At 38.8% G+C, this 144,179-nt stretch overlaps 1 protein-coding gene across 2 annotated transcripts; it reads left to right on the plus strand.

The window, feature by feature from the left end:
- The first annotated feature begins 15,641 nt into the window (after positions 1-15,641).
- Positions 15,642-113,279, plus strand: Cyyr1 (cysteine and tyrosine rich 1). 2 transcript variants are annotated; one of them, XM_057765725.1, is made up of 5 exons: positions 15,642-16,052; positions 20,944-21,046; positions 32,172-32,249; positions 95,991-96,148; positions 108,661-113,279. In XM_057765725.1, exons 1-5 carry the CDS (start codon positions 15,980-15,982, stop codon positions 108,825-108,827), a joined length of 579 nt encoding a protein of 192 aa, XP_057621708.1. In that variant the 5' UTR covers positions 15,642-15,979; the 3' UTR covers positions 108,828-113,279. The 2 variants fall into 2 exon arrangements, with proteins under 2 accessions (XP_057621708.1, XP_057621709.1); XM_057765726.1 differs by lacking the exon at positions 32,172-32,249 and having other exon boundaries at positions 15,647-16,052.
- Positions 113,280-144,179: the final 30,900 nt, after the last annotated feature.

Consider the following 144,179-nt stretch of genomic DNA (forward strand, 5'->3'; position numbering starts at 1 on the left):
AATATAATTGACGGAATATAGACATTTGTCCCACACCACAAACTGGTTCACCTATTTGGAAATCAACATGGCAATACCTCAGAAAACTAGGCATTGACTTACCTCACAACCCAGCTGTATCACTCTTGTGTATGTACCTAAAGGACACTCTATCCTGAGGACACTTGCTCAGTTATGTTCATTGGGGCTTTATTCATAATAGCCAGAAACTAGAAACAACCTAGATAGCCTCAACCAAAGATTGATTTTTAAAAAGCATGACATTTAAACAAAAATAGAGAATTAGTCAATTATTTGTTTTAAAAATGACATCTTGAAATTTGCAGACAAATGGATGAAATTAGAAAAAAAAAATCATCCTGAGTGAGATAACCCAGATCTAGAAAGACAAATATGGTGTGTACTCACATATAAGTGGATATTAGCAGCTAAGTAAATGATAAGCAAGCTATAATCTGTAAACCCAGAGAAGTTAGGTAAAAAGGAGGGCTCTGGATGGGGGGCACAAAAATCTCTAGTGGAAGAGGAAATAGAATAGATTTTTCAGATATGTTGAAGGGGTTTGCTGCTTAAGATAGTCCACCATGTTCAGGCAGCTCTCTGAGCTGACCAAATGGAATACTACCTTCTACCAGCAGGGCTTCCTACTGTCTGCCTGACCTTATCTGAGTTTGGATGCTTGATTTAAGTGTGACCTTTGACAAAGTTCTCTGCAAATACTCCCTCACACCCCCCCCCATTGCCTGTATGATAATTAGGTATTGTGTTCCAGCTGTATGGTAGGATCCATTGGGCTACCTAAAGCTTTATTTCAGAGTAAGGGAAATATATAGGATTGAGGAAGCTGAGCTGTCTCACTGAAACTAACTCCTGGGAAGCTCTTTCTTTCATATTCTCTGGACCCTGCTCATTATCTTTTCTCCCTCCTCCCTCACAGTCAAGTGGTCAAAGATCCCTGAGCAAGAAGGAAACCCAGACAGGTAGAATGAGGATGGGTGAGGACGGGAGTCAGAGGGACCAGGTAGGGGGAAGACAGAATGGAGGCAGAGAGTGCAGGGAGAGACAGCTGGAATTTGGGGGTTATTTGGTGGGCAGTGTGGAAACCTAGTACAATGGAAACTTCCTGGGATTTACGAGAGTGATCCTAGAGAAGACTGTTAGTAATGGAGTCTCAACTGGCCATCCCTCCAAGAGATGGCACAGAAAGTCTGTGGGAGTGCTACATGTAGATGGAGGACACCAGGAGAACACGGCCCAGCAAATCAACTAAGCAGGGCACATAGGGTCTTTCAGAAACTGAAGTAGCAACCATGAGGTCTGCAGACAGGTCCTTTCCATATATGTTGCTCATTATATACATGTATTAAAAAACAAATACAAAATTAAAACAGAACCAACATATTTTCAGATCCAACCAAAGAAACCCTGCTATCTGTAATTTGATCAATAGCAAAGGCACAGTTTAGCTCACTCCTCCTAGCACTGTATCTGGTGACACTTGCTTCAAGTAGCGTTTTTCATTTTCAACTCAATCTATTTAAAAAATGTTTTGCAAGTTGTTTCATTTACACTGCCAACTTTTAAAAGCTTGCTAAAGCTTACCAGACAATAAAGCAAGCAGAATTGCTTTCCACAGAGGGAAAGTTCAAAAGGTCACTGTTCAGAGAGAACCCACAGTTCATATTTATTCAGAGAAAAGCAAAGAAAAACTTTTAGTTATTGAAATAAAATCACAGCTGTAGATTTGGAATCAGTTTTCAAACTTCACACACAGGTGAGGATAATGCTCTGCTGATTTAATGGATTTGAGGCCACACATGTCTGCTTCCTGTCTAATGGTAGCAGCTGTAAACAATGCATCTAGTACTTGGAATAGTTCTTCTGGTGTCACAGAGTCTAGAATAGCATTTTTGGTCCCTGCATGGCATAGGGTCTTCATTTCTTGTACTGTCTCCTCTTCAATTAAGACAGCTTCAATGCTAAAGGTCTTACCAATCACAAGAATTTCCCCTTTAAGCCTACGCTAGCAACAAACATCCACATGGCATCAAATTTGACGTCCAAATAGCTTGCAAGGTCAATTGTTCCAAAAAAAAATGGTTTCTTGTATTAGTATTTCTTGGCCTCAAACTGAAATCCATCTGTCTTTCTTTGTTCACATTATCTTCAAGGGAAGGATGGATGAACCTTGCAGTGGGTTTACCACTGCAGGACGTCAACAGTTGCACCAACCTTTGGTAAAGAAACTGGATCAACACATCCTTCACTTTTCATTCTCCGATCTTTCAACACAGATTGACAATTTCTACATTGGTTTCAGATACAGTACCATCAAAATTCTGCAACCTAAGGGAAAGTGTGGTATTGCTTCCCAAAGAGACTAATGAGAATAGGGCAGTACACACAGAAAGAGAAAACAATGATTAAGAAAAAGACCACTTGGCAAGGTCTCCAACCCCTGCTCAATTTCAAGACAATAATCTAGACTGGAACGTTCTTTTCAAAATAAGGTAGAATGAGAATCTGAAAAGTCTGGTGTGCCAAAGAGGTCTTAGCAGTATGAGTGTGTCAGCTTCTTTGCTAAAGATGTACTATCAGATGAAAGCTCTCAAGACTTCATTTGGGAACATTCTGTATACTGAGCTGGCTAGTTTAAATATTGTTATACTTAGAGCTTTACCAAACACCTCCATTATTAGCGCAGAGCCATAAAGATAAATTTTTACTGCTCTTACTGTTTAATAATAGATTTTTAATTACTGCTTATTTTTTCCTTGGGATTTGGGAGGTTTGCTTCATTTTCTGTCTACTTTATGAAGAAATAATATACTCAGGAATTATTTTCTCAAGGGATTATGAACACATTCCAGTTCTTAGTTCTTATATTCATTCCAGTTCTTCCCCAAACACTATGCCATAAAGTATGATTAACCCATAATGTAATGTAAGATAGCAACTTGTTGTGCAACTGACTAATGGGTTATTTGCTCTCCTCGTGTTTATTCTCATAACTGAAGCTATTTTTAAATGTGTATTTTCACAATTCTTAGACATTTAGAAAAGATTTTTTCTCTTAATCTTTTAGGTTATCAATTTTATTTAGAAATGTTACCTAGTCAATCAATGAAAATAGACCTAGGTCACCAATTTCTTAAAAAAAAATGATGCTTTGGAAAACAAGTGTTCTTTTACATGATCTTTTATTTCTTTACTTACCGTTGTTTATCTGCAAAGAGAAATTTTTGTTTGGTAGCATAGCAGCTGCTGGAAACTCAGTGGGGAACACTGTTTATTTGAATTGCCCCAAGTTAATCTGGATATTAGATGATGATATTCCATCTCTAAGCAATAGGCACAGCCTGAAATCTCAGTCATGATTTACTGATTGCTTGGTTACGTTGATCTGCTTTTTGTTTGAGTTCCCATTAAAAGACATTTCACCGTCTCGTTGTGTGCCTCTGCATCATTTTACTTGCTGAGAAGAAAATGTGTTCTTTTTGGAGGATGGAAGAATCCATGTATAATGTTCCTACACAGGCTAATTCTATAAGCTTCTACCAGTTACTTCTTTTATGGACATGAATTGACAGCTTGTTAAGACCTAAGTGGTTTCAAAGTGTGAGGAGAAAGTCTGTGGAAAGAGTCAGAGACTCCAAAGCTTATTTTCCTCTATTTCAAAACACTCTCCAGGGTATCCATTCCAGAGTGGCAGATTGCATGGACGCACTTTCCCACTCTTGCCTCTGGGAATCTCACCAAAATAACAGCAAATGATTTAAAAACGTGAACATCATAATCTTCTGAGGATGGAGAACAGTAGGACCAAGAACAGGCCATGCAGTAACAGTTTACAAATCTAGAAAGCAGATATGTGTGTAATAATGGAGTTAGCTGCCAGGAAAAGCTGAGGACCAACCACTCCTATAGAACAATAGAAGTGTGCCAGGAAGATGGGGTTCCAAGCAGGAGGAATGGTTGAGGCTCTCCACAACGTACTATTATCTAATGCATCTTTCCCTACCCAACACCTCCCACCATGAAGTAGATCTTCAGGAAGGGGAATAGATATCAGCCTGGTGGCAGTGAGGGTCATATTCTTACAACTTTCACAGCCAGTAGCAGATGAAAACAAAAGAGGAGAAGGGAGAAGAAGAGTTTCACTTTCTTTTACACCACTCAGTCGTCTAATAATGTGGCACTGAGGTCAGTATCTAGACTTTAAAAGCTTCCTCTCTTGGGATGCTATAAGCACATAACTCATGAGCATATAATTAAAGCAATCATTTTCTACTGAACTTCCTCAACAGGATTTTTTTAATGCTTTCCATAGTCTCTTAATTGTGTTTTGTTCTCATGGTACTGGCAATATTAAAACTTCTTTCAGTTTCTCATTTACTCGCTGATGGAGAGTAGAAGACAGTTTTAAAGTGAAGTGGGTGTTAAAAATATTGAGTAACCCCAAAGACAGATACCTTGTAAAGTTAACAGAGGCATTCCTTCCTAAATGTCAATTACTTTTTATTTTTTATCTAACTCTTAAGGGCAGTTAATAAAATCCTTCCTAGTCTAAGAATCTATAACACCAGTAATCAATCTAAGAATCAAGAGGACTTCAAGGTGTATTTGGTCCAGTTGCAATGACTGAACAAAATCTCACTGTCCTAAGAATCCAACTAAAGGAAAAGTTCTTTCCAACCTATCTTTAGGTCGACCTTATTTCATGACTTCTTCGTTTTTTCTTGCTGATGAATCAAGAATGCCTCTCTGAAGGAGAGATCTTACCTTGACAAGGTTGTAGCCTTTCACTCTGTCTCAATTGGACTATCATCTCAGAACACAGGAGTCCTGTATGAAATTTCTTCCAAGTATCTAAGTTACTTTATTTTAGGCAAGACCAAAAAATGAAGTGCCCTTGCTACCTGAAAACTAATGCCCTTCTTTTTCCGTTTCTTTTTTATGTAAGTTAAAAGGGATACCTGTACCATTCTCATGAAGTTCTCTTTACTGGAAATAAAAGCATCATTCCAGAAAATACCCATTCAAGAAAGAAGACATGCAATCTCCATAAATAAATTACAGTATACAGGCATATTACAATATAAATATATTCATAAAACAGAAAATTTCTCCAAGGAGAAACAAAATCCATAGATACATAGTGTTGCCAAAAGTTTATGCATAACAGTTAAAATTACCAAAGAGACCATACAGTTTCCTAGTTTATAACATCTGCAGTCATATTTACATAGTGGGGAAAAGAGCCAAGAAAAAGATATGCCAAAAATGCAGAATGAGGAAACATACAGAAAGTAAATCTCTTGGAGACATAATAATTAGGAAGCAAAAGTCAAAACATACGTAGGTGGATTAACCTTAGAAGGGAGAAAATGCTGATTCTAGTTAGGGAGCTGAAATCTAGAAAAAGATTCTAATCTAAAATTGAAATCTATAATACAATGCAGAGAACAGACAAGATAAAATTTTAGATTTCTTAAAGATGCCCAACTGACTCTGAGGTCATTGGAAAATAAGACTGTCCACTGAGACATGTAACCTAAACCCAGAGGGACAAATGCCACAGATTAGCTCAGCTGTGGGTCCCATCTTCAAATCTTCAGATATGAGTGTCTAGCTTAGATTAACGTCAGAAACCGGGAAAGTAAAATGGAGACCATGGGGTTAGAAAAAGGAGCTCCAGAGAGGGGGATAATAAGACACAGGTGTGGTGACAAGCAAAATAGCAAAAATGGGGGAGGGACATTGTTTGGAAAGAGAGAAAGAAGAGCAATACCAAGGGAGAGAGGGGAAGAGGGATGAGGAAGACAAAGGGAGACTGAAAAAAGCTATCGGAAGCATATTCGTTCATATTTACATAAAATGTATGTGTTCACAAGAATGAACATAAATATATATAATATATAATATGTATAATATAGACACATATATGTAAAGAGTTTAAATGAAGTTATGCGATTTGTAGAGATAATGTTCCCCCACAAGAGCACATACACACATTACATGACCGAAAACCGAGTCAGGCGTGGGAACCTTCAGTTTGAGTTGCTGATCAGAGGAGACCAAGAGATTTGCAGAACAATATAGGCTATCACTGTTGCCCTTAGTTGTCTCCCAAGCTGCCACACATTTCAGACTCTGAACTCGAAGGAATCAAACTGGAACGGATATTGTATCAGAAGGTGCTGCCCAAGCTGTCAATACCAGCTATCATTTCTACAAACCACAACAATTACCAACAAAGCTAGATACGCCTAATGGTACAAACATGGCACTCACAGCATGGGGATAACCAGCTTGGTATCTTAAAGCCCACTTGATAAGAAGGAATTAATGCCTAACACTGTAAACCTAGCCAAATACCTGTGATTGGTGAGGTCATGGCTCCAAGAAGAGAACCCACTTTTGCCACTTTTCTAAAGCTCCTAAACAAGGTCTTTTGCTACCATGACTCATTATTTGTGTATTCTGTGATTTGAATCCCAGTGTATTAAAACCCAGTGTGCCACTCTTCCCTTATCTTTAAGTGCATTTGTTACAAGTTTGCTTTTATATTTGTTATAAGTATTTTCTGTTGTGTGACAAAAAATCCTTTCCAAGGTGACTTATAAAAGAGAGAGTTCATTTCACTTCCAGTCCCAGAAGAAGAGGAGGAAGAGGGTCAGCTGTGATGGAGAAGCAGCAGGCATGAAGGCTGGAACAGAATGCTCAGAGCTGACATCTGGAACTGCAAAGTTGAGGTTGAGAGTGAACACTGAAAATGACTCAAGTCTTTAAGACCTCATAGCCAGCCTATAGCAGCACACTCCTGTGTGGAATACTGGTTTAAGTTATGTTACTTTTCTTTATGCTGTGGAATTTGTTAAGTGATGCAAAGATGTGTTGCATTCTTTTATGTTGCATTTGTTTAACTCTGCAAATCTGTCTTACCTTGCCAGTCTAAAACACATGATGGGTCTAATAAAGAGCTAAGTGGGCCAATACCTAGGCAGGAGAGGGATAGGCAGGTCTGCCAGGCACAGAGAACAAATAGGAAGTGAAATCTAGGCTCAAGAGAGGAAAAAGAATGAGGAGCAAGAGAAAGAGAAAGAGAGGAGGACACTAGGGCCCAGCCACCCAGCCACAAGTCAGCCATGGAGTAACAAGGAAAGAAAGGTATTTAGAATAAAAAAATGTAAAAAGCCCAGAGACAAACATAGTTAAAGAGAAATGGGATAATTTAAGTTAGAAAAGCTGACTAGAAACAGGTCAAGCTAAGGCTTGGCATTCATAAATAAGTTTCCATGTATTTATTTGGGAGCTGGATGGCAGGCACCTCAAAGAGTAAAAAACAAAACAAAACAAAAAAACTGCACACTTCCTCTAACAAGATCACACTTCCTAAATCTCTCCAAACAGAGCTACCAACTGGACAACAAGCATTCAAGTGCCTGGGAATATGGATGACATTTCACATGAAGTGCCACAGAAAGCAATGTCGGAAACTGTTGGCCATTTAGGGAATGAGTATTGAAACTGGATGTCCTCTTTTTAATCTAAGAAACAACACTATGAGAGAAAAGGTCAGTTGGCAATGCAATGTCTATTTGTAGGCCCCATGTGTACTCCTCTGTATGTCTATGGTCATGTCAGCTTCCTTTAAAGAGCGTGGGCAAACAAGTTCCCTGAATGATATATAGATCAGAACCAAAGCATCCCTGGGTATACATTCAAGATACCCTGTCCTTGGGCTTTTCTATCATCCATGTTCCATTTTTAATTAGCTTCCAGAAAAATGCCTGGAAGACATCAGAGAAACAGTCTTGGCAGTAGCAAAAGTGAGAAGCCAGGAAACTAATATACCTTTTCCTCCCAGGAGGCTAAGATGGACTCTGATGTGTTTCCCAGACAGTGAAGCAAGTATGTTTTATGTTTCTTGGTTTAACTTTTCTTTTGTGAATCATAATGTCATTTTTTAAAACCAAAACTTACTGTATATCCCAATGAGACAAACCAGGTTTACAGGACCTGATAAAAACAAACACAAACAGATCTATAGCAAACTTAAATCAGTTAGATAGTGTGACTAATGAATTAGACTATTTATTTCACCTCATTTTAATTAATTTATGTTTTAACCTAAAACTAATTCCTTCAGTTACCAGAAAATATCAAGAATATTGGAATCAAATTTTGTGCAACCCCATATTTGCAATTGCACAGGTAGTCTAAATATTGATTTTATATCTCTGAAAAAAATTTTAAAGCCAAAATTGAGATGAGTTGTAAACATAATTCACAAAGGATTTTAAAGACATTATCGGAAAAGGCATTATAAAGTATGTCAAAAATGATTATTTATGCTACTTGTAATTTGAAATGATGTTTGGGATTGATTAAGTTAAACAAAAGACATCATTAAATTTATTTTACTTCATTTATTTTACTTTTAAAATGTAACTATAAAAATTTAATTACATATGTAGTTCGCATATTTTTATTGAGTAGAAATTTTATAGATCAGTTGTTCTAAAAATTAACATTTGTGAGAATTATCAGTTCTCAAAAATTAACATTTGTGAGAATTACCTGGAAGTTTTTTTAAACCAGTTGTATGTTTGATCAAGAAGACTGGACAATTAATAAAGAAATGAGCTTTGAGAAAATCAAAATTTGGGTGTGATTTATAGGTGTAGGTTGAAGGGAAGGCAGCTGCAATAAGATGGAACATGTGGCCAAAAAATGACACTCTCATACGAAAAACTTCAAGGAGGCGTAAGTTGTCAGATTTGGCCAGTAAAAAAGACAGAAAGTCAGATGCAATTCAAGATATCCATGATGCCAGGTCTCATAGAAAATGAGAATTATACTCTAATTCTAAAGAGACTACATGAAAGAGTTTCAGTGAGCAGAAGATTTGGATATATGTAGGCTGAGATTGCTCGTTCGTTCCTTGGCCCCCAGACCCAAAATAAGCACACAGAAACTGTATTAATTAAAACATTGTTCAGCCTGTTAGCTTATGTAAATTTCTAGGTAACTCTTATATCTTAAATTAACTCATTTCTGTTCAACTGAGTATTGCCAAGTGACTGTGGCTTACTGGGTAAAGTTCAGGTGTCTTTCTCCTCTAGGGGCTACATGGCGCCTCTCTGACTCTGCCTACTGTAACATAAAGGGGCCTGTTCATTGGGGTTTCCATCCTGCCCGGTACCCCACAGCCAACAAGCCCCAAAGAAAATCACACAGAGATCTCAATAAGTTATAAAACTAATTGGCCCATTAGCTCAGGCTTCTTATTAGCTCTTGTAGTTTATATTAACCCATTATTCTGATCTATGTTAGCCACATGGCTCAGTACCTTTCACGGTGGGGCAGATCATATGTTGCTTCTTCAGAGTCTGGGCAGGAGTGGGAGGAATGGGCTTCCTCCTTCCTAGCATTCTCCCGTTCTCATCACCCTGCCTATACTTCCTGCCTGGACAATCAGTGTTTTATTAAAATACATGGTTGACAGAATACAGACAATTCTCCCACACCAGCCTACTCTCTCCTCCTCTATGTGCTTGAAATTCCCAGCTTACCCTATTCTGCACTGCAATAGACCCAAAGAAGATTCTTTATTGACCAATGGTATCCACAGGAAAAAAGGAGGGGGGGATCTCACATTAGATATATTTTCATTTTTAAAAGACTAGATAGCTAAAATCAAAAAATCTATTTAGAACTGATTTTCAAGCATGATTTTCAAGCATGAAAATGGACATACATAAAGACTTCTGTCACGATAAAGGGAGGTCTAAGTAAGTATGCTGAAACAGCTTTGTGGAGAAGAGTAACAGCTACAGAAAATAATGAAGGTGAGCACCATTTCTAATTTGGAAAATTGACTGCCTTAGTCAATGTTCTTCTGTTGTGAAAGGACACCATGACCATAGCAACTCTGGGGCTTTCTTACATTCAGGGATTTAGCCCATTATCATCAAGATGGGAAGCATGGTGGCAATCAGGCAAACATGGTTCTGAAGAGGTAGCTGAGGGTTCTACATCTGGATCACTGGGCTGATTTGAGCATTTAAAACACCCAAACCTGCCCCCCAAGTCACAAACTTCCTCTAGTGAAGATGTTTCTGCTCTAATAAGGCCACACCTTTTCGTGCCACTCCCAGAGGACTAAGCACTCAAATATATAAGCTGTGAGGGGCAATTCTTATTCAAACCACCACACTCACGATGCAATGTTAACAAAAAAGGAAGATGAGGTCGTGATTTTTATCAAAGGCATATTTGCATACATATATTCATGTAGAAAACTCATACACACAAAGGAAATGAATAAAATCACATTATTTCTAAGAGGGAAAGGAGGATGGCATTCAAGAAGCACAAGTAACATCATCATGTTGTGAAGCTGTATTATATTATCTGCTTTTCTGGTTGCTATGAACACATACCTGACAAAAGAGAGAATAAAGACAAATTATTCTTCCCTTTCCATTTTTAAATTAATGTATCATTTTACAATACAGATTGAGAAACTTGTTCTAATTAAATGAATGAGTTCTTTCACACTCCTGGAAATGTTTTTATTTGTGATTTTTCACTGCAGACTAAAATTTACTTTGTTTAGTTTTAATACAAAAAGGCATCCCATCTTTGTTCTTTGAGCACAAATAAGACATGATCCAGTCATAGACTGTACTGGCTAGATTTGTGTGAACTTGACAGAAGTTAGGACCTTTTTGGAAGAGGGAATCGCAATTGAAAAAAATGCCTCCTCTTGATTGGTCTCTGAGCAAGCCTATGGTGAACTTTCTTGATGACCGATGTGGGAGAGCCCAGTTTACTCTGGGTAGTGTCACCCCTGCACTGGTGGGCCTGGGTTCAGCAGGAAAGCCAACTGAGCAAGCCATGAAAAGAAAGCCAGTACCCACCTCCCCCCGCCATGGTCTCTGCTTCAGTTCCTGCCCGCTTGAGTTCCTATCCTGAAGTCCTTTTATGACAGGCTACATCATGGACTCATAAGCTGAAATAAACTCTTTGTTCCCTAAGCCACTTTTGGTCATGAGGTTTTATATCAGCAATAGAAACCCCAAGACATGGACATTCCAGTTATATACTAAAAACTGATGCATCCCAGCACCAAATGGAAAATAATGTTGGCCTTTCAATTTCATGTCTCCTTATGAAACTGTTTGCTATTGGAAAGGACATAAAACAGCTTCTAAGTACTTAGGATTTCTAGGCTGCAGATTCATAGCTTGCTGCATGGCAAGTTTATTTCCTGTTGCCTTATCAAATAATGAATAAAATGAAACTTTAAAATTATTACTATTGAGAATAAATTCTTCATAATCTATGGTTTAGAAAAAGATGTTAATGATAATTTTGAAATTCAGATATAAAAAAGATCAAAAGATTAATAATTTTTTGCTCTGCTAAAGACCAAAACCCAAGTATCTTACATAAAAAATCAATTTTACCTCTGAGAAACTAAAATTATGGTTTAGTGGGTAAAGGGACTTGCTACCAAGTCTAAAAATCTGAGTTGGATCCCCAGAACCTACACAGTGGAATGATGGAGGAAGGTCATTGGTTAATTAATAAAGAAACTGCTTGGCCCTCATAGCTTAGAACATAGGTGGGTGGAGTAAACAGAACAGAATGCTGGGAGGAAGAGGAAGTGAGCTTAGATGCCAATGTAGCTGCTCCCCAGGGCAGACACAATGAAGCTCCGACCCAGGATGGACGTAGGCTAGAATCTTCCCAGTAAGTGCACCTCGGTGCTACACACATTAATAGAAATGGGCCAGGCAGTGTTTAAATGAATACAGTTTGTGTGTTGTTATTTCAGGGCATAAGCTAGCCAGGCGGCTGGGAGCCGGGTGGCAAGAATGCAACCCGCAGCTCCCACTACAGTGGAAGGAGACACTGTTGTCTTGAATGTTGTCCTCTGAACTCTACATATGCTGTGACATGCGTGTTTACATGTGCACACAAATACACACACGCATACATATACACAAACTCTAAATAAACAGAATAAAATGCAATTAAAAGTGTTAAAGTTAAAATGATAAGCTGACAGATAGATGTGTGTTAGAGCACTTGTCCAACATGAGCAAGGCCTTGAGTTCAATCCTTAGTAAAACAAAATATTTAAAATTAGTTGTTTGACATATACACCATAAGCAAAAGCAAGCAAAAAATGATATAAACTATTTGAAAGCATATTAAAAGAGATTTATTCTCTATGACATACAAAGAGCTTTTTAATATAGCAGAATCCAAAATCTTACAGAAAATAGGCAATGAATGATAAGAATAAAAACTCACAAAATATCAGAAATAACAGGCCTGTGAAAATGTTCAGTTTCATCCATAATTAGAGAAATGTAAGAAATACATTCTCTCTCATTAAATTGGCAAAACTCGAAAACCAAAACCAAAAGCTTTACACAACAGGATACTATTCACTCTTTAAAAAAAAAATCTTTTCATTACAGCAACAAAATATAACATTCCTTCCCAAAGAGGAACATGACAAGGCTTCCCAAACTATGGATGCATTTACCTTTCAACTCAATAACCAGACTTCTCTTTGAATAGTTCAGAAACACTGTGTGTGTACAAGTATAGAGAAAACAAAATAAGACATAAATGAATAAATGGGACAAAATGTTAAAAACAGGAAATCTAGGTAAAAGAGACTGTATCTAAGTATTACTCTTAAACTTTTTCTGACTGATACAATATAAGGTATAAAAATAAGCCTACAAAAAGCAATTTTCATAGTTATCCTGAGTGTGTACAAGTGTCTAGGCTGCTAGAAAAAAAACATTCAAAACAAAGTAGCATAAAAGAAACTCTTCATATAAAGCTATTGTATTGTCTTCCACCTGTCTTTTATGAGGTAAAAATCTGGGGATGCCTTCCATAAATGTAAAGAAATTTTGAGTTGTATGTCTGAAATAATTATATAAAATTGCTTGCATCCCCATGCCTAGAGGAAATACTAGCATTTTTGTAATAATGTAACATTTTTTAAATGATAGTTTAAGACACATAGTATCACACAAAATTACTGTAGCAGCTTGTGGTTACCCGCCTACAGGGACATGGCCTCTTATACCTTTCTTCCTTCTTTTTGCTAGCTGCTCTTTCGGATTGTTAAATTCAACTTCTGTCCACCATTCAAGCAGAGAATTCTGATTTGTGAGTTTACCCCCCAAATAAATAACCATCCATTTTCTCCTCTCTCTCTCTCTCTCTCTCTCTCTCTCTCTCTCTCTCTCTCTCATCTCAAGATTGCAAATAAAACTCTGCTATCTGACTGATATTTTTCTTATTTTAAGTAAACTTCTGAAAGTGAAGTTGGAACTCCCCATTTAAAATCTAAAAGTCAAAATGTTTTTATAGCTTAGAATTAGAAAGAGCTTTCTTTGATGTTGGCTTCTTCACTTCTGAAACTGCTTCTAGCTTGCATACAGCTCTCAAAAGTGGGTTGTGTGTCTTTGGAGTTTTAGTATTTCTATATTATTAAATCTGATCCATTTGATCAAGTAATGAAAATTACTTTTCATCTGTGACTATTTTGTAATAGTTAATAATTTCCTTGGATTTTTATTTTTAAATCTTAAGTTACTTTTTTTTTTTATTTTCCAGAAACATTTCTGCCTGTAGATTTTCTCATTCCTCACACATAAACAGATTTGGATACTACAGGGTAATGATACCTTGAATATTACAAGAGAGAAGCTCTTGGACTGTGGTGAACTAGCAAGCAAGGTGACTTGATCAATTTTCTGAACCATAGAAGGCTTTCTATTCTCAGGATCTGGGAGAAACTTCTCTAACTAACGAACATTACATCTTCTTACTGACATCAGTGGCGGTGTGTCAGAGTATTCTAAGCCAGTGGCTCTCACTATGGTGCTGACACATTTCCTTCAATAGGGAGAATAGTGAAAACGCAGGTTCTCAGGTCTACCTCTTACTCCCTGAAATCGGGCTGGGATCCACTGGTCTCTAATCTAACAGCCTCTTCCAGAGGAATCATCTTCCCACCCCAAGGCTGTAATTGCTACATCCCAGCTCAGCTGCCACGCTTCTGTGCCTTCTTCTTTAAAGACTGAATTCTTTTATGAGGTCTTCTCCAGGTTCCAATCATAAAACTGTTATACTCCAGTATATGAATGTGATTTATTCTGTAGCTTAAGAAAAACAAAAACGAAACTGTAGGGGCTTGCATTTCTGGGGCAGGAGACCTGCTTCCAGTGAAGGCTGTAAGGGTCTAGAGTCAGAGAGAAATACTTTAAATTCAGAAAAGATAGCACAGCAGACAAGTAAGTACCTGTTGAAGGGCCAGACAAACTGAGTTTGTTCCCTGAGACCCACATGGTAGGAAAAGAGAAAGTTGTCCTTGGGCCTCCATATGTGCACATACGCACACCCCTTAAATTAAAAAAAGGGTATTAAAATATTTTTCTAGATTGCAATGAATAGATTGTTCTATTAAAACCTCAGTGTGCTTTGCTAGAGGTGAGGGTGGAATTGATAAGCATTCTTTGGGAGCAGGGAATGCTGGGTCTTCCTCAGACTTCAGATGTAGTCAGAGATGCTGTAGTCTCAGACTGTCGTCTTCGACTCATGTCCATAGGTAAAAATTCTTCAAGGAAGATTGACTGAATTAAGGCTCAGATATGTTTCACTTTTGAAGTGAATGTTGCTTCTTAAAAATAATATTTTAGTTACTTGGTTTCACACTTAACAAGTAATGTCTTCCAATAAATTTAGTGTTTAAAGGAGAAGAAAAATGCCATTGACACATGTAGTAAGTTGTCTGTAAGTATCTCCGGTTTTCTGTTAGCTGTTTGGTTGCCCTTACACAGTCACTTTCTGTACAAACTGTGAAATCCAATTTACCTGGAAAGCTTCACGTCGACAATTATATTAAGATCTATTTCATCCTCAATTTGAGGAATACTTGAGGCAAACATTTTATTTTGCTGCTTTTCTTAATGGAAGAGAAATATTTCCTTTGATTTTCTTATGATTCCCTTTCTGCATAGTGTTAAACACTACCGACATTTTCGGTTGTTTAGGAAAGAGCTTCAGCTCTGATTGAGTTTCCCCCCCATATGAACACCCGATTTGCTAATAATTTTGTTTCCAAGTTTTATAATTTTTCTGTTTCTCATATCTAATTGCAACGGGCAGTAACTACAGAGCAATGCTGGTGATCAGACACCTCTTGTTTCATTTGTTTTTCCGGAATTGGTTGACAAACTTCAAGGATTTGATTAATATACACTGTGCCAGCTTTCACTGGAGATTGGGCTCAGTTCTTCTAGTTTCCCACTCTGGGAAGCCGTCCTTGTCGCTCTTTGTGCAATCTCGATCTAAATCCAAAAATTCCCATCTTCATTTGTTTAGGCAGGAAGCTGAAGTCTCCATCCATTGCTTCAAGGCAGATGGAAAGTGTTTTGATCCAGAGGAGACAGTAGTTCCCGGGGGTAACAAAAGCCAAACAACTCAGAAGTTCCTTCCTGAGCCAAGTACCCTGTCATTCAACAGAGGAAAACTCTGCGAAATGGGGAGGAGTCTGTCACCTCCCCACCCCCATCCCACTTAGGTGCCACCCTCACAGATGAAATGTGAGCCTGGGTGGTCAAGGACGCCAGAGAAACTGCCTTTTGCTTGCCAGAGCCAGCCAGCACCTTTGGGCGGGACAAAGCCCCTGCTGCAGCTCTGCCAGGCAAGGACCACTGGAGCCCAGCTCCCCGCAGCCAGCCGGCTTCTTCAGGCCTCTGGTTAGGGTCATGGCCAGGCCTGCTCTGGACCCTGCTCTTTGCAGCACAGCCCTGTCCACCTAACCACCCTGAATCCTCCTCATCGCTGCAGGGTTTCCTGGCCGTCCCTTTACTCCACCTTCTGCCAGGTCTACCCGTCTGTCCTACAGAGCAGCTTGGTGCCAACAGCTTGGATGGACATGCTGAGGCTGCCCCGGCGTCCTGGGGTCTTGCTTCCGAAGTTGGTTCTGCTCTTTGTCTGCGCAGGTCAGTGGTAGCGGAAACAGGGAGAGAGGGTCCTGGGGCTTGGGGCCATAGCAGTAAAGTAAGAGTGAGATCCCCTAGGAGGCAACTCCAGCCGCCCTCAAGCTGGAACCTCCTTCCCCCTTTAACATTACTGTTTTGCTTGCTTTTCTGTTTGCTAAACAACTCAGAAACTCTCTTTTAAGGGGATTTAATCTGACAAGTATAAAAACACATCTTAAGTGAAACCTGGTAGAGGGCCTGCAGAGACTTTTTAAAATACTTGAAATTCAAAGGTGAAGTTATTAAAAACAAATGCATTAGTGACTTTTGCACTTCATGTCAGGCTTCTCCTGTTCTGAATAATCCAGTTTTTCCTCTCAGATACTTTAAACACTTCCCGGTATTTTTTAGAAGATCCACAAGGACTTGAGTCTAGACTTGTGTCTGAGCAATCAGATGCTCTGAGCTATTTCGCCAGAGTTTCTTTCGTGTTTGGTGTGATTAGGCACCTGTTTGTGAAAAGCCCCTCATCTCCCTCTTTATAATTATTCTTAGTGGCAGTTGCTAATAATTAATGAAGCAGAGTGGTATTCTTGTTCTGTGATTGATGGGGAGCCTTATGTGGCCTTTTGCTGCTTACTCAAGTATAAAGCTAATTACAAGCACACTCCTTGCAACCACCTATTCAGAGTATAAGCTTAAAACATCTTGTGTTTCTAACTTTCTATGGCAACGAATCACAGGCTGAATGATGAATCCGCAGAGCTGTTTATGTCTCCATACCTAACAAGACATTGCAACTAGAGCAATGTTTTTCAGCCTTGTGAGTTGCAGCCAAAGAAAAGAATTTGCATTGCAGCAAAATAATCGAATTCCTCACCCCCTCCCCACCACACACCCACCCCAGTTCTGCTAAAAAGGAGTTCTTAATTTTAGAAAAATTTGATCTATTAAGATGCAAACTGGGTCTGGGGTTGAGTACAGGCCCTCATGGGTCATTAACCAACTGTGGTGGCCCATGTCAGGTATCCCAGCTCTAGGGAGGTGGAGGCAGGAGAATCAGAAGTTCCAGAGCGTTGTCAGCTACATGATTGGTTTGAGACCTCTCTCCCCAACCCCGGGGATATATGAGACTCTATTTCAAAAATAAACAGATTTTGAACAGCAAATTACTGTCTAAAAGTTATCATATTAAAGATTCTATAGGGGAAATGGTGACCTTCTAATATAAGGAATTACTACAAGTAGGAAGAGTGCCTCTTGATGAATATAGTTCCAATTCTAGTGATGGCAGTGTTCCTGCTGCTTAGATTGTATATAACTTCCCCGTTGGGAGGCACTAAGAATCAACTGCATTCCTGAATTTTACATCAGCATCTCCCCCCTAGCTTCTTGAAAGCAACGATTTGATTCTTCCCACCTCTTCAGCTTATCCAAGTAACACAAACACAAGAAAATAACAAGAAGCAAATGGAGCTTTAATGACCTCGTTGGCTTGACTCAGTCACTTCATGGAGCCACAGTTTCTGTGTTCTGAGTTGCTCCCCTGTGGCAGGCTGAAAGACTGGTTTCTTCTTTCCACACCTGCTCTAGCCCTTCTCCAGTTCTCGGGACTACACACGGCTCCTCCAGGGTTCGGGGAACCGACGTCACTGGACAGCAGTTAGCTGGGTGGTTTCTGTCGGGAGTTTCCGCGTTAAAATGCTCTCTCCTAAGTTCCTATCTAATAAGCTACAGAGTAGTTGCAAGCCCACACTAACCTATCCTGTTATCTCCTGTAAGGAATGCTGAATTGATGAGTTCTTTGGTGGAACCTGAACCTCAGAAGCCAGAGGCTGTCTTAAAGCCATATTCACTTGATATTAACTAGCGCAGAGGCCATGCTCTAAGTTTTTGGAGGGGATAAGGTGAGCTCCTAGGTCAGTTTAACGTGGAAAAGCATGTATCACAGAACAGGTACAGTCTTGTACTAGCACTATCAAAGGCGGCCACATTGCTATTTCAAACAAGTAAGCCTCTTCTGCTAATGCTTATTTTATTCAGCAAAATAGCCTCACCCACAGGCAAGGCTAGGGGCTCAGTCAGTGTGCACTTAGGAAAGGCTACATAGTAAAATGTGAAATCCCAACAATGGATAGCTCAGTTAGGTTGGAATTAAGAGATGCAAGTGGACACATGTGGTTAGATGCCTGAATATTCAATAAGTGATTTGCTAGTTTCACAAAACACACACACACACACACATATATACACACAAAACCTAAGTGATACTTTGACTCTGGCCTAGTTACATTGCACAAAGCAAGCATAATACATTAATGGTCTATTTGGTTAAGCAAATGAGAGTAAATTCTTCTACATTTAACACATTGTGCTTTTTCGTGGAGGAGGTTTTGGAAAGAGATACTGATGAAGTGTTTATGTTATTGTCCAACCCCCACTGCAGGTTACAAAGACAGGATTCTATCAAGGTTTTACCTTCCGGACCTCAGCCTGTGCTTTCTGCCCCTCCTTTTCCTTCCTGTCTTAGTCTCAGCAGAAGCCATTTCTAAGCAAAGACTTCTAGCCAGATAGTGCTATCCTGTCCTACCCATTCCTGATGGTGGGGTGGGCAAATATTCTGGGGGAGCTTTCCAGATCATACCTTGAATTAAAAAATGCTTAAAGACACTTTGAACTGACCTTCAGGGATATTTGGATACTAGGAATGATGTTGTTTTGTCTTCAAAGGGCAACTGGACTACTCCATTATTTCACAAAGGAGAGAGAGCCAGCCCTGTGTAGTCCCAACTATAATCTTCATCATATCATCCTCAGAATATAAGAAAAAGTAACTATGATAATACAATAAGCTTTGAAGTCTGACTGAAGCCTCGGTTAGGAAGAGCTGTGATTATTGGTCCATTCATCAAGCTACTAAATTTACCCTTTTCCATAGTTTAATTCTGGGAAGTAGAAAGTAGGTGGTAGAAAATTCCATAAAAATACTGAACAGTGTGTGACATGACATGGATGTTTGCTGTAGGAATTATCCAGTTTCTTGGCCAGAAAATCTGGGGCTTGGCTTCCTGTAAAGTTGGCTCACTGTATTTTGATAACACTGTGTCCTTCTTGCAGCAGTACCTAGTGCAATGGGGGCAGTTGAATCGTTTAATTCCCCAAGCAGCTTGATTGTAAATCACTGCCCCCAACACCATAAATTCATGATTTGAGTAGTTTTCCAAAAACAAAACAGTGGCACATCTCCTCTAAACTCTGAAGGTAGCTGGCTTGGCTAAATACTTGAATCAATTCAACAACAACAAAAGAAATTGAGCAGAGAAATTTAGTAACAACACTGTAGAATAGGAAGGCTAAAAAATTATGATGTTCTAGATGGGAGAGGTGGCATATACCTCGAATCTAATCTCAGTGTTCAGAAGGTGAAGCCAAGACATCTGGAGGTAAATGTCATCTTCAGCATTCATGTAGCCGGTCAAGCCTGGACTACATTACCAAGGTATATCTAAAAAACAAACCAAAGAAATTTTTAAAATGCATGTTTTTTTTGAAAACACTGTTGTTAATGCAGAAGCTCCTCTCTCAGAGCTATATGATTTATTATGTTTCTTGTGTGGATTTAAGTAGACTAGCAAAAATAATTTCCCTCTCCAGTCAAGTGGAAACCTTTAAAGTTCATTTTGTTGATCTGTGATATAGAAATAAAATGAATAAGAAGAAAATATGACCTTTCTCACTTGTTCCACAAAACCCACATTAATTAACGAAGTCAGACAGGATGTACTCCATTTGGATCACATCTTAGGAAAACCTAACATAAAAACTCGCTAAAGTTTCCTTTGTAAGAGACAATAATAAAAGAACATGTGACCATAAATATAATACCTTGTATTTTCACTATTTTAACCTTGACAGGAAACCAAAAAATTCATTTAATTTATTCTGTACAATTGACATTGCCTTCAGTAGCTCTGTTGAAAATGGCTTATTTTGAAATTCTTGAGCATAGACTGTAAACTGTGGAACTATAGTGTTTTTTAAATGTGTACCTGAAACCCAGCCACCTTAATTTATCCTGTTTGTTAAGGCTCAATGGTAAACCTATACTGAAAAGTAAATCATTTAGGTGGAACAGAAAGTTACTGAAGGTCAGTTAAATATTTTTGTATAAATTTTCTTGTTGAAAAGTACTTAAGGAAAAAGCAATGTGGTCATATTAGGTCCAACATTATCCTTTTAATCAGAAATTTCCTGCTTAACGTTATACTGTTTTATAGCTTATTATTCATTATGGCATTCAATAAACTGTCAATTTACAAGTTATTTATATGAACATCTTTGGTACTCAATTCATTATCTTCCAAGTCTAATGGACCAACAGCATGCATACTAAACTATGTAATTGTATGTATAGGAACTATAATTGTGGAGGTAAAAAATAACAACATAAAAGGAAGCACATTAATAAATTACTATGGCAAATGTACACATTAGTTTCCAATGGTTACTATTGGTATAACCTATGCTAATAATAATTTCTATTAATTGAAGTTAATAGAGAATCAGCACTCTAACGTCATGAAACTGTGTTGTTTAGAAACTATGATAAGAACTCTATTGGCAACTTTATTGATTGATGGGTTGATGCATTCCTTTCATCTTAATCTTCTTCACCCAAAGTCAGCTACAGTTACAGCGTTCAGAGCAAGGACTTGGGAGGAAGGCTTTATTTCTACAAGCTAAGTCTACTGGTGAGAAAAGCCAACTGAGACCTTTGGAAACGTTTTGGAATTTCGAGTGTGAAAATGAACATTGATGTGCTAAAAACTGGTGACTGATTCAGACATGAACAGAATCGTTTTTCTTTAAGCTGTGACTTCACAACTCAACTGCTCTCCTTTTTCCTTTGTAGAGGATTGCCTTGCTCAGTGCGGCAAAGACTGCCGGTCTTACTGCTGTGATGGAAGTACCCCCTACTGTTGCTCCTACTATGCCTACATTGGGAACATTCTCTCGTGAGTAGCACTCCAACTGGACAGTGTTCTTCTTTCTTTGGTCAAGTTACTCTTTCAAGTAATACTAAGTGACAGGTGCAGACAGGAGAGTGAAGGATGGTGCAGAAGATGGTGTCTCACACTGTAATTCCAACACTGGGGAGGCTAACCCAGAAGAATTACCACGGGTTTGAAGCCAGCCTGCATAACATAGTTCCAGTCCAGTCTCAGCTTCTATGTGTGACTTCATCACACACACACAGACACACACACACACATTTGTTATTGATTTAAAATCTTTACTAGAAGTTGAAGCATGTGTTAATAACTTGTGTATCCTCTTAGGTGACAGATGTGTAAATTAATAAAAAAAAGTTGCCTCTATTAGTAGGGAGTTTTAAAAGGATCTTTTCACTGTTTCTCATGCGTATTATAGTAATGAGCTGAGTAGTCTTATTATTGATAATGCTTTCATGATATGGTTTTGTCTCCTGTGTTGAAGGATGTATAAACTAGCATTTATTGTTTAATGATGGTCAACTTCTTTTACCATGCCCTAATTGTCTAATACATCCACTAGTTAAGGAAAAGGAGAGGTTGTGAATAAATGAAACAATTGTAATAGGAAAACTTGGTTATTTCCATAATGTATATTAGACAATTCAGAGGAACAAATTTAGAACCTAAATGAAGGCAGGCATGAGTAATATATAATCATACCTCACACACATGAAAAGTACAGACGCTAAGTAGCTCCCTGTATTGGATTCAAAATATATTTTAGTGCCGCTACTGAGCAGAGGACAATGAAGGTAAAACCTACCTTTGGATTGAAAGGCTAGGAAATTATTTCATGAGTGTGGGCTTGCCATTCCTCTGCCCATAAAGTTGAAAAATAAAGAGTTGGCAACAGAGACCTTCCTGCAGGGAGACTCTCCTCTGGTTCGCTCTCAGCTATGAGCAGGTCCAGGTTCTATCCTCTGCTGCTCTTCTCTTTTCCACATGCACATGAATGGATTGGGAGGAACTCTTCCATTCCCAAGTAGTTCAGCTTAGCTTCTGTCTTCCGAAGGCTCAAGAGGAAGCAGGAAGCATTAGGCTAGGTTCAGCAAGTCCAGCTTCTCCGGGAACAAGCCCACTGAGATGATGGCAACAAAATCCTGTTTCTCAAAAGGGAAACCTGACACAGACACTCTCTAGAATTCATGCTAGACCTGATATTAGAGATCTGTTTGACTATAGACCTCACTCCCCAAAAATCTGGTTTGGGGTATTATTGAAGACTGTTAGCTATGGAAGAAATTCTAGGATGAAATTTTAAAAATGAAAGATTTATTAATTTTCAGTAGAAATAAAATATTCAATAAAATATACACTAAGTCAAATTTCTGAATTTTTCCTTATGGAAGATTCATTGGGAAAGCAATTAACTGTCAATCAATAATTTTTTTTTTTGCAGAAATGGGGTAACTCAAACGTAAGTTGGTAACAATTTTTATGATTATAGATCTTGTCACAGAACATAAGACAATGTAAAGCTTCTGATTAATAAATTATGTGTTTTATAATGAATAATTTCTGAATGCCATGTAGATCTGTGAGTGGAAACAGTCTGGGATTCTTCTGTCCAGTGGCCCGAGGCCTTTATCTGTGCCCTCCCTACTTTCTGATACACATTGCACCCAGTGTCCTAACTCCCCACTCCCTCTTAGACAGAAATAAATACCGTGGACTCAACTATTAGCCAAAATAGCTTAACATTTTTAATTTGAAGATATGCTTTCTGTGGCTTAGATTCCAAAAGATGCAATTTACACCCCTCTCTGATCAACACATTTATCTGGGTTATTAGAACCATGCGCTTGTTCCACACAGAGAGGACAAAGAATTGTGTTTTAGAACGGAAAAGTAAACACAGATGGCACTATATTTCAGGCAGTTAAAACTGATTCTGTCAAAAATAGAAACTTCTTAGTAAATCTCTTGCTAAACAATACTTCGGGGGGGAAAAAAACCTTTAAAGTGTTTTTCCCAGTGGAAGAAGGAGGATACATTTTCAGGATTTCCAGTCATTGTTTCACATTTGAAAAGAGCTCTCAACTCCACCCAAGTTTTTCTTCTGTTATTTTGTAGTGGAGGAATGGGAGTGGGGAGTCAATTCTAAGAATGCTCACAAGAGTTCTTTCATGCACAGATTTCCCAATATTTCTGGTTTGGAATTCAAAAACTGCACTTCCTCTCTTTTAAGCATCTGGGCACATTTGGTTAAATAATTTGGACCGGCTTAATAGAAAGTTAAACTTTTATATTAGCAGAAAAGTAGGAAAGAAGAATGCAATTGCAATAATAGAATATATCTTGAATAATTTTATAAATTGATTCTGCGTCATGGTTTATTTTCAAAATAAAGATGTTGGCTTAGTTTTAAATAAACTTTAAAAGCAATGAGGAAGAACTTGGAAGATAACTTATGGCATTCTGTAATGTCTATAAACAGGTTAAGGGAGGTCTATGGGGCCTTCTTCCTGGGGCTCCCTCTGCTACTGCAGCAATCATAGGTGAGGGGAGAGAGACTCATTGCTTTTTTAAAAACTTGTTCTGTGTGTGTGAGAGACAGAAGGGGGGGACGAGACAGAGAGAGAGAGAGAGAGAGAGAGAGAGAGAGAGAGAGAGAGAGAGAGAATGCAGTGAGATGTTTAGAGAAAGCTTCACAAATAGCAGTTGATAAGAGATTTGAAGGAAGGGCAGCATGTTTACACAAATGGACAGTGAAGGAAGGGAAATGCCTTCCAGACACAGAGACTCCTGCACATACAGCCAAAGATAGAAGCAAGGAAATGATCTCTTGTTCAAAGTTGCTGGGGCAGGGGCTGGGGGGTGGGTAAGAGTTTATCTTGGATTCAAAGATAGAAAAATGTGGGTCCAATAAAAGATGAATTCTTATTAATAGACTCCTATTGGCTATGTCTCCTCAAATTAAGATGAAATAATTCCATATTCCACAGTAAAAGTCTACATCTGACTTTACGTAGTGTGGACAGAGTCTTAGATAGCACTAAGAACACAAAGAGCAAGATAATCTCCATCATTCCTAAATGAAGATAAATGTAAGAGTACTCCATTGATGAAAGATCAGAATGTATACTCTGAGCCTGGGCAGTATGTGGGACACTTTGGATAAACTATATGATAATTTTTCTATATTTAAGAGATTTCTGATAATATGAGCAATGACTTGAAGTTTAAAAGGCTCTCTATGCTTTAAAAAATACTGAAAATTTGGTTTAATTTGAGAAATAAGGAGTTTCCCATCAGATTTATTCGCACACATCATTCAGCAACTCTCCTACAGAGAAAGCGGGGCAGACACTATGATGGATAGGCAAAGAGGTGAAGAGGTGACAGCACTCAGGCTGCTGATCAAATCCAGCTGGCATTCCCTAGAAGTGAGTCCAGGGCAAAGCTGTGGTTTGTAGAGTGGCAGAATCTAAGAGAACACAGGGTGGGGGGGTGAGGGGGGGTTCCCAGTCACTATTTACTGTGATCCACTGTAGCAAACTAAAAACTAAAATTTTGTTACTGAAAATAACGACACCCTGCCATGCCAGAAAATTATTGTACAATCTTAAATGTGTGCAATCTTAAATGTGAGCCAGACTGTTGGGAGGCAGTGTGAGCCAACCATCAGATGTAGGACTTAAATCTCTAACTCAAAAATAGGAATTTGCTTTGTCAGTCTGCAACTGTAAGACCAGTCCCAAACACATCATCTAATAGCAATAATAATAATATAATGGAGATCCTGGTAGGATTCGGTTTCTTTTCTTCTCAATGAAATGTGAAATATGTATTACCCACAGTTTTACAAAGACAGCCAATAAATGCCACGACTGTGGTTTTAGAGCCATGCTATGCTTGAGAGCAAGAGGAAGTTAACAAATAAAGGTTTTACATTTTCAAATGGCATTTGTGGTCCTGTGATCACTAAGTAGTTGAGGATGTTAATTAAACTCAGGAGACTTGTGCATCTGTTAAGAACAGATGAAAAAGTGAAATAAAATGATCTTAGTTTCAGAAATAAGAAAAATAACTCTGAAAAGTAAGCACTGAGCAAATCGAAGTTTCTGAGGGTTCTAGTTTGTTTTCTGTTCCTGTGATTAACCCCACAATCAAAGCACAATTGCGGAGGAAAGGGTTGATTTGGCTTACACAGTCTGTCATAGAGGGAAGTGAAGACAGGAATCTGGAGGCAGGTAGTGCAACAGAGACGGTAAAGGAATGGCTTTGCTGCCCATCGCTTGTTCAGCTTGCCCTCTTATACAACCCCACAACACCAGTCCAGAAGTGGCACCATTCCCAGTGGGCTTGACCTTCCCACATCAAGCACTGATCTATAAAATGCCCTACAGAGGTGCCTATGGCGTCACTCTGTTGGGGGCAATTCTTCTTTAAAGCTCCCTTTTTCTAGGTGATGCTACTATTTGTTGAGTTGATAAAAAAAATTACTAATGAAGACAGTGAGTCTTCATTTTTGTTTTAATAATAACACCATGATGAACAACAACAACAAAAGATAATGTTAAAATAAGATGAACATAACTGAAAATATAACAATATCAAAAAAGAAAGTAGATGTCTTCCAGAAGACATGATCATATGTTTGGGATTATTTTATTAACAGGAAATGTGAATGCATTAATAAATGAAACTTTTCAGTCAAATTTATTATCTACTCAAGTTGCCTTTGTATATGAAATCTACTTATCATAAACATAATTTGCTTTAAGAAAAAATAAGTGAGGTTTCAAGGACACAGTGCCAATAAATTATTTCTACAAATGCACTCCCAGCTACCAGTGACCTGCACCATGCTCTAGTATGAAAGTCTGGCAGAACCAAAGAAAAGCAGGCTTCACTTTGACTTGAGGGTGCCCTGAAGGCTTCTTGAAGAGGAGTTATTGTGAAATAAACCTCGGAGCTGGGAGTGTTGCCCAGCTGCTAGAGAGCTTGACTAACATGGACAAGAGCCTCACTTGGATCTACAGTCCTGCCCAATCCAAATGTGGTGGTACATTCCTGTAGGGCCAGGCTTTGGAAGGTGGAGGCAGAGTGGTCAGGAGTTCAAAGCCACCTTCAGCTATGAGAAGTTGAGGGCCACCCTACCTTCAGAACACTCTGTCATAAGTAAATAAATCTCAAAAGTGAAAGGAACTGATACAAATATATTCCACATTGTTAAAATATACATAAAACTAAGGACAGAAGGGAAATTTTGATTGATAGATTATCTTTATGAGGTCAAATTACTTTGCCATAATACCCATACTTAGTGGTAGGAAATTGATGCCTCCCTTTAAAGCCAATGGTAGACAAGCCTGTTGGTCACTGTGGCCACTTGACATTGTACCCGAAATCTTAATCTGTGTGACCTACAGATGCTATAAAAAAGATAAAATGATTAGAAAGACAAAAGCTGTCACCATTTTTAAATGATGTGACTGTCCGTATGAAGACTTTCTAAACTAACAAGAAAATTTCACAATCTGTGCACCGAAGTCAGTGGACTGCTAAACGCCAGGAACACATATTAGGAATCATAATGTGTATATAAACAAATATCCCAGACTGCCCTGGGACTGTAAGAGAGATGAGTTAAAGCTCAGCAGCAGAGTACTTGCCTTGCACACGGAATGTCCTGCCTTCCATTCCATCATTCCTACTACACCATTCCCCCCACACCCGCACACAATAGACTCAAAGTAAATAGTAAGCAACTCCATATATGCTTGACATTTCCCGAGCAACACAAACACATAAAAGATCAATATTATTATTTATTTTTGTGTCACTGTGGCCAAAACACCTGATTGCATGGCTACCTTACTTGAACAGAATCTCTGGATTAGGAGAGTGTGTGTGGCAAGAGATCTTCACTGCTCATTGGCAGGAAGCAGAGGAGACAGGAGGGAGTCAAGGATAACACACCTTCAAGGACCTCTTTCTAGTGGTCACCTTCCTCCAGCTAGGTCCCTCCTCAAATTCCCAGAACTTGCCAAAGCAGCACCATCAACTTGGTACCTAGGCTCTAATGCATGTGCCTATGAGGACGTTTCTTATTCAGACCACATCCAGATGAGTGGGGAAGTGAGGCAGCATTCTTCTGTGGGTAGGATACTGTAGTGATGTCAATAATACTCAACTCAGCCGGTTCTTCCAGGGCTCTCTGTCAATTCCCCATCATTTCAGGCAAAATTCTTATTGAGTTTGGGAGCCTGGATCTCAGGTTTATGTGTGATAAAGATCTTAAAAAACTGGAAATGGTTTTGATAAAAGCAAGACGAACAGACATTCCCTGTAGACATGAGAGATAGGAACATTTATCATACCCCTATAATCCTGGTTACTCAGGGGCTCAAGCCAGAATGACCATGAGACCAAGGCTAGCCAGGGAAGCATAGTGAGATCCTGTGTCTAAAGGAAAATAGTGCCTGTGAAATATCTCAGTGGGTGAATGTGCTGCCTGAACAAGGTTGACAACCTGAGTTTGAGGCCCACAACCCATGGTGGAAAGAGAGAATTAACTCCTTAGAGTTGTCCTTTAATCTCCATACATGCTACATAACACACACATGGCTACCATCTATCTCTCTCTCTCTCTCCCTCTCTCTCTCTCTCTCTCTCTCTCTCTCTCTCTCTCTCTCTCTCACACACACACACACACACACAAATAATAATAGTAAATAATAATAGCAATTATAATAATAAAATTCACTTATTAAAAACAAATGGAGTGTTATTAGTGATGGAAAAATCAAAAGAATGAAGGGCTTAGAAGTTTTCTGGTCTCAATTTAATAAACTGGAGAAGCATCACTGACAACAACAGGGAAGAGGGAGGCTAGAGATCAACTGACCCCATGAACAAACATCAGAGAGGAGGAGCGCATCGCTGTCCACCCAATCAGCTGCTCTTCCCAGGCTATGACACAAATGTAGGCATTTACAGGCTTTTCAAATGGGCAGAGAGCAACTTCATAATTTATGCTTTCAAACACTGTAAGGAAGGGTGCTAGTGTTTCTAGTGTTTTCCCTAGGAAGAAACGAAAATTTTGAGAATATGATGTGTTGAATGTGATTTAAATGACCCAGGGTGCATGCACATACATACATGTGTAATCCTCATATGTATGTGTCCTTTAAGTTAAAATAGACTTAATTTATTGTGTAAAAATCATAGGAATTTAATATAAACAGCACTTGGAGTTTCTGATTTTGCTCTTAAGCTCGCAATGAGCAGTGCCTCACTACCTCATGTGGTGACAGCGGCCAACAAGCACAGCTCCTGGTCAGGCCACCATCACAGCAGAAGCACCTGGTGCTGGACAAGGCACTGACCCAGCACTTCCTTTATCTTTTGTGTTAGCCATTTTCATTACTGTAGCAAAAACCTGGATACATCCCACACAGTAAGAGAAAAGGCTTACCGTGATCTAGACTTTCAGAGGTTCCCATTCCAAAGTTACTTCTCTGCTTGCTTTGAGCCCAAGGCAGCACTGTACATTACTAGAGTGTGTAGGCAAGAGACCTGTTGCCTCATGGTACCCAGGAAGGAAAGAGAGAGTTCTGGGTCACAGTATTGCTGCCAAGGGCACATGCCCAACTTCCATTTATTGAATCTTACCTCTGAAATCTCACATGTCCAATTGCATCAAACAGATGAACATAGTTTTAACACATGGGCTTTAGGGATATTCCACATCCAAACTGTAGTATCGTGCTTTCATATCCCATCATATCTTCAAAGTACCCATCTGTGTGTGTGTGTTTGTGTGTGTGTTTTTTAAGGGAGTAGGACTTTGTCTAAGATAATTTTAGCTAACTCTAGGTTAGCATAAGTCTACAGGGCTGACTTAAGATCAGCTCAGCTGAACTTGACTGTTCTATAGGATATAGGCATTCAACTTTCCATTGCCGTGATGGAGCTCCTGATGATACGAAAGTCATAAGATAGGGGTGAATGAAAATGATTCATCACTATCAGTAGGAGGACGTCAACAGTGTACTTGGGAAGGGTCCCTTTCTTGATCTCACTATCCAGATTAAAAGGTATCTTCTCTGCTACTTCTCCACCCTAATATCCTGTGCTACTATAACACTGTTCTTTGTCTACCCTATTATCCATCAGTTCCTAATGTCACTTGTTTGCCCTTCCATCTTTCCGGCCTGCAAGGGTAAGAAGTCAGCCTGCCCACCCACCATCAAAGCTCTCGGCTCTAGGGGACCGATAACATACCCTTTTAATGCGAGTCAATCCTCCATTGAAGCACGACACCTTGAGAGTTTGTGGGCACTGAATTATTAATATGCCTCATCTGGATAAATATTTATTTAGAAAACTCAAATCATAATTTAAATATGTTATTGGCTTCTGAGACTATCTTTCCATGGAATATAGATTAGGTACCATCACAGCAAAGGGAATGAGAGTCACTCATCACTCCCTAATCACACTGTTTATGATAAATTAGAATTAGATGAGAGGAACCGGAGTTGAAATGCTGATTTGATTATAATGATTTAACGTCTGTATTTCCTGGTGAGTGTGCTCTGTCAGTGAGGCAGAGGGATCCACCAGCCGTAGTCTGTTATGGCAAGGGGCTCCTATGTGTCTTTATTCCCTTCCATAATTTGGGGAGATAAAATGTTTTATTGAGAAGGAAAAAATTACACACACTTAGTGATTTTCTTTGCTTCATTGTATCTGAAGAATTCCGGCAGGCAGCTGTAGCCCAGAACAGCATCTCCCAGCTGTTTCTCAACTCCTGAATGTTAGGAAGAACACAATTCATAACTAATGAAAATTTCAGCAGGCAAGGATAACCTCATAAAGTCTAATAGGATTCCATCTTGAAGTACGGCGGGTGGAAGTCTGGGCTATTTAACCCATGGAATCTCTGCAACTCAAGACAAACAGAATTTGTGCTTTCTATATGATTGTAATGGAAAGGGGCAGAAAGAAGTAGACCTTGGCTGTAACAAGAGGAATCCTTGTGCTTGTACACATCCCACAAAACTACAGAAAACATCACAAAGTACTTCAACCATATTTCTGTACACATTTGCACTGGCAAGAGGTCAGCAGAACAGTATCTCTCTATGTTACATTTTGCAAAAACAATAACTACCTGGAGTTGCAGAGCACCAATTCTAAAATGTTAAAATGCATTCTTCCTCCACAGATGTCAGGAATAGCACAAGATCAGCCTCCGAGATATTACACACAAAAAATTCTAGTGTTCATACATTTTTATTTTTCTAGGATTATTTTTGATAAAAATGTATTAATTGCACAAGTTTGTAGAGTCCAGTGATGGACAAAGGCAGAAGACATGCAGTGGTCAGACCCAGCTTACCTTTACCCATCCACCTTCCACTTCCCAAACTATATAATTACTCCTCTATACGAAAAAAAAAGGTATTTTTTTAGAGCTTCAACATACAAATGTCATGTTTTTGTTTCTGGCTTAATTTGCTTAATGCCCCCAAGTTCTAGCTATTTTTCTACATATGACAGCATTCTATTCTTTTCTGTTGCTAAACAGTGAATATCATTATTTATTCCTCATCCGTCCATCCACCCATCCATTCATTGCTAGGAAACTAGACTGATTTCACATCTTAGCCACAGCTAATGATTAGAACTAATTTAAGCACATGCTTTATATTTAAACTCTCTAAGTTTTTATCTCAAAGAAGAATATCCATTCTTACACTAACTGGAGAGTACTCACCATTTGCAAGGTAAAACTGAACAGCAAACATTTTTGGAGGGTGCTTGTACTTCATAATGGCTGTAATTAAGTGAAGTTTAGAAGAAAGATCAGGAATGTCTGACTTCAGAAAAAATGTCTTTGGAATTTTCTTAGTTTTCATAATCTCATTGATCATCCTTTGAAAATGGTTAAAAGGGGGAATAATGGGAATAATTTGCCTTTTTTGTCATAACAGTGCTAGACTTTATTTATATATGAAAACAATCAGGAAAAAATTGTGCATTTTTTTGTTAGTAAACTTTTCAGGCTTTGTAAATATCTGGACTAAGAGAGAAAAGAAAACAAGTACAAACCAAAATGACTTCCCTGAGGTCATTCAGAATTCTGGAGGCTGTGCAGGCTGCCACTCCAGGTAAGGGCTTTCCGTGGCCCTCTGGACTACCAAGATCTGCTACAGCCACCTCCTGACACTGGAGCATTTCAGCCACAGAGAGCACCCTCGACCTTCATGGGAAGCAATCCTCTCTTTCCATCAAATGTGGTTATAATCTGCTGACTGGAAGGCAGTTCAGTAAGTGCTGCATCCTTCAGGTCAGTGAAAGTCACGCATCCTACGTCTACATGCCTGCCATGTTACCATACGCTGACCAGGGAGTTAGAACACAGAGTCAGAAGCAGAAAGAAGTCTAAATAAAGATACATTAATCTTATTTATGAAAAAGAAATAGCCAAAGCCAAGAGGTAAAGATTTGCTCCACAAATAGATTTATTATAGAATTCTGATTTCCTTTTCAAACTTTAATTTACAGTGGTCTGGCGTTTATTTTGAACAATTCTGGCTCTTCTCTATTGGGACACGAATGATTAATGTCCGCAATAGCATTCTGGCGGCTGTGCATTTCTGCAGTATGATCATGTTGATCTATAGATGCAAGTGTGCCTTTGCATGTAGCAGTTAGAATTGCCCGGATCAGGCTTTTCAAAGATTGCACTAATTAGCAGTTCTCTCAATAGAAGTCAGTGCTAATAAAACTTACAGGTGTGTTAAGGACAATGATTTGCCTTGAAGATGTTATATATATTCTATGATCATAGCAGTCCCCAGACGGAAACCATTTCCAGTGGTAGTAAATAAGAGTCAGATTGTATGCCAAATCAAAGCTATTGATTATTCCAAGGACTGAGATTTATCAAGACTAAAACAATTTTTTTTCATTCATCTTGTTGGCTTTGTAATGACTTTGTACAGTCAACATATTACACATGTCATAAAGTATGTGCCATGTTTATGGTAACTTTTTCCTTTCTTTTCATTTTTTTTTCTTTTTCTTTCTTTCCTTTTTTTGTCTCCTTACTTTCCACTGTAAACCTTAGTTCTGATTCTGGGCAAGATGGAGGAAAACATACTCTGCCCCATGTCGACACCAAAACCATCTCTCCACCCTGGACAAGGTATGTGCAGCAGCTACTTCAGGGCTATGGATCCTTGGCAAATTCAAGCCAAATCCAAAGTTCTTTGTAACTGGCTATGCCTTTGCCAGGTTTCTTCCTCTGTTTAATCTATTATGGACCAAACATAGCCTTGACAAGTAAGTGGACCTCAGGACCATACAGAACTGCAGGAGGAGCTCTCTATCTCTAGCCGGGCAAGCAAAGTCTCTTGGCACTCAGGTCCTGACACATTCTGTAATATTTTTCTTCTCTCTAATTCCTTGTACCCAAGACCCTGGGTTATCCTTCAAACACTGAAGCAGCAGCAGGTACACTAACAACAATAAGATCCAGCAGGATTCAAAACTAAGACAAGTGTAATGTAGACCTGACTTTCTGATCAGAATGATACCGGAAGAGAAGAGTAGGATGCATCTCCAGTCTTTAAGGATTACGTCTCAATCTCTTCCCAATTAATGCTCCTTCTCCCTTTCTTCTTCCCTCCCTCTCTCACTTTCCTCCTACATATGAGCCCATTGTGGATATATTGAAAGAGTTGGGTAAATAAAGCACATTTTTTGGCAAGAGATCCAAAAGGGGTTATCTCAAGGAAGCAGAAAATACTATGAAGATCATGACAATGGAGAAACTAAAAAAGGAGTCCCTATAATTATATATGAACTCCTGAACAAATGCCTAGTCCCCTCAGCCAGGGAATTGACAACAGACAAAAATAAAGATACCACCTAAGTCAAATGGAGTGAACCAATAAGTTTATTAGAGCTACTTACAGGAATAGGAATGAGGGGTTACTTAGGGAGCAAAAGTGACTTAAAAGCAGTTGCATCACTGAAATGCTAATGTACAGCATGGGTGCTGGTTCATGGAAGAGAAGGAGGGGCTTAGTAAATCTGGTCAGTCTCAGGAATTCCTGAAACTTCTGAGTTATTGACACCCTGAGTTTTAAGGACTGTCATCTTAGAATGTCCTGAGTCTTAAAGAGATTCCCTGCAGTATAGAACATTGCAACTTAGAGGAAATTGCTATACAATAACTGCTATTCACAGAAGCGGGATCTATTCTCTCAATGGGACCTAAATGATTACATTTTCTAACAGAATTCTGTCTCATGACATGGACTTAATAAAGTCCAAGATACAAATTTACCATTACCCAATATACAGAATCCTAAGAAAAGGACATCTCACAAGGAAGAATACAAAAAAAAAACCATGACAGGGATGTTGGGGTTATCTGCCAGAAAATGCAGAGAAGATACTGAAAATGTGATATAAAGGGGAAAATACTATTTGCAATTAGTGAGGAGACTCAATCTTTTAAAGTGCTAAAAATACAATGAACAGAATAAAAAAAATTAGAACAAAAGGTACAGCCACCATTTTTAAATAAATTCTCTAGATGTGCTCTGTGACAAAATAGAGATGTCATAGTAAAGAATATGCACACCTAAACACAAACCAATAGAAGTCATCTAGCCAGATAATTCCCACACAAAAAGAAGAAACATTGAAAAACAAATGAGCCAAGCCTCAGGTGCCTGCAGAGTCACATCTCACATGAATGTGTCATCATACTCACTGAGGAAAATGGGGCCAGTGTGACACACTGAAGCAACGTCCAGCTTGGTGAAAGACTCCATACTCAAAAATCTCTGCCAATTCCAAATAGGAAAAACCCAAATAAACTTATACCCAAGCAAAGCAGAATTCTACAAGATTTTCAAAGAACTAATACCAGTATTCCTCAAGTTGTTCCACACAATAGAAACAGAAAGAACATTGCCAAACTTTTTTACAAGGCCACAATTACTCTGATATACAAACCACACAAAAACATTAATAAGAAACAGAATTACAGACAAATCTTTCTCATGAACATTGATGCAAAAATTGTCAGTAAAATACTGGCAAATAGAATCCAAGAACATATCAAAAAAACCATCCACCATGACCAAGTAGGCTTCATCTCAGATTTGCAGAGATGGTTTAGCATACATAAATCTGTCAATGTAATCCACCATATAAACAAACTGAAAAAAAAACCCACATGATCATCTCATTAGATACTTGAAAATGCCTTTGACAAAACACAACATTCCTTCATGATAAAGGACTTGGAGAGAGCAGGGATATGAGGAACATACCTAAACATAATAAAGGTAGTATACAGCAAGTCAACAGACAACATCAAATTAAATGGAGAGAAACTCAAAGAGATTCCATTGAAATCAGAAACAAGACAAGGTTGTCCACTCTCTCCGTATTTATTCAATATAGCACTTGAGGTTCTAGCTAGAGTAATAAGACAACAAAGGGACATCAAGGGGATGCAAATCAGAAAAGAAGTCAAACCTTCACTATTTGCTGATGATATAACAGTTTACAGAAGTGACCCCAAAAATTCTACCAAGGAGCTTTTAAACTTATAAACCCCTTCAGTCATGTAGCAGGATACAAGATAAAAAAAAAATCAGTATCCCTCCTTTATATAGATGATAAATGGGTAGAGAAAGAAATCAGAAAAACAAACTAAAACCTAAGGAAAATACTTTGAAAGAACACTACTATAGGGGATCTATGGTTTGAATACTTTTTTGATGCCTTTATTTAAATTGTACTACTATTATTAAAAACTCAGGAGTCGGATATTCAGCTAAAAAACTGATAGATCAAGAAAGTATTGGAGGAACAATCAGCTTACTCTCTCTCTCTCCAAGCTTCTCCAATCAAAAGGGCTGATGAATCTTTCTAAGCCCATCCCTACTCTTTCCTTTTCCTCTCTATTGTATCCTGGATCCTTCAAAATCTCTATGGTTAACCCCTAGTCAGCTGGTGATTGATTCTGCTCCAATTCAAAGCTAGTTTTATTTATTTATTTATTTATTTATTTATTTATTTATTTTTATTGAAAAATTTTCTGCCTCCTCCCTGCCTCCCACTCCTCTCTCCCTCTCCCCATTCCTCTTCCCCTCCCATCACTTCATTCCCCCTCTCTCTCCTGTCTGAAAAGCAGTCTGGATTCCCTGCCCTGTGGGAAGTCTAAGCCCCCCCCCCCCACGTCTATCCAGGTCCAGGAAGGTGAGCATCCAAACAAGCTAGGCTCCTACAAAGCCAGTTCATGCAGTAAGATCAAAACCCAGTGCCATTTTCCTTGGCTTCTCATCAGCCCTCATTGTCCGCCATGTTCAGTGAGTCCGGTTTTATCCCATGCTTATTTAGTCCCAGTCCAGCTGGCCTTGGTGAGCTCCCAATAGATCAGCCCCACTGTCACAGTGGGTGGGTGCACCCCTCGCTGTCCTGACTTCCTTGCTCATGTTCTCCCTCCTTCTATTCCTCATTTGGACTTTGGGAGCTCAGTCCGGTGCTCCAGTGTAGGTCTCTGTATCTATCTCCATCCATCGCCAGATGAAGGTTCTATGGTAATATGCAAGATATTCATCAGTATGGCTATAGGATAGGGCCATTTCAGGTTCCCTCTCCTCAGTTGCCCAAGGAACTAACTGGGGACATCTCCCTGGACACCTGGGAGCCCCTCTAGAGTCAAGTCTCTTGCCAACCCTAAGATGGCTCCCTTAATTAGGATATATACTTCCCTGCTCCCATATCCACCCTTCCTTTATCCCAACCATCCCATTCCCCCAAGCTCCCTCCATCTTCCCCTTCTCACTTTTCTCTCCCCATTTCCCCTTACCCCCATCCCACCCCACCCCCAAGTTCCCAGTTTTTGCCTGGCAATCTTGTCTACTTCCCATATCCAGGAGGATGACTATATGTTTTTCTTTGGGTTCACTTTCTTATTTAGCTTCTCTAGGATCACAAATTATAGGCTCAATGTCCTTTATTTATGGATAGAAACCAATTATGAGTGAGTACATCCCATGTTCATCTTTTTGGGTCAGGGTTACCTCACTCAGGATAGTGTTTTCTATTTCCATCCATTTGCCTGCAAAATTCAAGATGTCATTGTTTTTTACTGCTGAGTAGTACTCTAATATGTATATATTCCACACTTTCTTCATCCATTCTTCCATTGAAGGGCATTTAGGTTGTTTCCAGGTTCTGGCTATTACAAATAATGCTGTCAAGGCTAGTTTTATTAACAGTCTCTGAGTATCACAGAGAGATCAAATATCTCACAACATTTCTCCTTTTGTCTAAATAAAAAGGAAGGCATTTTGCCCCTATTACAGTAAAACTATGTTTTGTACTTGTCAATTTAGAAGAAATTTCCCTATGACTTATCTTGTCTTGATGAGTCCATGGTTACATTACAGGCACAATATCTAATGCAGCAAAGGAGGAGAGTTGATGACAGGGTTTCCCGTTAAAGTGATAACCAAACTCATTCAAAATGCAGATAAGACTGTCTTCTAGCACCCTTAAGAGCTCCCACTAAAAAGCAACAGTTTTATTAATCTGTAAAGTAATATACTGAAATTCACAATCTTTAGGTTAAAATGGAATGGCACTGATAATGAATAATTTTCACTTCCAACTTAACTTAAAAGCATGTAGCCGTACACTTCTGAGCCAGTCTTCTTTCCAGAGAGGTATTACCGGGAGAGGTCTGCCCTGAATTTCATCAGGTCTGTCCTTAGGGCAGCGGTTCTGGACTGAGCAAAGAGGAAAGGAGTAAAGGAGCTGATAAGGCCATCCATCTCTCCCTGTTTTCTGACTTCTGATGCAGCATGATTAGCTACCTCATTTCTTACTTGCCTCTATGCCTTCCCCACTATGATGGGCTGTGCCCTCAAGCCATGGGCCAAAATAAACTCTTCAATTGCTTTAGTCAGCAATTTTGTCATAGCAGTGAAAGGAAGTAACTCAGACATGTTTATATGCCAAGAACAAAGGACTGAAAAGGAAGAAGAAATAGATGGAAGAAACTACGCGAACTGTAAAATTATAGGTTTAACTCCAGAAATACTAATGGTTATGTTAACAGTCTAAACATCCCAAATAAAAGACAACAAATAAATTTTTAAAAAGGCAAAATACCAGCCCAAATCTATGCTGTCTATATGAAGCTAATCTGAATTATAATGATTTAAATTTTTTAAAAAAATATCAAGAGGATTGAGAGTGATACACCATGGAACCAGTAATTGAAAGAAAGTGCTGTGACTACATTAACTTAGGCAAAATGATGTTCAGAGCACAGGGTATTACCAAAGATAAATTAGGATGTTGCATAATGATGCAGTAGTCAATTAATCAGGATATGTGACCATCCTAAGTGTACATGCAGCTAATAATAAAGACCAAAAGTTCATGAAACCGAAACTGGAAAAGCTGGGATGTGCAAAAGACAAGTCTGTACTTAGGATGGGCCCCTTCTCAGAAGACAGAATTCCTAGAATAAAAAAACAGTAAGATTTAGAAGACTTGACCTACATTGTGGAACTAATTGATATGGGCAGAACATTCGAGTCAACAGAAGCAAGTTTTCTGCAAGTGCTGTCATTAAATGTGTGTTCAGATAGACCAAATCCGTGGCCACACACTTCAAATTGAAAAAGGATGACATGCACAATTTGTCAATAACATAAATATTCTGGAAATCAGGAAACAAAAAAAGTAAGAGGAAATTTGATGAAGGAAATACTTGGGGCCGTGGGTATGCCAATCAGCCTACCTACAAAATTAACACATGGTTCAAGAAGAAAACATAAGGCCAAAAAAATAAAAGCTTTAAACTGAACATAAAAAATAAGGAATGATGCTTACACAGTGTTTGAAAAATACATAGCAAAAAAGCTTATATTAGGAAATGAATTCTTTGACTAAATAATCTTCTTCCATCTTTGGAAGTCAGGGAAAGACAAAGAAAATAAACACAAAACAAAAACCAATGAGCATGAAGATAAAAGAACAGTAGGAAAAGCAATCCTTTGAAAATATCAATAGAATTGACAAGCTTCTAGGAACAGTGGAAAAGTGAAGGAGAGACATAAATTACCAGTGTTAGGAAAGAGTAAAATATGTCAAAGTTTTTACTCCTGCAGTTAGGATAAATAATCATAAAATGGAGAAACGTCATGCTGCAAAATGTACTTAAATCAAGGGATACATATTTCAATTATTTCTTGTTCTTAACAATTTTCTGTTCATCCAGACAGTAAGTAATCCTTTAATCCCTTTCTCCATATATTTCAACCGGTTTGTTCTCTCAGTTCTTTCCATTTGCATGCCAGCTGAGATACCACTACTTGACTGGAAACTCCTAAGAGGAGCTACATACTATATTCATTTTTATATCTCTTTTTTCATTATATGACCCAGTTCAAGTGTGATAAAAGACCATCCACTTAATAGACACTTACAGACTTTTTAAATTACAGACATTTACAAATCTTCCCTTATAAAATCCCAAAAGAAAGAGCTATGGAGACCAACAAAGTTAGGTCCCTTCCTGACATTATAATATCAGTAAGTGGTCAAATTCATTTACTCTCCTAACTCTCAATTTCATCTTACTTAAGAGGAGATCATAATATGAACTTGAAAGATCCTGTAAAGTCTGCACAGTGGCAGCGCCTGACTTTGGAGCTGTGTGGATCCATAGATGGTGGGTGTTGTCACCCATAGCATATTTTTATTGAAAAGTACAGACTTATGCCTAATAAGGGTGGCTCCCCAACTGTGTTCACCCAAGACCTGTGAAGATGAGTCACTGAGTTTTTAGTGGGAAACCATAGAATTTGTGTTCATTTTATTTCCTCACTATAAAATGTGTAATTCTCTGTGTTATAATGAACATGTATAATATTATAATACATGCACATCAGTTACACATGGAAACATCTTGAAGTTGTACATAAAAAGTGTTTCCTGTATAAGATTAATGAATATAAAGTAAAAGAAAGGGATTCACCAATGGACTCTGGGTAAGATATACCAAGATGTATCACAGCAGTGAAATTAGATGGCTTTAAAGGAAAAACTAAAAATCCAAAAATATCTAAAGCAACAGTTCTCAACCGATGAGATTTTGCCCCTATCATGGACAAACGTCTTTAAAAAATATTTAAGAATAGTGGTGTCACTGACATTCAGTAGGTTGAAGTCAGACATGCTGCTAAACATTCTCTAACACATGGGCCAGTGTTCACAACAAAGAATGATTTGGTTCAAAATGTCAGTAGTGGCAAGACTGAGAAACCCTGACCTGTACTAGGACATGTCTAAGGTTCGTAGTAGCTCTGTTGTGTAGATGGAAAAAAAAAAAAAAATTCTGAGCTTTTTTTTAATAGATAGTTCAACAAACTTACAAAGAATAGACAACAATAATTTACTCTAAACTAAAATGTCACTTTCATGGGGCATTGAAATGCTGATAATGATGCCGATTAATTAGTTAATTAATTATTTTGGTTATACAAGACAGGGTCTCTCTGTATAACAGTCCTGGTTATCCAAGAGCTCTCTTTGTAGATCAGGCTGGCTTCAGACTCACAGAGATACACTTGTCTCTGCCTCCGAGTGCTGAAATTAAAAGCATGCACCACCATGCCTTGCTGAAATGCTTGATGATTATAAGACTCATAGTATAAGAACCATATGTCCTATGTTGGCGTAAATCTACTCATGAGGAATATCTAACAGTTGCTTATATTTGACCAAAATGTCACTCTTGGGAGTTACTGAAATGCATGTTATCATATGTTCTATTAACAAATTGCCTTGTAATAGCGTAAACAGAGAAGAAGATGGAACTGTTACATTTGACAGGTAAATAAAAAGAAGTGCCTGGACCCATTTTGTTAGCCCACAAGACATAGTACTTTAAAAATTTCAAAAGAGAATAAATGCTGAACTACCCACTGCCCACCAAGGACACCAGGCTTCCCAGGGTGTATTACTATGGGAGAGTCTTTAATGAAAAAAAAAATCATGATTCCTTTTTTTTTTGTAAATTAAAAGCAGAAATGTGCAGTTTGGACACTGGATTTTATAAGCAGCAAATGAAAAACCTCATGTTTTGAAATCATCTTCCAAGGGGGAAAAAACCAACCTAGCTATACTGAGGTTTATGTTGGCCTACATGTGACTAATTATCTCTCTAGAACATAATTTTGTATTGCTATTATTTTTCCCTGTGTAGCCTTAGCTGTCTTGGAACTTTCTTCATAGACCAGACTGGCCTGAAACTCAGAGATTCCCCCTGCCTCTGCCTCTATCCCTGCCTCTGCCTCTGTTTCTGCCTCTGTCCCTGCTCCTGCCCCTGCCTCTGCCCCTGCCTCTGTCTCTGCCTCTGCAATGCTGAGATTAAAGGCATATGCCACCACCTCCAGCTCTCTCTATTACATTTTCATTTCAATTGAATGTTATACTGGTAGATCATAGATAATACCAGGACAACTTATATCTCTGCCATTCTACTCCAGCTCAAAATCTGAACACTTCCTATCATTTTCTGTATGAGCCAGGACCTCAGTAAGTAACTGAGATCTTTGGAAGTTGACTCTGTACATCCACAATTCATTGGAAACCCCATGTAGTAATAGTTGAAATACTGAATTTACATGCTTTTTGGAAAGGGAGCCCATAAGTAACATGAAATCAAATACTGATAATTAAATTTCATGGTGAAAACAAGTAAAAATGGCTTTAGTAAATTTATTAAGAGAGAATGTTTTGTGGAAGGTCTTATTGCTATTTGGGAGGGAAGACTGCGACATTCAAACGAAGACATACTAATCATTGGCAAGCTTTCCAAACTATGTTCATAAATTTTTAAAAAATTCATTAAATTAAAAAAAATTCTCTTGGCTCTTTTTCTTGTAGCCTAAATATTTAAAAGAAGAGAGCGCTCACATAGAATCAAGAGACTCCTAAATTCATGCATTTCTGTATGGAGGAAAAATAGGGTTCTCAAGGGAAACTTACCCTGGAACGATTTTTCCAAAGCCAGTATAATCTGTTCTGCTTTTCAGATTATGCCATTAGGTACTCCAACACCCAGGTGTCTCAATTAATCAGTGGTCTGATTTAAAGACCTAGAAAACCATGTAAGTTATTTTTTTCCTGCAAAACATCACTTACTTCAAGTAATGCTTTCAAGTCAGTTTCCACATATAAGGATAAAAAAGCATTTATTAAATGTATCTATTTCTTAAATTATATGCAAGATTCTTCAGTGTTTTTGCATTCCTAAACACCAGTCTTCATTGTGTTTATTCAGCAAAAACTAAATCAAAACTTTTTCAGATTTAAGTTAAGTTCCCAATGGGTGATATTCATGGAACTCTACTGGGAGTGTCTTCTAAAAGTGCATTTTCCCAAGACTTAATCTAGACATTCAGACACAGAAGGTAAAATGTGGGCTGAGCAGATCTGTTGCCACCACCTCTTCTCACAGGAAAATCCTAGAACAAATTGTCCTGGGAACATGCCAGTTTAAATAAACCGTATCCCAAATCATTTCATTTCAGAGTCATAGTAATCTACTTCGTTATCAAATATGACACATAATTAAACAGTGATTTCATAAGCCATAGATTTCCAACTAAGTAGACTGACCCTGAAGAGCTATCATAAATCACTATAGCAACTATATTGAAGAGTACTGAAAGTGAAATACAAAGATTCATTTCTCTTTGGTCAAAGTAGTTGAATAAAGTAAGGAGAGCAATGAATTCTCATAACCTCTGGGGAAAAAAAGAGCTGAATTTATAAAACATTGTCTCTACTAAACTGAGGGTCATAAAATGGTGATGTCATTAGAATCTGCCCGTTGGTTCCTACAGGATTAAACGAGTCCAGAATAAGAGCTGGTACTCAGCCACTGTTACTACCACATGGTCTTTTGCACAGCAAGCTTCAAGCATACCTACTAATACATGATGGGTGTTACGGTTTAAATCTAAGATGTTCCCTGCAAACTTTTGCTTTGAATTATCATTCCTTGGCTTGTGGCACTAATTTGAAGGTTTTAAAAACTTCAGGAAAAGAACTTGGCTGGCAGGAGTAGATTAACAGAGGCGAGCCTTAAAGGATATGATCATTTCTATTTCTGATTTGTTTTCTCTATTTCCTGCCTATCGTGATGTAAGGATTAGGAGCTGCATGCTTTTGTGGCCACAGACAGAGCCGCTCCCACTATCATGCATTCTCCGCCTTGACATACTAAACTCTGTCTACAAAAATAAACCTTTCCTTTTTTTGAGATGTAACGTAATTTAGTCATGGTAACAAGAAAGCAACACATCTACTGAGTAAGTTGAGAATTGATACTAGAGTAACTAATACTCAAGGGCTACTTCGGTTCTTAGTGTCTTGATGCCACAAAGTTCATGTTTCTACTGGATTTTACCCACGATTTTAATATCCTTTGAGACAGTTTCAAATCCTATGAGCTTCCTTCTAGCACCTGCCAAGTTACTTTCGGAGGTAGATATTACTGTTGCTGTAGTAATCTGAATGGACTGAGGCTGTTGTCATATAGATCTTTCTCTTCAGGGTTTCTCTCCACCTTAAGTCTTATCTTTGCCTGTTGTATGTTGCTATGACAAAATATTGAAGAACTTAGTTCTGTGAGTATAGCAACAGCCTCCTACTTAACTCACTTGTAATGAGAGTAAAACTAGTTTCTTTTAAAGAACTAATCACCATCTTTTAAAGACATTGTGGCCTCAATACTGTTGCAGTACCATTAGTTACGTCTTTGCTGCTGTGCCAAAAAAAAAAAAACAAAAAAAAAGCATGATTAAAGCAATCTGTGGCATGAAGAGCTTATTTTGACATACAATTCCAGAAGGAGAGTTCCTAATACTGGAGCATTTGTGACAGTAGGTGGGCTGAGAGATTGCATCCATTCATATGCAAGAAGAGTGAACTAGAAGTGGAAAAACTAGAAATTCCCAGAACCTACCTCCAGTGACAAACTTTCCTTAATAAAAATTCATGTCCCAAAGGTTCCATAGCCTTGCCAATTAACACCACCACCAAGACAGCAAGTATTTCTATATAGCCCCTAGGGGGCGTTTCTCATTGAAATTATTACAAGGGGAGACCAAGGTTCTACCACATTGTGGGTGACGCTCTTCTTGGAAAGACATGTACAAATATCTGTTTACCCTATCTAGAGAACAGATGATATTACCAAAATCCAACTTTGTAACAATGAATTTATTAGAGTCAGTTACAGGAGTTTTAGTGAGAGGTTACTTGGAGAATCACAGGACTCTCAAAGGCAACTGCAACACTAAAACCCACCCCAGCATGGATGACAAACCACAAAAGCTGTAAACTTCTAGATCTCTGGAAGACATGCTGAAGGTTCAGCAGGTAAGAGATTCTCAAGGCTGTGCTTTTTGAGTCTCTTCAGCAATTCTAACTGATTATATGATCCCGAAGAGGAAAATAACCCTTGTACTTCCAGTCACTTTTAGGGACTCTCTGAGACTTACAAGTTGTTTATTTCCTGAATTGCAAGAAGTCTTCTTTAGAATTTCCTGAATCTTAGTGAGCGTCCTTCTGGGAAGGAATGTTTCAGTTCAGAGAAAATTGCTGCACAGCAAGCTGAAACTTTGTAGGACAAATCCATATCCCACTCATAACAGCTTTGTCCTCTGTGACTAAGACAGGACATGGATTTTTACAGCAATTGAGAAAGAGGTATTTTAATCATTTTTTTCAAAATCATTGTTCCATTAATCTTCAATTCCTCTTCCTTCAAATGGGCTTAAGATAATGGCATGATGTAGGGTATCCTACTTGGGAAAAAGGATTTGTGTTTACATTTACTGTGTATTTGTGTGGGTGATAGTCACTCTCATGTGTAGCTAAGTTGCTGCTGGCCATTCCAGCTAAGGGCAGCTCCAAAAATTGATAATATTCTAAAATACTGACTCCTTGCTGCTGACAAACTAAAAGCTTAAAAATAATTAAGATCAGCTAAAAGCAAATTGCACACATGATAATAGCACAATATTGTTAGTTTTTTCTTCTCCCCTTAGATAAAGATACTGTAGTCACATGAAAACGAGTTTGGAATGTTTGTAGCTAAAAATTACAATAAAACATGTAGAAATTTGTGGTACTAGTATCTGACTGATAGTTCCCTAATGTATTGTTTTCTTTAAAGAAAGCTCCCAAATTTCATAAGAGTCAGTCTTGAAACAGACCTACTATTCAGATAAGCAAGTTTCATACCTTTTAAATATCCTGCCTCAAATCTGTTCTCTCAAATTCTTCCTTTTAAAACTAATGATGTTCTAAAATGTTGGTACTTTGTGATGTGGTGTGTGTCTGTCTGTGTATGTGTTTTATTTTTATAGTCAATAGAACTGAATCTCATAAAAACACTACTTATCTTTTTTAAAAACCTAAAATCATGCTGTGTGAGTTACTTTTCTCATTGTTATAATAAAATACCTCACAGGGACAGTGTAAAGGAAGGAGGATTTCTTTTGACTCACGGCTTCATTTTTACTTATGGTTCTTCACACCATGCAGAGCACCATGGAGGTGACAGCATGTGGCACAGGGAGGAACTTCTTTACCTCACTGTGGACAGAAAAGAGAGAAAGGCACAATGTAGTCCAAGACACTGGACCCCCAGTGACTGCTCTCCTCCTGCTAGCTCCTACCTATTGAAATTTCTAGAATCTACCACAATTTGGTGACCAGGCCCCTAACACATGAGCATTTAAGAGGGGGAAACATTTCATATATTAACTATTATACAAACTATTGATTTCCTGAACCATTTACTTAATTCACATTCAATTTTAAAAACTATGAGAACACATGTTAAGAAATCTCTGCTATCTAGCCTGGATAGTAAGATCCATTTCTTTAGAAAATCCAGAATTTGCATGCTAAGTTATATTTGTTTTGTCTCTCATTACTTTCAACAACTAATATAAACTATTTTTAATTTTATTATATAGTAATATGCTATTTAATTATAAATGCAATTATAGATATTTTTATTAACTACATATAAATAATAACCATTGTGTTAAACAGGAACTAGAAACTACACTATGCACTGATGTGTGCGTGCTGACATTTGTAAGCTCTGCCAACGTACACATAAACCTTTGAGTTGTTTATTAGCGTCTTTCTGTGAAGAAAGGACAGGATAATGGGATAAGTGCTGAGGAAGGGACTTAAGAGCAGAGAATGGAATGGAATGAGAAGGTGGGCCATGTGAATGCTTTGAAGAATGCCATTGAGCATGCAGGAAATACTTCCTAAGATTCCAGGGCAGAAAATCCCATGGAGAAATTTGAATCTGAAATGATTGTGTTTTCTCGAAACACCTAGACCATTTTATAGTGGGAACAAAACTCATGATTTTATTATTAGTAGATGTGTTTGCCTAATTAAAATTTAAAGGCAGACTATGATAGGCAGTAGATTAATTTTATCATTAAATGTGCTCTGATAACATTGATCTGGGGAGGTCCTTACCTGTGCCCCAAGTCAGGTCTAGACACTGGTCCTCAAAAGCTATTAAAAAGAGGTGAATTGACAGTGGAATGCAGAAAAATAGATTTATTCAATAGTACATATAGGGAAGAGAGAAAAAGAAATGCAGCAAACCCTCAAATCCATCTTTAGGGAGTCTAAATAGAGAAAGGACCAAGATGGGCGTCTAAGCAGTCACAGTCAAGGTGTGGTCCCGACCACCTCGGGCCTGTCTTGTTTATGTTTCAGTCTCATACTGTAATGGTCTGACATGCTGTTAGAATAGTTTGAAATCTCTTTAAGGAGGACAAGTCCCCTTCTGGCTGGTACCTTCCTCCCAACATGAGACTCCTGGGGAAATTCCCAGTTCTATGGCGTCCATTGTTGTTTCTGTAATCTGATAGTTAGGTTGAGAGACACAAATGTCTCCTTAGAATACTTTCCTTTTTACAAGAATGGTTACCAAATCACCTTAAGCATTTTACATTCATTACAAAATGCATTATGTTAATATTAGCAAATATATTTGCCTAATTAAAATTTAAATACACACCACAATATATACTAGACAGCATTTTACATTTAATGTGTTCTGAATCATTTAACATGTTCTCAGATGTTTTAAGTGTTTACTTCAACAAACAATTATATGCCATTTCATGTTCAAATAATAGTTTATCTTCATCAGTATATATCAAACAGATATGTTTTTATTATGAAATTCCACTTTAAAATATAGGTAGGTACTATTTTATTATAAAATGGTGAATATCATTAAATAGTTTAAGACAAATGACTTGTCTTCTGACATGGTCTTTTAGTCAGTGTGTCCCAAGTGTCACCAGAAAGCATTGATAAGTATCCTCAAGCAGGGTGTCTAAATTTATAAACATCTAGTTTTGTGAACTGAAAAGAGATTTGTAAACATAGCATCTAGTCATCACTTGGGCAGTAAATCCCAAGTAAGCTTGGATTTATAAATGCTTTTGTTGTCCTTGGGATTTCAGGGGTTGATTTATGAGTCGGTATACAAAAATCTATTAATTTGATCAGGCACAAATCTTACTGTACAATTTCTGCTTTAGCATGTAATTTATAAATCCTGTTCAGCATGTTTTTGGTTTTTTAGATGATCAGCAATTAGAAGTGAGTCTCATGTGTTTTTACTTAAGGGGTTGAGTGAAGAACTGATTTTCTACTTGCAGTTTCAATGGGAAATAGAAACACCACCGGAGGCAGGTATGGTGATTTAGAATTGTCATCCAGCATTGGACGAGGCAAGTCAGCACAGTGGTCAGAAGACCAAATTGGACAAGATACAGGGTTTTTATCCTAACTTCAGCTGCAGTATGAGATCTCAACACAACAACAAAAATAATTAACAGAATAGAACTTTCTTTGTGTTCTGGTAGGTTAGTAAAAAATGAGCTACAAATGCCCTGATAATGCTAATGTGTCAAATTATTTCTAAGTATTCGCAAGTTTAAATTGCAATTGAACATCTTCCTAATTATATCTTCCAGTCAGTCAGCACTTGTGGCTCAGTAACCATTGGTTGTTTTCTAATCTTCAGTCAATATCCGTCACTTAATAAAAATTTGAGTTGTAATCGAGTGCCTCGCTGTCCCAGGATAGACATCCCACTGTCTATCCTGAAGGGTATGCAACTGCCCAACTCTCAGCCAATGACCTGGTCATGTGTAGAATCTGTCCTTATTTTGCCTAGAGTATAAAATGAGCTCTGTTGAGTGATACCAAGGGAAGACCACGGTCCCTGAAACAGGGCTCCTTCTTTTAAGTCTGAAATGTTTATTCATGGATGAGTAAATGAGAGAGAATGCAATCTGGGGGTGGGGAGGGGAGAGAAAGTTCTTTTGGGTACAAGTCTGCCTGTGCACTGCATGCATGTGCCTTAAGGAGAGAAGTCAACCTTGTAAGCACTTTGCTGTTTGAGACAGGGACTCTCAGTGGCCCAGATTTTGCCAATTAGTCTCCACCAACTGGAAGCATACCCCTGAGATCACCCTATCTCCGCCTCACCAGCACTGGAAGTACAGCTCCCTCCATGATGGCTGCCTTTTTACTAGAGTCTTAGAAACCAAAATCAGGACCCCACCCTGCATGGCAGGCACTCTGCTGACTGAGCTATCTCTCAACCCAAAACTTCTAAATTTTGAAACAAACTATGAGTTCCTTCGATAGCAAAGAAACAGTATTTGATCTTTGAATAAATTAGTTGAATATGTTGTTTACACTCTGTCACTCATTATATAAGTAACTAAAACTTTGCCTTTTTAAAATATGGTTGTTATTTTCTTTTAAAAAAATTCTTATTTTACAATTTAATTGTAAAGTTTAAAGTACAACATAAAAACATAAACTATATGCATTACTAATTTGGTATATTAATTTGTTTCTTAACATGCTAATACAGAAAACTGTAGTTCCTAATTGCCGCTAGACTATAAAGGTGCAATGGTTTTGCGTATTGTGTATACAACAACCTTATTATTAACCTTGTGCTTTGATGAATGATTTGGCACATTGATAAGATTCTCCATGCATTATCTATATATTTTCCTATCTATTCTAAGTAATATACATATATACCATATAAAGTAGGACTTCACTTTCCCGTTTCTAGCATATGTCTTTTCCTTCTTTGTCTCAACTTCATTACTTGGACATGTGGAATAGAACTTGTTAGGTAAGACAGTCTGTCTTGTTATGGAACCTGGGGAAAGAGGTTCAGTTAAGTGTGACCTTAACCATTTAACTGAGCCTCCTTAGTGGGCAGAGGGAATTATCTGATGCATCTAGCTTCTGTATACGATGCCCTAGGCCTCTTAGAAAGAATGAAGAACTTCACCAAGTGCCGCTTTGCATCGATCTAAGAGCTCACCTTTAGTTCTCTGGGAAAGTGCTTTAAATGGTTGATGTTCAAAATTTACATCACTCTTGCTTTACTAGGAAAACATTTTTCCCCTCTCCCTCTCTCTTCCCTCTTTCCCTTCTTTCTCCTCTTTCTCTCCTGTACCCTCCTCTCTCCCTCCCCCTCTTCTACTCCTTCTCTCTCTCCTTCCCCTCCCCTCCTTCCCCTTTTTTCTCCTACTTTATCCAACTTTTGTGGTAGAGAATAGTATTTTATCTTCCCAGCTTCCAAATGAGTCTTTTTATTCAGAGTTCATTTCCCTGAGTTTCCATAAAGTACCAGGCATCTAGACAGCAAATAACTTGTGCTTTTAAAAGTTTCTCTTGCATTCCATATTTTTTAATTGACATCTGTCATTTCCAGTCAGTGTACATATTGTTGTGGTTGGATATACTGGCTCACTGTGCATTTTATGTTTGCTTTGTGTTTTCTGGTTGCCTTTCTCCTGCCACATTTGAAATCATCGAAATTGCTTTTGGGATTCTATTTTATCTATTGGCTTTCTAGATTATTTCTTTCTGTGATTATTTCGGTAATGATCTATAGATTATATTATAGTATCATTAATTTTTCAGCATATTGAAAGTTAATGTTCCATGACTTCTTGTAAAGCATAATGGCTTTCTTATAAATCTTTTACAGCCTCTCCGTAATTTATACAATGGTTTTCACATAATGTGTTACTCATGCTATCATTTAAATTTGAGCAGGCGTAATTATTTTATTGAATGAATATCTAAATGTTGAGACTGTGAAGGTAGCCCAGTGGGTAAGCACTTTGCCAGTATGTGTCCGAGTCCCAGAAGACCAACAAAATTAATCTGAACTTTTATCTGGTATAATTTCCCCTCTTCTTGAAGAACTTGCATTCTTCTTTTAGGAATGATCTACTGGATAATTTTGTCTGTTTCTCCTTTTTAAAATGGAACTGTGTCACAGTCCCTGTGTTTAGTAAGCATTAAAGAAGAAGGGGTAGATAGTATGTAAGAGCCAGCGGTCAGGGAAGACCAGGGCAAAATAGTGTCGGCTGGTTATGACAGTGCACTGCTCATGAACTGGAGCAGTTGCCTGCATAAGACCAGCAGAAGACCAAGCCAGTCAGAACCCCAGTCTGGGGATGGGTCACATGAGCACACCAAATTTTGAAAGAATTAATTAAAATATTGTAATTTCTAAAAAGAAAGGAAACTCTTATGTATTACTTTGAAAATCTTGTTCCTGAGCATTTTTTTGTTCCATGTGAGTCTGGGTTGGTGGTTTGGCTCACCTCCAACTTCCTCCTGCATTTGGTCTCCTACAATGCATTGTGCCTGTTTCCCATTTAATTTTCTACTAACCCACAGAGGAAGAGATAAACTCCTACTTGGGACAGGAATACAATTCAGGTGTGATTTTTAAAAATAAGTTATTTATAAACGCACCAGGCTTCGGATTACTTTGTGTCGACTGAATGTAAATGTCTACCTATAATTCCCCCAGAATCTTCACCAAGCTCGGATGGCAAAATAATTAAACAAACAAACACACTCAAGGACAAAATGAAGAGAGCAGATGGAACAATAACATTCGGAAATCTGGAAAGCAGTGCAACTCCTGGTATCTGTTTCAGACTAGAGAAGGCAGAATGCCAAAATGCTGAGTACAACGAGGCAAAAAGCTAAAGACCTGAATATTTGTCTGTAAAATCCCAGAATTATGTAGGTTAGAATCCCCTGGTTCTTTGTGGGCAGATATACGTGCACTTTCAGAAGTTGGAGCTAGAATCTTAAGTGTTGCTGAAGGATCAAAGAGAAGTTGGATTCTCCAGGTCCCCTCTGAACCTCTACTGCACCAGGAAGATATTTGGAGTCCTAGAGGGCTTTGGTCACACAGTCTCTGAACTTGGACATGGCTAATGTATTGGAGATGGAGTGCGGTGTAAGGGTCATTAGAAAAGCCTTTCCAGTGTGCAGAGGTTTATTCTCTGCATGGTTCACGAGAAGCTGGAGGTTGATGAGCTGTCTCCTGGAAAAATCGATCCACTCTGAAGAAAGATCCTACAGCAGGGGTTTTAACCAGTGAGTCTGTGAACCTAAATAAGAGCAGTAATCCAATCCTGTTCTCACAGCCTTTAAAAGTTACCGTGTCTCTCATTTCTAATGCAAGCAGCATACCTTCACAATGTAATCACTCCTGAGGACTCTGTGACGAGCAAGAATCAGCTAGCTTTTTATGCAGGACTCTTCCTGCATTTCTGAAAATCACATCATTACTTTATAAATTACAGCAATCTGAATACATCATTTTGAAAGAGCCCATGAGCTTCCCCAGAGTGCTATAGCACGGAAGATTCTTTGAACAACAGGCATGCTATTAGAGTCTCCCCTATCAAAACAATGATCTCATGGTAACAAACACACAGGGAGGCTGATAAACTGATAACCTCACTCAGGCTTCCCAACACAGTTCCTATGACCCCTCTCCCTTTTCTTCCTTCTATATTGAGGACTGAACACAAAGCCTTTTACAGGCTAAACTTTGGAACCATGCCACCACCTTTGCTCCTATTTCTTTGTTCATCTACTTATTTATTGAGACACAGCCTTACTAAATTTCCCATGTGGACCTTGAACTTACGATGCCCCTGCCTCAACCATGCAAGTAGGTGGGATAAGAGGAATGCACAAACAGGTCCAACTTGGGGCTCATTTTTTAATTATAATTTGACACCTAAGAAAGAGCTGGCATTTGAGGAAAGCCTTGATATGAAACTTAGAAGCAGAACAGATAAAAAATAAATAAATAAGGGCAAAGAGGAGACAGACAAAGTGGTAGAAAAATAAACTACCAACAAAAACATAATAATTAATATCCTAAGAAAAATACAAATGATATTGCATCCATAAAAGAAAGCCAGGATAATACACAAAAACGAACAAAGAGCCGAAAGAAGCTCTTGGAATTAAAGCCAATAGTTTCAGCTAAAACTTCAGTAAATGACTAGAATTTCAAACAAGATTATTCTTGACCTAGAAAGTAGAGAGCAAAGGGGTGGAATGGTATTGCATATATTATGCTTATTTTACATCTGTAAAACATTATGCATCCTAGTAAACACCTTCTGGTCTCTTCTGTACAAAACCCCCTGCCTGCAAGTATTGTTAAAAACACATCAGAAGTAAAGAGAGGTCCCCAAATGGTTTAGATACATGCAGGGTATCAGTATCAGTGATTCATTCTTTATCAGAACATTAATATCTGACAAAGGAAAGGCTCATCTCTGTGGATGTTGCTACTGTTCCTCGCTGATTCTGTCCATTTAGACAACGATAATAAGGACCATCAGCTGGATATCATACAAACAACAGAAATTGATTTAGTGTAGCTTTGGAAGCTGGGAGCTCCAAGACCAAGGCATTGGTAGATACAATGTCTAAAGACAGCCTCATTTCACACACATTTATCTTTTCCCTGTGCCTACATGGTGCAAGGGGCTAGCTAGCTACATGGCTTCCAGTGGCCTCTTCTACAGGAGTACTAATTCTGTTCTTGAGGACTTAACCTTCAGAAACTAATCACCTCCACAGAGGTTATTTTCCTTTTGGCACCATCAGAGACTCAATTTCCGTATGAATCCGGAGGGTGGATAAGCACCGGATCTAGAAGAATTGTCACAGAGTCCCAGTTTTCTAATTAACAGGATCATTGTGGGATTGCTCCACCCTTCTCTGATTTGAACATTGCTCTTGGTTTGCTTGTGGCCATCCTGTGACTGCATTACTTACTTTTCTCATTGCTGTGACCAAAGACTTGTTAAGAAAAAAGTTAATGGAGGAATAATTCAATTTTGCTTACAGACCGTGCAGGGTATAGGCCATTAAGGTGGGGCCGGCATGGTTAAGAAGCATGAAGTGGCTAATCACATGGCAACCACTGGCAGGAAACACAAGGAGGACTGGCAGTAGGCCTGAGCTAAGAAACTTCAAGGGCCCTCTTAGTGACCCGCTTCCAACAGCCAGGCTCTTCCCTGGGGCCCTCTCTCATCTGGGGACCACATGTGTAAACAAATAAGTCTATGAACATCACAATCAAACCCCAACAACCGGCAAATGCACTAAGCTCCTGGAGAAAGACAGGCTGCCAATCTGGTCTGGTACCGCTTGTTCTCCGCCGCAGTGAAGAAGCCTCCTCCAGGCTGAATTGCTGGGTGCCAACAGAGGACAAAGGCCTCCTTCCTGCCAGCTCAGGCTACACATAAAGCTTGAACAATACTAGATAAACCTCCTTTCCACCCACCCTGAGAGCTTAAGGGAGTTTGTGTTTCACAAGAACAACCATCTATTCCCATGTATCCACTCTCTTTGTGAGTTATAAATGTGCCTGCTCATTAGATTCCTCACTTAGAAACCCAACACCCAAATCCATATGAAAATATTAACATATGAGGCTTTGTGGAGACATTGAGATAAAATCAGTCCATGAGGATGGAGCTTCTAGAATAGCACTGGTGATTTTAAAACAAGGATGGGAGACATGAACTGCCTCGCTATGCTGTGCTATGATGTGATCTCCTTCGGTATATTATGACACAGCAAGAAAACCTTAGAAGAAACTGGAAAGATGTGCTTTGACTTGCCAGATTCTAAACCAGAGCAAAATAAATTTCAATATAAATGTCATGGTCTTAAGGTCTTTTTTCTTTCTTTTTTTAATAGCAACAGAAAATAGGTCAAGACATGAACCCAAGGGAATTGCTTCACACACACAAAAAAAAAGGAGAGTAGGTGAAAGTAAACCCAGATGTTTTTTCTGCCCGAGCCTTTACCTTTTATATTTGTGAGTTGGAGTACAGCACTGCCGATTTCAGCACCATTCCCAGAGTGAAAGGACTCTTTAGAAGCTACCCGTTCTCTCTGATAAGCTCCTGCCTAAAATGTCCTTCTATGCCTCCCTGTTCCTCAGTTGTTCTCTTCCGGACATCTCTTTCCATGAAATGCCTCTGAACTCTGTTCTTTTAAGGAAGCTTCCTTTATTTAGGCTCCTGTAATGTGGGGCTAGAGAGATGACTCAGAAGTTAAAAGCGCTGGCTGCTCTTCCAGAGGGTCTAGGTTGGATTCCCAGCAACCACACAGTGGCTCATGAGCATCTGTAACTCCAGTCAATATCCTCCTCTGGTCTCCATGCGTACTGCACACATGTGGAAAGTGCACCATCACTCACGAGATTGGCTCATGGGCTTGGCCGGAATGTTCACTTTCAGTATTCAAAGTCACTGCTTGGGTTGCTGCACAGTAAGACCTCGATGAACAAATGACCAAGCAAATGGAGCATCAAGAAAGCTCCGGATAAGTCTAAAGAATACAGGCATGATGTGGCTTAGGAACTGCAGACACAAAGATGCTAGAATGGATGAAAGCCACTAACGGACTGTCGGGTAGTGATGCTCCGGTAATGTCATGGAGCAGACACACTTCCTCCTGGTGTCTCGGCTGGCTAGAGTTATAAAAATAGAGAGCAAAAATATCAAAGTGAAGAAAAGTTACCATTTCCTTTCCATCTGAATGTTAAATTTTCAAAGCGAGCTCCAGGCCGTTTCTAATCACATCAGAGTGGCTCCCACCCTGCCTTTTAAACATGAAACCCCGGAGCATTGCAGAAAACTGTGTTCAAAGTGGACTAACATGACTTATACCTTTTAAAAAGGGCTCTTCAGCTGCTGCCATTCCTGATTTTGAAATGTTATAATTTGACATCGCCTTCGTTTGATCCTGTGCACTGTGTCTTCACCTACATGAGTTAGACGCCCATTTGTTAAAAGTATAATAAGGCATCTTTCATGGAAGCAGCACTTAATACTTATGTGGATTTCCACAATGTGTTACCCTTCCTCTTTCTTATGCTTCCCTGGCAACATAACAATCAATGCTAATGGACGCATACAAACTTGCTGATCCTGGATGGAGGGGTGTAGTAAGGAGGGCCCTCTTGTTCATCCCGGCCGCCTGGCTAGCTTAGCCCCAAAATAACCACACAGAAATTGTATTAATTAAATCACTGTTTGGCCCATTAGTTCTAGCCTCTTATTGGCTAATTCTCACATCTTGATTTAACCCATTTCTATGAATCTGTATATCACCACATGGCAGTGACTTACCAGGAGATTCACCATGTCTGACTCTGGTGGCTCCATGGCAGCTCTCTGACTCTGCTTTCTTTATCCCAGAATTCAGTTCTGTCTTCTCAGCCTACCTAAGTTCTGCCCTATCAGACTAAGGCAGTTTCTTTATTCATTAACACATAGACAGAAGGACCTCCTACACCAGAGGGGTCTGCCGAACATAGGACTGTGGAGGCCTCAGGTTTCCTCTGATCTTGAGCCTGGTAGGACAATGAAACAGTCTTGGAGGATGGGACTCTGAGAGAGGCCACTGATGTAAGAATTGGCCCCCGCAAGAAGAAAAACAAGCCAGAATTTAAACAGTAGAAAACTGTAGATCCCTGATTGCTATGATGGAGAAATATAGGAATGTTTGTGAATGGTCAGCAAAGTATTTTGCAGTTCTCCTGTTTGAGCTTCTGGTTGACCATTTTCTTAAACTGATCAGAAATGAATGGGATCACAGTGCCAGAAATGGCAGAAAGTGGCATGTCATGTGTACTTAGAGTTTTATATCCAGGGTACATTTTAACTTTAATACTGAATTTTATATTCTTTGAATTGCCCTTACTCATATCTGAACTCTAAATTCTAAACAAAAGTTTCTAAGCATTTGTTGGGAAATAATATGTTGCCTTAGTTGGTTGGCATACAAAATAGTGTTTTCTTTTACTCTTATTTAGTTTGGTTGTCCTGTTCTTGAGACAGGGTTTCATTGTAGTCCAGGTTGGCCTTAACCTTGTTATATTTCATGCTATATTTAGGCTATATTTAGATTATATATAGGCTATATTTCAGGTCCTTCTCTTCCTGTCTCCACCACTCAGTGGTGGAAATAGGGCTTAGGTGAGCACCATGACACCTATTTGTTTTCTAAAATAGTATTCTATAGCATTCATTTTTTAGTCTTCGTATGATACCAAATATTGAACAGTGAACAGGCACACACACACACACACAAACACACGCACACACAAACAACAACAGCAGTAGCAGCAATATCAACAACCTGATTGTGCAGGTCGATACCCTGTGCTTGAATCACTAAGGAAAGTAGGGCTGTGCTGTGTCGAAACTTAGGAACAAGATTAGCATCCAGAGTAAGGGATCACTCTTGTCCGAGTGAGTGGGCACCATTTAACCCATTGAGGGCTCAGCCAGAACAAGGGGGCAGAGGGAGAACAAGGTTGTATTTGGTCCTTGGACTTCAATGTTCATGATTCTCAGACCTGTGGACACTGGGACTTACTCCAACCAGCAGCCATTAACTCCTCCTCAACTTGTGGTTCTCAGACTCTGATCAAATCTACCACTGGCTGTTGTTTTTCTCCAGTTTGCAGATGGATGGTGGAGGGACATCTAGACTTCCATAATCCTGTGAGTCAGTGTTTATAATTTAGATACCGTTGCACTAAAGAACTGTTGGCTCTATTTCTCTGAAGAACTCTAATATAGTAACTAGTACTTTTATATGGACAGTTTTGGAATATTTGGTCTAGAATAACCCATTCATAAAGGACAATTTTATTATAGACAAAGAAATCATCCATTCTTGTGAGCATCTTGAGTTCCAGAAGCCATTTCTCAAGCTTAGCGACTTTCACAATATACAAGCACAAGCAAAGAGCATGGCAAAGCTAAGCTTCACAGTGCATAACAATCATGGTTTAGGCTGGGTATAGTCAGTGCCCAGAGGAAATGCTCCATTCTAATGCCCCTACTCTTGCTGATGCATATTAGTGTTCAACACAGTTCATTACTGTCTCTAGAAGAAGATGGGATGGACAGAAGTAAAATGAAATTGTCAGAAAAGGAGCCTTAGAAGACCAGTTTTATTTGTTATCACCTAAGATCAAAGGGCCAACTCCTTAAGCTCTGGATACATCTTTACCCACCTAGTCATTGTAGCAAACAGCTAAGTGCTTAATAAGATAAAACCCCATTGCAGTGAACCATGGGGACCTTCGTCAAAAGCAGCACTGCCCACAGCTGATTACTTTAACTTAAATGAAATTAGGATTAATGGCATTGTCCTTAGCCATTGCAAAATGTGCTTGTCAGTGACTTCATGATGTTTCTAAGTACCATGCTATTGAGCCAACCTCCAGTTCTGCACAGCAGGGCGTATCTTCCAAGACCATGATAATGGTTGTTCCCACAAACTATGATATATACAGGTATAGTCCCATTCTTTCAAAGCCAAGAAGATTCACTAACTTTTAAAGCCGACAAAACACCCATGTAGACCAGTATTCTTCACAAGCTGAGCACTTTCCAAATCTAATATCTGGCATTCAATAAGTGTCTTCAGTATATGCTAAAGGATCTAGGTTTTAAAACGCTACTTTATCTAATTTCCCAATAACTCAATTAGTTCCTAAAATACTGTCAATAAGCAAAATGGGCATATATAATGTGCTCAACATAGAATGGACTCTTAACTGGGCATGCTACAAATCAAAATGCTTCATTAACAGCTATGTTACCCTAGGTAAGCTATTAAACGCTTTTGAACCCCGCTTTCTCTATGTTTGGCTGCAACGACAACTTATACTTACAAGATTGTTCCAAGACCTAAGTACTGTGAGTCAGTATCTATGCTAGTGCTGTGGAGAAGCACTTAGAACTGCTGAGAAGGATTCAGTGGTTATTTTCACCATACCTTTGGCTCTTTGCTTGCGGTCTATAATGGGCTGTTTGTGGAGAATGGGCAGTAACCAACAGAATCTTAAAGGGCTTGCCCATCTGCCCACTCTGAAAAAATCTTTGTTAGAAGGCTTTAAAGAGCTTTAATGGGGTGTTCCTCCTTCTCTTACCCTTTTCTTTACTGATTCCCACCTGGAGTCTGTAGTCACACTTCTTAGTAAGTCAGATTGTGATCTGAAAATGATTCAAGTTTAAAAGATAACACCATCTCAACAGACCAACTCAAGCTTAAATTTTATGTGCACTTATTTCTCCATTTAAGGCCATTCCAGCAGTACATTAATACATTTCTAGAAAACATTATTTAAGATATATGTCTGAAAGAAACCCTTGAGACTAAAGCAAAGCATTACTTATTCACAAAATGATAATGCTTTGGTGTAAAATAACTGTATTTATTTCTACTCTGTCAAATCATTTTTTTCTGTAGTCCCTCTTGATCCTCTTTCACTGACTGACAGCTGTCATGCTTTCTACAAAAGAACATCTCTGGATTTTCAGTCATTAGAAATTATCTTTTTCCTTTATTTACAAGAATGGCTCTAATTACAGAATTAGAATTGGTTTCTTGAAGCTTCTGTGTTGTTTTTATGAGTTCACTTTTTTGTCTAAACTTTAAACAAGAAAACAAATGATGTTGTCTTCATCTTCATTATTTCTGACTTTGTAGAATTTCTAGAGACCCAATGAGTGAAAAGACCAAGTGATGGCTGAACTGCTGTATTATTTGAACCAAATATCCTCCAGATCTCTAGGAAAGATTCTGATACTTCAAAATTCAATTTAGCAGCAGCATTCTTTGGAAACAGCCTGCTCCAGATAAGCTGTGATCTTACTGGTTGTGTGACTCATCATAAACGGGGTACAAAACTGTAACTGTAATGAAATGAAGTGTGCCCACGCCAACACAGACCGTCTTTACTTGATGATGGAAATAAATCCGTTCAATTCTTAGTAATTGCCTATTTAATGAAAAGATGTCTAAAACCAGAAAGAGCAGTAAAAGCTACTGTTAGGTTTTTCTTTCTGGTCAACTTTGTAAGTTTATGTGAAAATTAAAACAAAGACACTTTATTTGTTAAATGCATGACTGAGATTATTTTACATAATTAAAACATCATGTGCATCAGCCATAATATCAAGGGGCAGGGGAGAACTTCAGAAATTACGCTAGTTATAAATTCCAAACCCTCATTTATTGACAAGATTTTTATTTTCATAGAATTTTGGTCTGAAAGGAGGGAAAAACAGAAAGTGTGAAACCTGTCAATGCTTCTGAACTTCTATCTGTATTTACTATCTGGCTTTAGCTAGTTCCAAATGTCTAAATTGCTGTTGTTTCCTATGTAGCACAATTACAAGAGGGTAGCCATCGTCTGAGTTCTGAGCACGCACATTCTGAATTAGAGCAGACCTTTGGGGGTAAAGTTTTAATCCAAAGTCTCTCTACATGTCTGGAGTCAGCTCACTCTGTTTTCTATTTTGTTCTTAGTGATTGATATAAATTCCTGGCTTCTCTTATGCAGAAAAAAAAAAGAGTATCTTTTCTCAGGCAGATAAAATGAACAAAGTCATAGCGTTTGCAGGTCATAGGACAGTTCCTGAGTGAAGTTCCTGAATTTTAAAATATTTTTACCTTCCTTATTCCCTTTGATACCTAGGACCCTCGAGCAAAGACAGGGATTATTCTACAACCTTAAAGATGAAAAAAATGCAAAATAAGAATTAAAAGTGTGGAGGAGGCTTATGAAGTTTCAAATAGACTTAATTAAAAGTGGTTACAGACTGGAACTAGGGATTTTCAAGATTCTGTACTTGAATCCCAAGGTGGAACTGTGTGCTATAGAGAAGGACAGAGCAGGCAGATTCAAAGAGAAGCCATGTAGCCATCGCAGGAGACAGACACCAGACGCTGAACAGAATTTTACCGGTAGGCCACAACCACCTGGTGATACACAGATTCATAGAAACGGTTTAATTTAAGATGGAAGAGCTAGCTAGGAATGCACTACAGTCATTGGTCAAGTAGTGTTGCAATTTATATAGTTTCGATGTGATTATTTCAGATCTGGGCAGCCAGGAAATGAACTAGTAGTCTCTGCCAACAGTGTGTTCTTGGAGTGAGTCTTTAGTTGGTGTTGGAATTTTTTTCTTTCATTTTAAGCATAGTTGTATTATATTTACTCAGTTAATTTAAATGGCTTTTATGAGCTTAACAAGAAAGTAGCTTCTATCATATAAGACTTTTAAAGTATATGTTTTATAAAGCCAGGTGATAGTAAACTGGAGATTGTTTATAAAAAAACAGTTGGGGGAAAATGAATTCTTTAATCAGTGGGAACTATCTACATAGACAGTCAGTTAAACGATTTAAATGTAAGCAATAATTATAGTGGCTCAGGGAGGTCACAGAGCCAATCACACCTTTAATTAACAAACCAATCTTTCAGGAAGCAGAGAAGTTTCCATTCAATATACTGCTGTAAATTCCCTAAATAGCCCATATGCAAATAATAATAATGCCATCTTAATTAAGAAACTGCACTGCTCAATAACAGCATAAATATCTCTGTACACAGACATATACACACTCACACACCACTGCATAGAATCTCATATTGTCATAATTATAATAAAAATAAACCTATTAGCACGCATTAGATGTCAGAATCATTTACGATAGATTCTACTTACATATTGATTTTTTTTAATATAAAAGAAATAAGTGGTGAAAATTTTTGACAGTAAGGGAGTGGAAGAGCTATCTCACACAAATGTTAATCAAAGGAAAGACTTGCAAACCATCTCAGTGAAAACAACAGCAGTAAAATCCCTGCGAGGCATACCTGAAAGCAGGGGCACTATTTATAATATGATCACTAACTATGGGGGGAAAGCACAATCCAGCAGCACAGTGAGCACTGCAAAGGTACAGCCCTAATTCATTGCAACTGGAAACATTGTCTTAGACTTAAATAAAGCAAAATTGACCGAATATTAAAGAGGAGTGGATGATGCCCCCCAATGACCATGAGAGATGTTAAGAGACCTCATAGACACCAAAAGATTACTTAGATAAATGATAACTATTTGAAGAAATAGAGTGCAGGTAAGAATTTTACTAAAAAATTCAGAGAAAAAGCAGGATATTTATATTTCTTTCAAGAACTTATGGGGTCATTTATAGAGTGCAACAACACAGAAATTGAACAGTAGTGACAAAATGGTATCAAAAGACCAACCAATGTAAAATTAAATTGAATCCTAAACACATCAGGACAGACCACCTAGGGCTAGACAAACATCTTTTGTTCCCATTACTAGTAGAAATGTAAAGAAAAACTATTGATCAATGATGAAATCAAGGTCAAAGACATTTACTGAAGCATTATTTGTCATGGGCAGGTAAATATTTCAATAAACTCACACAAGATCACGCACTTAAGAAAGTATAAATGAATTGTAGATTGTCAGGCAATGGAATTCAATACAGTAATAAAAGAAAAAAAAACACGAGTTAACTAATTTGTAGATATATTCATAGATAAAATTTTGATAAAGGAATGCTATTACTTAGGTATATAGGCCTTTAGAAGAATAGAAAATGTGGCCCAGCTAGAATCAACATTTATAAGAAGTATGACTTGAAAGAAAAATAGAAGGAAGAAAGAAAATAAATACTTAAGGCAGCCGGGTGATGGTGGCGCACGCCTTTAATCCCAGCACTCAGGAGGCAGAGGCAGGCGGATCTCTGTGAGTTCGAGACCAGCCTGGTCTACAGAGCTAGTTCCAGGACAGGCTCCAAAGCCACAGAGAAACCCTGTCTCGAAAATAAATAAATAAATAAATAAATAAATAAATAAATAAATAAATACTTAAGGCAAAGCAATAAGATGTTCAGATTGGTTCATTCCAGATGGTAGGTATAAGATTGCTTAAAAAATCCTTGTTTGGTAAAGCAGAATGTTAAAATGCCCAGAGTTTCAAAGAAAAAAAATAGAGAAATTTTTGTCACAGAAGCATGCTTGTAAAGAACTGTGTCTCAGGTTGCCAGCCAGCACAAAGAGCAGTCAGAGGAAAAGACGGGGATTCCCCAGGGAAAGCTGGCTAAATAGATCAGAAGAAAGTAGCAAATTCTGGGTTCACCAAGAGACCCTGCCTTGATTTATTTTTTTTTTTTTTAAGTGTAGAATGGGGAAGATACCTGATATCAACCTCTGGCTTAAAAATGCAAGTGTACATATATGTTCACACATGTAAACATACATACACACTCACACCACATATGCAAAAATTAGTGAGATTCTTCTAAGTTGATGATGGAGCACTTTCAGTGTCTGGGCATCCTAGCTCCATTGAGTCGGCCAAAGCCAGCTTAAGCTGCTATTTCTCCAGCAAGATAGTTTATTGGAGTCTGTCTGGTAGAGTTTGTTGCTGAGGGAAGAGGATTAGGGTTTCATATGTGCTCAAATCAAACATATTTCTCCCTTTCCACAACATCGACTTTGATGGGAGTGGCCCAGACATTCAGGGTGAGCTGTTTGGAACTGCTGGGTGAATGAAACAGTAACAAATTTGGATAGTTATGCTTCCATGGATAAGATTCCTAAGCACAAGAAACATAAGCCTCCCGCAACCTGCAAAAAAAAAAAAAAAAAAAAAAAAAAAAAATTATGTAAGATGGCGCATGTGTTTGTCTTAAATATCAAATCTCAACCTTAGAAAATACTTTTAATCTAAATTATTTAAGATAATTTACTTATACAATCCTAGTTTACCAAGCTATCACACAAAAATCTCATTAATCCAACTATAAATTTATCAAAATTCTCCATTCTTATTTTTGTTCTTATGTGAGAATAATCCTAATTCCAGTTGAGAGAACTGGACATTAATCTTCTGTATTATTAAATGCTGTTAGAGGAATCAAGTGGTTTCATTTTTCTTATTTGTTTTTATTTATTAAAGAACAAAATAGATTCCTTCTCCTCCTTCCCTCTTTTCTGATAACCAGAATGGAGCTCTCTGTTCTCCCTGATGGTCGTAACAGTGGCGAAAAGACTTTCACACACTCATTCAGTGTGGCTAACTAGCGTATGGTTTCCTATGGCCAAAGCAAAACAAGGTATACTGTCCAAATTTTGTCGTCTTTCATCACTCAGGCTACTTTAACAAGCTACCAATCAGTATACATTTCTCACCAGTATTTGATCTGAAAGCACACATGTAAGGTGCTGGCTGATGGAGCCCATACTGAGGCAGCCTTTCTGGCTTATAGAGACCTGTCTTATCATTGTGGTCTTGTCACCCAGCAGACACACAAGACATTGGTCTTGCTTCTCTTTGTATGCAAACACTAATTTCATAACTTCATTTGTCTTCCCACAGGCACATTTCAAAATACCATCACACTGAAAGTTTGGGCTTCGATACATGAATTTTAGGGGTATACAAAACATAGTCCATAATAGTTGGATATTGCGGGCTAACGAGATGTTCATCAGGTAAAGCACTAGCTGATCTTGCAGACAACCAGAGTTTCATTCTCAGCATCTGTGTCAGACAGTTCACGAGTGCCTGTGACTCCAGGTTCAGGGAATCAGACACTCTTCTGATCCATTCACTCAGACTAACACACACATGTATGCACATGAAGAAAAATAAGCATTAGCAATAGTTGGGTATTCATATCTTAACAGTAATCTATATTACAGCCATAGTCTTTTGACTTTCTTCTTTCCTTTTTACATTACTCCTTCCTTATTTTCTTTCATTTCCCTTACATAAGCAAGAAACAGGGCTTTGACTGATTCTTGAGAAGAAAATAGCCCCTTACAGCAACATTAAGCTGCAGTAAATGGCAGACCTCTTGGGTATTCATTCGGCTACTTACCTCTTCAGCAAGTATATGTTAGTTTTCTGCCCCATGCCAGGCTCCACTGCAGTGTTAACAATGCTATTTCTGCCAGCTCCAATGTGTTGATTGCATGTGACTTGAGCACTGGAAATGTTGCTAGTGCAACAAAGAGAATGAATTTCTAATTTCACTAAAAATTTCATAGCTCCCTATGGTTAGTTTATACTGGGTTAGACACTCTTCCACCCCAGGAAGAGAGGAAGGATTGGCACAGGCAGCACACTTTGCTATAAGGAAAATGAGTGAGAGGGGAACAGAGAGAAGGGAAGAGATGCTGAACATGCAAACACAAGCAAGTAGAAAAGAGAATGAGAGTGATGGCAGCGAAGAATGTGTTTGGACAGCCCTATGGATGACCACAGGGTCAAAAATCCTGTGTTCTGCCAAGCTGATCCTACATACTCTTAAATCTGTTGCTGTTTGTGCCCAAAGCGCCTTTAATTTCTCTCTATTTCTGAATAAATTTCTTAACCTTTCCAATTCAATTGACTCTTTGGAAACTTTGATTACCCTCGGTATTAAATTATTCTTTAATTTTCTTTCCTAAAGAATTTTTCATGGTATATAATCATTAGTTGTGTCTAAATTTTCTCTGATGGACAAAGACTCCCACAAATCATCACCAGCTCTTTTTTTTTTAAAATCATTGCAGCAAAATCCTTCCACCAATATAGAGTGGTTGTTCTACATTGAACATTAATTGAATTAAGTTATGGTCTATCTTAATATGAAAAAGGTGTATTGCCTTCATACAAGTTCGGGAGCAAATCCATCTGTCTATGACATCAATCCTCTCACAAAGATGGACCCTCTACTCTGTGGCTGTGTCCTGTCGATCACTGTAGGTGTTGAGACTCATTGATAGAGGAGTCAAGACCTCAGGTCTCTGTGAGAGCAACAATTACACACCTGCAGGTCTCAAACAAATACTGGTCTTCCCAAGAAATGCCTGTCTGGTTCATGTGAAAGCCATCTGGAGTTTATTACAGCTTCGAGAAAAAATATCATCTAGGTTATCTCAAATTTCGGAGCCCTCCTCTCCCTTTTAATAGCGTTTAAACATATTTCTGATTTCTCATGAGTCTGTTCCTTTAACAAAATAACATTCTTATATTATTTGAATAATAAAAGATGAATAAGTTTTCCCCTGCAATTTTCTTTTACTCGCACATCACCGAAAAATAATTAAGTTTATCTGACAGAGTACTTGAAAGATTAGAAGTAATACCATATTGAAACCATATTTAATAACATGAAAAGTGAAAAATAGATCCTAGAATGGACAGATTTGGACATTCCTAGCATAAGGTTGTTATTCTTCCACAGCAATTTACTTTATTGAGAGGCTGTTATTTTTTAACCTTGATTAGAGTCAAAGTTATAATTGGATACATTAGCTTAGTAAATTCTTAATCCTGGCTAAACCTTCTACCTATTATTTTCTAGGACTCCATTAATTTTTAGCTTATACATGATTTTAATATTATGGAAAGGAAAACATTTGGAAGCAAATTCTGCCTCAAATGTATAATACTCTCTAGTGAACAATATAAGCAACTTGGACTTTGAACATTATCATGCACAATACAGTCAGCTACTGTTGCCTAGTTAGGTGGATAATTAAAAATTGATTTTATCTTGGGAGACATCTGTAAATCTATCAAAAGTAAAAAATTTATTACCTAGTAGAATATTCCATCCGGTCTGATATTCTGCCATCGGTACCTTTTAAGATACAGTTTTTAGAAGGATGTTGTAATGGTGGTAAATATTCCTTTGGACACTAAAAATGAAGATGATTTTTTATAATTTAGTACCCATTTTTCACCTGTTATTAAAGATAAATATTTATCAAATGAGAAGTAAAGTCTCTTTTAATATACTTTAAAACCTCCACAATATGGTTTGCCCTTCAGTTCAAACTGTCTTTCAAAGGGTATCTTAAGTTCCCATTGTAAATTATGTGGTAGAGGAAATTATGCAGGGATGTGAAAAGAACTTCTTTGCAGCATCCACGAACCTAGGATGCAATCAGTGTAGAGTTTCTTTAAAGACTGAAAATGAGATTATTATGCCAACAACACTATACACACTATTAGCAGTGAGAAGCACTTGCTAGACTTATTTCTCTCAAGATTCCTGCACTCTGAAGCTAAGACAAGTGGATCATTCAAAGCTACATAATGATATTCTGCACCATATAAAAGAAAGGGAGAAAAAGAGGAAAGGGAGGAATACATACTCCGACTCACTCATGCCAACTTCTGCCATCTCTTAAAACTGCTTCATTCCACAAAGCTAGTCAGAAGAAAGACTACCATGAATTGGTAAGAATGGAGTCAGAAAAGAGGAGTGATATGAAAACAACCTCAGGATTCCATTTTAATGTATTTCAAAATACACTTTTGGGAAAAAACCTAAAAATATGAAGTGGCCTATGTTAGTTACTTTTCTATTTCTGTAAGATGCCATGACCAAAGTACTTACAGAAAGAAGGGTTTATTTGGTGTTTGTGGTTCCAGAGGGATGAGAGTCCATCACCGTCATGGCAACAGGCAGGCATGATAACAGGCAGGCGTGGCAACAGGCAGGCATGGCAACAGGCAGTCATGACCACAGGCAGGAGGGCAACAGGCAGGTACGACAACAAACAGGTATGGCACCTGGAGCAGTAAGCTGAGAGCTCATACCTTAAACCACAAGCAGGAAGCAAAGAGCAAACAGGGAATGACGCATAATTGCTAAATCTCACAGTCCACCCCTCATGACATACTTCATCCAGCAAAGTCACAACTCCTACACCTACCCAGAGTTACCAGTTGGGGACAAAGTATTCAAATAACCAAGACTATGGGGGTCATTTTATTTTAACTGCTACAAGGCCTAAGAAAGTGATATTTTATTTATGCATTATTGTTAGTACCTAAGACTTTTGGAAACACTGATTTTGTATAAATGGTACTACAAGAAACGTGTGAGATTCAAAAAAGTGAGTCCAAATTATTGACATTTGTAGCATATATATAATTACTATATCAGATCAAGTACATTACTGCATAAATAGCATAGGCAAACCCAGTTGGAGAAGGAAGAAAGATCATTTCTGAATTCAGGGACAGGAATGAGTTCTACTGGAAACATGGCTTCCAATGCAGAGGGTGCACAATGACAGTGATTAACTGAGAAGACCGGAAGGTATATAAACAAAGTAGCAAAGGCACTGAAACTCAGTGTAACTACTTTGTCTAAGAGGTTGATGGCCAGATATCTAAAGCAGTTCCCCCAACCACTAACTATGTTCTTTTACTTAGTTTAATTTATTGATTGTTTGCTTGGTGAAGTAGGGTCTCCTTATAGAGATCCCAGGTGGACCTTGATTTCATGATCTTCCTTCCTCAGCTTCCTGAATGTTGAGATAACACCATGCCCAGATCCAGTATTTTTTTTAATTACTTTCTGTGTTTTTTGGTAACATAGGACAGAGTACACATGAGTTGTAACCTACATGGGACAGCTATAGAAAAGGCACAAGCTATCTAACAAAGAAAAACTTAAGGAAATATGGTGGGAAAAGTAGTAATATTATCAGTCATTCTATGTGGGACCCTTGCAAGTTATCCATTCCTACATTTTTTGGTCTTCCTTATTTATTTATTAGCATTTATTGATGAAGTATAATATTGTAGCAAGATACATATATCAGAACTGATTTAGGTTCGTGCCTGCCTGCCTTTAGTTCTCTGTTCCGCCAACTACTTAATCTCTGTTAACCTGCATTTCTTTGCCCATAGAACATGGGAATTTAGCTTTCTCATGCAGTTATTGCATGTATATCATCAGAAATTGTGATGGTCGGCCCGTGGGCTCTGGTAAGTAAGTAGCAAGTGCTAAGTCAATTTCTTCCACTTGGGTCCTCTCCTCACGCTGCTTGCTTCTCTGCTCAGTGTCTCTCATCTTCTCCTGCAGCTACGGTTCCTCTCATCTCCAGTCTCTGGGTTATATGTATAAGTAGAATCGGGAGTAATTTAAAAAACCCTTAGTGTTTAGGGCTCCATTCAAACGAGTTTCTATAGTGGATTCTCTCTAATCCGTGATATGATCTCATATTTTAGAGTCTAGCTGGTCTTCGGTGTACCATCTGTTGGATTCACATCTGGGCTCATGCCTTTCCAAACTCTTTTGTTTCTTGTAGAACTCAGCGTGCCCATCACACCTTTATTACAATACTAATGTGTGTTTTACAATGGCACTGGCATTTCCTTGGGACCTTAAACTAAAGAAGGATGGAATTGAGAGTTAACTAAGTATTGGCTTGAATACTAGACTCAGTCTCAGCCTATGGAGATGGTACAGGACCTGCATATATCTGAAACACCATTAAAAGTACAAAGATGACCATGTACAGTGCTAACACTTAAGGACTATATGATCCAGTAGCAGATAGGAGCTGGGTGCATGACCGTGCAAGACGGGATACAGAAAGTACCTTCAGGAAGTTCAAAGTACCATGTGGATTCCTTGCATCAGAAATTCAAATTGGCTTGACATGTCCCTGAAATGCCATAAGGAAAGTGATGTTTGTACCTTATTTTCAGTGTTAAGTATCAGAAGGCAAAGAGCAGGGTAGCATTGCAGTCACAGGGCTGGTAAAGTGGCACTACGGGAAGAATAAGGTGTGAGTGGAAATGTTAAATAAAAACATTCTCAACTCGTCCAGATTCCAGAAAACCAGAAATGGTCGAGTGAGAAAAACACTTAGGATGACAGATGTTTGATGGTAGCATGGTGGGACATAGCCAGCCACACAAATTACACTCTGCCAACTGGCAGGGGCTTACTCATTACAGTGAGGCTTTGACAACTTTTGTGTGTTTTATATGACCAAATAGCAGACATTTTAGACTGTGGAGCTTGTGTACTCTAGGGCGCAATTAGTCAGCCCTGCCCTTGTAGCTCAAAAGAAGTCATACTCAGCGTCTGGGTAAATGAGAGAACGCATCCCCCAAATTTATTTATGAACAGCAAAATTTAATTTGACAAAATGTTATTGTGAATTAAATTACCACAACTATTTGACAATGTGAAGAAAAATGATGTTGATAGCTAATTGAACATTTAAAAAAAGGAACAAGTCCAAAATCTTGTCTTCTCCGGCTGTAGCCTGGTGAGTCCTGGTATATAGGCTCAATGTAAATGATACAGCTGGAGTTGTAAGATGAAAGGTCATGGTAGAAAGTCATTGAGAGTTTTCTCACTACATTACTGCTTCTCCGGATAAGAGCAGACTAGCAGGAAAACATGAGTGTTGAGAAAGGAAACAGGTTATGTTGCTGTCATTATTCAAGCAGTTTGTATGTGGAGTGTATGTGTGTGTGAGGGTGTGTGTGTGGTATATGTATGAATATATGGTGTGATATGGTGTGTGTGGTGTGTATGTGTGTATACGTATGGTATATATGTGGTATATATGTGTGTGTGTGTGTTTTGGGCATGTGTATAGTGTCCGTAGTGTGTGTGTGATATGTATGAATGATGTGTGTATGTATGTGTGCAGTGTCTGTGTGTGTGTGTATAGCTACATCTTCTAATCTTGAAATTTCTATTTTTACATAGCTACTTTCTTAATCTTTTTATTCTAAACACTCTTCACAATGTGTTGTGAGGAGCAACGGGCCGCTTCCCTGCCGCCCCAGCTCCTGGCCACCTGGCTAGCTTATGCTCCGGAATGATTACATGGAAACTGTATTCTTTTTTTTTTTTTTTTAGATTACATGATGCTTTATTAACCTTGAATTTTCTTTTATTTATTTATCTATTTATTTATTTATTAAAGATTTCTGCCTCCTCCCTGCCACCGCCTCCCATTTTCCTCCCCCTCCCCCAGCCAACTCCCCCTCCCTCAGCAGCCCGAAGAGCAGTCAGGGTTCCCTGCCCTGTGAGAAGTCCAAGGACCTCCCACCTCCTTCCAGGTCTAGTAAGGTGATCATCCAAACAGCCTAGGCTCCCACAAAGCCAGTACTGGGTCTGAAAAAGCATGGGATAAAACCAGACTCGCTGAACATAGCGGACAATGAGGGCTGCTGAGAAGTCAAGATCAGCAGCACTGGGTTTTGATCCTACTGCACGTACTGGCTTTACGGAAACTGCACTCTTTTAAACACTGCATGGTCCATTAGCTCTAGCCTCTTACCGGCTAACTCTCACATCTCGATTAATCCATTTTTAATAATCTGTGTAGCTCCACGAGGTGTGGCTTACCAGGAAAGATCTTAACCTACGTCTGTGTCGGGTGGGAGAATCATGGCGACTGACTGACTCAGCTTTCTTTCTCCCAGCATTCTGTTCTGTCTAGTCCGCCTACCTAATTTTCTGTCCTATCAAAGGCCAAGCAGTTTCTTTATTAAGTAACCAATGAAAGCAACAGACAGATGACACTCCCACATCAACAATGTGCCCTCGGCTGGGCACTGTAGCCATCTGACTGAGTGTTGTTCCTGTCACAGAAGTTAATGGAAGCATTCAAAAGAGAATAAAAGAAGAGTGCAATCTTTCTCAAGGTTATAATCTTCTGCATGGAGGAGTAGCTCACATCCTTGAATGAAGACAGTAGTATATGCTTTCAGCAAGTAAAAACAAAGAAGCAGTCACTTGCAACAACCATGTCCTACTGCATCGCAGCACCAGAAAATGCACCCTGTGGAATACGCCGCACTGGGCCCTGTCACTTTGCTTTAAATATCATCCTTTGGAATATTTCAGGGCACTGGTGCAGTGATCCTGCGGGATCCATGTGCCATCTGACTGCCTGTGCCTGGCTGAGGGTGTCTATTGATGTCTGGCTGGGCTGAGTCCATTCTTCTTTTAAGCAGCACAGCTGGGCTAGGTAGACCAATAAGAAAACAGGAAATTTCATGACATGGTTTAATTAGAAGATTCTCATCTGTAGTCTGTGCATTGCTTAACCTAAGCCACTAGTTTATGATCTCTAATACTTTAAGCTCCCGATCTGTGGTCTCAAGTGACTTTGAAGATATTCCTAATGTTTAGTGTATATAATACAGCTACTAGCAGCAAGGAACTTCTTTCAATGCAGTAACAGGTGGAGTTTCCACAGAGCAAACAGCAACTTACTACATGAAATATTTGCCGCTGGATACAGATGGACACAAACATAGTAGACAGATGAACTATTCATAGAGAGGATTTATTTGCTTTGTAAGTAGATAACGCAGTTTTGCATTTTGAATTTAATGTACATAAGAGACTGGTTTCTTCCTTTTTTCTCTTTACTTTTCCAAATATAGAAATATGGCTAACTGAATATCATTACTGCTGTTATTGATATTAGCCATTTTTCATTAACAACCACCTTGGGAAGACCAACAAGAGTTTAAATTACTTTACTTTGATATTTAGCAAGAAATGTATCCATTAATCATCCAGATCTATAAAAAATACCATTCAACAATGTTGATATATCTTTCAATACAACATAATAAGAATTTTCAAATACCTGCCATGTGGCCATCATCACACTCTGTGCTAAGTAGTCAGGAATCAAGGGTAGTTGGTGAAGTACATCATACCCCTCTATCCAGGATGCAGATCCCCACACAGAGCTCACACACAGACTTCCAGTATTGAGCGCATTGAGAGTCAGAGGCCACGCGGAGAAAAGTCCCCTCATAGTCTCTAAACGTGTAGTTTTATATTTTTTAATTAATCTTCCTGTGATCCATAAGTACAAAACAAGCTAATGTCAATTCACAAATACAAAATGGCTAATGTCAATTCATAAAACAAATAAAGCTAATGTCAATTCATGAACTTATTTCACTGTTGAAATAACCCTCACATCTGGAATGAGTAACATTCCCTATGGTCCTAATTGTAAGCTAACTTTATCAGTCTTGATGTAAAATGAAAACACAGTTTGTTTTATCTTATCTGAACATATTTCTCCTGTGTATTACGGAGCTTTCTCTGTGTACTTGAATTTGAATGTCAGCCTACATTTGGAAATTCTCCTTATGAGCTCTGTGATGGGTTGCATCTGTGTATGTATACACAGCTAGTTCAAATATGTGGAGGTCTAAGGTCTATATTGCACATTTTTCCAAGATTACTCTCCACCTTTAGTTTTTGAGCCAAGGTCACTCACAAAGCCCAAAGTTCATACCCTGGACTTCTCTGGATGGCCAATGAGCTCCAGCAATCTACCCATCTCTACTTCCCCCAAAGCTGGGGTGGCAGGCACACCCAGGCATACACAGCTTGCTTTGCATCGGTTTGAGGGATCCAAATTCAGTTTCTTGCACTTGGAGAGCAAACACTTTAATAATTGAGCCCTCTCCCTAAAAAACACGATTTTGAAATGATTCAGAAATCTCCTAGAAGGTAGATATTGTAAGGTAATGAAATACGTGTGCAACTCACAATTGACAACATGTGGGATCAACTTAGGTTTTCAAGAATGAGAGCATGGATAAAGAAAATATGACATTTGTGCAATGTTGAATATTTTCAGCCAGGAAGAATAAATTTCTGCATTTGCAACAACATGAGTGAAACAGGAGGACATGTTACCTAAAATAAACCAGGCACAAAACAGTCAAATGTTACATGTTCTCATATAAGTGTAGAGGCTCATAAGTTCATCTCTAAGAAACAGAAAGTAAAATATTAATTATTAAAGCCTGGGAAGGGTATTAGGAAGGAAATAAAAATAATGTGACCCAATACAGAGGCATAACCTTAAAGCAGAAAGACACTTTCCGTCTTGTGCAGCGCAGTAAGCCAAGAACAGGTGTCAATAATAAACTGTCAACGTCCACACAGCTTGTGCAGAGGTTCTGGATGTTCTTAATCCAGAGAGGTGATATAAACGAATAGATGGCCATGTCAGCTCTCTTGATCTGACTGTGTGTCTACATTACAGGCATGGCTTAGGGTGAGAGAGGTAAGGAGCAAGGCACAGCACAGGGGATATTTCAAGCAACTGTCAGAACTTTGGCCCTTATCATAAGTTAAATTGTAAGCCAAAGAAAAATAAAATAAAATGTAGTAACTTACATGAATTTAGCTGTTTTCCCCAGAGGGTATTTTTATTAGAAAAAAAAACTTGTCATTTAATGTATTTTGACCATGTTTCCCCTCTCCAAAACCCTCCCCAATCCTCGTCACCTCCCCATTTACCCAACTTTGTATTCTTTTTCTTTCTCTCTTTGAAACAAAAATAATGAACAAAGAAAATTTAAAAATGCAAAAAAACCTACAAAAAATGTAAGAGCAAAAGGTTTTTTATGATACTGAACAGTTACTTCCATTAGTTACTATGGCAATGTAATGCTGCCATTTCATCATGTGACACTTGACCCAGAAGTAATTCTAGCTGAAAGTTCACAATGTACACCGTAGTGATGACAACAAGGCTTCTAAGTTCCCTATAACTTCAGTTGCAGTTTCCTAATTTGAAATATTTTCCAAAAAGCTGTCAAAGAGATGCTTGCAAGAGTATTATCTCTCAGAAATTACAAAGATAATCAGAAAATATAATTCCATAACATACAAAGCAATCACTTGGCATGTCCTAGGTTATGACAGAGAAGTATTGATTTCATGGTTTACTGGCATACCTCTAAATGGATACTCAAAGAACTCTGGGATTTATGAGCATTGTATGGCTCTTCCTGGTGTGGAAAATTCCCTAGACTTCCTCAATCAGAAGCTCCAGACATTACTAGAAGTTTTTTTCTCCAACATGTCTCTCCAGTCCCTCTCCTACAACCTACAGCCTCACAGTTAGCTCTTGCTTACTGGCATGTGAATTGAGGAAATTGCTCCCAGGGAGCTGCCCTGGCCTCTTCATCTCACTGCACCCTGTTACACACAGTATCTCTGCCAAATCAAACTGACTTATGCCATCCTCCCTCCCTCCTCGTTGGACTTAAAGACTCCCTCATGATCAAATTCCTGGATGTATTTTTAGCTCATCCTTTGTCGCTTCTAGATTGCACCGGCTGCCACAGCCATATAATGTCATTTGCTTTCCTAATGCCATAAGCTACTTCACACATCTGTGACTTTACAAACACCATGCCCTTGAATGGAAGATTTTCACACCTTGTGTATCTCACAGTTTCCAACTGCTTTCAGCTTCTGTTTATATGTGAAAACATTTGGGAAGTTTCCCTTGGCCTCAGCTTCAGGACTCTTTAGATCAGAGGTGACTTTGAACTTACTGGCCTCAGCACCATAAGACAACTCTTTGAAAGTCAAACCTCTGAAGCGAAGGCAAACAATAGGAGCTCAATCACTGTTGAACTCTAAATACAAATATACTCCATTGCTGGGTGTTGACACATCTAAGAGAATGTGGTAAGTGTATTTAAACACACAATCATGATCTCAAGAGACAGAAAGGGACATTGGGTTCAGATATACTGCCTTAAGGAAAATGGGCGTTTATTTCAGTCATTTATTGGATAACTTAAAAGTAAATAGAATTTTAATATCAAAGTTGGTCTTTTACAATGTAGGGATTTATTGGTGTTTTGTTTGTTGTTTGTTTGTTTATTAGCATTTTGTTGTTCATTAACATTTTGATGCCCAGGAATAATTTATCTTTGAAGTTCTGATTGGTTTGCAGTGGTTGTTATTAAATAACAATTCTTCTATGGCTGGCTTCACTTTATCATATTATGTGATTCTTTTACTATAAAGGAGAAAATGGTTAGGAAAAAGTATCCCCTTGGTAATAAAATTTGTGTAAGGAATGATTTCTCTTGAGGGAGCTATCCAGAAGCAATGATCAAGTAATGCACATAAAAATACCTAAGATGCCCAACTGCTGCAGTGTAACATTGTTTGGTATTTATATTTGACTCTGTGTTTCTTATTACAGGGTAGCATATGTTTTGGGATGGGACAGTGCTGGATTTTGCCTCATCAACTTGAAGCCTCCCTCTAGTCAGTATAAGGTTGACTACTACAATAACATGCTTTTATAGTGGTGGTTGAGTCATCTGTTATATGGTTGGTACTGTAAGGAATTGAGACATATGTCTCATGTATCAAGATTCACTGTGAATCTAAAAGATGAAAGTAAAACGAACCCCGAAGCACACTCAAGTGGAGCTAGATGCAACTTGTAGGCAGAGCATTTTCAGAGACACTGTGGCTTTTTTTCCCTAGACTTTAGTGTTATATTATTCTCTACCCTTTCTGGCTGTGCATAAAAAAAAATTCTAAGCTCAAAGCTTGCTAATTCTGTGATAAAGAATGCAGTATTTCTCTGTGATCAGTTATAAACCCTGATTCACTCTTTTTAACAAGGACTGTGCTTATTTACCAAGCAAACGTAAGCAAGTGGCCAAATGAGGGGCCAGGGTTATTTACCAAATGGGCACACACCTACACTGAATAAAGAACCCAACAGGAGTCCATGCAACTTTTTAATTAAGGTGGTTTCTCTTTCTTAGAATGAAAAATTTTACAACATAAGCATGTAGGTCAGATCTCCAGAGTAAAAGCCAGGGCACTGGATGCCTTGATATGGAATCATGGACAGCAGCATCCTGTTAACTAAGCAGGTTGCATGATGATTTTAATCCCAGACTGGAACCAGGCCTTCATTAGAAAGGCTGGGTTTGAGAGTGTAGTTGCCCCTACAGTTTGCCTTCAAGTCTACTTAGAAGCTGTTTTCTCCCAGTCCTTTCTAAGCCTTTGGGCAAGTTGCTTTACAATCCATAATATTGCTAAACTAATATTCATAAACTTTATAAATAAAAACATGTGGTGACACCAAACCTCAGAAATTAATTGTTCAGAAAAGATCCTATTTGTCAAAAAATAGCATCGTGCAGATGAACTAGAATTAGGAGCATACTGGAAAGAGGATGACTTCAGCATGGAGCCAAGGTGATCTAGAATGTAAATAAAGGAAAATTAGTAGATGAGGGCTAAAAGTTAGCCATGGATGAAAACAGTGGCTTTGAATACCACAAAGTCCTTTCATTGAAGGACAGATTATAAACCCCGAAATATTCAACAGAGGTGATACTAGACACTGAGGTGACAAGAAACTGAATGGGTATGATAACTCATAGGCACACACTCAACTCTATAAAATTCATCAAACAACTTGTTTAATATTGAGGTACTATTAGAAACAATAGGAGAATAGTATCAACTAATATTAAAATTGTCAAGATGTTAGAAGCACATGGAGTGTTAGAGAGACAGAAGCTTGATTTCGTCCACCTCCAAGAAGGAAGAGGTGGCCTTCTCCCTCATGCCTACAAAATGAGCTACAAATTTTGTTAAATTTTTCCTATTTACCTACATCCTCAAGAGGGATTAATCCTGTTTAGATGGTGTTATGTAGACAGTGACTTCCCTTCATTTTTTTGAGCAGAATTTTGTGACTATCTGGGCCCCATGACTGCCCTGAACAAACTGTCTTAGAAGTTCAAGGTCTTAGCAACTCAATTAACTCAAACGAAATGCTGATGGTTGTAGCCAAGGCAGAGCAAGCCTCTGTGATGCTCTGGACATGCCGTATTCACACATCCTCTCATCTGATTCTCGCACTATCCTCCTAAATGAAGGACATCAAGAATGTGCCTTTTCCTTGCATTCAAAGAAACCTTGAAGGTTGGTGAGGTCACACAGCCGGTGCGTGGATGCACTGTGACACACAGAACTGAGATCATCAAAACTTCATCTTTAGCTTTCAGGGAAGTAACATCTCTCAGCATCTCTGAATCTTATATTGAAGTTTATCTTCATTTGCAGTATAGGCTTCTAACGGTTCTTTATTTATATAGGGGTACAGTTTTTGAAGTAAATTTTAGTTTTGAACATTTTCCTGTACTTTGGAAACCATGAACACTATATGAAACTCAAAGTGTACAGAGTCAAAATAAATGCATCAAAATCATAAAAGTTTAAAAATGAGAGGTCCTGTTTTCCCTCTTATTTCATTGCTGAGTTGGGTTGAAATTCAGAGTTTCTAGATGGCAGGATTATTTTCATTGAATTTTCTCATAATACCGTGAGTTATCTGGACGACATGTGGGTGGCCTGGTTTCTTGGATTCGACTCCAATATGAGATTCTAGGAAGCCATTCAGGATGCAATTCTTATAACTGCATTTTGTTTCCTCGATCGCTGTCCATGCCCACGGCTGTTCTTGTTCCAGTTCATGGAATTGGCTGTTTCAAAATTCCTTTGTACTGAAGAGGATGGTACTGAGCAAATAACAGGGCAGAACCAGAGAAAGTAGAGATCTACAGAGCACTGTGGAAAGTCAGGATAAGTAACAAGGAACAGGAGGATTGTCTTATAAGCAGGATGGAGATTTTGTTTTTACCTGTCCTCCTGCTCTCTCTCTCTCTCTCTCTCTCTCTCTCTCTCTCTGATGCAATAAAAATTTTTAAAAGTTCTTTCTTCTTACATCTTCTACTTTATTGTTACATATGATTTATTAATCACTAATATCTAGACAAATATTTTATTCTATTTTTTAAAATACTGTTACATGCTCATAAGTAAACTAATAATTTTTGTGACTCCTCATTGGAGGAGTCTTAAATCTTAAATCTCAAAATCTCAAAGAGGAAGCAGCAGTGAATGGTCTTCAGCAGCAGTCTCCTGGCAACAGAGTTTCCAGGCAAATCATGCTGAGAACAGAAATAAGATGAGAGATAGCAAATTTGGAAGAGGAAGAAAATGTGTGCATGACTTTAAAAAATTAAAATGAAAGATTTTGACTTTCAAATAATTTTTTAAAGTAGATTATGATATTTATAGCTATTTTAATAGCATTTTACCTTTTATCAAAATTACATAATATTCAATATTTTTTCAAATAAAAGTTTTATTTAATTTAATTATAAAATAGTTTTACTAATTTTTTTGCATATTGAGAGAAGTGGTTAAATATTTAAAAGTGGGTCCTCAGGACCAGATTTCAAACTCTCTAGAAAAAGGGATTCTCCACAAATTGCTTCTTATAATAGAATCTCAAAGTACCCTTCATAGTGTTAAATTGCTACACTGAAATTAGAGCTGTTGTCACAGTGAGTGGCTTTGTATCTGTAGGGAATCAAATAAGGCTGTAAACCCAAGCCTTCTAAAAATAAGAGAAGAAAATAACATTAAACTTCCCACAGTTCTGTCCACTTTCATTTTCCTTGGCCCACTTAACTCAGAGTTAATGATTAAATAGATGGTTTTTTTTTTTAACTGCAACAAATATCTTCAGACTATCTCTATCACTCAGGTTATAAACATCTTGGAAAAATAAAATGCCATATGTGAATAAGGAATAAAAAGAAAAAAAAATCCTAAAAATATTCAACAATGGTTGAATTCCCACCTGTTCCACATGGTTGTAAGGAAGAAAGGACTAAGTGACTTCTCTGTAGTGATTACAGTGCACTGGGGTATTGCAACCTGCAAACAATGTGAAACACAAAACACACTCCAAATTAATTCATGACTTGACATGGATGTCTGTTGTATGTACACAAGAAACTAAGTCTTCTACAGGAAGGAGGAGAAGAAGGAAAGAGGAAGCATGAATTTATTTCTTACCCTTGTGAATGCAAAGACCTAGAGAAACTTGAAGGGCAGAGTAGTTTATGTTTTTCAGGGGGGTTATAGACTGAAATAATTAGTGTATAGTAGGAACCTGGTAACTTTTATTTTCTTTAACACTGTCTAAGACTCACAAATAAGACATTCTTATTCTTTTATTGCAGTATTGCTGTATAAATGTAGCCAAGGTAAATATTGCTTACTCTACTTGCCTACTTTGTTCTGCATTCCACATTCCCCTAAGATATCTTTATAGGAAAGTTTCAACATATATTCATTTCATTCCCTTTTTTATTATTATAAACAAAGCCATAATCAATTTGATGGATAAATGTTAAATCTTCCTTTGGTATGTTTTGAATCCAGAGCATCAGAGTGTCCCTGTAGTCTTGTCTCGATGCTGCTTCTGGATATCTGCCTTCCATTTTTGCTTTCCTATGAAAATAATTCCAAATTTCCCAGGCATGCTGTGGGATTTCATCTTGGTCTGAGTATACAGACCAATGCTGGGATGTAAAATCTGGTGCTACTTGTTTAGGAAGCAAAGAGTAATTCACTACTAATGTCTTGGATTGCCATGCCTTGTGACTGCTCTTGTGTTTTGGTTATTGTTGTACATATTCTGTTCTGCCATGAGTCACTGAGATATTAGGCTAAACAAACCAAAGTCCTCTGAAGTATGATTTTTTTCCACAATCTTTAAAATATGCATATCCCTTGACACTTGTTAATATTATCCATTCCCCCCTCTCTCCGTCCCCCACCATCCTCTCCTCTCTCAGTATGTCTTGAGTAGACTGTTGTTAATTTTTATAATACTTTAAAAAGGTACATAGTGGTCAGAATTTTATTTACTCTGACTGTGAGGATCCTTCCATCAAGATAACAAGAGATGAAATTGGGATTCATTATCGCCTCTGTACACAGGTGAAGAACATGATGCTGAGATAGCTAAGTGTGAGGTGAGGGGAAAGATAGCATGTGGCCAAATGATGGAGAAGAATTTCAATTCCTCCTCTCCATCCTGGGTTATTGCATGGACCTTGCTCCAGACTTTTCCCTTGACCCAAGAAAGCAAACAGAATCCGCGTGTGATGCTTTCCAAAGTTCTGTGTAAAATGTCCTCTCACAGTCAGGAGATGAGATTGACCTCACAGGCCGCACCCTGTGATTTACTCACCCTGAGCGTAGCACCAAGGAAGAGGAAAGCAAACATTCATCAGGAACCTTTGCCACCTTGTTGGTTGTCTTCTAAACAAAGGTTTCCCCTACTAGCATCTCTTAGAAGAAAATGTCTGTCCTTTGCTCTCAGTGTCAATAGACATAGAAGAAGCATGTAGCTTATTGGAGGAGGAAGTCGCAGCTACTGCACTACTGTTCCCTGGAAGTTTTCCTCATCTGCTGGTTCACATGTAGCAGAAGCTATGAGTTTTTGTCTCACACTTAACCCTTAGGTCTTATAAGTCTCAAGGTACCAGTGCTCAAAAGATGTTGGAGCCTGCCTGTTTGTTCCCAGCTCCCCAGACTCAAAATAACCACATAGAAACTGTATTAATTAAATCACTGTTTGGCCTATTGGCTCTATCTTCTTATTGGCTAGCTCTTACATCTTAATTTACCCATTTATATTAATCTGTGTAGTGCCATGTGTCTATGGCTTACCAGCAAGGCAAGCAGGCTCCAACAACAAAACAAATTTAAGTATTTCATCTACAATGTCAGCAAACATTTCAGATATCAAATGAAGCTTCTCTACTCCTGCCTCCCAAAGCCAACAGTTGGTGGGCCACATGTTTTGGAAGAGAGATGCAGGTAATTCTGTAGCTGTCTTAGCACTATGAGAGCTGGGGGCAGGGTGCAGAAGAGAAGAGGAGTAGAGAACCACACAAGGCTGCAACTCAGCACTGCTAATGCTTTCCCTGCCTGCTGTGCCCCTTCTATAGCTGTGTCTCACTACAGAGCCTCTCCTTTCCTGAGAACATGAACTTGCAGACACCTCCAAGTGATAACTTGCCCTTTGACTGTGTGCCACCTGCTGGTCTTCATCACATATATAAACAAACTCCCCTGGAGTGGTCCTATTACTCTTTCAGTAGAGTATGTTAGAATCTGTCCCACATGTACTGCTATGTAATCAACATGTAGACCACGGGTCATCAAAGTCTTCATCATGAAGTGATTATTTGCCCCTCCATTAGAGTGCAGCTTGCAAAGTGGTGGCATTATGGTGGCACTAGAATGCTGAAGTCTTCGAAGGACTTAAATGAGAATAGAAAGGTAGAAGCCCATGATGAGATGAATGAACATAGGGAGCAACAGACACATCAGAGATTCCTCTCTCTGGCATGCGAAGACAGGAGGAAAGCAGCCATCTGCAAGTAGACATCCTCACCTTGAACTTTCTGGCCTGCTGTAGACAGAGGCTGTTTCTTCATTTCCCGTCTGCCCAGATCTGATATAATCACACAGAAACTATATTAATTGCAACACTGCTTGGCCAATGACTCTGGCATATTCCTCGCTAGCTCTTATATCTTAAATTAACCCACTCCTATTATTTTGTATTTTACCACAAGACTCATGGTTTACTGGTAAGGTTCTGGCAGCTTCTGTCTCCTTCTGCAGCTATATGGCATCTCTTTGACTCCACCTACTTTTCTCCCCTCTCTCTGCTTGTAATTCTTGCCTAGCTATATTCTGCACTACAATAGGCTCAAAACAGCTTCTTTATTAACCAATGGTAATAAAACATATTCACAACATACAGAAGTGAATCCCACATCAGCCTCCAGAACTGTAAGAAATAAATATCTCCTGTTTAAGCCTTGTATGTAATTTTAGTTATAGCCACCCACGCTGACTGTCCTCCATTTGAACAGGGTATAAATTCTGCCTATTCTATGGTAGAATCAATACACTGCTATGAACTCTTACTCTCCCAAGCAAATACTGAGTTCTCTTTAGTCTTATTCCCTTTCTAGTTTTGCTTTCTATTACTCAAAAACATTGTCTTCCTCTAGCTAGTCTGGTCCACTTGCTGATCTTCAAATAGGAGCATTCTGACCCAGCAGATTTTCACAAATGTAGCTGCCTTCATGTCTGCTCAAACTGGCTTCTAGCTATTCATTTATCATACAGCTGTGTCCTGCTCTGCTGGGCTTACTCAGAATCTCTACTTAACTGAATTGCCTCCTTCCTCCTGTGGATTCCCTTGCCTTACTATAAGACCACCAACATGCAGCTGACATAGGAAATGACCTTAAAGAAACCTTTCTAATTTAAAACGTCAGAAATGTGTTTCCTGATGGTCTGGAGACCAGAAACGGTTGTCAAACAGGACCCCAACCCTCAAGCCATCTCTAGTGTGGATGTCCAGATTCCAGTGACGATGTTATTCCTCTGCCCGTACTGAGACTTGTCCCAGCATTTTCCCAGCGCTTAGTCCATCATGATCATGCTGCCTTCTTTTTGTTTGTCATATCCTCCTTGTTTGTCCTTATGACAACAGTTGCCACTGGACTCAGTCCCTACTCAGATTGCCCAAAATGATCACAATACCTCAAAATCCTTAAATGAACTGCATCTGCCAATGGTTGTTTCCAAACACCATAGCATTCCCAGGACCTGAGGATTAGGATGTAACCTTTGTGGGAACCCCCTCCTCTCACTGATACTAGCCATTATCTTCCCTCACACAAGTCACTTAGCAACATCTCAGCAGGTGCCCTTATCTTCATTCTTGCTCCTGCAATTTATTTTTACTTCTGCTTGCTACCTTCATCCTTCAGAAACACATGTTGACCACTGGCACCTCACCTCGTCTGTTACCACCCACTCAACTATGGTTTTAAGCCTCTTGACCATGAGCTAATTTCTGTGTAGGCTCAGCCATTAGTCAATTGCCTTCCTACCATCGAAGACAGAAAGAGCATCTACCATGTTGAACTCTGTGCTCTTAAAACAGCCTTGCATCCTTTCATGCTTCTATTGGCTTTTAGTTCTTTAGTTTTCTTCCTTAAATAAGTCATCTTTTATGCCTGATTTTAATTAAAAGGTTTTAAATACCTTATTATCTCATATATCAGATATAACTGCTGTGTAATGGTCCATCTTCTCTGGTGAAGGTCAAATGTATTATCTTCTAGGTCACCCTTATATCAACAGAAAAATACTTGTAACAGATAATTATATGAAGAGATGGAGTCTCCACTACTCTGAGGAAAGTATATAGGGATGACTCACCAAATTTAGCTGCTTCTTGAAATTTCAAACCAAATAAAATGTATGATATGACACAACAGGACCCAGTTTGAAACCACATTCAGTCAATTTAATCCAGCAGAAATGTCAGAATCAATATCTCTGTGTACGTCCACCAAAGGAAATGTTCTGCTTTTAAGGAAAGAGTACTCCATTTCTTTTTTTAATCTTTCAATGTATTTTAATTGGCAAATGAGAAAAATAATTAATGTATGTGTTCACAATGCTATTTCAATACATATATACATTGTGGAAAGAGAAAATAGGGCTAATTGATATCTTGGCTCTTTAATTATCTAAAATTAAAAGAAGTCATATACAGTATCTGCCATCATAGTGTAGGCTTTGGGTTTTTTCTAATATCTTTGAGATAAAAACTATATCTTTCTAAGATAAGCATTATTATTTTAAGAGCCATCTTGGTGACATGCATAGTGCCACCTACCTGTACTTCCAGCACTTAGGAAGCAGATGCCGGAGGAGTCTGAATTTGATGCCAATCTGGGCTACATACTGAGACTCTGTGTGTGTGAGGGGGGGAGAGACAGAGAGAAAGATGGAGAGAGACAGAGAGATAGGGACAGAGACACAGAGAGAGAAAGATTAAAGCACTAGATAGGCAATGACAACATACAATTATAATTATTCATATGAAATACTTATTGCTTTCTCTATTATTATCACATCCCTACAGGCAAAGTTTGTCTCTTTTTTTGAGTATAAGTGAGATAAGAATTATTGGAAAGAGGTATTTTTCCCTCTCAGAATTGGACATATTGCCAAAGAATTATATGAATAAATACAGCTTGATTTACAACTAGTAATGTGCATTGAATTTTGTTCCTATTGCTCCATAATTAATCATCACACTGAAATTTAATCCGATTCCAATCTTTTTTTCTATTTTAGTGCTCATTAGGTTAAGATTTTTCTATCTACTTTGTTTTCCTTTGCTGACCTGCAGCAACCATGTTACTAAAGTAGAATTTCTGTTAATTAGTCAGGGTGCTGGGGAGCTGGAGGGAACCCCAAACATCTCTAAAATAATTAGATTCTAACTGAACAAAGATCTAAGTAGCAAGATCAGACTGCGTGATGTTATATAAGAAGAACTCAAAGCCTAATTTTTAATTTATGATTCACAGAAGTTTAAGCACACAGAGGTCATTTGCCAGGTCATTGATTAGAGACTGAAGCAAAGTTCCTATTGGTATGTGCCTGTTATCTTACAGTTCTACTGAATATAGTTAAAAATAGATGTGTCATCTAAATATACATTCACCTTTGGAAAATACACTATTTTCCAGCTATTAAGCAAAAAGATGGACATGTTTGTGCCCTAGCATTCCTTTACTAGTCTGACCCTTCTTGTATTTCCTATAAAAGGTCATAGAACCACTTCTGTAGAGCAATTTGGGGGAGTTATAAAAGATCTGATAGACTAAATTAATCTTAAAACCTTATAGTCATATACAGCCATACAGGAGCATTTTAAAATCCTACTTTTCACAATAAGATTCCTGTTACCTCCAAGCTTAGTAACCTTTAAATACTAGGGTTATTCAAAAGCTTTGAGTGCCTTAGTGTAGCAGATGGTTGCAATAGGTTTCTGGGAGTTTGATTTGATGAGTCAAAGACAGCTCTCACTGAATTTTCTGCTTTTCCACTCCCACCTCCTCAGTCTCTTCCCTGGACCATTGTCAAGCTGAATTTTCTGTGTTCTTTCCCAAGATCACCGTACAATTCTTTTTACTAGACTTTCTTGGTGTTATCTACAATCCATGAGTCTATACTCCAATCCATACCTGGAGCTCTCACCCTATTTTCCATCCATTCCAGTCTCAAATCCTTTATGACATCATTGAAGAGTTCTCTAATCTTCCCACCCAAAATCAAGCTTGGAATTTTGGTATTATCAACTACACAAATCTACAGTGTATGTGTGTTGTGGGATAATCTTTTTTGTACACTGTGAAGGTGAGTTTCTTCCAAGACACCCTCTGATTGGTTTAATAAAGCACTCAATGGGCAATAGCTAGGCAGGACTACAGGGAAGAGAGAGGAACTTGGGGGAATAATCAAGGAGGTACAGATTTCACCAGAGAGACACAGAGGAAGTTGGATATACAATACAAAGGAGAGGTGACCAGCCTTGTGGTAAAACATACATAATATAAATGGGTTAATTTAAGTTATAAGAGCTAGTTGGAAACATAAGGCCAAGATTTCATAATTAATAAAAAGTCTTTGTATCATTTTTTGGGAGGTGGCAGTCCAAAAAAAACCCAACTACGTATGCGAACATGTATGCCTTTGTTGGCCAACCGCTTACTTCTGCTTCCACACCACCATCATTCACTTCCATTTTTCTTCTGTAGTTACAAATGGCAGGGTTGAGGAAGGCAAGTAACCCAAGCTGGGTCATTCCAAGTAACCCTGGCCTTGGCTACGAGTAGTGATCTAGACATTGTTCCTAGCCAGGTAATCACATTCCTTCTCTGCAACTGATTCCTAATTGAAATGAGCAAAATAAAAATGGAAATTTTTTGCAAGTAGATAATAGTAAGATATAAACCCAGGAACAATTTGAATACAGATATAATCATCTACACTGAGAGCAAGTAAAACAGCGCCCTGGGTAGAGTGGATTGCTTATGAATGACTTTGATGAGAATGAGGCTAGATCCTCGGAAGGAGCCAAAGATGAGGGCTCCAATTCATCACAGCAGGCTGGCACAGGTGAGCCTGTGAGCAAGGCCAGGAGAGAAGTGTGACAAGGCAGCAGCTGCCAGGTCTGGGCAGCCTCCAGCTCATACGAGTGGCATCCAAAGGATAAGTGTCAGATCCAGGCACCCCGTAGACAGGAGACAACCTCAGTAGACAGTGATCAATCACAGGTTTGTCTAGGCACAGACAGGGTCCAGGAAGAGCATCACAGTTGTTTGGGAGAGTGGCCAGGTTTGAATGTATATTCAGGCTGTCAGCAGAACCGTGTAAGCAAACTCCGGCCAAGGCTCCTAGGCTCATTATCCCCATCGAGATCTGTCACCTACTCTTTCAGTTCTTTGAGGAAGCCAGGCTTGGAGACCTTGGAGACCCTTCAGCTGTAGGCCATGAAAGCCAGCTGCTGCCCTGTCTGGGAGAGAGGACGGTGAATGTGCAAGTGGATTTGAAAATTTCCACCCTGCAACCAGTGAAAAGATTAAAAAAAAATCCCTATGAAATCCAAATATGCCAAGACAATTATTCTTTTTCTTTTTTTTTCTTTTGTGAATCATTTTCATGATTTCATGTAGCACTTTTCTCCTAGAGAGTTTATAGTAACTTATCTCTGTTATTCCCAGAGTAATAACATTGGTGAAATGATGTATATTAGTGATTCTAACCTTCACTAATAGTCTCTTCATAGAATAATAATGACCGTATACTTGACATCATAGGCTTCTAACATGGCATTTATGTGTATATGCAGCTAGCTATAGAGATGAGAATAGGAATGCCATTTGGAGGGCCTGCAGTCTTTATTGGAAGTTACGAAACAACTGGAAACCGTTCTCCATTGACTTGTGTTCCTCTGTGTATCCTATGGGGATTTGCTAAGCTCTGCTTTGCCACAGCAATTTAGTACAGATATCTTGACACTGTTTTCCTATTAAGTGATATTTATGCAAAATAGTAAATATGAAAAAATTGAGTAATGTTTTCCTTCCTCTCTGACATGACTTAACATGCATGAAGGTATGTATAGAGGCCAAAAGAAGGCTATGGATTCCTTGGCATTAGAATTGCAGACACTTTAGGATGTGGGGAAAAGAACCTGGGGCCTCTGCAAGAGCAGCAAGTGCTCTCAGCTGCTGAGTTTTGACTCCAGACACTTGTCTTTCTAGTCTTAAAACAGTGTGATTATCTAGGAAAATATCATAGAAAAATACATTTATTCCTTCTAAGTTAAGCAAGCTGAAATTTTATTAAATTGTATACCTTATTATAAATTACTGAAATTTTTTGCTTAAATTTTGGCTTTGAAGAGTGTTACTCTAATCCATTGCTCAAAACCCCCAGACTATTGGTAATTGGAATATTGCACTGGGTAATTTTGTCACACTTCATTTTTTTATGTATATATCTTCTTCCTTTGTTGAAATGTGATTTTCTGCATTCTTCTGTCACATCATGTATCGATTATCATAAATAATTTGGGCCATTTAATTTTCCATGCAAAAGGACTAAACAATTTGACTCACTTTTAATTTATTATGATAAGAAATGAACTTATTTTAAATTTACTCTTGTGAACATTTGGTTGATTTTTTTTTAACCAGCAAGCCCACTCTTTAAAAACCTGTCTATTGCTATTGTTATACAGGCGTATCCTCCAGCTACACTGCTGCCGTCAACATGAGTTGAGCTGTGTTCACTTGCAAAGGATTATTACAGTAAGACTTACTGATTCTTGTCTTTTCCTCGAAGAAGGAAAGGATGGCAGGGTCATAGAAACATATCCAAATATACAGCCCTCTTTCCAACCAGTGGAAGGCAACTCTGCCTTAACTGTATGCGGTCTTGGAGAAGGGCCAGAAGAGAAAAGCTGGGAAGAACTATGGAAGGGGCTCTATCTACCCAACCATGGGAGAGCTGTCATCCATGCTGGATTGAGACCCTCCAGTATGGCTCCTTTAAGGTCTCCATGTTCCTGACTATAACACCTCACCCATTGCTCTGTAAATAAATTCTATAAACTTACTACTCCTCCCAGTGAACTTTGGTGGAATTATTCTATGTTTTGTCAAGAAGACTTAGGAAGAAATGAGGTAGATTTTCCTAGTCCCACCCACACATACCCACCCCCCCCACACACACACACACACTCCCACTCCTGGAGAAATTTCTCACAACAGTTCTTAGAAAATCTTATGTCTATATGAAAGATTTTTCCTAACAGAATTATTTTTTCTGATTCTTAATATTTTCATCAGGGCCTTTGGTTTTCTGAGGCTTCTCTTTACCCTCCTGCCTTGTTGTGATTGATGTCATTAAATCACTACACAGAACACTCATAAATATTGTATTATATTGTAATATAATATGTATTTACAAATTGAGTCATGTCAGAGAGGAAAGAAAATACTACACAATTTTTTTCATATTTACTATTTTACATAAATATCACTTAATAGGAAAATAGTGTCAAGATAGCTGTACTAAATTGCTGTGGCAAAGCTGAGCTTAGGAAAAGTGAATTGTAAATATTATCACAGTAACGTATTATCAGATTCTATTTTAAAATGTCACTTTGTTATAAACTTTTAGTCAATAATTTTGTTCTAGGGTTGTTGCGTTTTGTTGTTGCTGCTTGTTATGTTTTTAACAAGGCAAAGAAGGAAGTGTATGATTTTCTATGTCTCTTTCATACACACACACTCATGCATCCACGCACCCACGCACGTGCAGTACTGAGGACTGAACCCGGGCCTCCTCCATACTGAGAAATCTCTTTGCTGAACTTGCTAAGATCAGTCTTATTTTTAAGTTTCATTTGGAGAGCAAGTCTCACTCGGTCACTCAGGCTGTCTTGACTCACTATGTGGCACAGGAAGGCCTCGAAGTTTGACCTTCCTATCTCAGTCTCCAGTCCAGATGTGGAGATAGACACGTGCCACCAAGCCCAGTTTGCTTTCCTACAATGCCATTCCATTGTCATATTAACTAACTGGAATTAGCTTCAGATTCTTCCAGGTAAGGACTCAGTCCCATAAGCTTTTCCTCCCCTCAGATGCCAGATGCAAATATCCAGTCTTCAGGTTATCAACACTTCCTTGCGCCTTGGCTACAAAGTTTTCCTACTTCCTCACAATGGGCCTTGAGCATTTGTAGGAATGACTTGCAGGACTCAAGAAAACCCATACTTGCTGTTATTGGTGTATGCTATTGTTATTGGCTATTGTCAGAAAGAACCAAATGTAAGATGCATAAAGTGTTGGGAAGGGGTGTTGGCACTTTCAGAGCTTCATTCCTGTTGCGTGTCCTACAGAGAAGACTACTCAGACATGGGTTCAAGTCAATAGAAAATCTTTATTAGTTGGCCAGCAATTATATTGGGTGTTCAGGACCCTGGTGTAGTCCCCAGACCTTTTTAGGGTGAACTTTTAAGCACAAAGTTCACATCCTGGTCTGACACATTCCAGTTAGTAAGAACAGCCAGAATCAGAACTACAGAAGCCAAAAAGCAAGGTCCATATGTTTAGGAACTTTCCCTGGACAATGAACTTTGATGGATTAGGTCTTTCTTCTGATTTGGCAGGTGGTGCTGCCTATGTGTTGGATTCCAAGGCCTGAATGATATCTCCATCATGGAGTCAGTTGTGCTAAGGTCTGGGGACCTGTAACAATGCTCATTCATGACATACCCCTGTCCCAGTGTGTATACCAATCTAGAAGCTCTCTGAATATTTTTTGTTTAGGAGGGTGTATATGTGTACTTCTAATTAACTTATGTAATTAGCAGATGAAATAGTGAATATCATTATGACATTTTCATACAAACATATCAATGTACTTCGGTCATATCCAGCCTCATCACGCTCCACCATTCTTCCTCCACTCTACACTCCCTTTTCTCTTTCTGAATAGTTTCTCCTCTGCTTTCATGTCATATAAATTTTTAAATTACATACACACACACGCACACACACACTTCCATCCATATATGAGAAGTTTATCGGTCTTACCTATTCTCAGGAGTACTGAAGGAGAGGAAAAGGCAGAGTGGATGTGACCATACAGCGGTTACACAGGGACACAGGTGGGGAAATGGGGCCCTATTGTTTTTTGCTGGCTGTGGTACTATGTGGTTCTGTGCAGACGTTAAGTTGACATAGAACTCTCCAGTCTTGGGCCCAGTGTCAGTTTTCTCATCTATTGTATTCTTGTTACCTAATAGGCAGGCATTGGAGGAAAGTGAGCAAACATTACACCAGACCTCTCAATCAGTTCTATAGTTTCTCTGAATTTAGAATTATTCCAAAATAAAAACTTTAGTGAGCCCTAAAAGTTTTTGCTTTTAGACTTCCTTTCAGGGTTCAATTAAAGATACTATGGATAGCTAAACAGGGGTAGAAATCTGATGGTAAAGATCTGAAGGGTTAGAAATCTGATCACAACAGTAAAAATCATCCATATTTCTTCATTCTTATTTCTTCTCTTCTTTCTCTTGTCTATTAATTTTCCCTTGCTCTTTCTTCCTCATTATTCCACATTGTCTCTTGTTCCACCCATTATAAATGTTCCCAGTCATATATATCCTTAAAACCAACAATGCCCTAGCCCTAGCAGGTTCCAGGGCCAGAATTCTTTTGCCCCATAGAAAATCAAATAAGGTTGTTTTTTTTGTTTTTTTTTTTTTTTTGGTTTTTTGAGGCAGGGTTTCTCTGTAGCTTTGGTGCCTGTCCCGGAACTAGCTCTTGTAGACCAGGCTGACCTCGAACTCACAGAGATCCGCCTGCCTCTGCCTCCCGAGTGCTGGGATTAAAGGCGTGAGCCACCACTGCCCGGCAAATAAGGGTTTTTTTACACACACACGCACACACAGACACACATAAACAGACGGGGGGGGGGGGAGAGAACTATTGGAGTGGTTAGTACACATCCAGTGAACTTTTTACCTGCCTGCCCAGAACCAAATTAATCACACAGAAACTCTATTAATTGCAATACTGTTTGGCCAATAGCTTAAGTGTATTTCTGGTCAACTCTTATGTCCTAAACTAACCCATCTCCATTAATCTGTGTATCGCCATGTGGCTGTGGCTTACTGGGTAAAGATCTGTCCCCCAAGTCTGCCTCTGGTGGAGCTACATGACATCCCTTAGCTCCACCTACTCTCTCCTCTTCTATCTGCTTGGAAATTCTTCCTTGCCCTACTCTGCTAAGCCGCTGGCCAAAATAGATTTATTCATTAACCAATAAAAGCAACACAGAGATAGAAGGACTTCCCTCATCAATCAGGGAAGTCTAGAAGAAAAGGTTAGTGTACTACATTTCAATCTTAGGTGGTTAGTGAAGAACTAAGGAATTTATTTCAGTAAAATTATGAATAGGGCACAGACTGTTTAAATCAACACACAATTTCTATTCTCCCAGTAAGCGTAAAGGCTGTGAGGTAACTAGGCAACCTACGGGAAGCTGATGGCCCTTGATCAGAAAGCACATACACTGGACACTGTAATTTCTATGGACCTAGGTCTGCAGTCAGACTTACTGCTCTAAGAGAAGAGACCCAGGTCTCTAAATTATCAGTTCTGGCCTATGCTGTTATCAACTGTTCTGATCGTGGGTGTTATGGGGTAACACCAGAGCAGCAGCTTGCGCAGGTAGTAATTGTATGTCCTTGGATGTCTGTGAATATCTCAAATGGGATACTTTATGCCTGGACCCAAATGCCTGCTGATAAAGATCATTGCAGGAAGGCGGATCCCTGTGCTTACCTAGGAGAGAGGAAGAAGGCATGGTAGTGGGAAACTGTTCTCACTAAACAGTTCTGAACCGTGAGAAATAATTTCCAAATACATAACAGAAAGGGAGTTAGCTACAGCAAAAACTCTCCAGCAAAGGACAACCACTTTATTCACAAAGCAATAACGCCAATAAACCTTACTGTTTGGTTTAGTCTTTATCAGATCCCTTGGTTCTGATAAGTTGCTTGTGAAAAGATGGCTGAGCAGTTACTGTATAGTGTTGCCGCTTGTAGCAAAGAACTTGAAGGGAGAAGAAATGTGCTCATCTTACAAAGCATTCTTTCAAAAAAAATTCCTGAAAGTATTTTTCAAGTAATAAAAAGTGATGCTAAACTGTGCAGACTAAGTTTCTCTCTTTTCTGACCGAGTTATTTAAATACCAAAGATTGCAATGTTTATTCTTTCTTTTAATTAATAAATGGTGCTATCAATTCTATACTTAGAGTGTATTGGCACTAATTTACAATTGCTATTGGGCAGCAAAGGACCAAAGACACCAAAATTAAGATTTAATCCAGAAAAATCTAGCAACCTCGTTTAGCACATTCCTGCAACCCACATGACCTTAGGGGGATGAACCATTGCCAGAACTGTCAACAGAGGGACAAAATGCACCTATGTCCCACTTTCTTCTGTTTCAGAGAAGAGGAGTAATGAATATAAATTGGGTCCAGTTTGATATCTTACAGCTTGCAGAACACAGACTTTGGAAACTCTTTGCTTAAATAATTGAGCCATTGATTATTTCAGGGACATAAATTAAGTCCTCCAAATTAATCTTATCAAAAACAGAAAATTATAATACTGAGATTTCCAGATAACTTTTCATTTTCTTCCATCAAATTACCTCTGCCTACAAGTCTTTCTCTTTTCAGTGAAGTGTTTATTAAACGACTAGACTCTGCCTTTCTTTAACTGCTTATAGAAACACTTCCAGATTTGCCACTCATTCAACCTTTGTGATTCAAAAACAAAATAAAAATTCCTGTAAATAAGAGTGCTTTGGATTCCGCAGTGGCTTTCTGTTTCTTAAGTGAGTTGAGTAAGAGTCTTGGAGATGAACTGTCTTCTAGGTAACACCAGTTGAGGTCCTTTGTCTGTACTTTTTACTTTTTAGAGCATTTAAGGATTTCAGAAGTGTGCAGTAGGGTCGATTGGTGCAAGAAGAGGCTTTTAAGCAACCCAAGGTTGTCTAGTGGTCTCTAGACAATGTGTGCATATTAACATCCTACCTACACTGTAGAAACACAAATGTTTGCAGCATACAACTAGGCTGCCTCAGGGACCGTCATACAATATGCCACACACATTTTGTTCTTTCCACCATTCCAATCTTTCTGGTTTGTAAGATAGCTTGCTTTGGGGTGGAGGTTATGAGCTAATCACAGAAGATGTGGGATAGATGTGCACAGTTCCCTGGCAGTAGGAATGTATTTATCCAGCAAATGAGTCGTGAACACAAATCCAGGACAAAAAATCTGGCAGGAGCGGCTGATAAGCACCAAGCCGGCTGTCATTTCAAGAACAACAAAATGGAGGTGAAGAGAGGCTGTGCAAATTGTTTGAGCTACCCAAGCTCAAGTTAGAAGGTAGTCTGGCTTCAGAAGCCATGGTTTTAAAGGTAAAAGGCAGCAGTCATGGCAGAACAAAATTGTGTGCCAGGAGCAAACATGAGGGCCTGTGAAAACTCAATACCTCTCCATCCAAAGTCCAAGCTTTAGGGAATTTCCGGTCAGATTCATGTTCTTCCAGAACATAACTGGAAAAAAAAAAGTCTGCTTTTCCTGAGGAAAAGAAACTCATCAAGAAAAAGAAATATGAAAACTGACCTGACAATTTTCATTTATCAAATTCTGCCTTTCGACCTTGCTCACTAAGGTTACAAGTGGCTATTCAGAACCTCTTTTTTTATTTTGTTTTTTCTTTTTTTTTTTTAAGAAAACAAACTGTCTTTTTTCCTTTTACATATTCCAGTTTCCTCCTCCCCTCCCATTCCTTCAACCTACCCCACACCACATCCCCCTTCCACTCCTCAGAGAGGTAAGTTTTGGAAGAAGGGTTCATTAGTCTGCACTTCGTTTCTATAACAAAATACCTGTGCTTTTATAAAGAAAGAAGGAAAAGAGGTTGTCTATCTCACAGTTTTCAAATCCAAAAGTCTAAACAGCATGACTCCACCTCTAGCAAGACCCCGTCTAGCTGTGTCTATCACATTAGTGCAGATGGAATCATGGTGAGAACACAGGTGAGAGGGAACAAGGAAAATGAGGGAGATCCTGAAAACTCTCAAAGACCTGACCACTTCCCAGCAGGCTCATCTTTTTACTTCCTAACATTCCACGCTGGTAAGCAAGCTCCCAACACATGTGCCTTTGGGTAACAGACCTTAGCCACATCCAAAATAAAGCAGGGAGGACTCATAGATGACCAAACATTGAGTGGAACACTAAACATGAAAGCCATCAAATTGTACAATGAAAAGAAAGTAATTCAGACAGGGTGGATAAAACACAGGGAGTATAGAAAGCACCAAAAGATATGGATGGCATCAGTATTCTCAGAGGTAAGGAAAGAGGCAGAAAATAATGTTTTAAAAGAAATGAAAAGAAAAAGTGCACCATTTCAACTTAATCAAGTTGGAACCATCTTGAGCAGCTGGTACCCAAAACCAGTCTTAAAGTAGCACTATCAGCATCATGACGTCATATCAACTAGGTGGAGTTCTTGTGGGGCCACATCGTCTTCCTGGAAACTTCAAAGATTACTACAGGAAAATCTACTGTTCATTGTAAAAAACTTAAAGATTATTCATATGGACATATATTCAATGAAAGATATAATATAGACAAAATAGGTAGGGAGAAAAGTAAAATTTTTGAGATATTTCTTCTTTCTGTCCCATATTAATGACTTCTAACATGAAAAAGAAACTCTGAATTTTTCTTTTAACAATATGCTTGGATTTGGAGAAGGATAGCCAATGTCCAACTTCAAATCCAGGTTTGATTTTTTAAGTGAGTTTTTATTTCTACTGGGATAGATAGATAGATAGATAGATAGATAGATAGATAGATAGATAGATAGATAGATAGATAGATGTATATATATACATATATATATATATGGGGACAGAGAATGTACATATGAAATTTTAAGTTGCAGATGACCTGTCCTCAAAAGTCAGATTTCTCTTTGTTCATTGATCCTTTCTGAATAGTTATCTTTTTCTCTTTAGACATCCAAAGTCCAAGGTATCTTGGTTTTTTGAAGACGTATATTTTCCTGCAAAGACAAGAACAAAACCCTGCCCTAACTCTTATGAGGCTTCCTTACCATCCGTACAATTGTCGCTTCTGTGGATGAGCTGTTTTTCTCTGTCTAAAGTGGTTCTTCTTTTCAATTGGAATCTTTAAATTGTGATAGTATCCATAGTTTTTCTTCTTCGATGAAAACAAGAACAAAACCCCTTCCCCAATGTAGCACATCTTCTGGTTTCTATCTGAGGTCAATACATCCTTGAAATACACCAGCTGATTTAATTCAGAAGTCTTTTCTATTATCCTATGTCTCTCTGCTACCTTTGTTTCTTTCTCATTAACGTTAGGAAAATTCAAGGTTAATAAATCATTATGCAATCTAATTCTGGGGTAATTTTCCATCCCTTTTTGTGTGTTGAACATGTCCTTTATAGTTTGATTTAACCTTTCTATAACTGCCTGACCTGTAGGATTGTTTGGTATACCTGTAATATGCTTTATATTATAATAAGCAAAAAACGGTTACATTTTCATAGAGACATAACTGGACCATTGTCTGTCTTTATTTGTGCAAGAGCACAGCTGTTGCATTCAGTTTTCTTTGTTTTATGAGGAAAAAGCCCCTTTTATTCTATGAAGCATTTTAATAAAGAATAAATTTTAAGTTGAATTTAAGGTTTTTCATTGAAGCAAATATTCTCCTTGCTCAATATACTTATTTTTGCCATTTGTAGCATGATTAATAAAAACTGAGAAACAGATATTGGAGTTCAACTTGATGATCAGAAAAGAAAAGCAACTAGTCCCTGGCTTTTACCTCGATCTCAGTCCAAAAATAGTGATCCTGCCTCCAGGAGACTGAGAGCTATCTCTTTTCATTTTATAACCCTCCATAGTTCTGGGATTAAGGCCATGCACCACTATTGCCTGGTTTCTATGGCAAGCTAGTGTGACTACGGGACTAAAGGCATGTGTCATTATGGCTACTGAGATTAAATGTGTGTGTCATTGCTACCTGATCTGTAAGGCTGACCAGTGTGGCTATTTTACTTTTCTGATCTTCAGGCAAGCTTTATTTATTAAAATACAAATGAAATTCCACTGTAGCCATTCACACATCAAATGATTTTAGACACTTTTTTATTTTAAATTACCATTTTATAACTGGAGATTCATATTATTATAAGTTTATAAATTCTTTAAAGATTTCTGTGTGTATGTAAGAATGTGTGTGTGAACATGCATATGTGTACATATGTGTGTGTATGTGTGGCAGGGTATGTTTATGTAAGTGTGTTGTCTGCAAAGGTCAGAAGAGAATGATATATCCCCTAGAGCTGGAGTAACAGATGCCTTACTTGGGTGCTGGAAAACAAACCTAGGTCCCCTTAATAAATAAATAAGTAAAAAAAAAAAAAAAGAAAAGGAAAGGAAAATTTGACATAGATATTACAGGGTCGATGACGTAAAATGAATACTGGAGGCTAGATCCATCGAAGTTTCGTTTATCTGATATAACAGAACCCGTTAAACAGGTGATTTACAAGTAGCTGTAAATTCTATGGAAATTTTTCATTTACATAAAATATTCAAACTGTATGTATTCATATATGTTTATAAAGATCACATTGAAAGACTGTATGCGAAATGCAAACAAAAAAAAAAAAAAAAAAAACAAACCTAGGTCCCCTACAAGAACAGTATGCATTCTTAACTGCTGAACCATCTCTCTAACTCAAAATTTATTAAATAAAGGCAGAATCTGAATGGTGAGTTTGTCAAGGGTACCATACAGAGCTTTCCTATAGGTTTTCAATTTTTCTTACCTATTGAATACAAGAGACCAATTGTATAATTACTTTAAAGATTTCTCTTAATAAATAAAACACGTTCCCTTAAGCACAAAAGTGAAGAAACACTTAACTTAGAGCTGTGAGCTGTATTTGAGGTGCAATGCCTTTCAGACTATTGAGGCAAACGTGCTTTTGTTTTCCTTCCTAGGGGCACTGCAATTGCCGGTATCGTGTTTGGAATCGTGTTCATCATGGGGGTCATTGCAGGAATCGCCATATGCATCTGCATGTGCATGAAGAATAACCGGGGAACCCGTGTGGGTGTCATCAGAGCAGCCCACATCAACACCATCTCCTCTTATCCTGGTAAGCAACAAGGCTCGCTTTAGAAGGATGGAACAGGCTTCTTAGGCTCTATTCCTTCAAGAAACATTAAAAAACTCTCACTGAAACAATGTCATATTTTCAGATCATTCCCAAATAAGTATAAATTGAAGCTGTGGTTTCGAACAGAGATCTGGGTAAAAAAGAAACAATTCATCTTATCTTTAAATATAGTCATACTCTCAGTGGCGGTGTCATTAACTGCAATAGCTAGTCAACCAGAATTAAGATAAATAGAAATTTCACATCCACTGTTTCTACCCGCCAATGAGTTCTGACAAGTAATTATGGAGAAAATGTGCAATCTGTCTCAATAAACTGGTTTTGAGGCAGTAGGTACATATGTCTCTCGGAAAAGTATTGAAAAAAGTTCTTAGAGTCCTCATTAAACAAAAAGTACAGCTTCCACATAATAAAATTCTCAATAAAGAGCAAAGGTTATATATTAATAATTTCACAAATACATGTTGAGAATCTTCTAGAAGTTCTACATATAACTATATTGAGTGCAGAAGATACTACATACAAAGCCCTTAATCTTGAGTTAGAGAATCTAATTAGTGTTTCTATGTTAATTTGTATATGTACCATACAACATAGAAAAGGTGAGCAGTTTCATGAACTCACAGCAACTGTAATTATCTGTTCAAATTCTGATATAGATGACTAGATGATCTCCAGGCTACATCCCTTGCTGAGAATTGAGAATTGATAGATAGGGAGAATCATTCTTCTCTGAGAATGTGGCCACTTTCAGGTTTCCCATATCCATACACATACGAGCATCACTAGCTAGAGTTTAGTAAATGTGACTACTTGAAATTGGCTCCAATAGTCTCATAGGCAGTGACACTACTAGGAGGTGTGGCCTTGAGGGTAGATGTGGCCTTGTTGGAGGAAGTGTGTTTTAGGGGTGGGCTTTGGGGTTTCAGATGCTCTCAAGTCAGGCCCAGTGTGACTCTCTCTATCCCTACTGCCTTCAAATTGGGGTGTAGAACTCTCGGCTACCTCTCCAGCACCATGTCTGCCTAAATGCTGCCATACTCCCCACCACGATGATAATGGACGAAACCTCTGAACTGTAAGCCAGCCCCACTTATATGTTTTCGTTTATAAGAATTGTTGTGGTCACAGTGTCTCTTCACAGCAATAGAAACTCTAACTAAGAGAGTAGACTATCAGAAAAAGATGAAAAGAATTGAAATTGGTAAAGGGGCATGTTGGGAAGATGTGGAGAAACTGGAGGAAGAAAGAGTGAGTAGATGCAATTATATTTTTTGTATGCCTGTACAAAAAAATAAAATCATAGAATGCTCAACAATAAAAATATAGTGAGTAAATTCTAAATTTGAAAACTTTGTAGGATATTATTTTCACATCCATATTCATGTTCCTTCTACCAGTCCGTTAAAAAAAAGAACAACACAATATACCTTCTAAGTACATCCACTTCCAATCCTTCCTTTATCTTTACCCTTTTCTGCTCAACTTGAAGAAACACAGTTCAGATGGGTGTAGGAATAACATCTCCATTTGCCCTTTCTTCTTTGGTATTCACTCACTGTTGTGTCTTCTTCCACTTATCTACCCTTATTTGGTTGGTCATTCACGCCGCACGTTAAAACAAATTATATGATAATGCTCCATTCCCAAACTGCTATTATGCCCTTATGATTTATTTACTCATTGGACATAAAATATCTAGTCACTACACAGAAATGAACATGCTGAATGATACATTTCTTTTCTTTGCTCGTGACACATTTTCTCATCTCTCATCTCAAGGCTTTGCCTTGCTCACTTCATTCAAGACTTAGATTAAAGGTCAGTTTGCCCTTTCCCACTTCAGCATCTGACTCCTTGTTCTGATCCACTTTTTTCCATGGTACCTTTTGTCTTCTAAGAGACCATGTATTGTACTTTTGACTGTCTATCTCCTTTTAAATTGTAACTCTATTAGACAGGGATCTTGATCTATATCTTTTATATCTCAGACTGAATCCATACTGAGGACTCAGTAAACCTGACCAGTGAATTGACACAACTCACAAGACTTGATTTTGTCATTTGTCAATATCCAGGAAGCCGACCTAAAGCTCTGCCTAGGAATATGTACGTTTTACTCACTAAAAAAAGCATTATGAATTCAGATATTCCCTTTATGCTAATAATATTGCTGTGGATAGTATAAATATATGGATACTAAGAAAACTTAAAATGAACTACATTTTATTCTTCACTCTCTCCATCAGTACTCCCCTCCCAGGCCAATCTATAACCCAGGAAAACGATGGAAAGTCAAACAGAGACATTAATTTGAGAGAAAGTAGAAACTGTTTTGCAGGTAGGCATTTTAAGTGTACATTGGCTTGGTCAATAAAGGAAGACACAATTTAATTAATGTTCATTTTAAAACAGTGTCCGATACAATATTCTGTTGCTGTGAAGAGATACCATGATGGCTGCAGCTCTTATAAAAGAAAGTATTTAATTGGGTCTTGCTTATACTTTCAGAGGTTTAGCCCATTAGCAACACGGCAGGCAAGCCTGGCAGCATGCAGGCAGCAGTGAGAGCAAGTCACTGGGCCTACCTTAGACATTTGAAACCTCAAAGCCCACCCCCAGTGACACACTTTCTCCAGCAAGGCCACACCTGCTCCAACAAAGCCACATTGCCTAATGCTTTACTAGTGCCACTCCCGGGCAACCAAACATTCAAATATCTGAGTCCATGGGCCTGTTCTCATCCAAACCATCGCAAACAGTTCAAGATATCCCGTGAAGCATTTTGCATTTTATCTTTCTGCATATTAAAACTTGAAATAAATTGTAAGATTTAAAAATTTTTATTTTTATCCATGTGTATGTGTGTAGAAAGAGTATTAAATGTCCATAAACACGGGTGCCACAGAGGCCAAAGGCTCTGGATTCCTTGGGTGCCTCCTGACATGGGTTCTGGGAATCACCATTTGGAGTCTCAACCATTGGGCAATCTCTCCAGCACTGACATCTTAAGATGATTTTGAGACGTCATTTTAGCACAAAGGGATGTGTTTGTAACCTGGGGTTTGAGGCATCTGTCTTGTGCTTCATTTATTCTAGGGAATCACAGCTCCTTTGCGTGTGCCCCTCTGAGGATAAAACACTTCCCTACATGTAATAATGCTCTGTCAGAGGTTCACAGCCTGAGTCTTAGGATAAGAGAATACCTCTCAAGTGGAAGAGCATTCTTGTTAAGGGGCTGAGGGGTGAAGCAATCACTCTGTGAACAGAGTGAATCAGAACACTACTGGGGGATTGTTTTGTTTTATTTGTTTGTTTTTTAATTCAAGTTTCTGCAAAATGTTTGCAGGGACCAGTCATTGTTTGCGCATAATCTCAAACCCACTATGATTGGTTGGTTAACTGAGGTACTCCAGCTGAGATGCTGACCCTAATTGTTATCCAGCCTTCTGGAACATTCTGCGGTTTGGTTTTTAACAGGTGTGAGTGCAGTCATCTCCCTGTTTCACAGTTCCAGAGAGGCTGAGCTTTCCTCTTGGTTCCCCAAATTTCTTTCATGCTCCATAAAATCTCCAGCCTATACTCTTTAAAATCCCCTGGAATTACTGAGACCTCAACACTGGGTGCTAGAGATGACTTGGGAGTTAAGAGCACTGGCTGCTTTTCCAGGGAAATGGGGTTTCGTCCCTAGCACCTGTATGGCTGATCACAACCCTCTGTAACTCCAGTTGCTAAGGAACAAATTCCTGCTTCCAACCTCCATGGAACTCTTGTGGGTCACAGTCATTCATGCAGGCAAAACACGCATTTACAGAAAGAGAGAAAGAAGAAGTCGCTGCATGCACTTCCTCACTCACACCACCAAGGGCAGCCCACGGGCCTAGCTCTTTATGTGGAAAGCTCTTGTCATGCTTCCTTAGAAACCACACACTCATATTAAAGGAATTTTCTGGGCAGGCAACTTGGCTCTGTAGGTAAGGGCATTGGCCAAATAAGCCTAATGACCTGAGTTTGATTCCCAGGGCCTGAGATGAAAAGAGAAACCTGGCTCCTGAGAGCTGTCATCCGACTGGTGTGTGTGCTGCGCCATGACAAGCACACTCACTAAATCGCTAACAGAATAATTTTAAATGAAATAATTTTAAATAGATAATACATTTAAATAGATAAAAGAATAATGTGTAATTTTTTATTGATACTGGAAATGTTCTGTATAAGATAATAGTGCAACAATGAATTTGCAGATGCAAGTCATGCAAAGAGAAACAAAATTGATACAGTGATGATCAAGACCGCACCCTAGCAACCTGTTTAGCTGTGTAAGAACCAAAAGGTGAAGTGGAAAAGCTTCCATTGCTGTTCTATTAATTACACAAACAAAACTCATGCTGCAGCAAAGTTGTTTGTGTTGTTTAATGTATTAGTTACTTTTTTCTATTTATATGATAAAACATTATGACCAAAGCAACATGCAGAAGTAAGGGCTTATGGTTCTAGACATATAAGAGTCCATTGGGTCATGGAATCATGGCTGGAGGCAGGAGACAGCAGGCACAGTTGAGAACTCATTAGCCACACACAGGAAGCAGAGAAAACACACTGGTAACCATGTGCAGCTTTGAAACGTCAAAGTCGGCTCCTCCAGCAAGGCCACACTTCCTAAGCCTCCCAAACAAGACTACCAACTGGGCACCAAGTAATCAAATGCCAGAGTTTTTTACTGGGGTTGTCAAGTACAAAGGGTATCGTGATCATATAAAACCTTAAAGCCTGACCTTACAGTACACTTCCCTCCAACAAGGCCATACCCACTCCAACAAAGCCACACCTCACAATAGTATTACTCTCTATGAGCTAATAGGGTCAACTATATTCACACTACCACACCTGTTCATTCCCTCCTCTACCCTAAAATCCCCTCAGCCTGTGTATTTACCAACCCTCTCACCCAGCAACTCCTTATCCTCCTTATAATCTGACTCTTCTCTAGGCTCCTCCACCTGCTATTTTATGTTTTATTTCTTCTCTATTCCCCATTGTTTTTCTCTCTCTCAGATAGCCTTGGGCATGTGCAGTCTGTTGGCCATGTTCAGCCGACTTCTTTTTCTCTCGGCTCTAGACTCCTCCAGATGCCTATAAATGTTCTCTCTCTCTCTCTCTCTCTCTCTCTCTCTCTCTCTCTCTCTCTCTCTCTCTCTGTCATTCTAGCTCCCTCTTATATCTACAATAAAAACCTTCCCTTTAACCAGACCATGGAAGAGTCATACCATGAGTTTATACAGGGGTGTCTCATATTGGCCACCACATATGAATTGTGTGATGAAGTAGAGAAACAGGATTTTACTTTAACATGGATCAAGAAAATAGAGATGGAACTAGATTTCTTCCAGAGAGAACTGTAGCTCATGATATCTTGTATTTTAGCAATAAATATACTTGTATAATATAAAAGGGGGAAATCGGTAGATGTAGAGTGCAGGAGGCACTATTAAAGATCAGAGTCTTTCCTGGGGGGATGACTTCGTGTGTGATGAACTTAAGGACCTGAGTTTAATCCCTCTGACACAAATGAAGTTAGAAGGAAAGAACCAACTCAGTTGTCTTCTGACCCCATATGTATGCCAGAGCCCACAATGTTCAAATATACATCACACACATACATAATCATGTATTTAATTTTTAGAAATAAGAGTCTGAGCATGAAAGAGTAGAATCCCATATATAAGTAAGGAGTACTCTCTTTCTCCTAGAAGCAGTAGATTTGGTGGTCAGATATGAGAATCTTTTCTTCACTTTGTTCCTCTTTTCTCCATGAAATAAGAACCCAGTCTTTTGCTGAGAGTCAAGAGGTATAAGGATAAGCTTGAGGGGAAAGAGAGTGAGGAGAGCATGAAACCCACCTCAGGATGTGGGGTGTGTAGAATGCCTGCTGTAGAACATGCTTTCTAAGCAACACCACCAGACAGCACATCTAAGAAAAGGTCACTGTTTTAAACTGAAATCAGGCTACGTGGCTGTTTTCTTGTCTAGCAGTATTAAGCTCTTACATACACATAAAGGTAATTTAAATGTTGGACTTAATCAGAGTCTGGGTGCTTCCAGGCAGTCATGTTGCTAGAATTGTTATATTCAGAGCCTATGCCCTGGCAGCCCTAACAAGCTATGCTCAGCCATCAGTCCTCAATGGGCCAATTAAATAGACAATCACGAAAAGCAAAACAAGAGTATCTATTCATTGTGACCAGACTGGGAAGAGGGAAAATATAAAGGGAGCCAAGGATCTCTCCCACTCACCATCAGTCCATCCTTAGGCATCTAATATGAGGATTAGATTTAAATAGAGAACAAGAAATATACACAGCTTAGCAGTCCTGGCCAAGGTGTGGTCTCACCATCATTGACCCATTCTTGTCTTGGCTTCAGTCTTTCCTACAAAGTGACATCATGACTTGTCAAAATTGTGTGAAACCTCTTTTCAGGAGACAAGTTCCTCCTCTGGCTGAGATCAGGCTTCATCCTTGGCCTCTCAGCTAAGGATCCCTGGGGGGAAATTCCAATTCCTAGCCATCCATGTCTTGACACAGTGATAGTCTAAGAAGACTCACACATGTCTCTCTTTAATCATTCCTTCCACCATGGTTACTATAGTGACAGGACGATATAAGAGCCTGGACAACAGATGCAAAGGAGTCATTTGAGTAACGGCTCATAAATACCAGCTGATAAAGGGCAAGCAAACAGAAGAGAGGGACATAAATTTAAATAGTTTTCTTTGATTTGCCCTCAATATGTTGCAAATCAACATAAGGACCAAGCTTAGTGGAATGAATAGACCAGAAAAATAAAAAACAGAAATCATATTTAAAATAATGATTTATAAAATATGACTACAATTACTAATGACAAGGGGAGAAAGGGACGGTTAAAAGCAGAAATGTCACAGGGACGAGAGGCAGGCTCACATGGACATTTTAGAGGCCAGGAATGGTAGCAGATGTGGGAGTGGATCAGTAGCCATGGATCTTATGCTAAGTCCTCAGTAAACACATATGTGGGACAGGACAGGTTTCAGATCTCTGTAAGATATAGAAATAAACAGAGGTAAAAAGTGTTAGATTCCCATGGCTTGAGTCGTTGAAAAGAGCTCAGATATTTAAAAAGAAAATAGGATCATGGTTTGAAAAATGGCTTTAACATCACAAGCATGTATATGTTCTGGCCCTGCAGGTTGTAGGATGAGAAGAAAAATCATAATTCTGGTTTGATAGTGAGGCAGAGCAATCCATCTTTTGCAGGAAAATCAGATACTTAAATATCAGTATTGTTGTTATGATATATGTTTCTGTGATATTTGTGGGTGCTCGTGTCTCTTTACACATATGAAGGCCAGCCGGGCGGTGGTGGCGCACGCCTTTAATCCCAGCACTCGGGAGGCAGAGGCAGGCGGATCTCTGTGAGTTCGAGACCAGCCTGGTCTACAAGAGCTAGTTCCAGGACAGGCTCCAAAACCACAGAGAAACCCTGTCTCGAAAAACCAAAAAAAAAAAAAAAAAAAAAAAAAAAAAAAAAAACACATATGAAGGCCAGAGGACAACTCTTCTAGTTTTTGGTGAGTTCTGGGGATCAAACTTAGTTGCCAGGTTTCTGGGGGCAAACACCCTTATTACCTTGAGCCATTTTTCAATGCAAAAATCAAATTTTTAATTTGAAACAAATGTGAAACCATTGTTCACATCCATACACTTCAGATAACAGTCTTCCATTTTTCTTCCTTCCCCTGACTCAAAACTCCTCTGAGCCTGTAGCAAATCCCTTCTCAAGAGCTCACATTTCTGTGAGCAATGGACACTGTTAGGACTGTGAGGTGGCTGTAGCTGATAAAGGGCCAGCTGTTTGCTGGCCAACCAGCCTAGCTCAGTCAATGGTGAGCTCCAGGTCCTAGTGACAGAACCCATCTCAGTGAGTGAGCAGGGGACACTTTTGGTTGATCTACACACACATGCATGCATGCACACAGCTCAGAACAGACATGGTTGGAAGAGAATGTCTTCATTCCTTAGCTGAAGGGATGAAAAACCAACACCTAGGACTTTTCTATGCCCAGCTCTGTTTCCCACAGAGCACACAGCAAAGTGGGTGTGGGGAGCTTGGAAAATTGGGCAAACTATGTGTGCAAAGCCCTCCTGCATTACAAGTATGTCGTCCTAGAAGACTGTCTTTCTCATGGTGAAACGAGGATGCAGGACATGAGTTGACTTGTTCTGATGTTATCTGAGAGGAAGGGGAAAGCATCCTGGACTTATGTGGAGGAGAAACAGCTGTATTTGCATGATGTGTCAGAGGGTGGGGTTGTGGGAATACCGCCAGCCAATCAGGAGCCTTTGTGTAAACTTTCCACTCTGGGTGGAGAGCATGAGGAAGGAATAGAGAAGAGTTGCCTTGCCGCAACAGTACTAAATCTTGCATGTAAAAAAGTGTATACAAGTATATAAACTATGTGCATAGAACACCACACATACACACAAACACACATACATACAGGCAGGCATGTGCATACACACATACATACACACTATGTGATTCACTGGTACTACCAGATAGTAAGTCCATTTAAAATCAATAATAATTATGATAAACCATGTCTGGTACAGATACACCCACCTGGTTCATAGGGACAGAGCAAGTACATTCTCTAGCAGATATATAACAATGTGAATGGTAAGAATTATTTAATAGGCTTAGATATTTAGATATTTGGCTTAGCCAAGATAAAAATCTTAAAAGAAAAACAAATTTCACTAAATGTACCAGACACAAAACTGTGATCCACACCTCGATAATCCTAGCCTTCAGAGGAGAGTTGAGGCAGGAGGATCAGAGCTAGCCTGGGCTAGGTTCTAAGTTTCTGTCAGCCTACACTTCATAGAAGTATCCTCGCTCAAAAAAGTATAATTATATAAAATAAGCAGGGTAAACTCAAAAATAGAATGGTTATGAATCACATATGTGAAAATAAGACTGATTTTATACTTTCAAATCACAGATAAGTAAAGGTAAAAAAAAACATTTTGTTATATACAACTTTAAGCTTTGGAATGTCCAAAATTATGTAGTAAAATAATCAGCCTTGAAAAATTACTCTGTTTTGTAATTTGTTTGGATTTGGAGATAAAGCCTCACTAAGAAGTCTTGAGTCACCTGGATCTTCCTGTGTAGACCAGGCTGGCCTAGAGCTCCCTGTGTAGACCAGGCTGGCCTTGACTTCACAGAGATTTGCCTGTTTGTATCAACCCTTTGGATTAAAGGTGTGAGTCACCACACCCAGTTGACAAATTATTTTTAAAATGAAAACGTGTAATTTATGTGTTTGTTGCTTTGTTGTTCTTAACTCTAAGAGATCAGTTTATAAGTTACCAGACTGAAAGAAAGGTGAGTAAATACATAAACTACCTAGTCTGAGTTCCAAGGAACACAATAGAATATGGATGCTGCAAATTTCAGCCTTGATCAGAGAAATGATGGATAAAATAGCCATGTTTTCTCATTTATGAATTTTCTAATACCAAATGACAGACTGTCTGTGCCATGTCAGTGTCTTTCGTAAATAGATTCACCATGGCCTACATTTGCAAATAATAACACTTAAGCACTGTTTAATTCAGAAGATTTCTAGAATTTTAATCCAAAGGAATCATTCCCAGCAATAAAGTCTCCTGTGAGAAGATGCTTGTCAGTCATTTATAATCACAAAGATGTCCCTCTCGGAGTAGGTAATGTAAGGTGGAATAATACACACCCAGGAATAATGAAACATTGGTGTGATTACACAGCAACCCAAGCAGTGCCATGATACAAGGTGGCAAAGATGGCGCCATTGTATGTGACTGCAAAGGTGTGAATGCCCCAGAGGTATTGGAGTAACACCTCATTATCAGGTGACAAAATTCAGGATGATTTTCTTCTGCATCCATATTTTCTGCCCATTTTGAAATATTGTTTGAGTGTGTTGAAAACATTGGCCCTCTTGTATTTAACAGAGCCAGGAAATGGGCACAAAATCCCACGAGAATGTGTTTGGTCTTCCCAAGAATTACTCCGTAGAGACAGAGTGTACAGTCAGGCTGGTATGAAGGAAGGTTAAAAAAGCTTAGAGCATCTCTGCTGGTGTTGTCACTTAGCCCACTTCCCTGACTGATGAAAGATCTTGTCTCCCCCATGCACTAGGGAGCACCTTCTCAGCAGAGTAGGGCTCTCTCTGGGAATAAGCCACTCACTTGGGGGGAATCCATATTCCTATTTTCTCTTTTCCTTAATTCTCTTTCCTCACTTCCTCTGACTATAGGGAGGTCAGTACATAACTCCAAAGAGCAGGGTCTTTGTAAAAAGAGGCACACCAGAGGGATTCAGGAAAAACATTGCTTCCATGTTCATAGTGGTTGAGGTCTCCTGTGTGCACACATGTGCCTGTTAGTGGTTGAGACCTATGTGCACATGTCTGTTAGTGGTTGAGGCCTCCTGTGTGCACTCATGTGCCTGTTAGTGGTTGAGGTCTCCTGTGTGCACTCATGTGCCTGTTAGTGGTTGAGGTCTCCTGTGTGCCTGTTTATCGGAAAGCTGTCAAGTCCGTGGGGGAAGAGCAGTTTGCTGAAATGCTAGCTATTTTCTGCTGTCATTGCAATGCCAAAATCTTGGTGATTTCGTCTCATTACTGTGACATTAGTCTTGAGATCCATGCTACATTCATAGTGATCAGTTAAGGCCTGTCACTTCCCAAGTAGGCTCTGGGTCCTGGGGGTGATTTTATTTTTGGTTTATCATCATGAAGACATGGATGAATTTCAGCTCCCAGGTGGCTCTCTTGCTCCCCTGCAGACCGAATTAGGATCACTACAAAACAAGCATGCAGGAGAAATTACTATCAAGTATAGTAAATGTGGTTTATTTAATGCGGTAAAATACATTACAGTAAACAAAATTAAGACAGATTTTCTGGGAATACTTCATCTCCATTACAAAACTTGTTTCCTGCAAGTTCTGGAAGCCCTTGTGCTGGTTGCCCAGTGCTTTCTTCTCTAATTTCACCCTCTTACACCTTCCTGCTTTCTCAATGACCTATACTCAGCCACTTGGTATTTTGTGAATACTTCCTCCTTGCTGTCATAAAGGTCTTCTAATTCCTGTCACCTCACCTTTCTGCAGTCTGCCTCTCCCTCTGAGGGAGTAATTTCACCAAAGCATATTCACTAATCTATTTTTCTAAGTACCACAGAGATGCTTTCTCATCCATGTTACACAACACTAGTCCCAGCCATGGTCATGAAACCAACCAGCACCCAGCAACACAGAGGTGGATGGAATGTGGTCCACAGGCAGTAGAATCGCATCGAGTCAGAACGGAGAACTAGGTTACACTGTTTGGGAGGAAATGGTGCGGTAGGAGGGCATCCTAGTAAGGGAATTCAGCCCTTCTCAGAAAGACATCGTGGCTCCTATTTGTGATTCCTAGATTTTATATGGAAACCTAACATCATCTATGACATGAAAGCAGAACTCAAACAAGGTGTGTTGACAGAGGTTTCTGTCCTGCCCGGTCCCACAGTCGTTCAGTCCCAAAGAAATACACAGAGGTCTACATTAATTATAAACTGGTTGGCCTATTAGCTCAGGCTTTCTTATTAACTCTTATAACTTACATTAACCCGTTATTTTTGTCTACATTAGCCACATGGCTTGGTACCTTTAATCAGTGAGGCATTTTTATCTTGCTTTTTTTGAGTCTGGGTTGACTGTAGACTGACGGGGTTTTTTTTTTTTCCCCCAGAATTTTTTGGTTTTGGTTGCCCTGCCTCTACTTCCTGCCTGGCTACTGGCCAATCAGCATTTTATTAAAATAATACATGTAACAGAATACAAGACCATTGTCCCACAGCACAGCAAAGGAGAATAAAGGGAGGGTGGAGCGTATGGAAGAACATATTCAGTTTACCATATGCATTTGTATGAAAATGTCTTTTTATAAACAGTATTGGGCTCATTGAATAATATACAAGGAAAACTTGTAAAAAAATGAATTTTACAATTTCTTTCCTAAGAATGCCGCAGCACTGACATCAAGGCCAGCATGCTAATGGTGAACCCAGCTCCCAGCCTCCTTTTCCAGGTCTCTCTTTCTCCATATTCTGATGAAATACACACACCCTCCTGCTTCTTTGCTTTCAGCCAAGCTCAAGTTCCCTCTGCATCTCCACTCTCTGCCCCTGCAGCATCCTATTTCCAAGCAACTTTCCATAAGCTCCAACTCCAAATGCCCTCACCAGGGTAGCACCTTACAGAAAACACATCTGTTCAACCATACCTGTGCACATTCTAAACAAATACTAATAGTTTGGGAAGCAAAGGGTATTTCCCTTCTCAAAGTAGCTAGCACACTGGTTTAAAACAGTAACTGACGAATTTACTAAATGCCTGGTTTGTTTTCCTTTTCTTTCCAGTGGCGCCACCCCCCTACACGTACGACCACGAGATGGAATATTGTACAGACTTGCCTCCACCGTACTCTCCGACCCCTCAAGCTTCAGCCCAGCGCTCCCCACCCCCTCCTTATCCTGGAAATTCAAGGAAACATTCCTCCCCCCACAACAGAATATGTGTTAATTAGCAATTTTTGCCAGAATGGAATGCCTTAATTTAGAAACATGCCAAACAAATGATTGTCTACTGGTTGAGGACAGATAATATCTCAGGCAGAATGCCCATGTGGATACCAGGGGTCCTACCCTGCTCAGAGTTGACCCTAGGTGGAGATTTATGCTTGGTTCTCTGCAGTCACATATTAAGGGATCTACTGGTCCACTCAAGGATGATCAGAATAGAGCAGTGCACTTGGCAGGCCATCTGCTAATCATGCTGTGTTAGAACTAGCTGAAGGAAATTTTAACATTTATCCTGGAATAAAGAAGAACAGAGGGTAGATAGTCTGAATTATATCAGGAAGCAGGTGTATTCCATATAGCTTTAGTAGAACAATAATTGCTCATTATTTTGTTTGTCCACAAAATGCATTATGTGCCTTCAAGTCTATTCTGTGCCAGCACCAATAGAGGCACCGGATAGAAGAAGCCAGAAGGAACTTTTGGTTTTAGCACAGGCTTACCTCATCTTGTTGCACTTTGTCCTTTTGCACTTTTCAGGTGTTGCATTTTTTTACACCATGAAGGTTCATGGTAACCTTGCACCAAACAGTATCATTCACCCAGCAGTAGGAGCTCACATCCTATCTTTGTATCACATTTGGTAATTCTCACAAAGTTTCAAATGCTGTTATTGCTGTTATTATGTCTGCTATGGTGATCTGTGATTGGCTAACAGTTGATACTGCCATAGTCGTCTTCTGTTTTGTTTTAAGCTCTGTCCCTATAAGACAGTGAGCTTAGTACATTCATAAATATTCTGTGCACTGTGTCTGCTCCACTGAAAAACTCCTACCCTTACCCTTTCTTCCCCCTCCATTACCCTCTCTTTTCTGATAACAGTATTGAAATTGGGCATATTAGTAAGCCAACAATGACCTCTAAGTGTGGAAGCTAAAAGATGAATATAGCTCTTGCTTTAAACTCAAAGCTGAAAATAATTCATCTCGGTGAGAAAGGCTTGGTAAAATCTGGGATAGGCTGAAAGGTTGGTGTCTTAGCCCAGTTCATAAACTTAGCTCTAAACATAAATGGGGATTTCTTGAAGGAAACTAAACTTATCTCTTTCCAAGAACATGTAAAGAAAGAGAAAGGTGACCCATTGTTCATAAGGAGGACTCTTTAGTTGTATGGGTAGCAGATCAAAATATCCACATTCCCTTAAGTCATAAAGCTTAATCCAGAGTTAGGACTGAACTCTCTTCCTCCCACAGAGGTGGGCAGGGGAGAAAATGCTGTAAGAGAGAGATTTGAAGGTCACAGATCAGATCCTGAAGTGAAGGAGAGGAGCTTCCTCTCCAACAGCAAAGTAAACAGTGAGGCAGCAGACACTGATGTGTGGACCTCAGTCTGTTCTCCCACAGACCAAGTTAGGATCGCACATAAAGATGGTTACAGTAAAATGAAGGCTAGAGGAAAGTAAAGGGCCCTACTGTCGGCAGACAAGTAGAACTTTAGAACTTCCACACTCAGCAGAAAGAAGCCATCCTAACTCCAAAGCCTTAAAACATAGGCTGCCTTTCTTGTTAGTGTCTATGACACAGATGGCAACCTTCATATAAAGCCAATACCCAATGTTCATTTATTAGTCAAAAATCCTTAAGAATATACTAAATCAGGGGAGGGGAAAAAAGAATATGCTAAATCTACTTAGTCTATATATAGAACAAGCAAGTCAATTTTCAATGTAGTCTAATGAATATTTTAAGCCAAGTGTTGGAATTTACTGCTCAGGGGAAAATAAGATTCTTCAAAATGTTACTGCTCGTTGACAAGAACTCACATGGAGATGGAGAAGAGACAAAGATGTTTTCATGTTACTCATGTCTAAAGCCTACTGTGTCCCATAGACTATGGGTAACTTCACCTTTCAAGCCTTACTACTTAGGAACTGCCTTTTATAAGGTCATGGCTGACATAAAAATGGGATCTTCTGGAGGTTTGACAAAATACATTAGAGGCATCCTGGAAAAAACTTGCCATTGTAGAAGCCATTAAAATCATCCACGATTCATGAAAACAGATCAGGATATCAATATTAATATTCATCTTGGAAGAAGTTGCTTTCAACCTTCGTGCATAATTTTGGCAGTTTGAAGACTTTGGTGGTGGAAGAACCTACAGATATGGTAGAACCACAAAGAAACCGAATTAGAGATAGAATTTAAAGATTTTTTAACTCAATTACACCTCGTAATATCACTGCCAGATAAACAATTGCTCCCTATAAGTGAGCCCTGAAAAGTAGTTTCTTTGGGTGAAATATACTCCTGGAGAAAGGTGCTGTGGGCAGGGATGAGATGGTAGTAGAGGGTTTACTTTTAAGTCATTTGATAAGTCAGCAGCAGAATTGGAGATGACTACAAATTTGAAGGAAGATACGCTGTTTACTAAAAGCTACCAAAGAGCATCACACGCGGCAGAGAAGCCTTTTGTAGACAGCAGGCTTCCCTGTCATTTGAAGGAACTAACAGCAATCCAGCGAGCGTCAGCAACCACCAAGCGAGTCACTAAACAACTCACACCACCAACAACCAAAAAGATGTGCGTATGCTGAAAGCTCGGTTGCTAGCTGCCTTTTATCAACAATAAAATATTTTTAATACAGGTGTATACATTACTTTGAAGAAACTTAGTAAATACAGTCTAAACATAACTTTAATGTGTGCTGGGAAAGTAGAAAGTATTCTTTTGTGAAATCTGTGATTTTCTTGTGAAATTTGCCTTACAAGAAACACAGGCAGCTTCACTGGGGATATGGAAGAAGTGTTACTGATATGGGTAGACAATCAACCGAATGCTCTCTCTGAGATACACCTGAAAAAAATAAAAAAGCAGTTGCAGCAGCATTATTGTTGACTAGAAATTTTGTGAAGGTCCCTGCCATCCCACCAAGATTCCAAACAAAATCTAGCTATGCAGTAAAGAAATATTCTAGAAAGAATTTATAAAATAAAGAGCAGACTAGTGCTTTCAGCTTCTATTTTTTTTATTATGTTTTAGGAGGATGTAAAATGACCAGTTGTATTTCCAGTAGATTAATCTTATTCACTAATTGGATTATTTAAACAAAATGAAAGGTGCCCAACAGGTTCTGGAAGCTAAAATCACCTTAGTTATTACAAACCCCTCCTAAAAACCCCTTGGCTTTAGTAACTAGTGTGATGAAGTTGCTCTAACTATGGAATAAATGTTGAGAACCATATTCCCAGAGATTTTATATCAGTAATAAAATGCCAGAATTTGACCATATACAACAGACTTTTTTAAAGGGGGAAATAAAATTTGATTTCTTTCTATAGAAATATGCTCAAATGTAATAGCCATTTTTTTGCATTTTATAAACTTTAAATAATCTATTCTTTTAGAAAAGTTACATAATTAATGGAAAAGGTAAGGAGGCACCCTTATCTTTTATGCAAGTACAGATTTTTATGAAGTGGCTTTAAATGAAAAGGCAGTCAATAAATAATTCAAATGTGCTATAGTCTACTGCCAGTGGCCTTAACATTTGTATTTTTATGTAGGTCCTTCTGTGTGCTTTTAAACTGTTTGCTGAACCATGGGTATAGATGATGAGACCTTTCTGTCTCTTTAGAAGGAAGCCTAAAACATTTAATCCAATATCATGATTAAAATTCATTGACATTCCAAAATTACACTAAGACTTGGTAAATAACCAAAAGAAATAGTTGGGAAACACTATGAGTGAGCAGTGGCTTTTGTGGTAACAAATAGCTATATCAGAAACGTGTTGATCTGACTGAACCTGGTCTGCAGTGAGGTATTACCGCTCGATTTGTTTGGAATGACTTGCTTGGCTTAGGCGAGGATAATCTTAGGAAGATGAGAAGCCTTCAGAGACTCCTGACTGTTCTGCTGAAAGGCTCCATGTCTCGCAGGAAGTATTAGCATCGTGTTAACAGTCCACAGGCTTTAATTTATTTTTCCCACGCAAATTTGATTAGTCTCTACTCCTCTACAGCTATAATTCACAATGCCAAACTCTCTGGGATTTGAGCATGTTGTTTGCGAATGCACTGCACGTTCCTAAGGAAAAATGAAGAGGCAAGGTTGTTGAAATGGAATACTCATCGCCGCGCTAATGTAGATCCACCACGTGCCTCCTATGTTCTATAAGTATTACCTGCCCAGGAACCATTTCTGTCCACACCATCTCTCTTCAAGTGGTTTATGGCTTCCCCTAAGGTATAGCACAAGCCTATACATTTATAAAAGATGAAGGATTTTACTGTTCTTATTTAGTGTCATAATACCGTAAACAAACATATCATAGATGTTTAAAGTTCACTGATGTATATGGAGGAAAACAATATTTGATGTAAAATTTTGGATTATGATTATTTAAAAACTAACATTTGCTATGGCTAAATTGTTTATCATAAGGAATAAAATGAAAGAATTTACTGTAGCAAGAGCCTCATTTTAACTGTTTGTTGTCATTCTTCTTTTCTGTTTCTGCTGACTTGGTTCTTTTTCTCTGCACTAGAAATAGATACGGACCCACACTGACTTTTAATCCTGTCTCTCACCTGATTTGAGGAAGCCTATTTTACCAGTGATAGCTAAATTTCTTCTCTATGAAATATAAATAATATAATGGGTGTCAATGAGTTTTCTGAAAACTAGATGAATATATGCAAAAATTCTAGTTTGGAGCCTGAGACTTAGAAAATATACTCTCCATATGAGCCCAAATTAAATTTTAAATATGCAATAAAATAACAGCCTCTAGACCTGTACATTTGGATTTAAATGAATTGAAATTAAATTAAGTGAAAAAATTCTTCAGTCTCACTAACCCTATTTCAAGTGATATATAGCCTTGTGTCTTAGTTTGGGTTCTATTGTATTAAAGAGACACCATGACCATGGTGACTCTTAAAAAGGAAAACATTTAATTGAGGTTGGCTTAGTTTCAGAGGTTTAGTCCATCATGGTGGCAGGCATGGTACTGAAGAAGGAGCTTAGAAATCTACATTTTGATCCTCAAGCAGCAGGGAGTGAACTGACTCGAGCTTCTGAGACCTTAAAGCCCGCCCCCATAGTGACACACTTTTTCCAACAAGGCCACACCTCCTAAGAGTGCCATTTCCTCTAAGCCAAGCATTCAAACACATGAGTCCAAGGGAATCAGACATACTCAACCCACCACACCCGTATGACCAAGTTCTGCCCTTCTAAACAGTGGTGCACTAGAAATATCTGTGAAAACTGTGAGGTAACAATGGGACTCTAAAGATTTCAATCATCTCCAATTAAGCAACTTGCTTTGCCAGATAATTGTAATGTCCTTAAATATTGTTGGAATAAAGTATTGTGATACTAACAGGCTGTGCTGTGCAGAGGCCCCATGAGCAATGATACCCTCTCAGCTCCTTCCAGGAATGGAGATGGGAAAGCTATTGCAAGAGTTAATGAGCTAATGGCCAGAGAGAAACCATCGGTCTCATGTTGAAGTTGGTCAGACAACCTCAGCAACTACTCAGAGTCAAATAAATTCTGCAAATGCCAGCTCAGCTCTAGATACGACAGGAGTACTTAGGGCCAGTGTCACTTTCTTAAGGCACATCGTTATATTTTTCTTCTGTTTTCTATACTCTTCTACAATAAAAACAACATGTGCCACACATCTCTGCTAATCCAGTCTTGTCTTTGTCTAGCCAAGCCCATTTTGACAAATCTTGGTTGTAGCTAATGTAGGACTAATACCCATAATACAATATCAGCATCGAAATATGGAGTGCTGGACACTATTATTTCTTTTTGTTTTTAAATTTTTGCTTCATGTATCCATTATTCATAATATTTTATTGCCCTATTTATTAGCTTCATGGACATGCCTAACACCAAATTCTATAGTCACAGGACCCCTTGCTAATCACCACAGCTCTTCAGTAAGAGGCTGCTTAGAAAGTGAAATACATATTAACTGTTTATAGACACAGTCTGTATGTGATAAGGCTGTGTTTTCATGATGGTCAATTCCTTTATGTTAAGTTTCATTTCAAGATGTGCAGATCTCTATGAAAGAAAAGTGACTAAAAACACCCTCCCTCAAGAAGCCTGCTTTCTACCCTCACTAACCCTGCCCCCAGCTCTTATCTCCCCTTCAAATTGAGAAAAGAGCCCAGCTTGAAAATGGAGACCCTTTGATTTTCATTTCAGTCTCTACCATGTCTTAACTATATGTTCTGAACTCGTGTGTGTGTGTGTGTGTGTGTAAAACTTATATATTATCACTGTGTTTCAAAATATAATCAATATCACCATTGCCAGGTTGTTGCAATTAATACAAGCAGAGAGAGAGAGAGAGAGAGAGAGAGAGAGAGAGAGAGAGATAGGCAGGCAGGCAGGCAGGCAGACAGACAGACAGACAGACAGACAGACAGATTGACTTTCCAGCTTTGTGGCCCATGCGAAGCCATGCTACTTCCATAATCAATGATGCAATTACCTGTGGCTGGGTGACAAAGCATCTCAAAGCTGAGTGGCATGAAATACCATCCACATCTCCATTCAACAGATTGAGACTCCAGGTTGCCTTCCCTGCGTCTTGCGGCACAGGAGCTCTCCAAACTGCAGCGAATCAGTGCACAGCTAAAGAGGTCTGCTTCAAGCTCTCTCCCAGGCAGAGATTATTGATGAGAATAAATTCCTTGAAGGTATTTGGATTGAGGACCTCCTCGGCACATTGGCTATTGGCTAGAGGCTGCATTCACTTTCTCACCCTCTGGGCCTTCCCACAGAGCAAGCAAAAGAGAAAATTCAAGGGATAAATAGATACAGAGTACCAGGAGGACTGAGATCCTCCTGGTTTTTGAACCTTCCATATCTACTATAGCTATTGCTTAGCATCTGGGCACTGGGTCCAGTTCACCCTGAAAAAGAGGAATCACATCAAGGCCCAGAAAGAAATAGGTGGAGAGTACCAGGGGCCTTCTATCCCGTTAGCCAGGCATTTTATCACAGTCTCCTGTGGCGGCTATTTGTACTTCAGATGACTCAGAAAAACAAATGTTTCCTGCTAACAAGAACATAGTGAGTCAAGAGCTAAAGGAATCCCAGCATTGTGTCCAGCTGCAATCAAATTGCTTTTACTAAAGTGACAATCATACAAAGATCTGGCAACAATCAAAGGCCACACTAACTAAATGCCATGTTCCTAAGTAATATTGAAGGAGACACATGAGGTTTGTGTTTCTCATAAATTTCATCTGCTCTGCACGTTGCACTTGGCAGAGGACAAAGTACCAGCTCAACACACCTCTACAGACACGTCTCAGCACAGTCTCAAATTCTAACCTCTTGTTCTCAGTTCATTCCTGGATGCGTATGTCATCTTCACTGAGCAAACTCACAAACAAGCTTCCAGATGAAAGTTCATGCATCAAGTTGTTCCTCAGCTTAATCCTGAATACCACCAGGAAAAATAGAAACAATAAGTCGGGAAAAGGCTTGAGACTGTACAAATGTGGTAGGAGTCTTTGCCTTCTCAAGAGGCTTACAAATCTGGTTCCTTCTGTTGGGCTTCTCCTTTTCTAAACCATGATGAGTGACTTCTGGGTGTGAAGGGACATCATTTTTTCACATGTATTTGGCTGTGGATGGTAAATGAATGACAGATTTGGACTTGTTTCTATGGACTGAAACACGGATATTTTAATTTTTTCTGACTAAAATCCAGAGGCATAAATGAGATGATTCCCCTTTCTGTGTCTTCTCATGAATCACTCTCTGATGATCACGGTGGAAGCTGATCTAAATTCAGCACCTCTGAAAATGCTTTGGAAAAGAACCCTCAGAGCCCTTCACCAACATGAGAACATAGAACATTAGTTTCCTTACATGGTGGCCTTAGAGATAGATAATTCTCTTGCTTATTCTGTGGAAATGCCTTCATTCCTCCAGATGTAAATAAAAGGCCCAAACTCTGAGAAGACTATTGTGGTTTTATGTTTGTTTTGTAAAAATTCACTGTGTTCCTCTTCTGCCCATTTTTTTTCTTGTTTTTTCAAGACAGAATTTCTCTGTAGTTTTGGAGCCAGTCCTGGAACTAGCTCTTGTAGACCACGCTGGTCTTGAACTCATAGAGATTCACCTGCCTCTGCCTCCTGAGTGCTGGGATTAAAGGTGCATGCCACCACTGCCTAGCTCTACCCATTTTGTACCCAATTTGTATTCGACATCATCAGGATTATCTGTCTATCTTCCCTTTGGTCTATAAATTCTTTGAAAGCAAAAATTGTCTCTTGGACATTGTCTGTAGGCTCCTGAGACAACCATACATTTAGATCATGAAGCAACAGAGTGATAATATCCAGTTAGAAAAGTGTTTGACATTTTAAAATGTTAATATTGAGTTGGGGTGAGATCTCAGTGCAAGTGTGAGGAGCCTAGTTCCACCCTCATAACCAACATAAAAGACCAAAACTAGACATCGTAGCGAAGGGACATAATTCCAGCACTGGGGAAGCCGAGGCAGGCAGATGTGATGCTCAGGGGCCATCCTGCATTTACCAAGTTAAACAGATGAAAGCAAAAGACCCTGTCTCCAAAAACAACATGGACAGCTCATGAGGAATAACATCTGAGATTGTCTCTAGCCTCCCCATACAAGAAAACGTGTGGGCATTCACCTAATATGCACTTGGGCACCCACACACAGGCACACTTGTACACAAACGCACAAAAATTGAGGTTTCAATGGGAGGAGCTAATAGTAAATAGAATATTCTACATGGTGTCCAGATTCTGAGGTGTGGATCAAAGAAATGGACCAATGCTGGAGTTTAGTAGTCTCTAGCTAATGATATATCTATCCAGACATGAGTGAGCTGTGATGATAAGTACAATGTACATGCCTGTCCATGTAAAGGAAGGTACTCATCCTGACAGACTCCTTTAAAACGAAAAACTAAAAAAATAAATAAAAACTACAGACCGGCTTGGGAGAATGACTTATCTAATTCTTTACATTGAAATTGAGTTTCCATATTTCACATAAGAAAGAATTGCTTCATAAGTCACATTTCCATAGAATGGAATCTGGTGTCACTCCGACTTTAGCTACAATATACAAGTGACTCACTCTGCAGCATTTGCATGAAAATAAGACACCATGATTCTCTCATTGCGTTTCTTAGGGGTATAACTGAAAAAAACTGAATATTATGAAAAGAAGCAAAATCAGTTAAAACAGGCTGGAAATGAGGAACAAATGGCAAGCATCATCTGTGCTATTATTGAGTATATGGACAGCAATAGTGTATCGACCCACATGGTAAAGTGTAGAACCCCCCTTGCAAAACGATTCTCAATAGGCTCAACCTTACAAATGTCACACCAAACAACAACAATGGCAAACACCTGTGTGTGTGAATGTGGGCAAGTGTATGCCAAGAACTATCCTAACACCCTTCACATTCAAATTACATTTAACCCTGCTCAACTCTATGCGGTAGGGACTATGAACGTCCTCAGGTTTTTACAATTAAAAACTGCACTGACTTTGCAGTTCAAAAGAAAATGCATTTCTTTCAGTAATAATAAATGTTCAGTAAGAATTAACGGAAAGGATAGGTTCTTTCAGTAATAATAAATAAAAGTAAATAAACCAATGAATACATCTACACTTGCTCCTGGGAAACTTTGCCCCTGAGAGAGTCTTGGGCCTGGTGGAGAGGTTTGAATTCCAAGTGAATTCCTTCACATGTTTGAACAGCCTTAATGACTCATATCCTTCCGTTTGCTCATCCATTGTAAATCTTCCTTTTGCTGCACTGGTTCTAATTTTTAAGGCAATATGGGCAAGACAAGAGAGTGATTGGACTCTTACCTCTGAGAGAGCATCTGGATCCAGCACCCAGCTTTAATGCATCCCCCAGGTGCCCAATACCTGAATATTAGATACTACAAAAAATGAATGATTTATATGCATGTATATATTTATAGGTAAAAACAGAGACGATATAGTTTAGTGTTATCTGTACTTTCAGACATCTACTGAATGGCAGGTCTACTTTGTCCAAATATTCCTGTGAAATCTGTAGTTGGCATTGTGTTATCCATTTTTAGAAATTCAAGATCATTACAGAATAGTAAAAGAAATACCTATGTATGTGTGTGTACATATATACCAAAAAATTGGACATTGCTATACATAAGAAGAAACTTTAAGATAAGAATAATAGCTAACTAGTTTTATACAAATAGCAGAGTTCAAAAGCAACCACATTAGACCGTCTTCTGCTGCTGCCACAGAATACCTGAGGCTAGGTAATTTGTAGTGAACAGAAATTTATTTGAGTCACAATTCAGGAGTCTGAGAATTCCTTTTTATTGTGTCCCATATTTCCTGAATGTTTTGTGATGCGAATTTGTTGGCTTTGCTGTTTTCTTTGCTCAGTGCGTTTATTTTCTCTATGGTGTCCTCAGAATCTGAGAGTCTTTCTTCTATCTCTTGTATTCTATTGATTATGCTTGTTTCTGTAGACTCTGCTCGTTGACCTAGACTTTCCATATCCAGCTTGTCCTCAGTTTGTGTTTTCTTCCTTGCTTCCCCTTCAATTTTCAATTCTTGAACTGTTTTCATTACCTGTATGATCATTTTTTATTGGTTTCCCAGGGTATCATGTACGTATTTACTCATTTCTTCAAACTTTTTGTTATACTTCTCATCCATTTCTATAAGGGCATTTTTTACATGTTGTTTAAGGGACTCTATTGCTTTCATAAAGTCAATTTTTTCCCCTTCTTCTGTGTTAGGGTGTTCAAGTCCTTCTGTTGTAAGATCATTGGGCTCTGGTGTTTTCATGTTGTTTTTCAGATTGTTGGGTGAATTCTTGCCTTGGCGCCTGCCCATCTCCTCCTATAGATGCTATCTAATGGGTCTTTTAAAACCGGACCAGGTTTCCTTGCTGGCCAGGGGCTTACAAAATGCCCTCGCTCCGTTTCCTGGCTCCTGTCGCGGGCCAAGATCCCTCTCACCACTCCGAAGGGTCTTCAGGAACAGGACCCAGCTCCCCATTTGCCAGGGACCTCGCCAACAAAAGGTCTACCTCTTTGACTTAATTGTAGTGGGGCGATCTGCTCTTGGAGTTGCCCGCTGGTCCCCGCCGCTTGGCTGTCCCCGCTTGGCTGTCTTCGCCGCACCGTTCCCACCGCTTGGCTGTCTCGAGTCTGAGAATTCCTAAAGAATTGCGCCAGTTCTGGTGAGGGCCTTCAGATATATCAGCTATGGTATAAGGTAGAATATGACAACAAAGGAACAATGAAAGAAGAGAGGCCATGACCCACTATTGTAACAAGCCCAGGACAGTGACCTTAATGCAGTCACTGAAGTCAAGACCAAGGTTGAGCAAGTCCTGGTGTGGTATCTCCATCAACTGACTTCTCTTTCTACTCCATTTCTTATTTACCTCATCTTTAACAAATACATAGCATTTAGTATTCAACAAGCATCATCTCATTTGGTCATAAAGCAATCAGTCGTCCATTGGTGAGAAACTGGCTCATGGAGTGTTCACAGTAGCAGAACAGCTGAGAGGGCAACGACTTCACATAAAGTGCTTGCTCTAAGTGGAAAATGAAAGTATATGTTGATAGAGACAGGCCCAATCACAAAGCTTCTACATGTTAAATTTTCATGTTACTTTTAGCTAAGGTTGAAATTGAGGCTGGAACCAGAGAGTCTTTTCAGTTATCCACTACACTATGAGAGAGACTTCTCGATCAAATTCTTGATTCTGATCGTGACTGTCACTCTCTTTCAAAACTAAGGACTTCTGTATGCCTGTTTCCTGTCTAGTTTTGTCCTCACCTGAATGGGGAGGTGAAGAAAAGACAAACACAAGGAAACATGGAAAAGTTAGATGGGTAGAATGGCCTCTCTAGGGGAGAAACACACCACCTCCAGAAGCTTTTAATGCTTTTCAATATATAGTTTATCAGGAAACCAGGGTTATTACATGCAGCTGAGCAAGGCCAACTATTACATACAAATAAATCTGGAGGCAGGATTTACAGTATTTGACTAAACAGGGAGACAGGTTTAGCTAATATCAGAAGGAGCAATCTCTGCAGGCACACAGAGTAGTCTTCTGGCCATAAACATCCAGGGAAAAAACTGTGGTAGACATTTTCTGCAAATGCTGTCAACACCTGCACATGGCCCAGAGGAAACCTTTTTGATCCCTCAGAGTTACACCCAGGAGGAAAAACTTTGCATTTTCCTGTGGGTCCTAAGGCGAGGATCCTTGACATAGCCATTCCCCTTGTCAGCATCACACATTCTTCCAGGACTTCATTCACTTGAGTCTTTCTCCACTCCCTGCAGTCCATACACTCCATCTAATAGGTCTCCAACAACTCCTTTCTGCTCCTTTATGCGCTGCCCAAAGACATAGTCATTTAATCAAATATGCAGCATGTATTTGTTTTTATCCTGTATTCTTTCTCCACTGGACTCTAAATTACATGATAATAGAATGAGGGTATGCCTGCTGAGTGTATAGCTCTAAGGACACAGTACAGGCACTCAAATAACACAGAACATGCTGAATTAATTACCTAATGTGTCTAACAGAACTATAATACAGGCTCTAATAGAACAAAGTTGGGTTTAAGCTCAAACTTCTTCCATGAAAAGTTTTCCATCACAGGCTGGAGAGATGGTTCAGAGTGTGAAGCACGTGCTATGTACCTAGGAGGATCTGAGTTTGAATGCCCCAGACCTAGGTTAAACTAGGTATGGTTGCATTCGTCTATAATATCCAGTCCTTTAGTAGAGAGATAGGAAGTTCGCAGCTGCAAACAACAAAATCTGTTACAACCAAGGGCAAAGGCACTCATATACAAATGCATACAAGCACACACACTCAAAGTGTTTATCACGAAAAGATCTCTCCCTTCCCATACTCTTCTCCATGCTGCCTTTCATTTGGACACAGGGAGGAATTGACCAACCCACACAACCACAGGTATTGGAAGCCTGTGGTAGATCTTTAATGGGTACATTACCTAGAGAATAGACCATGAAACATAACCCTATCTAGGTACGAAAGGGTGGGAGCTTCATTTTCTTCAAGATTTGATTTCTGTCCCACCAAGTCCCTCAGCAGTTCAGTCCCAAAAAAATACACAGAAGTCTACATTAATTATTAACTGGTTGGCCTAGTAACTCAGTCTTCTTATTAACTCTTATAACTTATATTAGTCCATAACTCTTGTTTGTGTTAGTCACGTGGCTCGGTAGCTGTTATCAGTGAGGTATTCTCATCCTGCTTCCTCTGCATCTGGGTGACAACTGCAGACTGACCATCCCTTTTCCCAGAATTCTCCTGTTCTTGCTGCCCCACCTCTACTTCCTGCCTGGTTGCCCTGCCTATACTTCTTTCCTGGCTACTGGCCAATCAGTGTTTTATTAAAAATAATACAAATTACAAGAAAAAAGACCATTGTCCTACAGCAAGACACTATTGAGACAAAAGAGATAGATAGAAGATAAATAAAAGATAGGTAGGTGATAGATAGATAGATAGATAGATAGATAGATAGATAGATAGATAGATGATAGATAGATGAAAATAGATACATAAAAGATATATCTAACCTATTACTAATAATGTGTTCAATTTAATGATAAAATTGGAAAATACATATTACTTCATTTTAATATGCAGCATGTGTATATTGTTCTTCAGATGCCAGTGGGGTTCTATTTACAATCACCACTATCCTCATAGAGGTGCTTGATAATAGAGAGAGAAGAGTAGATAATAGGGAGTAGGGAGAAGGAAGAATGAAAGGGAGAGTGAGAGTGAGGGAGAAAGAGAAAGAGAGAGAGAGAGAGAGAGAGAGAGAGAGAGAGAGAGAGAGAGAGAGAGAGAACAGAAACTGAGTTAATGCAAATATGTAGTCATGGACTATTTGACAGTTGTTGACTATCTGTACCACCACAGTATTCCAGATACATGTTTGCATACTACAGAAGATAAAGGAAATTCAGTGAGCTGGACCTTGAAGAGGTTAGAGACACAGGAAGATTTTGGAGTAGTGGTTGAGGATGGGAGATAGGAATATATTCCTGTAATAAAATAAGGAACTCTTAACAAGAAGAGTTACAGCTCCCTGAGAATAGATTTTTATTTAAATATCCTTTAATGCCAAATACATAATGATATAATAATTTAATAATAAGCTATCCATTCTTTCTGAGCCTGCTTTATATATGTAATATATATGTATACATATTTTATGTGTATGTGTCCAGCAATAAAATCCCAAAACAAGACAAGACTAGTTTGAAAATTGTATTTTGTGTGTTTTCATTTTTTTCAAATTTCTTAAGGGGAGCAGGGGAGGTAGCTCTGTGGGAGAGCACGTGCCAAATACATCCAAGGCTCTGGGTTCCATCTTCACTGAGGCAGAAAGAAATGAGGGAAGGAGAGAAGGGAAGACAGGGGAGAGGGGGAAAGGAAAAAAAGAAATTTTCTTAGGTCTTCTCTCTGAAATGTCTGCAACCTGTTTGTTGTCTCTAGACCAAAGATCAGGTTTCTTTCTCTGGGTTCTACCTAGTATCTACTTGTGTATGGGTAGTTTGCTCCTGAATAAAACATGTGGTTGGTTTCATTCATTGTGTTGATGGCAGATAAAGATAATAAAGTTTATGTCAGATAAGATAAAGTGAGGGATGATAATTCTGTAGCTTTTATGAATGTTCAAATGGAATACTTTTGTCAACTTTCTGATAGAAACAATTTATAACTCTGATCCCTCATTTACACTGGTATTGTGATTTGTGATATATTTAACATATTTAATATCCTTTGTGCATATCTTTAGTAATACATAAAGCAAAAGTGGAAAGTATTGTTGACTGTGCACTGCTTACCTGCTTACCTGCCCTGTGATGCAGAACACACTAGCAACAAGTCACAGGAAGTAAGGTCTACTCATACGAGGGCAGCAAAGGACCGCAGAAGCCTAGGAGTCCTTGAGGTCTCAACACAGCTTGAAAAAGCTCCTGTGGGCAATGGGGTCAGAACTGGGCATTTGCACTGTGAGTAGGGGACTTAGGCAAGTAGCCTGGATTTTATACCAGGGTTATTTAAATGGCTCACCAGGATAAAGTGCTTCAGACAGCTCTAGTCTACTCCTCCCAGAGACATAGTGTGGGATGTTGCCACCCATTGTTGTAGGTAGTATTTTTTTTTCTCTCAAGCTCTGTGCCTACAAGAATCACCTCAGCTAGAGATCCTTGAACTATTTTCATCTTTGTCAGAGGAGTTTGTAAAATTAGGGCCCAAACAAAATTTGGATGTGGTGTTGTCTATGACAGTTATCTTCCTCTCTGATTCAGTTGTTCCACACCCTATAGCACCACCCCAGAGTTCAGACGTCTGTAGCAACAAGAGGCAGTCTGGGACAGGTTTCTTCTACTCTGCTGTAAGCTCTGCAGGAAGTAGTTGAAAGTGGGCAAGAACCTAGTGTATTGCTGCATACACATCAGACTCAGCACATATGAGCCAATGAGCACACCAGTATCTTCAGAATCAGTGGACGATGGACTCAAGCCTCTGTTCCATCCCTGATGCTGCAGGACCTTCTTGAAGTGACAAAACTTCCCAGAGCCTCAGTTTATCTCTCTGTGAGTTGTAACCAAATAGTGTGATTTGTAGTCTTGCTTATATTTCTAACAGCTGTCTGTGATTTCGTTTTTCCTGTCTATGTTTCTCAGGTCCTCCTGTAAGTAGGGTAATGGAATTATAGGCCTAGACCACAATACCCAGCTGTCTGATATTTAATTTTATATGATTTTCATCTATTTATGGTACCCAGTTGTTTATTCAAGCACTAATGTATATTACTCTGGAAATATTTGTAGATGAAATGACATTTATAATAAATTGACTGTAGGCAAAGCAGATCATTAGGTGTGGGCAGGCTTCACCTAATCTGTTGAAGACACAAAAGCATCTAGGAATCCTGAGGAAGAAGCAATTCTAAGACTTCAAGATGGAAACCTTGAAGAGATTTTAACCTCTACATGGAACATTTTAAACTTGGCAGCCCCAATGATCATATGATCCTGTATTTTTAAATACATACATTGTCCCACGAGTACATGAAGAGCTACAGGGGGCCAATGGCTCCTGGAAGAAGCCAAATCAGTTCCCTTTTTTGATTAGTTCCTGTATACAATGTCCAACCGCAAGTAGCCAGCCCTGGACACGTGTACATATGAGTAACGTGAAATGAAATCAGTAAGTTTTCTATACACCTGTATATGTACAATAAAAATTTAAGAGGAGATTGTAAATTTGGGGAGACATGGCAAGAGGTGAAGAAGAGGGGGGGAACAGGAGTGGTACAGATGGAGTGGTCACATGTGAAGTTCTCCAAAAAATAAATGGGAAACACACACACATATACAACAGCATCTGTGTCCTATAGACACATAATACATTGTCTGATCTTGCTGTTTGATCCATATAATGTAAGAATACCATAAGTGCTCAGGGTCGCTCGACTGCCTACTCCTAACACAAATGAGACCATCTCCACATGAAAACTGGCTTTTCCTTTTTTCTTCCTAGGGGAATCAAGAGAAGGTGTGAAGAGGAGAAAGATTCCATTCTAGGGAGTCCTATGAAGAAATAACTACAGGGGTCGATCTGTCTTTTGCCACTGTACTTTCACAGGGGCTGCTCATGACAAAAAGTAAAAATAATAATGAAGTCAGTGTGTCACTAGCCATCATTTGACCCAGAAATCAGCAGCCCCAACCAAGGTCTCATTCTACCATAAAAGAGGGCCTTAGTCTGGCTACAGTCACTTATTTAAAGAGATAGCTGTTGGCCCAGTTCCTGAAAATCATCTCACATCAAGTTCAGGACCAAGCTGTGCTTCACTTGGGCTCTGGCTTCAAAAAAAAAGAAGGATTTCAAAAATAGTCCCATCAGAAGGAATGCTGAAAAGTGAGGTCAAGGTTTTTCTTGGTTAGTGAATGCAATAAAAATAATACAGTTCCCTGAACATCCTCACCTCTTGACATGAAAATCTCAAACTGAACTTAGCTGCCTTACAGGGTTGACACGTCTTATAAGATTGATGGATGCAGTAGGACTACCCAATAAGCACAACTTGATTCTCTCCTCACTTGACAACTTCCTATTGTCTGTTCGACTGAGGAAATTTCAACTGAGAAAACACTGATGTAATCACTCTTTCAGAACACTGTCACAGAACTCTGCAGTCAAATTAAATCAATTCAAGACTTCAGTTTGGGCAGTCTTCTTAATGCTAAGAAAACAAATTTCCTGCCAATAAATATGTGTCTAGAAAAGCGGGAGACAGATGCAGGCAGCATCTCTTAGGAGGACAACACTGCAGCTCTGCGGTGCAAAATGTGTTATCCTCACCTCTGTGGCTCCATTTCAAGTAGGCGAGCTATAGAAAACAACAGGACAAATATGCAAAGACATTCTCATAAGTCCTGTAGTTGCAATGTTGTGTGTAACATTAAATCAACATAGTTACACACTATGGTGAACCATACCATAAATAGTCTAATTCTACCACCATGAAGCTATATAAAACTACATGATGTCCATGCTTCAAGACAAAACAAAAAAAAAAAAAGAATTTACTGGTGTTTAACAGAAATTCTATCACCTGCCTAAAACGACAGGAACATATAGGTGCCATGCAAGCTCCCAAAGGAGGGAAGTAATCAATACTTCTACCTAGCTGTGGTGATTTGGTCAACAATGACTAGTATGGCAAGACAACACTAAGGATGCAATTGTGGCACTTATAGCTTGGTAGTAACCAACTGCTGTCTAAATAGACTTAAGCCTGAAGCAACAGAAGGAAAAGTAAGCCTCCTACTGGAAACTTACCCAACTTTGCCGAGCTAGTGAAGTCGTGGATCTTAGAGAAGACTCTTCTGTCACCACTTTAATAAGCCAACATAATTCCTTATCCTATTCTACATATTCTTCCTTATACCTACAGATAAGTGTAACTCTTACCCCTCATCAAAGAAATTTTTATTTGCAACAGATGGAGACCATTACAGAAAAAAAAAAAAAAACACAACTGGTCAAGGCACAGAAAAAAATTGATATGGGAAGTCTGGCTCCAAAAGACAAAATATTAGTCCTGCATTTAAGGCTCAGGGAACATTGTGGAAGAGGAGGTGGAAACACTGTAAGAACGCGAGGACCAGGAAATGTGTTTATGTTTCTCAGATACAACAGAAAAGCTGCACTAGAATACCCCAACAATGTGGCTACCTAAATAAGAACTGATTAAATACAAGACCTTGCTAACACGTGTTGTGAAATATTATTTTTAAATATGTTACATTTGTTTACGCTGTGGAATAATTGTTTAAAGATGTGTTGCATTCTTTTATGTTACATTTGTTTAACTCTGTGAAGTCCTGTTACTTTGCCTGTCTAAAACACTTGATTAGTCTAATAAAGAGCTGAATGGCCAATCGCAAGGCAGGAGAAAGCATAGGCTGGGCTTCCAGACAGAGAGTATAAATAAGAAAGAAAATCTGGGAGGAGGAGAAGATAGAAGGAGAAATAAAAGAAGAAGAAGAGGACATCAGGGACCGGCCACCCAGCTACACAGCAAGCCATGGAGTAAGAAGCAAAGAAAGATATGCAACAGTAGGTAAAAAGGAAAGGTAGAAAAGGTAAAAGCCCAGACAAAAGGTAGACAAGATTTTAAGTTAAGAAACACTGGCAAGAAACAAGTCAAGCTAAGGCTGGGCATTTATAAGTAAAAAAAACGTCTCCACTGTGATTTATTTGGGAGCTGGGTGGCAAGCCCCCAAACAATAGAAAGCCTAAAGAGTAAAGAGTAAAAGCAACCAACAACAAACAGGGAAGGTGCCAATCTCACAGGGTGCCACCCCTAAACATAGGAATTCCATAGGCAACTAAGGAATTCTTAGAACAGGAGAATGAGTCTTCCCCAAGGAAGAGTTGCCCAATTGGTTATCCAATCCTAATTAATAGGTCAGCCCTGAAATCATACACACACACACACACACACACGTACTACTAAATAGAATGAACAAATTGTGTTTATATACTTATGCATGTAACAACTGTAATTAAAGAAAAAGAGGCCATGAATTTGAGAGGAAGTAAGGTGTGCATGGGAGAAGGTTGGAAATATGAAAGAGATGTGAGAAAATATGCATTTATCTTTTAGTTTCAAAAAATAAATAAAAATATTATTTCTAGACTATTGGAGGAAATGTCTCTATCACTTCTTTTTAACAAAAAATATTCTAGATAAAAAGCTATCATTAGCATTTATTATAAAAAACAATAGATCATTACCATTTCTTTACTCAAATAAATGCATTTTTTCACTTTTAAGTATATTAAACAAATATTTTCATTTGAAGAAGATTCAAGAGTTAGAAAATAATTTGTAATTATGCCTTACAGGAGTAGAATCTTTTTTCCGATTAAAACTAAACAGAGTTCCTGAAATCAAGTGCTTAATAATCTCCCAAATGAGAACACAGTCTGACATCACTGAGCTCCCAAGCACGTTTGTCAGTGTCTCTGAAGCTGTGGAGGAGCCTGAGCGGTTTGTCAATGAGCCAGGCACTGTCTGCTGTGACTCTGCTGTACACTGTGACAAAGCTTTTGTTACCATCTCAGCTGGAGCTGCTTTTACATTGTTAGCTGGTGTAGAGATTTCTCTCTAGGTATTTCCCCATTGATTTTCAAAACAAGGCCTTCTAAAAAAAAAAAAAAAAAAAAAAAAAGATGAACCGCAAGCTAGATATGCCTTGTCATGTATCGGATGATAAAGAGCTCAGTCGTTTTAGAAGAAGGATGCTTGCAGAACCGGGGAACACCTGCCAAATCACACCAAGCATTTTCTGCTCAAGGTATTCAGATGTGAATGGACTAAGGCAGTGAGTGCAGTCAATTCAGAGTTGCAAGAGGGGGAGATGATGTAAAAAAAAAAAAAATGTGAGAAATTGTACTAGAGTGCTTTAGAAACATAGAGCAGATATTCCAACAAGAAATTTGGTAGATTGATGTGCACACCAGAGCTGTATGCACACTGCCTGCCCCTTGTTGCTGCTCATTCTGTGAAGTGGATGCCTTGGCAGCCCCAGTCTAGTGGGGAAGGTCTGGAAGATTCTTGGAGAATCCCTGGTCTTAATTTTATGTTGGAAGCCTGAAGAAGCTGGGTTCTAAAGGAATGTAGCAGTAGCAACAACAACAACAACAAAAAAAATGGGTAGATGCACCAGCAAGTACAAAGGGGAACAGAAATCAACACCACTTTTCTCTCATGCACCTCTGTACCTGGTCCACAGACAAAGGGCTCTGTCCACTCTGGGGCGGGGGGGGGGGGGGGGGGAGCGAGGTCTTCCACTCCTTCCCATTAATCCTTCCAGGATTAACTCTAGACCCACACAGAGACATTAGCTGATTCAGAACCAATAAAGTTGGCAATCAAGATTAATCATAACAGGATAAAATCAATAAATATGAATCAATAAAACTCAGCAAAATATAAAAGGTCCTGTGCTTCATCCAAACTTTAGTCTCTGAGTTTGTGTACTTAGAAGGTGGTAAGGAGTCTGGACTGGAGCCAGGGGAGAATGCAAGAAGAATTTGTTGGGCTCAGAATAACAAAAATTAGAGCCCCTCATTCTCACTACACACTTTGGATTTTGTAGCTAGAGTTGTGGTTAGTTCTGGAAATGCCCTAATTCCTGAGTATATTTTCTCAGACTCAATTATCACATGTGTGCATTTCAAGACTTCTAAAGAATATTGCTCACACTCAAGAGGGAGCTATTAGCTTTCAGTAGGTAGGGACAAAACTCCCGCTAAACGTATTATAGACTACACAACAATCATCAGTTGAGAAACACTGCCTTCAGCACTGTATAGAGAAGCTGTAACAAGGACTTCTAATAATAGTTCTTGTTGAATTCATTAATATCTCAATGCCAAATAAACACCTCAATACAAAATGACAAAACATGAAATAACTTGGAAGCTGCTAACATCCATGTTCACCATAAACATTTTCTTCTTTCTCACCAAAAACTTTCTTATTCTAGAATTTAGATTTATGTTCTTGGAAATGACTGATTATTGAATATTGTCTAGATACTTTTGCAAAAACCACTTTAAAGAATTGTGCATTAAGATTTTCTTTTTAATTTTCATTTTACATACAGGTGTTTGTCTGCCTGCATGTCTGTGTATCACATGCATGTCTGGTGCCTGTAGAGGCCAGAAATGGGCATTGGATTCCTTGAAACTAGAATCACAGATGGTAGTAAGCCACCATGTTGGTGCTGGGAGTTGAACTTAGTTCCTCTGGAAGAGTAATTATGCTCTTAAACTCTGAGTCATCTTTGTAGCTCCCAAGAATTATCAATTTAAAGGAAAAAATAGTGTCTGTAGCAATCAGTATATAAACTTAGAGTACACAGGTGTGAAGGTTAACAATGACAACTTGACTGTACCTAGAATCACTAGATAGACAGGCCTCCATGCATATCCGTAGTGGGTGTTCTATATTAAATTAATTGAGATGAGAAGATCTACCCTAAGTGTAGGTCACCCAATTCCTTGGTCTAGGAACCTAGAGAGGAAGGAAGGAAGGAAGGAAGGAAGGAAGGAAGGAAGGAAGGAAGGAAGGAAGGAAGGAAGGAAGGAAAAAAGAAGCAAAGAAAAAAATGAAAGCTGTGTACCAGGATCCATCTTTTACTTGGGCATGATTTGTACACAGTTCACTGTGTTCCAAAAGTTAACATTACCAATAACACATCCTAAATATCAGACACAATATACAGTCACTCTTTGACCTTTATATTTTGAGTTATGTACCCCAAAAATGTAGCAATTCTTTCTCTGTACTACCAGCTTCAAATAACAACACAGAGACTTACTAACTACGAAAACTTAGCCTTTAGTTTAGACTTGTCTCAACTGAATCTTATAACATAAATTAACTCATTTATAATAATCTACATTCTGCCAAATGGCATTATCTCTCTTCCATTTTACACCTGCTATTAACTCTTTGTGTCTTGCTGATAACTAACTCCACCTTTCTTTTTCCCTGAGTTTTCTCTGTCCCTGGAAGTCCCACCTAATCTTTTCCTGCCTAGCTACTGTACAATCAGCTCTTTACTAAACCAATCACAGTGACGCATCTTCATACAGTGTAAAAATATCCCACAACACAAAAGATACATCTTAATTTGAACATATTGTAAGTTGAAAATATATGTAACATGCATAAACTTTCAAATAACATCATCACTTAGCAACACAGCACACCATAGAATAATGGTCATTCATACCTATGCTTGTGAGGCTGACTCCATGTTATGGCTGGCAGCCACTTTGCATCAGCATAAGAAAATATGTAACTACCATTCACTAGCTCAGGAGATCTAAACTCAAAATCCTAATGGATATGACTTTTACACCATTATAAAGTCAAAACTCATTAAGTCAAATCATTGTGTGTTAGGAACAATTTGTAATGAATATTTTTCAATTATTTTGCTCCTAGAGATTTTAGTCATCTCTGGAGATTTAGCACTGCACACATAATACCATCTATTAGCTAGATATCTGTAGAATGTAAATTAACAAAACTCTTCAAAGCTAGATCTAAAACATAACAATGTAAGTGACAAAGTAAAACATAAAACAGCAGGCTTCAGTGTTAGTAAAATTTTGAAAAATTCTGCCATATTATTCAACTGCAAATGCCCACAGGGTTGCATGATAATGTTCATGTACTTCCTGCTGCTGACATTTGAGCTTAAAATTGTCAAAATAATCAATTCTGTATTATTTATAATTGCCAGGAAAGTTCAAGCCCAAAATTGAAACTTTTCAAGCCGAATCTCTTTCTAGAATTATTTGAGTTTAGTAATATTTTTCTCTGCCCAAAAATCTAAGTAACTGCATTTTCCCATCCCCTCTTTAACTTTGTGGACTCTATCTAATCATACACATGTCCCATGTAACGCAAGTCCCTTCTGCCCCGGCCTGGCTTAACTTTCTAATGGCAGTTGTTACTTCACAAAATCTCATTGCAGGTGAGAGTTCATGCTGCCGCTTCTCAGTGGTGCCATTCACCATGATTTTGTGGTGAGAGCTTCACTTTTGTTGAATTTGAGAGACTACAAAGTTGGCTAGGTCAGGCCAGGAAACTGTAGACTAGAAACTGCTTCTGGTACTCTCAACATTTATTATACATCAAAAAGCGGAAAGGTACCCATTACTTTTATATTTCCATGTGAAATACCCTAGCAGCCTTGAGTTTTGAATACTTGATGCAACAGATAGTTAGTATTACAATTTTAGTCACTTATTGAAACCTTTGGGGAGGGGCCTAGCTGGAAGAAATGTGTCACTGGAGGTAAGCTATTCTTTGAGTATTGGGCCAGGTCTCCAACTGGCTCTCTTTCTCTCTCTGTTTCTTGTCTTCAACAACAATTTGCCCTACTACATGTTTCTGCTGTCATGATGATCTGCCCAAGCACAGACAGCCAAGCATGTGCATACTGAAATCTCTGAAACTGAGACAAAACAAGCAATCCTCCACTTTCTTTTGTTTTTCTCAGTTATTTACCACAGGGATAAGCAATGTAACTAAAACAGCTCTGTATCACAATGCTAAATTAACAAAGGTATTTTACACACACACACACACATACACGTGTTCTTGTGTTTGGAAACCTTGGTCTGGAGCGTATTCAATTCTATCCAGAAAAAAATCTGTCTGGTCATGTCAGAGGAACAATTCTTTGTTTCAGCTAGACTTCTCAAAAGAAAGGTGGAAGGGGATAAAGACCCAATTTGTTCTAGCAACATATCAAAGTGTGTATATAAAACTCACCATGAGTCGCTGTTAGCATTTGACTACAAAACTCACCATGAGTCAACCTTGGTTAGAATTTATATTACCTGGAATAATGATTTATGTGAGGCTTACATTCTTCTTCCTCTTCTTTTTAGTATTGTTCTTGCTTTGACTATCAAAAGTTTGTAGCTAGGAAATTTACTGTCATTGAAGATGAGCTAGTCCAAAAGCTGAAAGACTTGTGTCAACAAGACTAGCTGCATTATTCATTCTCCCACGCACGTATGCACAGAATTCCAGAATGAAAGTCAGTTCTATCGACCTGCTCTTAAAGCAATGACTCAAAATTTCCAGCATTTTATTCCATTCAGGCTTTAAATTACAAAAAACTTTTTGCTGGTTTTTCTTACACACCCCTCTCCACCCCAGGAGATATAGGTTGAAACAAGGTGACTTTTCCAACTTTCCTAACAATGTATCTTCCCTTTTGTGATCTGTTCAATACAAGATTAAACCACCATGGTAAGTCTGCTTCCTCCCTGTTTTCTTCCTTGTATTGCTTTGTTTTATTGAGATAAAGAATGCTTGTCTACTTCAAATCTGCAGACCAGTTAGCATAGATCTACACAAGCTATGGTGTTCTGGATGGAACAGGAATGCAGGCAGTTTGGTCAGTTCCTGGGAAGTCAGCATGATTGAAGTCTCCAGCAGTAAATGACAGGATTTCCTTCTATGAAAGCTAGACCACTTCCTGAAAAGATCAGCTTGCCCCACAGAGCTCACATTACAGTAACTAGAAAAGCAGGGTGAAATCTCTATAAAAGCTCTGGGACAGATATGACAGGTGGTTGAGTGTGGCTGCTTCAGGGACATGTACAACCTGGGACTGAAATTCCAGGGCTCTAGTGGGCAAACTTATATGTAGAATGCTGGTTGGGACCAGAGAACAGCTTGGTTGGGAAGGAAACAGAGAAGTCTTCTGTCACTCTCCAGCCTCATGTTTAACTAGAGAACTGTGTTCACTTAAGAGGCAGAACAAATCAAAAGGAAAATATGGAAAGGGCATACCCTTACCAAGTCTATAGTAAGCACAGTGGCTTTTTCTATTAAAAATTTCTTCTATGTTTTAAGCAAAAGCTGTAAGGTCTAAAAAAATCCATTTTATATGAAGATTAATCAATATGGTCTCAAATAGCCAGTTCACACAGTGAATTACATTTTCTATTCACTTTACAATGAGTTCTTACAGGAATCTATTAGGACTCACAATGATGTACTATTGGATGCTATGGTAAATGATTTTCTTGGTGGTTTTGCAGTATCCTTTCACCTACGGTGACATCATCCACAATAGTGTTCATTTTAAAATATGAGAAAACCGAGACTAAAGATTGTCTTCGGTTTGTCCTTATGCATCATGACAAGGTAAGAAACAATGTTTTTCAACCTGGACTTTGACACAGAGAGGTGCTGTGTATTCTTCAACCACTGTTGTGTGTTTTATTCTTCTTTTGTTCTGTGTTTTACTTATTGGATATGGATTTATTCTTAATAAAACTGAAAAACTGATTTTGATTCAAAGAAAAGTAAAGAAAACTGATTAAACTAGCTAATCAAGCACAGCAAAGAACCAACATATGGTTACCTACATCAAAAAGTATTCCACAGCATGCTGTCCACATTCTTGTCCTCAATAGACCATGGAAAGTATTGTCACCTTAGAAGAAGAATCATTAGCATTACCTTCTGGCATCGCCTTGTGTGGAATCATGTGTGTTTTCAGGGGCTTCACTTTGCTTCATACCATAAAATATTGTAAATAGAATATAAAAATATTTCTAATTATAACAATATTTTATTAATTTTCATTCATAATGAATATTGGAGTAGTTTATTTAGGTACTGATTCTTCATAAAAAATTTAGTTGACATTTTCTTTTGGCCACCAACTAGCTCCCAAATAAAGACCCGGAAACTTATTAATTATGAATGCTAGTCTTAGTTTAAGCTTATTCCACTAACTCTTTCAACTTAACCTGATGTGGGATTTCCCTCTCTATGCTGTGATTACCATTAATGAATAAAGAAACTGCTTTGGGTCTAGCAAGGCAGAACTTAGGTAAGAAGGGAAAGGTAGGCTGAATGTTGGAAGAAAGAAGGGTAGAGTCAGGGAGAAACCATTGATCCTCCACTTGAGACAGATGCTGGGAACTTTACCGGGTAAGCCATAGCCATGTGGCAATATACAGATTAATAAAAATGGATTAAATTAATATAAGAGTTAGCCAATAAGAAGCTAGGGGTTAATGAACCAAGCAGCGATTTAATTAATACAGTTTATGTGTGATTCTTTTGGGTCTAAGCTAGGTGGACGGCTGGGTACCAACAAGTGACCTTTCTCCAACATTAATCTGTTTCTATTCATCTACATTTTGCCTTGGAGCTTTTTACTTTTATGTATGTTCTACTTTCCTGCTTCCTCTGTGTCTGGCTGGCCCCAGCATTCCCCTGGTGTCTCCTTTTCTTTTTTCCTCCAAGCCTAAATTGCTACTACGACTTCCTCTCCCTGCCAAGAAGTCCCACCTATACCTCCTTCCTCACTATTGTCCATTCAGTTTTTTATTAGACCCATCAAGGGCCTTAGGCAAGCAAGGTAAAACAGCAACACATCTTTGCATAGTTAAACAAATCTTCTGCAACATGAAAACAATATCTTTATAAAGAAAATATTTTACTCTGTCTGAGAAAACAATCCCCCAGTTCCCCTGATGAGTTTATTAACCACCTAAACTTGAATTATTCATGAGTTAATTTTTAGTTGCTTCTGAGAAGAATATGCAAGACCTTTATTGCAAGAAATGAAGGAAGTTCATTACACTTACTAAGTAGCAGAAGCAATAAACTTCCCTTACTTTGTGTTTAATAAACTTTATGTTTACTGAAGCCTAAGCCTCTTCTAGTTATTCCCAATTATATTACCTTTAATGTTGTGTTTATAGAAGACCATGAGAGAGGTGCTACTACCCAAATTAAAGAAGAGACTTTTAAAACTACTTAGGGATTTGCTGTACTAAGGGACATTTCAGTGATGGGGAAAGAGTCTAGAATTTTGATAATGAGTCATTTAGCTTTGAAAGATCAATGCCCCATCTGTGACTTTTATATAAGTCACATACCTATTATATTATGTGAGAATATACTTTTAGCCTGTAATAAATATTCTTCCTCAGTAGCAGTTATTTTCTTTCTTTACCATTCCCAAAGTCATATTTCCTGAGAATGCTCACACAAATGTGAGTGCACATACACACACACACACACACACACACACACACACAAATAAATGTTGACTGATGTTTCTGCCCCACCAGGTCTCACAGCCATTTAGTCCCAAACAAACACACAGAAGTCTACATTAATCACAAACTGGCTGGCCTAGTAGCTCAGGCTTATTATTAATTAATTCTTACAACTTACACTAACCCATAATTCTTGTCTGTGTTAGCCACGTGGTTTGGTCCTTTTTCAGTGAGGCAGTCACATCTTGCTTGCTGTGTCTGGCTTCCTCTGTGTCTGAGTGATGACAGCAGACTGACTTTTCTCTTCCCAGAATTCTCCTGTTTTCATTGCCCCGCCTCTATTTCCTGCATGGTCGCCTTGCCTATACTTCCTGCCTGGCCAATCAACATTTATTTAAAATACAAGTGACAGGGTAGAGACCATCGTCCCACAGCACGCAAACACATACACACACACACACACACACACCATTTACTTTCTAAATAATCTGAACATTGTATTGAAAAAGGACAAAAATAAATTCAAGCAAATGAAAGCTGTGGTGTCATATAAACAAACCAAGAGTCCGCTGCAATATTATCCATTTAAGCTGCCATTTTGAAATTTTACAGGTTCAGGTATCAAAACATGAGACTTGCAGTCTTTAATGAACTACTGATTTATTCTTTATCCAACCTCCCAGGAGCCAGCTGAGCTACCAAGAAATAGTCTACCAGCCTAATTTTTCAGAAGTAGAGAATCAGAGATGGTGATTTTTCTCCAGTACTCACCCAAAGCATTTTAAAAGTACAAATAAATAATACCCATGGACTTGCTCAGAACATTTTTATCCTAGTAACTCTCTGTATGAGACAATCCGTAAGAAGCTCCTCTGGGCATGTTCAACATCACAGACCTGACAATACATGGAATGAAAAATGGCAAGCTGACCCTGCAGTTGAAATCGATCTGTGCTGTTAAACTTTGCAGCTGAAAGGGTATTTGTCATTCACATTGACCGCAGGGATAGCCTGCTCTCCCAACTGTTCTCAGGTCACTGTGTGGTTTCCTTTTTCTTTTCTTCCGGTAGGGACACACATCCTGAACTTAACTTATGGTCTAGATAGTAAGCAAAAAAATGACATGTTGCAGAGAGTAAATGGAGTCCAGAGCTTTATATCAGGAATCATAGAGAGATTTCAGGCTGTCAAGATATGCTGATGGCCCTGAAATTCACAGCTTGCTGCCTTTCAGCCCAACTATGGAACAGGGTCATTATAAGCATTATCTGGCATTTTCTTCTTTTCAAGTAGCAGTGGTTGTAATCTAACAGGAACATTTTTATTCATATTGGTAGTCATTGTAGAAGCATTGCAACTTGCTGTCCTTCTGATGGCATAGTGGAGTTCATTATAGCCATCTGAAAAAAATAACTAGAAAAACAATCAGCCTCCAAAGGTAAGTATCCTGTCAAGAGGACGAATGAAGAATTTTTTCTCTAAGAAAAAGAATTGATGAGGGCAATGAAGGAATCTACACTCCAAAGATTTGTCCCTTAACTACCTACCCAAATTTGAATGATCTCATTTCCATGACTCAAGATTGTTATTCACATAGTGATGAATAAAATGATATCTAAGATCCTTCTTAACTCAGATGGTTTAAGATCAACCATTGCACATAAGAAGTAAACAAATCATATCACGCAGATTACTGCAATTCCATAGAATAATCTTGTATGCGTGTTTTTGTTTTCAGTGTTTAATCTTGAGCAGCACTTCATTAAGAAAATAAATGACATCTCTTTATAGAGTGACTGACATACCCCGCTTTATCCATAACTGTATCTGTTTTGCAGCTCCAATGTTACATCCCAGAAAGACCCTTACTGCAGAAAAACCAAGAATACCAGCTACCTAGTGATTCCATTATATCACCACATTAAGCCTGTTGCCCCCTGCCATGTCTCTCTTCTCTTGCAGTGATTACTGCTTCCTTCAATCAGGAATTCTGTTCCCTCCAGCTACTCATTCTATCTCAGCCAAAGTTGATTTATGTAAGAAACTGTAGCTTCTGTCATTTAAAGAACCCAGGAGAACTTGGCCAGCTTATTGCCTACCTAGAATCTATTCTTGTGCTAGGTCAGAAATCCTGCTCTAACCTCCAGACCTCTTAGTTACAGCCTTGCTAATTTGCTGTGGTTTTCCTCTGGTCTCCCCATGGGGTATTAATCTGTCCTTTGCCCTCCTTAATGAACTCCAGAGTTCTCTGCTTGTGAACTAAACTTTGTACCTACCATGAACGCTCCTGCTCTCCTAACTTGTACAGAGCCCACTAAACCAGTATACTTTCACTAAGCCAAGATCAGATGGAAATGTCCTTTATCCTTTGGGCCCTGAAACTATAGTCAGCTTTGTCTTAATCACTGGTTATTTTCAGTTCTAGATTTTCCCATTAGCTGGAATTGCTAGAAGTTTTAGTGTGAGGTTAGCATCAAAGTCTTCCACTCTGGAATCGAACCCTGTCATCCCAAGCATCACATTTATCAACTTTGCCTCCCTCATCTTCAGTTCATTGCCAAAGCTTGTGGTATAGCAGGTAGATTAACAGGCTTATTGCTAAAACTTGTGGTAGATGCTGACGCCTGGGCTCCTCATGCATACTCAGGTCAGTTGTCCCCAAGTGTCACTGGAGCACCTCTACAGAAATGACCAACTCAGTAGCAGGGTGAGAGGCTAACCTCCTGAGTCTCTTCAAATGCTTACCAGGCAACTAGATGTTTGTGAGTCCTTATTTACATGGGTTATATTATTACTTAACATAGAAAAAATTGGGGCTCGGAGAGATGGCTCAATGGTTAAGAGCATTGCCTGCTCTTCCAAAGGTCCTGAGTTCAATTCCCAGCAACCACATGGTGGCTCACAACCATCTGTAATGAGGTCTGGCCTGCAGACATACACACACAGAGACAGAATATTGTACACATAATAAATAAATATTAAAAAAATTATTTAAAAAAACATAGAAAAAATTATCTAGGAGAAACCAGAAGTTTAAACTTCAAATTATGTCATCAAAGGACGTTACCAACAATAATAACAGTAATAATTACTATTATTAATGCTTATGATAGCATTACTGCCATTACCATTACCACCACCACTATAGTAGAGGGCACCATCACAATGGGAATCCAGTTGGGTGGCAATAGATACTATAAATGTAGGGTTTCTACCGCTGCTATGAACCACAATGAACAGAAAGCTAGCTGGGGAGGAAAGAGTTTATTTGGCTAACACTTCCACCCTGCTGCTCATCTCTGAAAGAAATCAGGACAGGAACTCAAACAGGGCAGGATCCTGGAAGCAGGAGCTGATGTAGAGGCCATGAAGGGGAGCTGTTTACTGGATTTCTCAGCCTGCTTTCTTACAGACCCATGACCACCAATGCAGGGAAGGCACCAGCTACCAAAGTGGTCTTGGCCCTCCCTCACTGATCACTTAATTGGGAAAATGCCTTATAGCTAGATCTCATGGAGGCATTTGCTCTCTGATGACTCTAGCTTGTGTCAAGTTGACAGACAAAACCAGCTAGTACAATAAATCAAGACTCTGTTTGAATCTAGGGCTTGGAATGTTTGCTCCATTGGTAAAATACTTACTTGCTATGCACAAATCTTGGTTCCCCCACCTCACAAACTGTGATTATTAGCTGACCCACCTGTAATCCTAGCACTTGAGAGGTGGAAGCAGAAGGAACTACTAGTAGTTTACCCTCAACTATATAGCAAGTTTGAGGTCAGCTTGGTCTACAAGAGAGTCTGTCAAAAAAAGGAGTGGGGAAAAAAGGGAGGAGGGAGCAGAGAAGAGTGGACCTAAATCTAACTCGCATTTGTCACTAGAACTTACCAGTCCTCAGGAAGAGGCCCAGGAGTAGGCCTTTTGTGGAGCTAAGAGTTTCCTTGCCCCTGAGAAAGTTCAGATGGTTGCTATGCTACTACGAAAGGGAAAGTCAAGGTTCTCACCCTAAGCTGCATGAACCTTATAAAATAATGCTGTAAAGCCATAAGGAAAAGTCTGACAGCAAGTGTTGCTCACTGGCTCTTCCCAGCAGCTTCTCCAAAAGATGGGAGGCAAGTGTGTCAATAAAGGGAGAAATATTAAATTATGAAGAGCAAAGAGACTTGTACTTGCTACCTCTTGGATAGGAAATGTCACATACATTGGGACATCGGGGGGTAGAGCAGAGGGCAGGGACAGAAGCATTGGAGAGGTGAGCGGCCCATAAGGCAAGAGGCCAAGAGCAGCTGAGGTCAGAAACTGCGGAAGAAGCAGAATTGGCAAACACACAAGAACGGGGCAGTGGAGCAGAAGGGAGAGACAAAGAGAGCCATCCATATCAGAACAGCAGCCAGCTGAGACAAGGCGAGACTGAGCCCTGTATGCACAAGACAAGGTCAGACTGGGACACGTGGGAGTGGGACAAAGGAGGCACAACAGTGATACAGGTAGGCATTCATGGAAATGGGAAGAGTTGGGTTAGTTGCTGCTGTGACCACATTCTCAAAACTTACTAAAGGCATACATTGCTTAGTTATCGCTCTAGCACAGCTCTACTGCACATTCCACTTTAACCAGGAAAGTTATGGACTTGCAACACCTCTGTGAAAATGAAGTCTTTAAATATTCAACTTAAGTATTCTCAAGACTTATTCAATCAGCAACAGCTGAGAAAGGGGAAGATCAAAGCACTGTTCCCCTCCTGAAAATTTATACTGTCTGAGACTGAGGGGATTTGGTTGAACTCAATATAACTCTACACATCAGCTCTGTCTAATTCCCAGGGTGTGTGACAGAGAATGAGGGCAGAAAACAGCTTAGTAAGAAATATGTATCTATCTATGAACACTATAAATGATTTTCTCATCACTCAGATCACCACCTCCCAACACACACACATACACGCATGCACACACATACACACACATCACTATACATATCCCATGTACATACACATGCACACACACAGAGGGGAGAGACAGAGAGACAAAAAGACAGACAGTCAGAGAGACAGACAGAAATAAGCACTCTGAGCTAAGTTCAAGTAAGATACATAAATTTGAAAATTTTATACATTACTTAAGTATTTAAAGATAATTTCTTTAAAACTAAGGCAATAATATGACCTCAGTTTTATCGTGAGTGTCAAAAATGGAAATTAAAAGGGAAAAGAGTAATTGTTACAAATGTACATTATAATTACCAAAGGTAATATGATCAACATTTAATTTCGATAGTATTGCTATTTTATTTTCCTTTATATTGCTTCAGTTTTTCCTTATGTGTGTTGATTACACACTCTAACAATGTTCAATGTGATATTTCAACACAGTGCAGTGTACATTGGAAATGGTATAAGGATATGCATACTATTGACATGTATATACTAAACTATTATTCAACCATTAGCCGGGCGGTGGTGGCGTACGCCTTCAATCCCAGAACTCGGGAGGCAGAGGCAGGTGGATCTCTGTGAGTTCAAGGCCAGCCTGGTTTACAAGAGCTAGTCCCAGGACAGGAACCAAAAAGCTAGGGAGAAACCCTGTCTCGAAAATCCAAGAAAAAAAAATCCTACCATTTTAATGAAAAATGATGGAACTGGAGGATGTCACATTAAATAATATAAACCAGACTCAGAAAGAAAACCCTACATGTTCTCTATCACCTGTGGCTCCTTGGACAAGTTCAGACCAAATCTGTATGTCTTTTTGTAAACATACGTTCATCTATCTTCCAGACTGAACACATTTGCCATCCTGATAAACATGATGAAACACAGAAGAGTCTAAAGGAATTTTGGACATTAGGCTTAGCAGAAATATTATTTATTCAGAGCAATTTTGAGGTGGGGTTTACACCAGAAACAACAGCAGAGAAGTTCATGATGTTCCCCAAAGTTCTGAAACACTATAGACCAACTCCTTTATCCATGATCCTTCCCAAAAGAAATATTTTAATCTCCTCTTAGCCTTTAATCTAGCTATCTACCAAGTAAGCATTTTTGCCCAGAGGATTTAAGGTCATGGGCATATGTACAGAAATGTTATTAAAAATATACCTCTGCTTCTGATACTACATAACACTATAACGATGTCTATTTTTTTCAAAGTTTTCTTCCTTTGAAGATAAATTCTGAGACCATTGTTCTTGTTTTATGCTCTCTTTGCATCTAAGCAAATGGGGAGAGGGAGAGGGAGTTGGGAACTTTGATGGTTCCCTGCTTTGTCCAACTTGATTTTATTAAGAAACACCTAGGAAATTAGTAAGGATCATAGTGGGTGTCTTTGATGACTAGAGATGTCGTTTATAGAAACACATAGATGTATCTCTGAATATACCTAGAAGTGAATATCCTGATTGCATTAACTTGTATAAAAAGAATTGTCTTGATTATGGGTGAGACCATTCCCTGGTAGGGGATCTTGAGACGCTGAGCACACACACACACACACACACACACACACATCTGTTGCTTTTTGTCCTTATTTGTGGATGCAGCTGCTTCAGTCTCCTGCCATCTTGATTTCTCACCATGATGTGTACCATGAACTAAGAGTCACTGTCATCTTCCTCTTCCATTTAAGTTGCTTTAGTCGAGCCATTTTATCACATGAACAGGAAAAGAAACTGAGGCAGGACTTCTGTGAGAGTACTTCTACAGAGAATTGACTGATAGGAAATGCTTGCCCCAGTGTTGAAGTCTCCATTCAACAGGCAAGGATTCTGGAAAGAATAAAAAGAAAAAAGGAGAAAGACCTCTAAGGGCCAGTATTCATCTCTTTCGCTTCCTGATTCACCAAGAAGTGAGCAAATTACCTCATGCTCCCACCATCAAAGACAACTTGATCAGGCCACCATGCCATCCCCACCATGAGGATTATCTTTCTCCTCAAACCACAACCCCAAATAAATCCCATTTTTCCTTAAGTTGGTTCTTTCTTGATTTTATTACAACAGTAAATAAGATAACTAATTTAGGTAGGTTATAAATCTCTGTTACTTTTAAAATCTTCCTTTCCCACATCAATTGTATCTAGCTGATCATTAAACCTATTTATAAAATTTATTTCCATTCTGACTTTTTCCTCTTTGATTACTATCAGTCTATTCTAAATCCTAATGCTAAAAGTTTTCACAGCACTCTTTTAACTGCCTCCTTCTTTTAGATCTTCATTCAATCTGGCCACCCTTTAGCTGCCCCCAAGTGCTCCCTTTAAAGGCTACCAACACTAATGGTCTCATGTTGCTAAATGATTGACATCACATCTCCCACATCTTAAGTCAAATCACATGCCCAGGAAGCCACATGTTATCACCCTTCACCAAGCATCTTTTTCTTGACTCAGAGAGAACTATCTGTAAGTCTTACCAGGGTGTGATTTTCTTAAAAGTAAGATCACTTTAAAATCACTTTGGAATGATCATGTGGCTCAAATTCTGAAGATTACCTTTCTCCTAAAAGATCTTTCTACTCTATATAAAATTATCTTTGTCTTTGCCAAACTGACAGCAGGGGACATAACATTACCAAGTCTCAAAGAGTGCACTAATAGGGTGTGTGACTATAAGGTCTGTTCCATTGCATGTCTTTTACACTGCTGAGTGCAGCAGACCAAGTGATTCCAAAAGTAAAGGGCCACAAATGGAGTTTTGTATTGTTTGTATTGTATCACAGCTCTGGATGCTGGAATCTAAGGTCAAAGTGTTGGCTGGGCCATGCTCCCTCTGAAACTCCTAAGAAAGATCTCATGGCTCTGGTCACTCTTTGTCTTATAGAAATATGAAATGCTTCTCTTACCAGACACTCTCTCATTCCTCTATCCAAATGGTCCCTTTTATATGGCTACCAGCCATACTGGATTAAGGTTTATCCTAATGACCCCTATAGTTGGACTTTCTTTGGACAACCTGCTCCCAAATAATTACACAGAGACTTATTAAGTATGAAAGTTTGGCCTTACCTTAGGCTTGTTCCCAACTAGATCTTAGAACTTAAATTAACCTGTTTATATTACTATATTTCTGCCTCCTGACTCATTACCTCTCCTCCCCACCATGCAAGCCATTTCC

The sequence above is a fragment of the Chionomys nivalis genome, chromosome 3 (assembly GCF_950005125.1).
Source record: "Chionomys nivalis chromosome 3, mChiNiv1.1, whole genome shotgun sequence".
In the NCBI taxonomy this organism is placed as follows: Eukaryota; Metazoa; Chordata; class Mammalia; order Rodentia; family Cricetidae; genus Chionomys; species Chionomys nivalis.

Excerpts from the sequence above, each read along its gene's own strand:
- Cyyr1 (XM_057765725.1), top strand. The coding sequence starts at position 15,980 with ATGGACATGCTGAGGCTGCCCCGGCGTCCTGGGGTCTTGCTTCCGAAG. Across the intron at positions 21,047-32,171 it reads TACATTGGGAACATTCTCTC|TTCTGATTCTGGGCAAGATG; the intron begins GTGAGTAGCACT and ends TGTAAACCTTAG. Across the intron at positions 96,149-108,660 it reads CACCATCTCCTCTTATCCTG|TGGCGCCACCCCCCTACACG; the intron begins GTAAGCAACAAG and ends TTTTCTTTCCAG.